The following is a 144,179-nucleotide window of genomic DNA, read 5'->3' as shown; positions in this document are numbered from 1 at the left end:
CTTCTGAGCTCATACGCCTAAGCTTACACTACAAATAATTTTGTTCTTAGATTTCATTGATCCTACTACAGTTCCATCTACAGGTCAAACTACTCTGCAGTTCTACAGGCTTTGTACCCAAAGTACACTGTACAGCCCTGTTGTGCTTTTTCTTGGCCTTGCACTTCAATGAAACCATCAATTCTGTCAAAGACAGCAAGAACCCATAAACTTGTAGTATTATGTGCAAACCCTGCACTGTGGCTTAACTGTGGATTGTTTCCTATAAACCACCCATAGAGAAAACCATTTTTACTTTTAGATTGTGAACCCAGGGTTGTTCATTGGTAACAGCTTCTACTTAAAGCACAATCAGGATTCACACAAAATGACAATTCAACAGCAAACCACAGTTCAGTGACAACCCATCCTCAAGCTTTATTCTCAGTTGCCATTACAAGCAAACCAGAATGCTCGAGGCAATGTGCAAAAAAAATACAAAAATAAAAAAACATATAAATTGGGGAATAATGTATTGATTAAAGTTTGGTGGAAAAGATGCTTCCATCAGCTGTCTAAAGGAGGCAGATAGGAGAAGGGAGGAGAAGGCTGGCCCAAGAGTGCTCCACAGCTGGGCTGCTACTATGCAAAAGATCCTGTTATGAGGGTTCAGCAGCATCTTCTTGTCACATGGAACATGCAACATGGTCTGAAATGGCACACATTTTGGGAGATTCATACATGTCAGATGTACATTCTCTCTTAACCAGCCATTCTGTTTGCCTATGCTGGCTCTTATGTGATATGCATATAAGTGTATTTGTATTATATGCATATAAACCTTCGTGGACGTAATTCCAACAGCAGATGCCCTTATGAAAAAGCCCAGGAGCCACTGTGGTTAGTGTATAGATTATAAATCTGGACTAACTGTAGGCTTCAGGGCCTGATTAAAATGAATATACCAGTGAGTGTTTACCCCCTGTGACCTGCACCCTCTGTTCTGCACCTTTGATGGTATCCTCTGTTTCCACTTCTTCTCAACTGCAAGAATCCACTAGGATTGCAGCTTGCAATCTTATCTCACTAATATTAAAGACAGCATGTGCAACCCTCCGGGCCCAGTACACATTTTAATGACATGCATTTTGTGATAGCATTTTGTAAACATTTTTAATGCATCATCATTAATATGCTAAGGAAAGGAATCTATTTCTGCCAGGAAGGAGGAAATAAATCTTCCCTATCTCTTTGGTCCACTAGTTTACATTAAGAATATAGAACCTACCCCGAAAAGCAGTAGGAGACAGATGCTCCCATTATCACCTTGCGAGTGATTCATTGCTAGCTTTGGAACAAGCCTTGCATTCCACCCACTTGCCCACCACTGCTCTTACAGTACCAATTAGCACTGACATCTCAAGGAATTTGTGTACGAACAATGGGATTATTCTACTGTGGTCTTCAGTTAGGATGCCTTCCTGTAGAGGGAGAGGCACAGGGGGAATCACACAGCCAACATCACAAGGGAAAATTGCAAGCAGGTCTCTCAAATACAACTAAGAAACTTACTCCACTTGCAGGCCAGAGAAGAAACCAGCTGCAAATGCTCCTAAGTATCAGTGCAGACTGTGTGATTTTCAGTACTTTCACTGCAGAGCAAAGACAAGATGTCTCTTAATAGGAACCCTAAAAGCTTGATTCCCCCTCATTTTGGCCTAATCATGTCCTCCTCCAATAGCCTTCAACAATCGCTAAGGGAAACAGCACAAATGTGATAGGCCCGGAGCCTTCTGCACCCTGCCCCAGGTAATCTGTGCACTGTTGATTGCACGCCCACTCATGTGTGCACGCATGCACACGCAAACAAGGCCGTAACAAACATTATTTAAATAGCCAGGACTCTAATATGCAGGTTAGGTGGGATTGAAAGACTCGGATCATTGCCTAGTCACAAGCAGAAATGAGAGGAAAACATGGCTCCTAGCACATTTGAAGTAATAGTGGTTTCGGCCTACACGCACTCAGACCTGACAGTTGCACGTCCTGGACTGCATTCCTATTAGGCTCAGAGCTGATCTGCAAGGCCACTTGAGTTATTTTGGCTTGATGAATACCTAGATTTCCCCCCATTCTGAAACGAAGGAACGCCTCTCCTCAGGATTAGGTGCTGGCAGTAACAGCTTTAAGCTAAAAGTGGCTGGCACTTTTGCACCCACCCCTCGGCCTTCACCCTGCCCTCTGCTAGAATCCAGCCCAGAGGGCTTCCACACACTGAATTCAGCCCTTGGGCTGAAAGACGTTCCCCACCCCCTGTAACATCCAGCAGCACTTGCAAAACTACCTGTTGATCACAATCTAACAGCAGCCGGATGGATCTGTGCAGGCTTTACCCTAGTCCTCCTCATTAGATGGGGCTCTTGCATTTTCAAGTGATGCTTTATAGAAATGAATGGTAAGAACTGGCGATCTGCTCACCAACAAAGACCAAAGAAGCACTGCACAAGGAGGATGTACCAAAAACCTAGCAAGAGTCATGTAGCCATTGCAGTACAGAGAGCCACCTCGGGGACTTATGCAGTGCTTGATGAAGATGATTACATTGCATTTGAACCCCACCTTTCTTCCTGTTACAAAGAACCCCAAGTAGCTTACAAGGTGAGATGGTGTGAATCTCATCCATAAGCCCCACCCCCTTACTCTCTCCAGGTTTAGTTAAATCACGTCTGTACTGCCTTCAAGGAACAACAGCTAAGGAAGCCGCTGCAAATGGTGGCTTCCTGAAATTCAGGCATTTTAGAAATGCTTGTCTGCCTCAGCCAACACCTTGGTATGCCTGTGCCTATGTAGCAAAATGGAGCAGAATACAGGGGTGGACATGGCAATTAGAATTGTGTCTGTTCTGTTTTACCCATGGTCTGAAATGCACATCCATGGTGTTTTTAAAGGTGCCACATTATCAAAAGATGCCAAATGTTGCTAAAGCAGAAAGTATTTCACATCATCATCATCGCCTACATGCTTTTTTCTGAAGAAAAACTTAAAGCTGGCTTGAGAATTAATGCATACAAAATTTACAACAGCTTCAACTATTATCCATTAAAATATGACCACCTCATAAAAAAAAACCTAAAATATTAGTGACAGCAATAAATAAATCAACTGATTCATTAAATAGCACATCACATGCTGTTAACTTAACAGAATCAAAGGGCACAATCCTATGCTAGTTTGGCGCTCCCAACATTGCCCTGCTGCAGAGCCGTCTTAACAGCATTATGGGCCCCTATGACAACTACAACTACTGTTAATTTTGGAAGTTTTCCAATTTTCCAAGGATTAACATACACAGATTGGTATGGGGCCCACGGGCAAGTGCCCATCAGGTCCATGCGTTAAGACGGCCCTGCCCTGCTGGTCCTGCTGACTGGGGAATTCTGCAAGCTGCAGGCTTTTTTCGGTCTCAACATGCATAGGATTGTGCTCTAAGATAACGGAATGTTTACCTTCCATTTCAAAAAGGAATCTTATGCTCAGGACATGTAAGAAATATCACACAAGCAGTATCCTATTTAACTGCCCACTGGGAAGTAAAGTAACATCTTCGGAGGAGATGCCTCTCCAACTTCCTTCGCTAAGGGAAGCGTCTTGTGTAGGAACAAAGTACAGGGCCTTTTCTGTGGTTACACCCCATCTCTGGAATGTCCACCCTGCTGAAGTTCAACTACCATTTAGCACCGACTTAAAACACACTGATTCAGCCAGGCTTTTAAAAATACTGTGCTAGTCTATTCTGTTTGCTCTGATGTTTTTATCCTTTGAATTTGTTTTACTATGATGAAGTTTAATGATTTTGTGGTATTATATTGTTTGCAGTGTGTGTGGGAGAGAGATTGTGACACAGTTTGGGTTCTATGCCTCTTATATACTATCCTGATCTCCTAGGATAAAGGGCAGGTTAAAAATACATTTGCTCAAGAAACAAAAGGATAAATTCATCCCACCTTCTAGGTTTTGGCCAAGGAATACAATGCCATTGCTTTGAGGAACAAGACATGAGTCACTCATAATTCTTTTCCATTGCATATGAAGGAAAAGAAGGTAGGGATTCTTTATTCTCTCCCGTGTCAATGTTAACTGTTGTTTTCCTCCAGCTGGCCGTGGCTACATGACTCCTGGCTTGCAGGGTGGGCAGTGGGCATATGGCTGCATTTATTTTTTTGGCTGGCTTGCAAGCATTGCTGTCGCTGGCTGGAGAACAAATCTGCGGGCATGAGTCATTTATTTTTCTAGCTTGAGAACAGTTTGGTGGGCACTTGGCACTTGCCTTCCCAACTTGAGAAGAACAATGGTGGCAACTTTGGTTTTAATTCTATTTCAGATATTTGAGAAACGAATATGTGGCACAGTTCACCACTCTTCATCGAAGATATTGGGGTAATGAACAATCCATTAAAAATGGCCATACAGCTACAAAATGTAATAAACACAATGAAATAGTCATGAAACACCATTAAAGGGCAGTAAAAGTATACTAAACAGATTGAACAACTGAAAATGCCTGAGCCGACAGAGAAGTGTTGAGCTATCACCACAATAATTTTAAGGTTGGCACCAGCCTTTCTTCTGTGCCAAGGATGGTGAACTGCCTTAAGCACAAGGGCTGAAATTAAATTTTGGAGATGCTCTCAAGCTCTGCTTTCTAATGGTGGGTTGGGCCAAAAGCGAAAGGGCAGCGGCAAAAAATACTGACATATTTTAGCTTTAAGCTCTTCCCGTCAGTACCTAACCTTCGGGAGAAGCATTTCTCCCCTTTAAAATGGGGAAAACCACATATAAATGCTGGAAGAATACCAAATAATTGGTGCCTGGTGGAGAAGGAAATGGAGCATACCTATCTATGGACCCCAGGTGAGATGGATTTGGACCCTGGGCTGGATGTTCCTCCGACCCACTCAATGGAACAGGTGTTACACAAACACCGCTCTATCTATCTATCTATCTATCTATCTATCTATCTATCTATCTATCTATTTACATACATAATAAATAGAAAGTGTTTTGATTAGTGTCTGCCCTACAGATCTGAAGTCATGGGCAAGCTGATGTAGGGAAAGAAATCCTTTCAGGTATTGGGGTCCCAAGCTATTAAAGGCTTTAAAAGTAAATCATAGAACTATAGAATAGTAGAGTTGGAAGAAGCCAGAATGCCATGGGGTCCAACTCCCTGTTCTTGCTAAGTTATATCATCCCATTTAGATGACTGTCCAGATGCTTTTTGAATGTCTCCAGCAAGGGAAAGCCACAGCTTCCCCAGGTAACAGGTTCCATTGCCACACTGCTCTAAATACTGTGAATTGGGGCAAAATCAAGAAAGTAATCAGTGTAGCTTCCTTAGGACTGACATAATATGATGCTAGCTGTTCACACCTGTTTAATATGTGTATTTGTGTGCCCCCCATGCTGCTGCCGTGCACCATTATGCCCCATCATTGCCATAGTTTATATGATGACTCTGAATCTCACTATATTTGTCTACCACTATCATTTATCATGAAAAGAGACATCAGATCTGAGAAAGATGTTGACCATGTGTAGGTTGTGTTTTAAGGGGCACATGTGGATTCTGGGCACTTGTTGCTACGTTGTTCCTAAAACCAGTTCACCCAGTGAAAAAGCCATTCTGGTTAGCATGAGGGTTTTACTAATCCCTCACGAATGAAACAGGGTTTTACTAATTTGGCTCATAGTAACCACAGAATAAATTGAGTGCTTGGAAAACCACCCTGTGTGGGGCATCTAATGAAGCTGGGGGTGCTGCTTTGAAATCACTGGATTGGTCCACACATAACTGTGGAAAGATTGCTGTCTGTTAATGAGCTGGGGTAAAATTAAAGATGCAAAGACCACAAAAATGGGGGCATTTGCTCGTACATAATTGGCAGGAATGCCAGCTCATTAGCATAACCTGTCACTGGACATGCCACATGTGCTCTGTGTCGAAATGTCCAATAATCAGCAACCAATTGTTTATTTTCTCTCATCACTCAGCATGACAAATCAGTGATATTAGCCACATGGGTTAAGGCCACTGCCAATCACAGTTAACATCTCAGTTAAGCTTATTCTCTCTCAAGTAATAAAATGTCGCCACACTATAATAAAAATGGTATGGCATTTGCATAGGGTTGCTTTTAAAATAATCCAAAAGTGTTTCATATAGAAAAACCTCTTTCACTTTCCTCTCAGAAAGACAGAAGTGATCCACAAAGATTTGTTTAATATATACTGTTAAGTAATGTAATTTTCTGTCCTAATGCTATGAGAAAGCAGCTGTTCTTCTGCATACTCCACAAGTCATCCCGGTTTTGCTTGAACCAGGGCAGGACTAGAAAGAAGCAGCCACAAGGAGCTGATAAGAATCATGATATTATAACCAGCTGTTTCCAGTTGGCCCAATTATATTCTGGTTCCACCCCAGGCATTACAGGACAGGAAGTGGGCTGAAGTTAAAACTGCTCATTGTAGGACAAGTCACCCATCCAGATTTCCACCAGGCCTAATCCTGCTTAGCTTCCAGGATTAGGCAGGATCAGGCACTTCAGGCTATAGGGTAGCATATCGCTATTATTAAAGTGTTAAATTATGTTTTACCAAGTTATATTTTAGGGTTTTAATTTTTGTTAACAATCCAGAGAGCTTTAGCTATTGAGCAGTATAGAAATATAAAGAATTAATAAAATTGCTTACAAGTGATGTTCTAGAAATCTGGGAAGATGAAAAGCGAAGGCTTGCCATTCTCTCTCTTTCTTGTTTCCACCCACTATTTGACAGGAAATGGTGGGTGGAGGAAAGGCTGAGATGATGTCCTGAGGGAATGTATAGACTGGTACTTAACAGGATGGTCCAGGAGCTACATGGGTCTCTACCCATCTACGGCTTTAAAAATAAACACCAGGAATTAGAACTGATTTCTGAAACAGATTGGAAGCCAATGAGATCGTTTCAGCACCAGGCCAGATAGGAGCGTGCCAGCTGGCCCCAAGTCAGCAGTCTGTATTTTGAATTAACAATCGTTTCCAGACCATCTCCAGAAGCAGACTCATGAACAGGGCCATGTCGGAACAGAACCTGGGGGTGACCAGAGAATGGTTAGCCAAAATATAGATTAGGATACTGCAGATAATGGACTTGGGGAGATCAGCACTGGCAACCGTTTGGTGCCACTTAATTTAACCCTTGGGTGTCAGGCCTCTTTCTATCCAACAGCTGGACTCCACTTTGGAGAAGTTCTCAGGGGGGTACATTCCAGTGGTGGGTAGGGCCCAAGGCCGTACAGAAGGGGGGAAATACCCAAAGCACCAACATATTTTGAGCATTAAGTAATTCCTTCCCATAATGAAGCCTCAGGAGAGGCATTTCAATCTTTTTAGAATGGAGAAAAAGTGCACAAAGTTTGGGAAACCAGTTCTGGGTGGGAGCGGGTAGAGTAGGGAAAGAGACAGACCCTTCTGGACCCCAGAAGACTGGACCCCATTTGGCTCCTGAGCACAAGATTTCACACCCCTACTTTGCTGACATTTTTCTTTTAGAAAACCAACTAGTATATGCTTCATTTTTGTTAATCAATGCCTATGCATGGCTACCTGCAACAGATAATTCATTATGGGTCCCAAACTCCAGACTGGAAAAGATAGACAAGGATTCCAGTGGCAGCATCTGGCATTTTGGCAAGCACAAACAAAATAGTGCTGCATTGATTATGCAAGTTTGTTTTTCAAGTCTCTCGGCCAATAGTTTGCTATGACCCTGGAAAACACTCAGCTATAATTCATTACTTTCCTTTACCAAAACTGGATCTTACAAATCTTTCTTTCTACCCTACTCCATCCCTTCCTTCTCTGTTGCTTTTCTATCTAAAATATTCAAGATAGCTTTACTTGCCAGGCCTCTTGTTTTGAAATGCCATTGTTGTTACTGTGTGGTGTTTGCTTTCTATGGCATTACAGGCATTGCCCTAGATAAAGGGTGATTTAGGAATGTTAAGTGCCACCAGCTAGATTGTTGAACTAGGACTGCGGAGACGGGGTTCAAGTCCCCATTTGGCCATGAAGCTCACTGGTGACTTTGGACGAGTCCCTGCCTCTCAGTCTAGCGTACCCCACAGGGTTGTTGTAAGGCTCAAATGGAGAGGAAGACGATTCTGTGTGCTGCCTTGGGGATCCTTGGGGAGGGATAGGCAAGATATAAATATGACCAATAAAGAAATAACTCTTCAGGCCAGGGCACTCATACATTCATGGAATGGGTTAGTGGGACCACACCAGCTCTCCATTTCCAGCCCTTTGGCCAAGCCCTCTGGCATCCCTGTGTCCCACTGAGAAGGGCCCTTGCCCTGCTTTCAGCTGAGCAGGTGGAGGGCAGGAGGTCTGGCCCTGAGGTATCCAAAGGAGCGTTCCACTGTCTCTGGGCCCAGGGCTAGGCAGTGCCGCCCTGGTCCCTGCTCATGCAGGCAGTGAGCATCCGTCTGAAGAGGGAGTGAGGTTTCCTCTGTCGAGCCTTTGCGCCCTACAGGGCAGCTGTGTCCAGCACTGCAGCACTGCGCAGGCCTGAAGATCACTAGCGTGCTCGTTACCGTTTCATCATCAAGGAGTCACCAGGGAAAGCACCCTTTGACCACCTCACTTTATTCTCGGCCCATCAGGCAAGTACCAGTATCAAGCATATCGCTGCATATATTTTTCATTCTGCATCTTACACCAGGGTCTTTTAGCACTGATATTAAATATTAATTCTGCATAGGTTTAATCCCTAACTGTAGCAGCAGTCTTAAGGTTAATAGTCCTTTTAATTAAGGGATAAGTCAGTTATTGAACAGAGAAGCTAATCACAGAAGGATTACCGCTGAAAATGAACATAGTCTGTGCAATTAGTCTGATAATTAAGACTTAAGTACTGGACAGAGATCAAAGTGCTGGTAATCTGCAATAAAGTTCCCCGAGTTGTAAGGATTTTCAAAATGTTAGCTCATGCTTTATTGCACCTTCCGTTTATTGTGTGCTCAGGATGGCAGCAAACACGTTTTCCCCGTGGATGTCAGCATGTGTAACGGCAACAGCTGTTCCCACATAAGCCTGGCGTTTCTCACAATATGATTACTCTGTCAACGACGGCCATAAAAGGTGGCATCTGTATTCATCAAACAGAGTTATCAATAAATGTAAAACCGTACAACAATTAGGGATCTCCAAGGAAGAACAAATCCAACAGAAAAAATTAGCCAACTACAGTATTTAATTACTAAGATTGTTAATCAATGAAATGCCTTCATAATTTTTAATTGATTTTTTTAAAAATTGGATGGCATATTTTGAGAATCCCACACTCTGCTTTCATGTCAGGTATTTGGGGGGGGAGGGGTGTCGCGGCTGTTGTTGTTTTAACAGTTGCACTGCCAAAGGCCCCGTGGCATCTGTGAATGGCCACCCACCCGAGAGAACACTTCGTGTCTGTAATTGCATTTTGTCACCTACAGAGGGTGTTCAGAATCCTTGTTAAAAATAAAGGAAATAGTTAGGAGACATCTCACTGTAGCCATTACTACTGTGCAAATTACCGGGTAGAGCAATCCAGAAGCTGTCAGGAAAGGTTAGTGAGAAACAGTATCAGGAAATCAACCATTCAGCAATTCATCATGGCCTAAACAGCAGCTCTAAAATGAAACCTTTAAAGAAGGCCTTGTTTTATGAAGTCAGCCGATGGCTATCTTTCTTTTATTGTTATTATTTTTACAGCAGTGAATAAAGATAACAAGGAAAGTGGCTCTCTCACAAAAGACATAAAAGGCATAATAACGACAACCATTGATAACTCTATCGCTCAAGATTTTGCTGGCAAAAGTGTAATGAGAATGTATTTGTTCAGAATGAAAAGAGTCTCCCTGTATATTAAGGTTACCCAGCCTTATGTTTTTATTCCCCAATCCGAAGTAGTGCTCCAGCATGATTTCTCTGGACCCAGAAGGAAATTCTAGAGCAGGGGTGGGGAACACCATGGGTTGCTTCTGGCCCACGGAGTCCCAATTCAGTACACAAAATATAATAAATGTCTCTCTGTGGCAGCAAAGGAGTGCCAAAACAGTCAACACTAGCCTACAGAAACACAAATGTGTACCCTTTCCATCTTCCATAACTACTACAAATGGTCACTTTGTAGAGATAAAACAGGCTAGTCCACCTAGTACTTTTCTTAGAAGAAATGGCTGGTACTGAAAAGCATTTTAACATTTAAGCGTTATGGGTTCACAACACCAAGTTTCTTGCAAAGTTTCTTACAAATACCATTTAATCGTTTTTGTGCCCTTGGGGGAGAGGGGTGCAGCCCCTGGGGGCAGGTCCAAGGGGAACATCAATTGCTCCTGCAGTTGCCTGACCCTGCGTGGAGTCTGCAACACAAGCATGGGCTCCCTCTCTGTTTCAGCGTTCAAAATTCTGCCTGCTCTGCTCTGACTCCAGCAAATCTCACATCATCTTACAAATCTCACAGCAATCTGGACATGACCCTCCATGGAAAGACAGGGAAATTACATCATCAAGCCTGATATCTCATTCTGCTTCATTTTTGCCTCATGGTAGCAGGCTTACGGGCAGCACTAAGGCCCAGGGCCCTCTGGCCCACACACGCATGCCCCTTGCTCCCGTGCACCGCACACTCAGGCTTGTGCCCTGACCAGAAACCCATGGCTCGGAAGTCACTTGCATTGCTTTTAATAACTGGTTTGCCAACAAGGGCCCCGATCCAATGAAGGCTCAGCCCTGCGTGGAAACAGATCAAGGTGCCCACTGGATGCACAGGGGGTGGTGCAAGGCACAAACCCCTTTGCACTGTGCATGCAAGCAGGTGCTCTCCTAGACTAAACATCCACAGACTGAACAACAGCTCCTTTGGCTCGCTCATTCCTCTTGTTGTTGAGGAACAGAGGGAGTGAAGAATCTCATGCAGAATTGTGTCCTTTACCCTTCCCTACATTAATCATGCTGTGAAGAAAATTGTTTGTTTATTTATAAATTTATATGCTGCCCAGTAGCCCCAAAGGATTCTCTAGGTGGCTTACAAGAAAGGAATGGGCTCTCCAATCACGCCTATGTTAAGAGGGACACACATCATAGTCATAACTCATCTCGGCATGTTTGTTCTCATGATCCTCACACAGGGAAGTCTTCTTCTAAAATGGTATTTTTCAGTTGAAGAGGAAGGATAGGCAGAAAGGTGGAGCAGCCTGCTTTTTCTGACACCAATTGCTGCGGCCCAGGCACCCCTGGAGGTTGGTGAGAAAGAGCAGCAGCAGAGGCCTGCTTGCTTCCTGCCAAGCAAGCACGGGGCTGCCATGAAGAGAAAGAGGGTGAGGAGCAAGGTGGTGAGAAGGAGGCTTACCAAGGGAGGGGTCCCATTGCGGGTGCCTTGCCCAAAGGCCTGTAATACCCGAACCTGGTGCTGGGGATGGGGTGATGTTCATCACGGGAGCCCCGAATCCTCGCCCACCCAGAGTGGCAAAGCACTGGGGATCTTCTACGCCCTTGAAGACCTGTGCTTCTAATCTAGGTCCACCGAAGCCAACTATCCCCACTGAGAGAAAATAAAAGAGATGAAACAGAGGTAAAACACATGCTGAATGTGAAAGGATGGTGAGGATGATGAAGGCCTGATGCACCATGTGATTACATTATTGAAGCACAGCTTATAGGAGCTATTCAGTCTTCTTTGCTGGAATGAAATGTAAAGCCGCTGCAGATGGGAGAGTCCTGTTTGCATACTTGATCTCGGTCCAGCCTTCAACTATGCTATTGATTATTGTGGAAAGTTCCACTGACTTCAGTAGGACCTACCTCAATATATGCATGTTTAGGAACGAATCCTGTTTCTAGTTTCCATTCTGTTCTGATAAACCAGCCAGTGAGGAAAATGAGTGCAACAGAAATGCTTTTGGTTTGAAATACTGACACGGGTTTTACCGCTGTGATCCATGCTCACTTTCCTGCGGGGAACACAACTGGTTTTCCTTTTGAAGAGTCGGGCTTAGGGTGGCACAATAAGCCTCGTGGAGTAAGTGTAATTCACTGATTTCCTAGACAAAGGCCCAGAAATATCGTCATTTGGAAGGTCACACTTGATCATTTTCCTCACATCCCTGTTACAGTTCCCTGGGCAGTGTAAAGAACCAGAGAAAATACTCCAGCCTCAACAGAACAGCCTATGCATCTTCAAATGATTTGAGGGGCTCTAACTCACATTATTTTTCAGATAGTAAAAAGCCAACAAAGCTAAAAAGGCAAGGCATCCCCACTTGTCAGTAGGACAGAAAGCTTGCTTCAAGATAATGTGAGCTTGGGGGAAATGGACTTGGAAAAGTCTCCACGGAGATGGATGGGCTCAGGGAATTAGTTTTGGGATAAGGAGCATTTCACATGTAAGCCGCCAGATCAAATCCAACTGAGTTTTCTAGAAAGCAAATGCTGATAAGGAATGGTGTCAAGGCATAGCTCCTGGGGATGGTGAATGTTGCTAGCAACGCTGATTGAAAATAGCTGGCCTCATTTCATTTGGCCAGTTCTTTGGATATCTTTGAAGGGTCTGTGACAAAGGATGCTATTTCATATTCTCACCTCTAATTGGTACCTTCACACTTGCCAAGTGATGGAAGCAACAGTGGCTTATGCGACACTCAGGGAAGACCACCAGGAGAAGTGTCACCACAAAAACACATTGAGGAGACGGAATGCTGGGGTGGTGGGACCAAAGATGAATAAACTCCTTGTGGATAGGGATGCAATCCTATTTATTTTTATGGTTTTTAAATACCAACCACCAGTGGTTTAAGCTAAGTAATATGTGCCATTTTTCTCTTGAAACTTAGTTTAAAATTAGGCTACTGTTGCAAATCACACAGCAGAACTCTGAAAAAACATATAAAGATCAAACATTAGAGTGTTGTTTGCAGACATGTGAGTTATTTCCTTTTTAAAAAGAACTGTAGAAATAACAGCTTCAAGTTCAGCCCCTTCTGCATAAACAGTGATATAAAGTTGGGTCCTAAGGTGCTGTCTTCCATACACAGAAGTATCTTTGATCCAGCAAAGGCACCTGCTGACAGAAGGTGGAAGGTGCCTGTCACCAGCTCCTTGTCTTCCTGCACATTTAGAGCCATTCCAGAGTTCCCCCAAGTGCCCAGAGCAGATATAAGAAGGTACAGAGAGCACAGGGAACCGATGAGAATTCTCTCTCTCTCCCCCTCTCCCCCGCCATAAGCAGGCACCAGAAGCTTCACTAGCGGGATCTTAAAATCTAAACCACAGATCCTTCCATATTCAAATGAAAAAGAATATGATGTGTGTAAGAATCCACGTGCAAATACATAAATGAAGATGTGGGCACCTCTGTAAAGAGTCTGGAACCAAGAGTAAGAGCAGAAACATTGCACAGTGAAAGTGGACTTTCACCTGAATGCCCATGATTGGATAGTATGAGGGCCAAGAAAAAAATCCTGTTATGTTGGAAGGTGGAACCAGATAGGCAGAGATTCTTCCTCTGAGGAGTTGTGTTGCACAATTGCCATTGCTTATTCTGACAAATAAACACTTTGGGCACTTTTCAGAAAGAATAGATGGATTGTCTTTGGATGGGAATGTATCAAATGTTCTTCCTTTTTTATTTTTAGCACAAAGCTGGTGCTTTCAAGGTGATGCCATTTCAGGTAGAAAGGACAATAATGGAAAGTATACACCATTTTCTAGTCCCAGTCACCGCCATTGCTTCTCTCATCTGCTGATGCTTGGGACCATTCCTCCATATCATGCTTTTTCTTCCTGAATTAATCACATGGGCAATCCTAGCCATGATCATGTCTGGAACTGGATGACATTGTTTCAGATTTGGCTACATGATTACATCAGTAGGGACAAGGTCAGTACAGAAGGCAATGCTTTCTGGAAGAGCAGCTGTTTTCAAAAGAATCTCCAAATCTCCAAATGTGTCTCTGGAGGGAGGGAGGAGGGAGGGAGACCAACTCTAATGAAAATCTTCACCAAAAGTATTCCTTGTTTTAGGTCAGCATTCTGCACTTGGTTCCATTACCTCACAACATCACACTGTCCAAACCACATCTATACTGACCTAGCAGTAACACCCTGCCCTCAGGAAATATGTTTCATTTTGTGAATATCCACAGTTCCCATTTTAGTCAGAATATATGCATGATAAAGTGAGGAGATTCAAATGTAGGTGCAAGATAAAAACATTTTTTTTTTGTCAAAAAATGAGGGGGGGGATTTGCAAGTGATATACAGCACATTCTTTGCCATGTGCTCTCAAATGGCTTTAGCCAGGAAATATGACAACTACGTTTCCATGAGCCTTTGCTTGGACAAGGAGGAGACCCTAATTTTTTTGGAAGAGTTTATATGACTTGCTTTAGGGAATGCCGCAGCTGTGAAGAATTGGTAGGATCTGTTGTGGCATTCTGACCTCTCCAGATTCAAAGGTGCAGCTGGGAATTATTAGACGCTGCACCTGACGCTACTACAGGATGGGGAGCCCTGTTAGTCAGCTATTCCTTCTGCTGTGACACACACAGGCAACCTCCTCCTTCCTTCTTGACTGCCATGCCATGCTTTTCCATTGCTTCTGCATTCCTGATTACAAAGAGCAAAGCCAAGACAACAGTTTGCCAGCTTTGATTAAAGAGAGAGAAATACCCTGCGTGTGCAGGGCCCGATGTTTAAACTTGGTTCCATGACTGCAGGAAAGAGCTTTGCTGCTTGAGCCATTCATTCTGCACTTGCAATTCCTTATTCGTGCTCCTTAGGAGCTGCCGAAATGATGTTTGAATCCTCCAGTTTTGCTTCTGTTTTTTAAAAGCTCTTTCCATCTTTAGAGTAGGGGAAATGGGGCATTATTTCTGATTTCTTTCTTTAAGCCACATTCCTACTTGTGTATTTGTGCCAGGCCACTATAACAAACTGCCACCCATAGGTTATGCAGCCAAAAAAAAAAAAAACCCCTTTGTGTAGATTTTGGGGCTGCATTCTGTGTGAAAACAGAGAGTAGGCATAGCAATTAGCAGCCTCATGTAGAAAAGTTCAGCACAGAGTTTGCTTCTGAAGCTCAGATAGTAAACACACCTACTGGAGAATAAACACCATTTTGTTTTAGAAAAGAATGTATTTTAAAAGGAAAAATAAGGAAATAAGTTTATGTACCCAGGCATACGCCACCTCAGCCAGCCCTGACTATAAAATGTATTGGAAAATAAGAAAGGGAAGATGCTGCAGTGAACTGTATCGGTCCTGCCAGGCCTTGGCAGGCCCACATTGTGAGAAGAGTTGCCTGTTTCCTGCTGCCCCCATCCCCTGCTGCTCTCCAGGTGGTCTTGGGGGGCAGCTAAACTAGGCTGCAGAGAATGGGACTTCAGTCTCATCATCCAGCCTGAATTGCATCACTAGTGAGATTGCATTGCTTGAGATGTTCAGCCTTTTTCCAATATCACATAACCTTCACTGGTTATGATTTTTGGATACTTCCGAGGCAATGTATTGGGTTAAGCTTGACAATACAGATGGACTTTCCAAGCAAGTCCTGTGGACAAGTACCCCGAGCAGAAATATTTCCCATACAGAGAACAAACTCCCCTTTTCCTCACTGCAGGAGGACAGAAATGAGTACAGGCACTACCATTTCCAGAGCTTTTAGAAGCCTTGGCAGAACATGGCAGCCCCAGTAGTGAGTTGAAAGGAGGAACTGGAGCCATGCTTCCTCCCTATCAGGGGCCCCGTCCTTCAAGCAGTGTCCCTCTGGCAGAATGTACTGTAAGGACTGGGCCTATAACACTCGGAAACCTACTCTTTCAGGCAATGGAACATTTAAAAAAACTGGGCAACCTCCTTATATTGATCAGAAATGAAATCCAGAGTTATGAAATATATGAAATCAATCATATATAGTCGTTATCTGGATATGCTTCGATTATAATTCTCAAACCCATTTACACCATGGCAATATTACTGATTTCATTGCAGGATTGCTCTGGAATAATTGCTTTGAGAATTGTGGTCCTCGTTGCTTGTTTGCTACGGTGAAAGGTACCTAGTACCATTGATTTGACGGAATTGTGATGCAGTGCTTTCTGAGGGTATAAAAACAATCTTATTTGGTGATAGTAATATAAATCACATTTATGATTAGATTTCAGGCATGCAGGAAAATCCAGTCAGCCACCTCCAATACAGAACTTTAAAAATGGTTTCCAAAATTATATCTACATATATTTTAATCCGCAGAAGGATAGATTAACAAAATGCTACCTCCACGACATTCTGGATGAGAATCTATCTTGTTGAAAAGCTAAAAATTCTCAATCCATCAATTAAATGTGGATTCAGGGCACCATCTCATATTTCCTTGTCAAATAAATTATGTCTTACATCAAAGACCACACAGATTCCTGCTTAACAAAACAGGGAAATGTCTGAATGCATCATAACTGTGAAATATGAAAGAGGACAAAATTAGACAGCCAATAAAACTGAAGATTTGTTAGTCAGCTAAAAGCTACCGTAGAAATGCTAGTGGCAATCAAGACTTATGATTAAAGGGATATTCTTTAATCTGCCACAATTTTGCTGTGCATTGAGCTACAATTAAAAAAAGGGAAAATGATACAGCCCAGGTTAAATGAATGAAAAGATTATTGCAAACAAGAGGAATATATCAGTACTAGAAAGCCAAAGCCAAAGCTTCGACATGTTATTTCAAATTGCTGTCAACATGCACATGCACCCTTTTCCCATCTATCAGAACCTTGCTCTCCTTCCATCACCTCCATGACCCAAGACCTGCCTGCCTGCCTGCCTGCCCAGCGCTTTGCCTTGTGTATGTTGCCTAGAAACAGATCTTTGTCTCCCCTGTCCTCTATGATCTGCTGAAGACCCTTCCTTCCTTCCCTCCTTCCTTCCTTCCTGCTGGCATCTCCTTTCCGTAAGTATCTGCTTTCTCCATCTTGTTTTTCCTCCTTCCATCCACTCCCCACCATCAAGATTCTCTGGATTTTGAAAAATCTCCTCTTCACACTTTCTCCCACACATTCCACAAGTGCCTTGGCAATCAGACTCCCCGCAGCCTCCGATGGCCTTCCTCAGCCCCCCACTCATTCTGTCCACATCCACCATCCACCCTTCCTGAAGCGTGTCTCCGGGAAAGTGGCTCCTGGCACTGCCCATCAAAAGGCACTTGTGCAGCTATTCCACCTTTGTCACCTTAAGTCATTTTTTGCAGAACTTAAGATGAAAAAGTTCCTTGAATAGAACACTGGGAAAACATGGCAGGATTACAAATGAAAGATGACATCAGTTGGAAACAAAATTTTGACCACCACTCAAAACTCAATGCATGAAGCAGGGCAAGTGCATAAAAAAAATCTGATCTGGAAGCAAGAAGTACCAGTTTGTTTATATAAGTTTTGTGTCACAATAAAAATAATCTTCATCATCACAATACTGAATTTCTTCTGTATATCAAATGGTAACAGTGCCAGCTAAATCCATTTCAGTTCCAGGTTGTAACAGAACAGAATGTGGAGGAGTCATGGGAAAGTGAATATTTTTTGTAAGACGCCACAGGGATCTTGATAAGCAAGAGCATATTCTATCAGATGCATCAAGTACCACTGATTTTGGTACATGTATGTACACTCTGTGTGGCAATGAAAACTAAACCACCATCGAGAACAAAGCAACCCAGAATGAAGGATCCTTAAACGCTTCTTTACAGGTGTAGCAAAATAGGGGCACAGTGAAGTTGTAACAGAAGCTGTGTGAATGGCTCATTTGTCATTTTTCTATGCTTTTGAGATGTTGTGAACAGAAAACACATGCCTCAATTTTCCCTTAGAAAAGATGCATGATTTCTCCTTCACTCAACAGCTGGAGTGTGGAAAGAAAATATTTGAGACACTGGAACACTTCACCACCAGGGCCAGCCCTATCATTAAGCAGAGCAAGACAATATCTCAGCCTCATGAGCCAAATGGGGGGGGGGTGTAAAGTTGGGGTTGGGGGAATGGTGAAGGCGCTGGAGCTTTGCAGGCTCTTCAGCTTGCCTGGAACCCATAAGCTGGCTTCCTGTTTCCGAATGCTGATTTCTTGCCTATGCTAAAGTAGGATTACTTTGCCTGTGTGGTTCAGGTAATGGAATTTGCCTGAGGGGCAGATGAATGCCATCTTTTCCTTCTCCTAAGGCAAGAAAATGGCTTGGACCAACTCTGATTGCTACAAACCTGAACTGTGTGAAATTGGCCTTTAAGATTGGCTTGTAAATATCTACACATTAGATGACTTGTCTGGAATTTTAAAAAGGACTTCCAGCCTCAGATACTGAAACCTTATTCTTACCAATATAAAATTATACTAATGGAAGGATAGAGAGGATTCTTTTTACAAAAATCTTTTGGGCATAGAGATATAGGGGCTGGAATTCCTGACAAACTCCCAGTGAAAATTTATGACATAATCAGACAATTCTCTGCTTGTACTTTACTGGGAGAGGCTTGGTATCAGGGTATACAACTGCTTGAAAACTGAACCAAATTCTAGACAATACTTATAGAAGTTGGAACTGAGCCACTAATAATATGGGCCTGTACCATATTCTTCAGTCCTGTTCTAAAATTAAATCTTTTGTTTGAAGGCAGCTTAACTAATTTGTCAAATGCCCAGGGAGCAAGTGACATTTGATGTGATAAAACAGTATTTGTAAATTATAGGGCAGAGGTGTACATAAGGCTAAGTAGGAAGTTAACTATGCCTATTTTTGTCATGTCTGCCTAAAAAATGGGAACTGCCTCCATACCCACTGCTAAAGAATGGCTCCTGAAATAGTTTGAAATGGCATGAATGGAAAAAGTGACAGCTGTTGTCTAACAAAGAAACAGGCAAAGATAATCAATGGACTTTCTTGTGAAATGGTTCATATTTATTGAATGCTGGAATCAGTATTGTGGTTTGGAAAGACTAGATCATTTGGATTCATGTAACTATTCTTTTTATTTAGTTAGTTAGCTTTAAAAGATTGGGCTGTAAGAGACCATCAAACTGGTCATAATTAGAACTCCTGCCTGAGGTGAAAAGCTATTGCTCCATGTAACTATTTTCCAGTCACCATTTTTCCAGCTGAGCTGGACTAGTGGAACAATAAACTGGCAATTAAAAGACTCAGCTTTAAAATATACATTCAGTCCCCCCAGCTCTACCATGGCAAAGGTTAAGTGGATTATGTGGGGATAATTCACTCAGCTGCAGGGGGAAGGCACAGGCTGCCTGGGGGGACTCGCGCTTGCTGCTGTCTTCAGTCTACACTAGCTGATAGACTTCAGAGGAGAGCGGAACAATGTTGAGACCGTGTAAACACTTAAATAGCTTTCAGATGGTGGGATGTACAAAAAAGCTGGGCAGAGACTTTGGAAATTGTTCCGGGTGGGACAGCATCTTTTGGGTCAGATATTAACACAATTCGTGCGATGCTCAGTTTCCATTTTGGCTGTAATTTAGAAAACTGAACTGGAAGGGGAATACTGATTCTAGCATCCATATTTATACAAGTTACTCTCTAGAAGAATAACCCAGACCCAGGACTGAATAAACAGCAGCATAGTAAAAGAATGTTGGCCCTTTGTTGTTATTTGTTACATGCAGTTCGACCCACTATGCTTTTGACTGAATTAGAATCAGCTGTTACACCTCTAGTTGTGTGGTAACACCTACATAATGTTTCCAATTAACTTTGTACATTTTTAATCAGAGACAAATGTTTCAAGGTTGTGGGGGGGGGAATTGGGGCTTTTTGTAAATTCAATTTATCTTTTACTGCAGTGCCCATAAAAAGTCTTGCAACATTCCGGAACCTGGTGACTGTGTTACTTGCTACTGACATAACGCAGCTGTTGGACCTACAACAAAGGCTCAAGTTTATGGGCAGCCTGAATTAGGATGTAGGTTAATCAATTAAACTCTGAGAAGAGAGGGAAAAGATCATCCCCACCCACCAACCCCTACCTCTACATCCACTAGCCAGAATGCAAAATTGCCCTCTCTGGCCTCCCACCCTGAACACAAAGGGATGCTAGATATTAAAATGTTTCATAATGTCAGGAAAGCCAAAGCCACTGTTTTAGTTTAGTATCCTAGCTGCGACAGTCAGGTAAGTGAAAAGGTCAAGCACATTCCATTAATAAATCCACACAGCTATTTGTTTTTCTTTTTAATGAAATTCAAATGCATCCCATTAAAGCACCGAGTGATTAGATCATAAATCTGGATGTCCTTGAAGATGATGAAAGAAATACTCATCTGTAAAGCAATCATCACACTGCCAGTTCTATCATCTGCACATTTTTTCAGGTGCTAGGAAAATAGCTTAATTGCAAGGCACTTTCTTGATTTCTTCAGGAAAATATACAAAATAACTTTTTCATAGTTGACAAAGAAAGATAAAAGTACAGGAATCTGGATCTCACATTCCATTGCATTCCATTTAATTCTAAGAAAAAATGGGCTAGATTCAGATGAATTTAATTGCATTTATTCTGCAACCCTATAAGAATTTATCTAGGGGTAAACCTAATTAAATGCTAAGTGGTTTACTTCTGAGGAGACATGTATAAGATTGTGGTGTTAGTTCACATTCAAGTGAATGGACCCTGAGTCATGACCTTGATTTTAGTAAAACCAAAGTTCAACTAAATCTAAATCAAATCTTATAGCTCAATACCATTTCATAGATTAATCTGAGAAAATTAATCTATGAACTCACTAATCAGAGAATTTTAAAACATGAATTTGGCATGCTTCTGAATCAGAGCTGTTTGCTATAAAAGCTACTTAGACCGTGACCTGAAAATGGCTTTTCCAAGAGTAGATTTTTCCTGTTATTTACTCAAGAGAAACCATTATTAGGTGTAACAGTTCAAGTAATTGATGTCCTTGTTAAAAGAAGGAGAGTTAGCTGTCTGTCACCACAAAACCAAAGATGTGTGCAGCACAACCTGCCTGTACAAGGATAAAATTATAGTTTGTATCACAGCACACTGTTACGTGGAAATAATTCACATAACACTGAAACTGAAAATTAAAGTATATTCCAGCCTACACATGCATATTTTAGTGCAGTAAGACTTAGGAGGGGAAACTCTTAATTTGATGGTCAAAGCTAGAATTTAAGAGCTTTAAAAACAGAGAAGGTAGTGAGTGCTGCACTGCCATTCCTCCCATCCCTGTTCATTGGCTATAAAGGCACAAGGCAGAAAGGTGTGTGGCCTGGTGGCAGAGCACACACTTTGCATGCAGAATTCCCCAGGTTCAGTTTTTGCTTCCCAGGCAGAATTAGGCAAGGATTCTGCCTGAATCTGAGCCAGATGCCTGAGCCCATGGCCAGACTTGAAATATGCTCAAAGCAGAGCCTTCAATGTGGTGTCTCCCTCTCTGAGGATCTCCCTGCACCAGCAACTTTTTTGTTTCAGCTGACTGCTTTAGACTGTTTCATTTCAACAGCCTTCCTCTGATTGACCTGCCACCGCTTTCACTGGTACTGTCTTGCTGGATTTTTCATTTTAATACCCTTTTAATATAGTCTTTTATTCCTTTGATTTTTATTCTTCCCCAATCCAGAATATATTAAGATTCAAAGCAGTATATGTTGTAAATAAACAAATGGATGATAAAAGAATGTTTTTCCCTACCTTCTGACCTATTGTCCTTCAAGCATTTTGGGTTTTGGGGTGGCATAGAACGATTGGGGGAAGGGGCAGCATAGAAATGGAATGGAAAAACAAACAATTTTGTTTGTTTATGGAGAACTTCCCCGTGTGTTATGGCTCACGATGTCACTGATTCCACCAGCAGAACTATCACTTTCCATCTGACTCCATCCCTCTTCCAGCCAGCATTTTGTACCTGGCCCCAATTTTTCTTTAGTCCCGCCCTGGTGCCGAAGTGAGACACAAACTCCAGTAGCTTGGGGTAGCTATCAGCCCTTAGGGATCCTGAAGCAGGAGCATCATCTCCCAAAAGTATGCAAGGAGAGAAAAAACTTGTCATGTGGTTATGTCTTGCTCGTACAAGCAAGTTCAGCGTTCAATGGGAAAAGAGTTGTTCTGGGCTGAATACTGGTGTCAGCAAGTGTGGTGTTAGTAAGCATCTATAGTCTGTCCTCCAACATGTCCTTTTTACACTTCTGAGGCTCTGTTTGAAATCAAAAATATTCAAGAAGTCAGTAAAGTAATGCAAGCATAGAAGGTAAAAACTTAATTGGTAGATGGAGAACAAAATATTTTCAAGTAAGTCTGCCTTTACTTGTCTACTGTACACGTCAACTCAGAAAGAAATTGAATTGAGTTCAATGAGATTAACTCCCAGGTATGTGCAGTTACAATCTATAGAACTGGGGTGAGTAGAAATGAGGTGATTTGGAGCCCAACACCCAGCGATCCTTACCAATGCCTACAGGGGCAGAAGCTTCTGTGGGCAGAAGTCCAAACCATGTGGAGATCTCCATTCTGCTCACTCCAGCTGTAGACAAATGGTAGAGGACCTACCCCATGTAGTCTGCAGCTGCCCTGAGCTTTCCTGAGGCAGCCTCCTCTTTCCTTGGGCTTCAGGTTTCCATGTAGATGAGGGAAGAAGAGCTGCTTGGAAGTGGCAATGGACAAAATGTTTCATTTGTCCCATTGATGGGATGGAGCTGATCCATTTGGATCACACAGACACATACAGAAACCTAAGGAGTAGCCCATGGGGCTGCTGCTCCAGTCCAGCACGGCCCTATCATATCAACAAGGATGGAGCACAGGAGCCCACCCAAGTCACCTCCTGACGCCAAGCGCAAGCAGGAAGTGACAGAAGCGGTCTGAGAGGCTGGGCCATTTCCCCGTCCATCTTCCATCCCTGCAGTCCCTGCTCAGAGAGTGCTTTCATGCCGCCACTCCCCTCTGGGTGGAAGGGGGCAAAAGAAGCAGAGAAAGGGTGGCAAGCAGAGATGGGAAGGTGGCAGAAAGAGGTAAGCGAGAGGAAAGGAAGGGGGGTGGAAGAAGGCAGATGGGAGAGAAGAACATGGCAGGAGACAGACCCTGCCCACTTTGCTATAGTGTCAGGCATCATGGGGGCAGCCCACAACTGACTTGCCCCTGTGTATAAGCAAACTTGCTATAATGTTTACCTGGCTCTAATTCCCACTGAACTCCATATGACTTTTTTCTGAATAGACATATATATGACTGCAATGTAAGTTTGATAAATGCCATTAATCTATTCAATACTATTTGTTTCTGTACTTTTTAAAAATTGCACATACAAGTATTCCAGTTTGTTCTACTTTACATGTGAGTGTATAATACTTTGTGTTGGTAAAATACAAAACGTTTCAATAAAAATATAGTTTACCGATTCCCCCATTCTAGAAAGTTATTTTGCATATCCAGAGAGCATTCTAGCTAAATCATCATCAAGACCTTTATGCTTAATGATTTTCCAGTTAACAAAATAATGCTGCATATTTATGTATCCATCATCAGAACCATCTGCAGCTGAAGACATAAACAATCAAGTTTTTGTGACTGTAACAAGGATCTGTGCAGACATAATTTTTTAAAGGCATATTCAGGGTCTATTAGACACTCTCTATCCATAACTGAAGTTTATAAACTTTGCTTTTATTTGCTTTGCCATAGATTCTGTAGGCTTTTACCCATAAACACAAATATTAACCATAAAGTGTTCAAGGAGCCATTTGGGAACTGCATGTGGAGAAGATGAAAAGAAACAATACAGAACTCTCTCCAGGGAAAGATCAAATGGCTGGTTACTTTAGTAAATGTGACCTAAATGGGTAGCTCTTAGCCGGAGGGGAAGTGGGAGAATGGGACACCTCCGCTATATTTAACACTTCACCGCTGCACTCTGAAACGTTTCAAACACATTTTCTACCATTATGAGGTGAAGAAAACACAAATTAACAGCTGCTGAGTTCTGAATCCTGGAAGAAAATAGAGAGCAAGGGGAAAAAGTATCATAATTAAAACAAGTGTTTTAGAACTGTGTTTAAGGAACAGGAAGGGATCATAAAGTCATTCAGCACCCAAACTCTTGGGTTTCTTTGTTGACTGATATGACTTCTGATTCATACAGTCCAATTAAACCCCAGTATTTGGATTTCGGCCAGTTTAGAACACTTGTATGTAATCACATTGAACTAATCATTCGCAATCTTCGTCCTTCAGTTTAAGTAGGCTGTGCATTCAGTTAATGGATTCAAAAGTATACTAATACGTTCAATGCATTTCACACAAATTGCTGTTTGCAAGAGGGGTTAATTTACTAATTAGCCAGAGCACTATACTCAGGGATGATACGATCACAACATCTCTGTGGCATGCAAATAGCTCTGTATTAACCTGTCTGAGATAGGAAGAAGTGTGGGCTGTTGGAAAGGTTTATTCAAACTCCCATCTCCCAGTGCAACTTCCTATTTAAATCACAGCTCACAGTATTCCTAGACGACTTGTCCTTATATTTGGTAAACGGTTGGAACATCTTAGCTATTTTCCCTTCCTCCTCTGACACCTTTCAAATCTCTTTGGCTGCAATCCTACACACATTTAACTTGACCTCAGCAGGGCTAACTTCTGAGGAGACACGTATAGGATTTCAACCATTTAACAACAGAAGAACGGTTAAATGTAATCACTCCAGCTTTGTGATTTAAAAATCAGACCATATTTTAAAATGCCCCTATAGTGTTTTATCGAGTTTTTCCTGACATTATAGTTTAACAGTGCTATTATAACCAACACTTACATAGGCTATTAATATTCATAGTTTGCATATGGAGCTGCAGATCTTTGCACAAATGTGTGTTTATGCTATAAAGAGTTTTAAAATGTCAGCAACTGATTAGAAAAAGATATGCAATTGTCAACTTCATTTCAATTGACAAGGAAATCCATCTAAGGAATATCTAGGATTCAAACAGAGTAAGGCTAGTTCACATTTTCTGAGAGTAGCTTGAAGTCATTATGTCAGAATAGCATTTCTACAGCTTAATCCTCAGAGCTCCCTCTACTGGGGGAGAGAGAGAGAAAGACACTGAAACTGAAATCTGTTTAGGTGACGACTTTTTTCTGATTACTTTCAAACCAAATTCATTCGGAGAAAACCATCAAAAAGCAACTGCATTTTGAAAATGGAGATCAACTAAAATGGGAGGGAACATTTTTGCAGACGGATTCATGGGCCTGCCTCAAGACACTGGCAACATTCAGACATTTTAGAGACACTGGGTATTGTCCCTGTGTGGTGCTGCATCATAGAACAAGGGCTACCCCCTAGAAATAGAAACATGAAATAGTGTCCACACAGAGGGGTAGAAGCCTGGGGAGGCCAGTATACGTCAAAGTCAGGCTATCACTGCATTCACCATTCTTATCCACATGGGCAGAGAGAGAAAAAGGATCTCATGGGAGCAGGAGATGGCCTAATTCATATATGTACTCAAAATAACCAGCTGAAGCTTTCATTGCAGCCATCTTTAACTTAATCAAGGCTCTGCAAAAAGTCCATACTAAGTTAAAAGTAAGCCCACAGACATATCAATTGACTCCCCCCTCCAAAAGTGTCCATTCTCAGCAAAAAAAGGGGGACAGTGAAGGGAGTGTAGAATGCACGTGTTCCTCACAATCACAAGATGGATAGACAGATTAGGGTATTTGGGATCCTCAAGGATTTTGCATGAGTTCAACCAGAAGCCTGTTCTGTCCCATTTTCTACACATATATAGAAAAATTAAACACACACACACTTTTCATGTTTTCACATACATTCCCCTCCCCACCAAATGCATTGTTTTGTGCATCCCTCCATATACATTTGTGTACCTGTTCACCTTCCCACTGCAAAATAGGTATAGTGGGTTGAATTTAGATTTACCCTAGATCATCTGGTGGAAGTGGCTTCCTTCCAGCTGCACAGGGAGTCAAGAGACCCTGATGAATGTGGGCAGCTGTGGGTCTTCAAAATTCAAACAAGGGGGCCTTCAATGTGTGGAGTGCATCCTCTCATAGAAGACAGATCCTTTATATGCATCCCCCTCCTCAAAAAAAAATCCTACCATGCTTTTTGTACATAGTTTTTAAAGCCAAGAACTCCATTGCAACACTCAGAGGAGTGCACCATCTGAAGCATACCTGCATTCCAACCTGTGTATTAGTTCAGGAGACACAGGTTAGATCGGTTTGCTTAAAGGGGGAGAAGCAAACAGAATCCACTTTCTGATGTGCACCTAAACATGTAAGATGTTAAGTAGTCCTCTGAAGCCCATAAGCATGAGTATCCTTCAGGGTTCAACGCCAGATGCTAAACCACAGGGGAATGTAAAATCTAAATGGCCAGGTGTGTTACCTGCCCACTTAATCCACAGATTAAGACAAACTAGCCTTGTTCTAAATCATTACCTACTTATTCTTTCAGATTAAGCAAGCAAATAACACACCCGAACCATCTGCACTTTCTTCTTGACCTCTTCATTCCAGACATGGGTGATACCAGTCCAAGCTGGCCTTTATATATGTCCAGGAAAGTAAAACCTGGAGAATCTACTCAGCAATGCTAAGACTGAGGAATACCTATTTGCCTCATATCGCTGGATGTCATACAAGCATCCCAGAAAAACAAATAGCCTCATTTCAGAATGAGCTTTCAGCACAGGATGATATGCAGATCTTTGACACTTGGTAATTTTTTGCCTTGCAAAAGTTCTGATCTGTCAAGGTCATTGAGTAGATGAGAATGATGGGTCAATAGGGCTTACCATGTTGTCACATAGTATAAGCACAAAACCCTAGAAAGTTTTAAGGTCCCCAGATAGTGTGGGGAAAAAAATCTAATGGGAACAGAAGAATTTTCCCTTCTGATATTTATATATTTATTTTTTTGGAATTCTTGTATGCCACCCCCTTCGCATAAGCCTTGGGGCGGCTTCCAACAAATAAATATCAATACAAATACATAAAAACTGGAAACATCCTGGCAAATAATATAAAACCAATAAATAATCAGCAATTAATTAAAATGACATTTAAATAAAAAGGTCTTGGCCTGGCGCCGAAAAACAAATAATGACGGCACCAGGCAGACCTCTCTGGGGAGCACATTCCATAAGTGGAGCGCCATTGCAGAGAAGGCCCTCCTCTGGGTACTCACCCTCCTAATATCTTTCACGGAGGGTTCCCGGAGAAGGGCCTCTAAATTTAAATCAGTAAGTTTAGCTGTAGAAACAGGCTTTTCCTCGCACTCTGAACGGGACAACCCATCACCCTTGACAAAGGTGCCAAAAATGGCAGCCCCATGTTATGTCACCCTTTGCGACATGCAGGGTCACTTGGCCCGTGTCTGGATGTCTGTGTTGTTGCTCCCCCATCCCTCATGTCACATGTGCTCTGTGTTGGTGCAATGGCTGTGAGGATGCTTTTTCAAGTCTAACTTCAGAAGGAGGGAAATTCTCTAATCTCGGATCAGACTGGGGAGAGGGCTGGGGCTTAGGGAGGGGGTGTTGGGCCACTGGGAAAAGATGGCAGGCTGAATGGGGGCCTACACATGTCAGACCCAGCCTGCAATTCAGAGGTTTCCAAGGCCTCCTTCATGCCTACACCTGCCAGAAGAAGGAAAAATAAAAGAGAGAAAAGCTGCCAGCACTGGCCTGCCATTTCACCCTCCACTGCCAGCACACTGGCAGCTCAGCCTGCCGCAAACAGTCACGATTCTCCCCTTGCTCCTCAGGTAATGGAGGAAGGTCTGCCAGTGGGAATTCCCTCTTTACCAGGCTTGTAGCATGTGACAATTCTGGATCAAGCAAAGCCTTCTGCCCTGAAGCACAAAATCCTCCAAATGCATAAAAGAAGAAAAGGAAATGATGTTGCTGAAAAGGAGGAGCAATTGTGCCCAATGAGGAAGGAAAATGCTGTAGCAGAATGTCAAGCTAGGGCTCTGGATATCCATGGTCCAATCTCCAGCCAGCCATGGAAGGGCACTGGCTGACCAGTCCCTGCCTCTCAGTCTAAGCCACCTCATGCAGCTGCTGTGAAGGTACAATAAGGGAAGAACCATATCTACCATCTACCTTTAATCATATCTTCATTAGATTAAATGAAGCTAATTTGTTGAGCCTAGTCCTGGCGGCTTAGGACACATGTGATGTGGTTGATGGATTGTTTCTTCCAGATCAAGAGTGGGAATGATGGGTCTGGGGTTTCAGCCCAGCTCTCCTGGGTTTCCCTAGATAGCCACTCTCCTCTCCCTTAGCCATCAATCCTTCAGTGGTTTCCTGGCTTTGGTGCAGTTTTTCCTCCATTCTAAAAGGCCAAAATACTTTCTTAAAGCTGAGTTGGACAAAGGAAGAAATTTAAGCTAAACAGGCAGGGGGGGTTTTTTTGTATTTTGCTGCCTCCCTTGCCGCACTGCTGGAATGGGACCCTGAGAGCTTCTCCAGCATTGTAGACCTAAAAGAAGAAAGCACGTTCTGCTGGAATAAAGCAACACAGTGTGCCTAATTCACTGAATCAGGCTGCACTGGGTGGAAGGCAGGTTTGTCTCAGAGGACTTCTCACAAAGGAGAACTTGTTTTCTTCTTCCACTGCTACTTTCCTGTAACTAGTCTTAGATGTAGCTTGCCATTCTCAGGCTTTGTTCCGTTGTCCTCCTTCATTAGCAATCAGTGTTCCCTTGTCTGAACAGCACAACCGTAATGGCTGCACTCAAGTTCTTCTCTCCCAACCCATTTGTTTCCCCCAGAAGCTATGCAGGCCCAATACAACACTGTTCACTTGCAGAGTAGCTGTGGACACGAGCTTCTTTCCAGAGCTCGGCACCTGCACCAGTTACGTGCTGAAATCACATGGCAGACAAAGGTAAACTCTAGCATGCTCAAGGGACATCTTGACATGAGGTTTGACCACGGCTTCTGCATCTGGATTCTTTGCAGGATGAAGATCAGCTCCTTTACATATGCCTCCATCCTCTGTTTCCTTTCACTACCTTTCTGTATGTTCCATTACACAACCACAAAGTGGTGTTGTGCACAGCAGAACTGTGAAAAATCTGGAGCTTCTCATTCTCACTCATTGTACCGTTTTTAAAGAATACCAGATTTCCTTGCTCTAAAAATAAGAAAGCTGTGGGAATGCTTGGAAAGTATGCAGGAGATCCTGGGGAATGACCAGGAAGTGTAAAACACCTGCCACCTGCCATGAGTGCGGAATCATGAGCATAATAAATGCCTCCTGGAGGGAAGCCCAGGGTATCTTTAACATGAAAGTGAACCTGGTGGATCAGGCCAAAGGCCAAGCTACCATAGCATCCTGTTTCCAACAGCAAAGAGGCAAATGCCTCTGCAGAGTCAGGTCACAACTGGGGGATTAGCCCTGTCCTCCTGGGTGCCCTCACAACATGGTACCAACAGGTCTCCTTGCCCTGAATTAGAAGAATCAGTTTAGCAATTGTGGCTAACAGTGTTGGTAGACCTGTCCTCCAAAAACAGGCCTTGTTCTTTGTCTAAAGCACTAAATGGATGGTTGCTCTATCTTGCACAGCAACAGAAAGGAATCTTTGATCCTATGAAAGGCTGTTAACAACACAGAGAAAGAGTCAGCTGGGAGCTACAGCTGAGAGAAGGCAGGGCTTAACTTGCTGGTGGATGTAGCTAGGCAAAAGTGGGTGAGACCAGCCCCAAAAGTGGACAAAACTTACAGCACCGCAGAATTACAATAGGTGTCTCCCACTCCACACCACTTCACCTCCTCTCTCTTTTTGTGCCATCCCATCTCTGTGTATGCCTCCCATCTTTCTCTCTCTGTCCCACTCTATGTATGCACACATGATCCATCTCTGCTAGGTCAAATGTGACTCATGGAAAACAGATTACCCACCCCAGTGCTTGTTCACCACAGGCCACCCACAATTCTCCATTTGGGACATTGCCAGTGGTAGACTGACTCCTTTCCATGGAGCCCTGGGGTGCCAGTGCCCCCCATTTGCCAGCAGAAGCCTTGCCACCAGGAGAAGGGCATGTCCATCCCATCCTAAACTCCTCCAGCCAGACATTATGAGGGTTAGGATTGCAGTGTAAATACTAATCTAAACAGAACTATAAGGAAAGAAAAAGTAACCCTGAACACTTTTTCTGAAGTGGTGTTTAGAAATTACCTTCTGCCTATACAGGCATCTCAGCCAAAGATTATGATTCTTTCTGAGAAGTGCCAAAATTAACCTCAGCGCATCTTGGACTGACAAGGGGTTCTGTCGAGTGACAAGCCGGTTTAGAACATGCACTGACCTTCGTTCTTAACAGCTTGCATAAATACGTTTGGGGAAGAAACATTTGAAAACCAGATTGTTTTTGTTTTACATCACGAGAGCAAAAGGTGAAATAGGTGGAGGGGGTGAAAGAGAGGGACACATTTCATTAATATTCGTATTTGTTGCGTGGATCACTTTCAGCCAGACAGACAAATCGTGTGGAATGCTGATAGAGTTAAGTGCAACATTGACAAAATGGCATTGCAGAGAGGCACTGGATCAGTGAGATGACATACTGCATTGGATCAATGCGTTTTAAAGCACTGCAGATGCTTTGAAATGTGTTTTTCCCCTCATTAAGCTTACATGTTCAGACTAAAAAGAAAAGAGGCTGCATGCTTAAAATAGATCCATGGATGTGATGATGTATTAGCAAGCTAGCCCCTTCCCCCCAATCAGCTAAGAGCATTTACTCAGTGGAGGCTGGTAGCAACAGTGTCAGTGGGCCAGTTGATCCACTCTGGGCTTTATTCTGAAATCTAAAGGAGTTATCTGTGGTGATTTTATTTTATTTTATGATTTAAATCTTGCCTTTTCCCTACAAAGGGCTCAAGGCAGCTTACAACATTCTCCTCCTCCATCTTATCCCCACAACAACCCTGTGAGGTGGGTTGGGCGGAGAGTCTGTGACTGGCCCAAAGTCACCCATTTGGCTCTATGGCTGAGTGGGAACTAGAACCCAGGTCGCCTGAGTCCCAGTCCCAGGCTCTTAACCACTACACCACACTGGCTCTCAGTGCCATCATCTTCAATCCATGGTGGTCCTATGAATGATAGCCCTCCAAAATGCCCTATCCATGACAGCCCAGCTCAGCTCTTCCAAGTTCAAAGCTGTGACTGCCTTATTTGGTATTCCCTTTCATCTTCGGTCTTCAGCTTTCCCTAACATGATTGTCTTCTCCAGTGAGTCTTTCCTTATCATGATATGTCTGAAGTATGACAGCCTCAGTTTGGTCATTTTTGTTTCTAGGAAAAGCTCTGGCTTGATTGGATCTAGGACCCATCTGTTCATCTTTCAGTCAGTCCAAGGTATTCACAAAGCTGTTCTCCAGCACCATGTTCTGAATGCATCAATTTTCTCCTTGTCAGCTTTCTTCACACACATAGCTTGTGATTGGGAATGCAATACTCTGGATGATCTTGACCTTGGTTCCCAGTAAAATGTCAATATACATAATGATCTTTTCTAGTTCCATCATTGCTTCATTGCTTCTTCGAATTTCTTGGCTGTAATCTTCCTTTGAACTGATGACTGAGCAGAGGTATGCGAAATCTTTCACAGTCTCAATTTCTTCATCATTAACAGTGAAATTCTCTAATTCTTCTCTGGACATGATTTTTGTTTGCTTAATATTCAGCTGCTGTCCTGCATTTGTACTTTCTTCTTTTACTTTGATCAGGAGTTGTTTCAGATCATTCTTGCTTTCCACCAGTAGTGTAGTATCACCTGATATCTTAAATCAGTGATGTTTCTTCAATTCATCCTCTGAGCCTAATCCAGTATGGTATGTTCTGCCTACTGATATGGTTCAGCACCATGGATAGTTCCTTCCAAGTTTGTATGACGCCTCAGAGAAGAGAAACAGCTTCTCATTGGTGCCGCTAGCCTTACTTACAAGGAAATCCCATTATTTTCAAGTAAGCAAGCATACAAGGTATTAATTAATTAATTAATTAATTAAAAGCATATCTTATACCATATCAAATTAGCCTAATGGCTCTCAGGATGATTTGCAATTTAAAATAAGCAGCAGCAATTGATAGGAATAAATAATTTATTACAATAACAATCCATAAAGTGATTAACGATAACAATAAGATAAACAGGAAATAAAACTAAATAAACAAAATAAACAAATTCAATAAACACTTGATAATCAAATAAAACCAAATAATCTACAGTGCTTTCATAAAATATAAAATAGTAATAAAATTCATCCATTAAAACAGTGGGGGAATAAAAGGTCTTAGCCTGGTGCCTAAAAGCCCAATGGGTTGGCACAAGGCACACCTCTCTGAGGAGCTGGTTCCATAGATGGGGTGCCACAGCCAAGAAGACTCTTCCCCTAATGGCCACGCTCTATATCCTCAGAGTTGGCTCTAGGAGAAGGACCTCCAACAATGATCATAGGATCCTGGCAGGTATACACTTTTTATTCTTGAAATGTTGATTCTTGCATTTGCTTGTTCATACTATATTTCTTTATTTTAAAACGTGCTTATGGACAAAGAATCTTTTCCAAAGTTTACTTCTGCAATTAAAAATAATACATAAGATTTCCATTCTAGGTTTCAGGGAAAGAAATCTGGGTCCCTGGGATTGCTCTCCAGATGACTTTTTTTGCTGGACTGGGACCAGACAGTGCTCTGACAGTCTTAAAAATAACGATGATCTTCAGCAGGAGGAGGAGGAGGAAATGGCAAGAAAGGGTGCTTGGAAAACACACATTCACAAATACATATAAATATGGATGGGGACTGATTGCCATCATTTAAATGACAGAGACAGTCTCATAAGCAAAGGACTGCTGGCTGTTCATCAGAGATTGCTGTAAGAAACTCCTGGATCAGACTGATAGCACATAAAACTTTAGATCTAGATATGACCCCAAGTTTTACTTAGCCATACCCTTGAGTAACCTTCCCCATGGAGCAATGCCACTGATTGGTTTTCTGGATTTTCTCAAGAAAAGCCAAAGTACCTTCTTCATCATATGTAGCTCCTTAGGAGAGTGGCAACTAAATTTCCATTTTTATCATGTGAATAGCAGATGCCTCTTATCTGCTGCATGTATGTGTATATAAAAAGCTCTATTTCCCCAAACATCGGTCTATTGTGAAAGTGAAACCTGATGGATGAGACTTCCTGATTCCACTCCCACTTAAAGACACAATGAAGGGAAGCATTCTGAATATATGTATGAAAAATGAATCATACATACCATTGTCGTACAGATAATTCAACATACAAGATACACTCTTCCCAGAAACAGTTTGACTTTCCTTTTATGACACACTAGCATGAATATGAGTTCCACAAGTAAAATCAAATGCTCTCAACTCCGAGTTCTCCTTTTCCCTAGAAAACTGTTAAAATCCTCATGACGTGCATTAGTATCATGCTCAAGTTCAAAGGATTCAGTGTTGGCTTTAGTTCTTTTAGGGAGACTTTTTGGAGTCCAGAGAAAATCACATTTAATATCACCTGAAGGATCTGCAGAGGATGGATTTTCAATTATGGTCAAGAACCTCTAGGAAGAAGCTCCCAAAGTTATCACAGTGCTGAATGTTTTCCGCTTTCTACCTTTCAAATGTCTGTATGTTGCAGAGAATGAGTTAACACTCAAATATATACTTTGCTAGCCTAATAATGGAGTCAAGTAGACCCAAATAGTGTCAATTAAGTTTATTTATTTATTTAAAGTATTTTTATCCTGCTTCTCAGCAAAAAAAAAAAAAAAAAAGGCTCCCAGAGTAGCTTACAAATAACAGTAAAATAAGACAGCCCATGTCTACATTTCTAAAGGGGCATAACATACAAGGAAAAAGGAATGGAGAGGGAAGGGGGGGAGTCAACATGCTGGAACAATGAAATGACCCCATTTTGATCTCTTTGGGAGAAGGAGACTTTGGCAGGTGTTCTTCAGCAAGCTCATTGGAATGGCTCTGCTTCCCCCTCTGCACCCCTCGAAGTTATTGTTTTGGTTTTAAAAACAGAGGGAAGGGAGAGAGAAGGAGACAGAAACTGGGGTCCAAACTGCAGTATTCTTGGGGCAGTCTGTTCCCCCATCCCAAATCCTCCTGAGAAGACCAAAAAAAGGGGGTGGGGGGCTGTTACTGCTACTACCACCATGGTAAGTCACACCTGCACCACAAATCTTTGTATGACCCCTTCATCCACCCCACCGCCCTGTATCACCCTGGTTCCTGGGACAGCGTGCATTACATCTTGGCTTAAATGTTCTCATATAAATTAGAAGCATTGCCTATTCGTCCTAATGCTATACTATAACGTCACTGTTGTGTTCTCATGTAGGGAAGATTTTACTGGGCTGGTATCATTTTGAGGCCCTGCTCCCAGTACCTACAGGAAGGAGTCCCAGGGATGAAGCGGACAAGGAAGGCAGAATCCCACCTGAGGACAGAGAAGGCGCTGCACCCCACATGCCTTCTCCTGGGGGTTGAAGGGGGTCCCACTGCCACTGCGCCAGCTGGACTCTGGCGGCAGAACAGGCAAACAGGAAAGCTGGCGGGACCAGCAGGGAAGCTGGAACTGCAGCTGCCATAATCTATTTCTCTCCCATAAGGGCATGGTGAGGGAAGAGTTAAAAGTAAACAAAATGGCCACAAACAGCTGAATAAAAAAGGGACGAAGAGCCCTCTTACTCTTTGTCCTGCTAGCACAAGCCTAGCAGATAGTGGGTAACAATTTGCACAACATTTACATATGCTGATTCATGTATAGAATTGTGAAACTAAAATAATCACTTCAATTTAAATAACATCCAGTCCAACTCCTCACAGTGGGGAAGAGTGGTGTGCCCGGCTCCAGCTCCTGTCCAGAGTGCAGCTTCAAGGCCCCTGCTGCCCCACCTTATGGTTCTTTGAGCAGACTTAGATGAGGCAGCACATCCAATAAAGGCACCTTCAAATGGAGGAGTGCCATCTCTAAAGTAGAATATCTGGCTACCCCATGCAGCAAGAGGGAAGCAGTGGCACAGTGGCTTAATGTTGCTGGAACTGTCAGCCTGAAATGATCAACCCTCCAGCAGTTCAAGCCCAGCTTCCACCAGATGGAGTGATCTCCCATTATTCACCCCTAGCTCTTAGCCAACCTAGCAATTCAAAAGCAGAATGCAAGTAGCTAAATAAGTATCACTTTAGTAGGAAATTAACAGCACTCCGTGATGTCATGCTGGCCACGTGACCCAGGATCATCTTCAGACAGCACTGGCCTGAGAAATGGAGATGTGCACCACCCCCTATTAACTGCAGGCTAAGTGGAGTAAAATCCGTAGGGACTTCTTATACAGCATGGTCTTGTAAGTGGTGGTTCCTCCATCACTTCCTCTCCCTTCTCCTAAACCTGCTAGATTGATCTGTTCGATTTGTAGATCCACGGTTGGGCTATGGGTTTTTTAACCATGGGTTCATTGGGAGCACATGGAGCAAATACACCTGCTGGTTCCTGCCAACTCATCAGCTTTTTTTTAAATATATATTCTGCCTTTTTTCCTACAAAGGGCTCAAGGCAGCTTACATCTCCTCCTCCATCTTATCCCCACAACAACAACCCTGTGAGGTAGGTTGGGCTGAGAGTCTGTGACTGGCCCAAAGTCACCCAGCTGGCTCCATGGCTGAGCGGGGACTAGAACCCAGGTCATCTGAGTCCCAGTCCCAGGCTCTTAACCACTACACCAAACTGGCTCTCAAAGCTTTCGCTTTGAATTGACAATCCAGATATACTACATTCCTGGGTTGTTTTGTGACCTGCAAATCCAAAAACTGTTTAGAGGTTAATTTTATATTTAAATCCTGACATGCTACTATTGTTAAGCATTGATTTAGTACCTCACATGCATTATCTCTATAATCCTTGCAACAATCCTAACCATTTGTACTAATCTAAGGCACTTCAGCTCCTATCAATCCAGCCAGGATGGCCAATGATCAGGGGATCTTGCAAGTTGGAATGAAAAACATCTGGCTGGTGCCAGGCTGGAGAAATCTGAGCTGTGCAATAGCCACAGATTCCCAGGTTGTGATGGAAAATTCTGAACCCAGCACTACACTGCTTGGCCTTTTTGCCACTACATTGCACTGATTTTACAGCAGGGATGGGCAAAGAGTAGGTTGGCATCTGCTTGGTGGAACTCTGAGCAAATTGCAGTGGATCAGAAGGATGTCTGGCTTCTAGTCATTTAATGGTAACAACAACAAAATGGCTTCCCTCCAGCTCTAAATTTGAGTTTTGGTTGAATAAAGCAAGCTTGGAGTAAATATCAGTGAATTTTTGTGTGGAAACACTGTAAGCTCCATTCAGTTCCAGGCACTCAAATCAAATTCATGAGTTCAGAATTCTTTCATTTGAAGTATCTGTCTTTTGGTCAAATGACAGTTGGTGGATCTTGGTCTTCTAATAACAAACAAAGCAGACCCTGCAACCATAAGTCTGCCCACCCCTGCTCTACAGTTTTGACTTTCACCTGGGAATACGAAGTATCTCAGCTTAGTGTTTATCATTGTTGCAGCCAGTTTCCCTGTCTCTAATTAAGTCTCTGCTAATAAGCCAGAAAATTGCCTTTGGAGGCTGTGAGTTGGATGGTGGTCCAAATAAGCAGCAGGTCAGGGGTACAGATCCCTTCCAATTCATACTTCCCCCAGCTGCTTATTATTTTCTCTTAGCTGTATAAAAGTATAAGAAAATAAAAAGGAACAGGACATTATTTTCTTCCAGGATTTTCCTTTCTTGCCTGCCATAGTCCCCAGGCAACTGGTGGATATGCTGTAGATCAGCTGACACAGACACGCTCAACTACCTGCTGCTGTAGAGGCTACATCAGGGGCTGATTAACATACTTGCATGAGTCTTCACAAATTCTTCACCCCAGACAGGTTTCCATTTCACCTGTTGTCAACCAGAATATAGTAGTTGCATTTCAACATCACACTAAACTGTGCTTTAGCAAGGCCTGAGTAAGCCGAGTCTTCCTCTGAGCTCACTGGCGCCCCTCCCCTCATACCACAAGGAGGAATTTGGAAGCTTGCACTCCCACTTTTGATTCAGCAAAGCTTGCGATGCTATCTAAAACCAGCAAACTGTGGTTTATCTTAATAATGGCTGGCACCAAACAAGCCAACTTTAAATGATTGTTTACAAAGCTGGCTGATTTAAGTTAACCAAAGTTTAACATTTGAGTGTTTTTAATTGGATAGCTTCTAAGGATGAAATATCATGAATTGTCTACTGTCATATGCTGATTATACTCCATGGTATTAGGTATATATACCTAATATGGTATATAGTATGGTATATGGTATATAGTACCATATCTGGTACTATCTAATGCTGTTGTTTTTATAGAAATATTGTAGCAAAGTTTTTTGCACTTATGGACTAGAGCAGTTATTTCCTTACTACTTCCATCCAGGAGATTCTGCAACATGGTAACATGGAATGTTAAACAGCTGGGGAGCACAATACCTCTCAAAGTGCTTCTTCCAGCTTTGATGTACTCAGACAGTACACTCAGCCTCTGGGTCTTCCTCCAAGTGCCAAATCCACAGGAGACTCAAAGGGTGACAACGAGGGGGAGAACCTTTTTTGTGGTGGCCCCCTCATCTTTGGAACAATGGCCCTGCTGTGGCCTGCCTAACACTAAATATGTTATCCTTTTGTCACAGGTCAAGACAGCCCTTTATATGTAGGCTTTTAAGATCTATCTGGTTGCCTATTTGGTTCTTTTCTTTTGCAGGGTCTTTTTTCACTGTGTGTTTTTTAGCTATTTTAAATTAATCTTAAAGTAATTTTAATGTTTTGCTTTTGTGGTATTTGTATTGCATTCTATTGTTTTGTTTTTATGCATTGTTGTAAACCTCCCAGAGAGCTTTGGCTATGGGGCAGTATAGAAATGAAATAAACAGCAGCAGCAAATGCATACATACTTAATTCCTAGAAACAAAGCTGTCAGGGATTAAGTCTTTCTGGAAATATCTGGAATACCCCTAAGGCCTGATGCATAGAAACGCCCTGCAGTTAGTCAGTGGTGAAGAAAACACACAGTGCATCATTACTTGCCGGTGTCCTTACTTATTTTGTACTAGAGTTCAGCAGAGCCAGCCCTTCAGTGAGTCAGGGTGAGCCATGTGGCTCAGGTGATGGTTTAGGAGGGGGGCAGATCACTGTCCTCTCTGCCAGCACAATGTCGCTGCATGGCTGCCACCACTATTGCTGCTGTGGCAAGCATGGCTTCACTGCTGCAGGAAAGTGGCCATTGGTGCCCATGCAAGAGCCTCTGGAGCACTCAGTCCGTGCTCTTGTTCTGAGGAAGTGGATCGTTCCTAAGGACAAGCCATTGTGGGAAGTGTGGCCCAGGAAAGCACTTGTTCCACCACCATCCCTTTGTGGCCAAGTGGTAACCGTGCAGGCAGTCTCCAAGACCACTCACCCACAATACCTCGCTCTGCAGAAGGACCCCTCAGGGCCGAAATGCTGAGATCCCCATCACTGTTAATGCTTTTCCTGCAGAAGTTATGGCAAATGGATGACATGAAAAAACTAGCAGGGTGAAGAGATGAGGCAGCGGCAGGGTCCAGCTCACCTTCAGCATGGCCCTGGGGCTCCATCCTGATACTGGAAACAGATTCCTGGGCAAAGGCCTGGTTAATCTTGGTAGCAACCAAGCCCTGCATAAGACGGCATGACAGACATAAAAAATGAGGATATGTGTACTTTCTATCTTCTGGGAAACTCCAGGGGATGGTGGAAGACAGGGAAACCTGGAGGAATGTTGTCCATGGGGTTGGAAAGAGTCGGGCACGACTTTGCAACTGAACAACAACTACAATCTTCTGGGAAAACCTCTTCTTTGGATGTTAGTCAGGGGGAACACTGAAGAAAAGAACAGATAAAAGATGCTACCACTATCACTAATGATCTTCTGCGCCCCATGGACAGAAGACAGTAGTGGTGGGAGGTTATTCTAGGGCACACTGTGGAATGAAGCAAATGCGATAGTGGGAGAAATATGCATTCACCCTCTTCATGTCTAAATAGGGAATTTTAAAAAAACAGTAAAAGAACCTACCAAAAGAGAGACCTCAAACTCCCCTATCTGGTAGTCACAGTTTCCCTTCAAGTGGTCCCACAGCCCAGGCTTGTCAGTAGCCCCGACATGCCATGAACATCACTCCTAAGCTGGTGGCCAGGGAAACCTGCACGTTGGAAGAGAACTGAGGCATATCAGCACCCTTTCACTGTTAATGGAGGCTCCTGGATGGTGGGATCCTATCACAAGCAACCAGAAGACACTGTGCTTCTAGAAGACACTGTGCTCTTCCACCTTTTCTTACTTCACGGATTCTTTGCAGGAAGAAAGAAAAAGGGCAGACCTGGAGGAAGAAAAGAGAGAACTGCAAGTGAAAGACAATGATGCCTGGGAATGAGTAGAGCGACAAAAGCTTGCTTTGGAAGCTTTGGAAACACCAGTTGTGCCACAAAAGCATCATATGGGTGTATGTGGTTGCTGAGCAGGCAAGTAACTTCTGTAAGCTTATTTTCAAGGCTGCCAGCACATAAGTGGTGAAACCCTTGCCTATCAGCCATAGATTCCTTACAGAGATTCAATGACAATTAAATATTTTTCTTTGTGCAGCTTGGGATAAGCACCCAGATTGTTCATTATCTTTCTGATGATTGGCATAAATTAAGCAGACACGCTTAGCTAATCCGGAAAACACAGAGACATGCAGGGACTACTTCATCTGATGGGATGAGCTAGCGACAGGTTCTTAGCATATCAAGTACAAGCAGCAACTGAAGGTTCCATTGCTCATAATATTATCTCCCCCACTCACTTTCCACTGAAACCATGATATGGATGTGAACTTTCGAAATAATTGTTGGTGGTCCTTTCATGTTTCGTGAACAGTTAACAGTTTACTAAGCAAACACACGTGATGGTTTAAAAGAAGAAAGGGGATTATTTTTACAGGAGCCATTAAACTTTAACTACCATCTGGCAGGGAATGATTAGAGGAGATGAAAATTAAGGCAGTCAACACAAATACTTGGTGGATACCTCAGGGAATTGAAGGGGCTGGAAGAGGGTGGGTGTGCAGCTCTGTTAAGGGACAGGCAGAGAAGGAAGTGGGGGACACATCCTTTATGGCTCCTGCCCGAATGCTCACATGCATGGCTGAAAGAGCAGAGGAAAGGGGGAAAGCAGAAACACCTGGGAATAATCAGACGCTTACCACTGTCATTAAAATAATAATAAAAGGGAGGAAAGTTATGGCATTACACAAGAGCAACACTGTGTTCCTCGCTCCACAAGTCAGGAAGGAAATGTTTATTGTTGAGGTGTGTTAAACTTTGCAGGTAGTTAATATTCAAATTAGCCTACTATCATTAGAGGAGGGGGCTTTAAATGGGGGGTCTGTTATGAGGCTTTGAGCTGAATGATCTCAAGGCGCATAAGCCAACAAATGAGCTGACATCACTCAACAGTACATTTTAAAACATGATTCTTGGAACAATCCAGTAAGTGAGTACTTTTGATTTTCATGCAATCCGAACAAGCTCCCTTTCTCGGTTATTCTGGATGTGTGATCCCTGACAAAAAAAGAGCAGCCATCCATCTCTGTTTCTTTTCCATAATTCCTAATATATATTGTTTTGTGATATCATCATTTTTTGCATTTCCTCACCAGCCTGGCTCCAGGAAAAGGCTATCATGACACCAGAAGTACCTACGAGATTCTGGTGGGATGGGACTAGATGCACGGATGGTTTGGGCTTCTGTCACATGTTTTAGGGCAATTTCTACTGCAGTCCTCTTTGTAAGTATATCGAAAAAATGTTTTGAAACAAACCGTGTAATCTTCTGGTCGTTTCCACAGAACCAAAAACGGGCTTGTAGGTGAAACAATGATTAAGGAGAATGATCTGCTTAGTAGGCTTAGTAAGGAATGCAAGTTTTCCTACTGGATTATTGCAGCACTGCATAGTATTGACAACAGCAACAACTATCAAGAAAAATTAGGATGTCCCTGTGCACAGTGCATTTACACATGCAAAATAAATAATGTAATTTTTTTGACAATACATGATTCCCAGCAATGTGAGCCACAACACGCAGTCTGTCACAGGCCACATATATGTCTTTCACAAGTCCTTTAAGGCTAACAATGCTTCAGGACAGGAATGTCAAGGATATTGGTTCTTCATAAGCAATGACTAAGTTCAGACAACACAATAACCCACACACAGAGGTAGAATATCCACTGTTGCCAAACAATGGGAAATATGGACCACTATGTCCTCTGAAACCAGTCCTGCTTACCAGCCATGATTTGTGAACCATGAATAAGCTATGAAGAGAACCCTTGGTTTGTTGATGGGTTGTGAACTATGGGCTGTTCACCATGGCTTGTTAGCTTGTCGAATCACACTCAACCCTTGAGTGTGAGTTAACATCTTGTCTGAATCCTTTAATACCTCACTCTTAGCTCCCCAGAAACTCATTGTGTTGCAATGAGTCCTGAGATGCTACCTTTTGTGAGCCACCCAGAGAGTTTGAATCCTGGGCAGTATAGAAATGTAGCAAATCAATCAATCTTGACTCCAGGAACACAACTCCACATGTTGAAGAGTCATCGCTTTAACACAAGCATTTCTGGAAGCTAACTGGGATGAGGACATCACACACGAGGATGTGCACATCATTAAACACTGCGCAGGGCTAGCACCAGAGATTTCAGTTGCCAGCGGGAATAGGTTTCTCAGGCATGCATTATCTGGGGCCAGCAGGCCAGAACCAGCGGCTCATCTAATAGTTGGGTAGGTGGAGGCAGAGAACAAGCAGCAGAATGGGGGACCAGGCATTGAAACAGCTTCTGGGGCCAAATTGCCAAGGAGAGGTCCCAGGAAGGAGACAGCACCTTCCAACAGGTTCCAGGGTCAGACTTGTATGCCCATACAAGTCCAGACCCATCTTTGGTCCATGGCTACACCATATTCTCTGAGCTATGCAGTCTCATCCTGCTGTCCTGGATTCTACATTTCGTTATCCCAGGTTTCCTGGGGGTTTCTTGGTAGACTGTGATGCTTTTGAGTTGAAGGTATGGCAGGTCCTTGAAGAGGTCAGGCTCCGGGGGTCTGGGAGGACAGACAACCTGCATATGGGTCTCAACTATGGAGTGCTAGTTTGATACAAGCCCCCACTGGTCTCATCAATATCCGAGCTGGAGCCAATGACATGCATCTGCTGGTGTTTATCCTGGTGCTTCGCCTTCTCCTTGCTTAGTCTTTTTATTCTATTTTAAAGTATTTTAAGTTATTTTAAATTAAAGTCTTTTCATGTTTTGTGTTATTTGTATTGTATTGCATTGTTTTATACATTGTTGTAAGCTGTCCAGAGAGCTTCAGCTATGGAGCAGTACAGAAATGAAATTAATAATAGTAATAGTAATATAAATGAGTGTGTGGGATAATATCTGTACATTACAGGATTGCTGTAGGAAGCAATGGTGTTTCCTGCAGAAAAGCTTGTGCTGCTTGAGGCACACTAATGGTGTTTACACCCAGACAAGGCCCTTACCCTGCCACCTCCTGTCTCAAGTGCAGAACTTCACAAGGGGGCAAAGGATGATGATGTCTCTCAGATATAGCCCTCCTGTCTTTTCCCATGACTGCTGTCTTTTTTCTTAGCAGAAAAAAAAATCTGTTATGGAGGAAACACCAGAATAGCTTCACAAATAGCGATGGATAAGGTACTCCAAATATAATCATTATTTCCTCTGAAAGGAACAGATTCATCCATGTAATCCAGGTTCTCTTTTAATTCGAGCTCACATTCAGCGTATACATGTTTTTGCACATGCACAATATTAAATATCATCTTAGATCCTCTGGTTTGCAATCATTTATTAAGTTGTGCATCACCACATTTGTACTCCTTCTTGATTTCTGCTACCACATGCTTTTTTACATAATGTCTACTTGCCAGCACTGATAGGTCAACAACATACAACCTACTTGGATGCAGTTTTTAATGTGGAAAAAGTATAAATGTCAGCCTTTCCCTAAAGCATCAAAATGTTTGGCCCACAATTTTCAGGATCCCTCAGTACTGGCCACACTGGATAAGGCCAAAAGGGTTTGTGGGCTGAAACCTGTGGAGGACTACCCCTGCCCTAGAGAGTTAAAATCGTATTTTGTCCTGGAAAAAGATGGTTAAACCAGCCTATTCAGCACATGCGTAAGAATGTAATCTAAATGCAGCCAGCACACATTTCAAAGGTGTTCCAACATTAATAACCTGTTCTTCAGGCTACAAAGGTAAGCACTGTAAATGCATGAGTTTCAACCAATCAGCAGACTACTTTCTAAATTCACTGGTGTCACTATGCACAATATCTTTCAATGTGATTGGTAATGCCAGGAGCACCCTGCCTGGAGGAACCAAGGGGCACAGCAGTACTACAACTACACCAACAACTTGTAGAGCCGTCCTGTGGCACCAGGCCCAAGCAGATGCCCCAGTCAAGTCTACAGAGATGTTTAAAGATGCATGTCTGCTCAACAGTGAGAGCCACGTGTTAGGCTTTTCAGGGATCGTTCCATAGAGAGGTGTTCTAAAAATACTGGGACTGAGCTTAAACTTGGCTAGTGTTCTACAGTTTAAGAGCAAAAACACATCCCAACCACCAGAGGGAGAACTAATCATTCATAATTATGGCAGATACTCCTTTTCTAAACTACACTGCACAGGAGATTTTCTTCACAGAGATCCCGAAGGAGCCTCTTTTCTCAAGGAATGAAGCTTCATGCTATTAAATACCTTCGACCTGATCCTTGACCCGATTTCAACGGCTGTAACTCCATGGCAGAAGGGTATGTTAGGCAAACTGCAGAAGCAACAGAAAAAGAAAACTGCTTTTGTCACAAAGTCCCCAATATACAGTGGGGATCCTATGAACCTCAGATTTAGGGAGACATTCCTATTGCTCCCAAATGACTGCCAATTGTATAGCTAGTTAGGAAGGGTAGTTATAAATATGATATCCCAGTTCAGTGGAGATGTTTCCCAAGTCTATGCTTTTTTTTTGGGAAACCGATCTTTATTTTGCAATCTGTGCTGCCTTTGTCTGTGGATTGGGACTGGTTGTTAATGGACAACCCTTATGAAGAGTAGTGATTAGGCTTTCAGAAGGTTCAGTGAACTGCTGTGAACTGACGTGGTTGCCTGCAAGTATGGACTGGCAGAAGGAACACCATTTTTGTGCTGCACACTGGGTTGCTAGCTAGTGAGAGATCAGAAAAAGTGTTACAGAATTCCATACAAATGTTCATATGTTGCTAGCTTCAGTCATTTTCGTACTTGTATATTAATTGCAGGGAAAGCAAACCTGGGCAGAGTTGGGGGACCATAAGAGTCTTCAGATTCCCAGATCCATGATTGGGAAAGAGTTCCAAACTTGGCTCTGGGATCCACATGCCAATCCCCTCTCCCTTCCCTTGAGGCCAGTATGGAAGGAACCATTCCACTTGCTTCTCCGAGTTTGTAAGAGTGGCCCTGGAGAGGAGCAAAGTGAGCATTCCCAGGGGATAGGGAGGGGAAGAGAAAGGGCCCAGCAGGTCACTACTTATCTTGGCAGGACTTCAGCCTCCTCCCTCCCCACCAGAAGCACCACAGGTAGCTGAAATTGTCTGCCTAGCTGACTTGAAGGAGGGCAGGACTGCAGAGGAAAAAATCATGGTACCACATTGCCCATCTGCAGCAAGGTGCTACAAAAAATGGGATGCAGGAAAAGTTCAAAACTTAGGCTAGCTGCTGTTGCTATACTGTCTACAGCTACTTAGTCCCTGTGCAGTGCACGGGTATCACACGTGTTCTGATCTCCACAACATCTGTCCTAGTGTGTTGTCTCTGTTGTTAGTGTTATTGTTACTTTATTCTGCTGCTTCCCACCGTCCCCTGCTTTTTGTAAGACCGATCCTCATGAAGAGCTCTGGATAACTCAAAAGGTAGAACACTCACATAGAGTTTTGGTTGGTCCATAGTAGGGCATTGCCCAAATGTGGCTTTTGGCTTTTTCATTTTTAACCCTCATGGGCCAGCATAGCTTTTTTTCTCTCATGTACTTTGAATTAAATCCCAGGAATTTCTTCCGAGAACCAGAACTAAAGAGGCTCATAGTCCTTCCACTTGGAATATGCCCCTGATATCACCCCTCCCCCCCAGCTCAGTTTCCTTAATTTCAAAAGTATAATGGGGGTGGGGATAATTGTTAAAAAAACTGGGAGAAATTCTTGTCTGTCTGCTTTAAAACACCCAGAGATCTACTGGTAGATCCTGACTGACCTTCTGTTCACTTCTGTTGTGCAGTACCTTTATATACACTATGTTTTGTGCTTAGTTCATAAAAGTGCATAATTCTTCCTCTATCATGACCTGCCTGCTCCATTGATCTGCAAACATCAGTCCTGGTGCCCTACTTCACAGGGTTGTGATGAAGTAAAACATCATGATGATTAGGTAAGATTTGCACATTGAATTTGCTGTTCCAAGAGTCGGTGCACTATCTACAACAGTAAATAACATGGAAGTCAGTAAGTACAAATATGATACTTCATTTCTCTATCTGAAGTCATGAGGTTCCAAGTAATATACATATCCAAACACTGTGATCACAGTTTTGGATGCAGGAAGTGCTATCTAATACAAATCCTTAAGATCGGCAGGAGAGGCCTTGCTCTGGGAACCCTCTCTGAAGGGAGGTAAAGAGGGTGTCTACCCGGAGGAGGACCTTCTCTGCAGTGGTGCCCAAATTGTGGAATGCGCTCCCCAGAGAGTTTGCCTGGCGCTGACTTTATACTCTTTTTGGCACCAGGTAAAGACCTTTTTATTCAACCATCATTTTAAGAATTAAGGATTTTAGATGTTTCAAGGTTTAAGATTACAGTCGCATTTTCTTTTTTTATTTTCTTTTTTCTTTAGTTTTGCGGAATTAATAGTTATTTATATTTTGCTTGCTATTTATTGTTTTAATTATTGTACTATTATACTACTATTTTAATTATTGTAAGCCATCCTGAGACATTTTATTGGGAAGGATGCGGTAAACATGTTTTAAATAAATGTTGCAAAAACATACCTCAAATTCATTTATTTCATTTTTATACCAACCAATAGCCAAGGGTCTCACGGAAGTTAACAAAGTTCATTGAATCAAATGTCATTCTAGACTTCATAGATCCCTTCAGACAGATCCAACAGCCAAATATTCATAGCCAGGAGTAGAGTATTGCAGCTATTTCCACTTCCCCTTTTGCTATTTCAAACCTTATATACCTCCAGTGTCCTTGCAGATTGTGTCTGCTGATAAACAGAGACTATAGTGGGGGGAAAACTGCAGGCGTTTGTACATGCATTCATACTACGTGATGCTTGTGGTGACAGATTTGGTAATAAATTACGTCAATTAGATGCCTTTCGTCACCCTGGCCAAGGTATGTGCTTTAGGAAAGCAATCATGCATTGTCTTTTCTCCCCAAAGCCTATAAAGCTGTTGGACCAATTAAAATCCATCAAGCCCTGCAGACTCCAAAAGGTTTCTTAAGCTGAAGCAGGGATCTGTCAACGTGGCTCAGTCTAGAAAACCTCTTGCAACTTGACACTTTCCCATCCAAACACCAAGTTAGACTGAAAGAGAACTCCAGTAAGCAGGGGTTGCTTTTATGATGCCCACAAGCACCTACAGATGTGGCCTCATGTAAGGAAGCATGTGGCCCTGTGCTAGAATTGTTTGCAAACAGTGGGATCTCCTGGCTGTGGATGAGGCGCTCACTGCTCTGCGAAGTCCACCCGGCCACCCCCCACTGCCACTTTAAAGCCATGTTTGGTTAACACCTATGTCCTGTTGAATTGGCACTGTGCATTTTCAGTGGGAAGCATGCCAAACAAACAGATGGAAATGAATCTAGCCATGCCAGAGAACAAGGGTGTTCATCAAATGTGAACATTAGGAACAGGTTCCCTTCCAGGAACGTAAAAACAGCAGGCATTATAGAAGACGTTAACATAAATCTTTGGTTAAAAGAGTGTCTCTTCCCTTTGAATGTCAAAACAGCATTAGAAAGTGTAGTTTAGAGGAATACTTTGATTATGTTGCTTTGCTGCCACAGATGCAATCATTACTAACAGTATTATTATATGCACACGTGTGCACACGTCCAAATAATATGCACCAGGTAGGAGCCAGCTTCATACTGGATTAAACCTGCTGATGGAAGTGGACTTTCCCAGCACTCCTTCCAAAGGCATCCTGCCGGAGCCCCCTCAGAACCTTGAAATGCTACACATTCACCCTGTTTACTGGGGTGAGCTGCTGTAAGTGTACACAAGGGGAATCCCTAAAAATAGGGGAGAAGGCCTTGCAAAAGTGGAACTCTTCCTGGATCCATCCCAAGGTCTTAACAGTTTGTTACTGAAAATGCTGAAATTTTGAAGGTCATCAACATAAATTAGTTGAATAGAAAATTATAAAGCGCTAATGACAAAGAAAAAAACACATGCACATATATACTTATTAAAGTAAGCATTCGATAAGAATACTGGAGCATAAGTCAACTTAATATTACTTTTAAAATTATGATGGAAATCATTAGGAAATTGTAAACATGAACTGATGTTAAAATTTCCACTGTATAATTTGCTTTCAAATACTGAGTGAATGGATTACATTCTCTCAAGAATTTCTGGTTATGCTGCCTTCCATATTTCACCTTATTTGCTAAGTTTTAATATATCATCTTATGAATCTTATGGCTTAAATATTTGGAGAAGAGGCTCTGTGGAAATACGTTTTCTTGGCCTCACAGAAGTGGTGAAAAGGCAATGGCTTTCTCCAGTCTGATACTCAGGCTTGTCAATATTAGAGCCTGACTCTTCCCATGAGGAGAACCCTGGACATTTATATCAAAAACACATACCCTGCTTTCCCCTTCCAAAAAAGAAAGTTGCTCAAAATAACTAACACAATATTAACAATATATTAAAACAATAGCCAGTCACCAAAACCCACTAACAAGCTGGAAGGATCAGCAAAGACAAAAACAAAGAGGCAAAGCAACACACCAATAAATCAAAACAAGCAACAGGGTTGAGTCAAATGCCTGTTCGAAGTGGACGTGGAGAAAGGAAGAGCAGGGCACAAGCAGGGCACCTTATGAGAATGTGACACTAAAATCTTTCACTGGTCAGTGCTGATGAACTGGAAGTCTGCACCATTGATGTAAATATGCATCTTGGAACAGTGTGTTTCCTTTGCAAGACCTCAGTAAATAGCCAATTTATGGAAACAAGTGCAAGGGGTTTATTTGTTGGTTGATTTTAAATTCATTCCTTTTTAAAGATTTTATTCCACTCTTTCTCCACTGACTCTCCTTCCCTGGCTCTCCCTCCTTTTCTATAGTCACAACAGTTTTATGAGGTAGCTTAGGCTGACCGACAGACTAAAGATTTAAATCTAGGTCACCTTGACTCTAATTGAGCATTCTATCTATTATGGCAGGTGCTTTTCCCTTTCTTCTATTTGGACTTTATCCATTTGTTCAGGGGCCCTGTGAACCTAAATCCATTGATATGGTGGTGGCAAGGGGAGGGGGGAACCTCACAGCAGGAGCCTGGACAAATTAAAGTATCTTGCCCTGGAACCAAGCAAACACAGAAGTTGGACACCAAGTATGCATCTCTGAGGGCCTCTCCAAGATGGCTGCCACCACTGAACTCTCAGCATCTCAGAACTGCAAGGAGCACTCCCTGCTGCCTCCAGTTACATGCCTGCGCCCTCCTTCCCACTGCCTGTCCCTCTGTGACTTCCTACAATATCCTACCTTTCTTCTTCCCTTTTCCGCTACATGTTGAAGAGACAGCACACTTTTCAATGTCAATTTTTAGCTCTGGGATTTGCCTCCTTGCAGTTCAAAGAAGGCCTCAGCCGCAAGCACTGCTCACCCTGCCTAAGTGAACTGAAGTTCCAAATGGATGCACCAAGCATCAAGGCACCCTCCTACTTAGTGGCCTAACCCTTGGCCCAGCTTGGGGCAGGGACATGTTTTTTCCATGAAGGAGTGACATGCAGGAGTCAATTGGGCCCTTCCGCCAGTGGTGGTTGGAAGCAGAACTCAGACAGAGCTTACTGCATCACACATTTCTCTGTCCCTAATTTCTGAGTTGCCCACCCTTCCCTTAACCAAGGAAGCGTGGGGGATTTCTCCACTCTGCAAACTTACTTGATCTGCAAGGATCAGGACCTAGCTGCGCAGCTCAGCCAACATGAACCCATCATGTCGAACCCTCTTAGAAGAGTCACAGCTTCTATGAGGGCTGCTTTTGAAGCAGGGCTGCAGAATGGCAGGCAGAGGGGCCGGATGTGGCCAATAGGGAGTCCGAAGCCAGTCCCAGAAAACTAATTTTTTTCCTGATAAGCAAACAAGGCTCAGTTGTTTAGGGTTCTATCAGAGAGACACAAGAGCATCAAAAATATAAAATAAAGCTCTGCCAAGGAGGTCAGCATGTGTACAGATAAGCCTGGAGCCAGAAGTTTTGACACCAGAAGTGTAGGTCAAGATAACCATGTACAAAAGTAACTGAATGTTCTTTGCTGTGATGTTTTCTGGTACTCATCAGTACAAAAAGCTAAACATATAAGTGTGCTGTGCATGATGACTGTGGCAGCTGGTCTCGCCTGGAGAGGGGCTCACTCTCTATTATCTGTCAGTTAGTGTGCACCTACAATAAAGAGTCTTTTTGTATAAAATTACTCACTGGTATTGCCTGTCTCTCTTGTGGTCAGACAACAAACAGGAGGGACTTTCTTTTTTGTCCACAACCCTGGGAAGTTCTACTTGTCCTGGCCCTACCCCCTTGTCCCAGCCCTACCCCTTTTCCTAACTAGATAGCTGGGTGCTTTCCTGAATTTTGTGCATTTTCTCTCTGTCTGAAAGGTTGACATGCCTCTCTGAAGGCTTACAATACCAACACATTGTAGCTGCAAACTACAGCATGTCGGTCAACCTCTGCCTTCGGACTCAGCCACCCCTGAAGAAAGCAGTCCCCAAGAATGTCTCTGAAATGGAATTTGGGCTTCAGGCTAAAAGGGGCTCCACATTCCTGTTTAAAGTGTTTACACAAAAAAGGGGTATCATTCTGAGATAGGCATAACCTAGCCACAGAGATAAATCAAGGGGAACCTCAACAATCAGCCTACTTTAACGGCCTCTCTGTGTAGCCACACTTGGGCCTGGCTCAGAAAGTAAAAAGTAATGACTGGGGTGCTCACTGTGACACCCAGCTAGGCTCACAGACGACCGGTGCTAAAAGAACTGCCCTGGCTACCTATTTGTTACTAAACAAATGGGTGGCAGGCCAGCACAGGTGTCTCTGAAGGGGGGTGACACCAAAGGGGGCATGCCTCTTTGGGTTGCTCCTTCGGGATGCCACAAGAGTGCCTTTCTGGTTGTTCCTTGCCAACCCCTGCCTTTGTGGATCTATGCCTGGGGTTGCAGCTGAGAGGCTGCCTATGGGGCCAGGTGGGGAGATGGTGCATGTCCCAGTTAGCACAGTGACAGGTAGTGGGAAATGTGGCACTGGGAGGAGGATTGGCCAGGTGCAGGGAAGGTGGCCTAGACAGCTAACTGCTGTGTTATGTTCGAGCCCTCCCTGCACCAGTGAGTTTGATGGTTGCCATGTCAGCTGGCCCTTAGGTCTCTGGATGCTGCCTCTAAATGCAAGATCGGTGCAGAATGAAACGTCCCTTATTCACTCTCTAATGGATGAGGCAACTGATCTGGTATATATAACCAGATCAGCTGCCTCATCAGGGAGGAGTTAGCCTCTCCCAGTTGTGCCCGCTTGGATACTTGGTTCAGCTTCAGGGTAGATGTGCAGACCTGGGTGGGTGGGTTTGCTATGGTCTAAAGGAATTCCCTCTCACTCTCCAGGCCTGGAGTGTTTGCACCTTGTGTTGGAAAAGAGGGTCAGACTGGGGATTCTGGTGGTGTCCACTCTTCATCAGTCTCCCTACCGGAGCGGACAGGGGTGGTCTCGGATGTGATGTTCCAGGCTGACAGCACACTATCTGAGGTTACCCTATCTCAGGATTTTATGGTCACCATGACAACCATGGGACTGTCCCAACATGTCACTGGCCCAACACATGTGGAGGTGCTTACTCTAGATTTGATCTTCTCAACCTGATTTGAGGATGATTCTGAATGTGGGGGTCTTTGACTCAGTCACTTTGTCACGATCAGATCACTGCCTGCTGAGATTTAGACTTATGGTGGAATTTCCAGCCCCTCAACGGGTGGGGAACCCAATAAGATGGTTTGTCCCTGGAGGTTAATGGATCTGGATGGTTTCTGAGGGGTTTTCCAGCTGTCTAGTGGTCCCATTGAAGCCCTGGTTGCTCTGTCAAATACAGAAATGACACGGGTAGTTCAGACCATTAAGCATCTGCTCTGTGGTAGAGCTTGTACAGCTCCATGGAATACCCTGGAATGCAAATGGAAGAGAACTTGTAGTCCATGCAAAAGAAACCTCGCGTGTGCCTGTGGTCAGATATATTTTGAGACAGTGAGGGCAGCAAAGAAACAATGCCTCACTGCTTCTATTCAATCTTCTCTGTGCCGCCTGGTAGAGCTTTTCAAGCTGATCTGAGGCTTACTACACTCTGGTCCCAGTCTAGAACCATCTTTGACCCACTGTAACCTACTCACTGGGCACTTCCAGGAGAAAAAATCTGCTGCATCCAGCAGAACTTGGGCTCCAGAGTTACAGCAACTAAATTGCTGAGGGTATCTAGTCTAGTCCAGTTTTACTGGATGAATTTTAGTCAGTACAGCTCAAAGATGCGGACAGGTTTATGCAATCACTTTAAAGATGCCGGATCCTTGCATCTCCTGGCTTATAAGAGCCAGCAAGGAAGGGATAACCAGCTAGGCCAGGGAGGTCATCAACCTCTCTTTGTGCCTTAACGCACCGGTGGCGAGACCACTTCTCAAGAAACCCTCCCTTGACCTGAAAAATTTGAACCGCTACAGGCAAGCAGCAAATATTCCTTTGCTGGGCAAGGTTCTAGAGAGGATGGTTGCCAATCAACTCCAGAAACTCTTGGATGAAACTGATTATTAGGATCCATTTCAATCAGGGTTTAGGCCTGGTTTTGGCACAGAAACAGTCTTGGTTGTCCTGAATGATGACCTATGCCAGGAGTGAGACAAGAGGAGTGCAATCCTGTTGATACTGCTGGACCTCCCAGCACCTTTTTATATCATCAACCATAGTATCTTTCTGAAGCCCCTGGCTGAGGTGTGAGTGGTTCCAGTCCTGCTTGGATGGCCATCTCCAGAAGGTGGGGCCTGGGGAATATTGTTCAGCCCCATGGATTCTCTAGCATGGAGTTCCTCAAGGGTCTGTTCTGTCCCCCATGTATTTAACAACTACATGAAATTGCTGAATGGGGTCATCCAGAGTTTTGGAGTGTGTTGCCATCGGTATGTTGATGATGTTGCTGGCTGCAAAGTCGCGACCCCATGGACAACATTCCTCCAGGCTCTCCTGTCCTCCACCATCCCCTGGAGTCCACTTAAGCTCACGCCGACTGCTTCAGTGACTCCATCTAGCCACCTCATTCTCTGCCGTCCCCTTCTTCTTTTGCCTTCTATTGTTCCCAGCATTAGGGTCTTCTCCAGTGAGTCCTTCTCATTAGGTGGCCAAAGTATTTGAGTTTCATCTTCAGGATATAGGCCTTCTAAAGAGCAGTCAGGGTTGATCTCCTCTAGGACTGACTGGCTGATCACCTTGCAGTCCAAGGGACTCACAGGAGTCTTCTCCAGCACAATTCAAAGGCCTCAATTCCGGTTGATTCAATGTTGATGATATGCAGCTCTATTTCTCCTTTTCATTGTCGACAGGTGAGGCTGTGGATGTGCTAAACCAGTGCATGGCTATGATAATAGACTGGATGAGGGCTAACAAATTCAAACTCAATCCAGGCAAGACTGAGATGTTGTTGGGACAAGGGCGATTCCTTTGATGGAATGGTGGGTGCTCACCCTGTTCTAGACAGGGTCAGAGTCCTCCTGAAGGAGCAGGATAATAGCTTGGGGTGCTCCTTGATCCATCTTTGTCACTTGTGGATCAGGTGGCATTAGTGGCTTAGAGTACCTTCTACCAACTTCTGCTGGTGACCAGCTGTGTCCCTACCAGGACAGGGATAGCCTGGGTTCTGGTAATCTCTAGATTAAATTACACGCGGGGGGGGGGGGTGCCCTTGCAGAAGGTTCAGCAGCTGCCACTGGTGCAGAATGCAGCAGCCAGATTAATAACTGGGACCCATATAAGCCCAGTTCTGGCCTGCCTGCATATTTCTTGTCCCAATTCAAGGTGCTTGTCTTAACCTACAAAGCACTGCAATGCTTGAGACCAAAATACCTGTTATAGCACTTCTCCCAGCCCCCATCTACCCAAACACTATGCACAGCCTCTGGAGCCTTCCTCTGGCTGCCAACCCCTCAAGAGGCTCAGAGGATGACAACTGCAGGAGGGCCTTTTTGATGGTGGCACTCCATCTTTGGCCTCCCTGCTGCAGCCCACCTGCCACCAAATTTGCCATCTTTTCAGCACCAGGTTAAAAGAGCCCTCTTTGTGGAGGTCTTTAGAGACCTCCCTGATTCAGGGGCCTGATACAATTAGGCAGGTGCCTTTCACTTTTGGCAGGACCTTTTAAATTATCTTTTAATATTATTTTATGCTACTTTAAATTAATTTTTAATTCTTAATGTTATTTTATTTTTATATTTTGTTGCACACCTCCCAGATAGCTTCAGCTACAGGTGATATAGAAATGAAATAAATAACACATTGTGTTTATAATCTTTTTTTTTTGAAAACTATTTTAGCAGTATAGAAACCATACCAATAAATAAAATGCATTCAACGTTTTGCTGTTCACCTTTAAAGCCCTAAATGGCTTAGGGCCCGGCTATCTAAGGGACTTTTGAACCTGTCTTAGGCAACAGGATTTGCAGAGGTTCTTGGGAGACTATCAGCTATCACATAACAAACTTCCTCCTGGTGTCACTCCCAAGATGCAAGAGACCCCTGCTATTCTTTCAGCTTTTACAAAGGGTGGTAAAGCTTCCTCCAAACTTACTTGACCGAATTTGTTAGTATTGCTGTTTGTTATTTTCAACTGCTGTGCACTGCCTGGACAGAGTCCACCACTCTCTGTCTAGCCATTCGACTCGGGCTGGTCTGCAAGATCCTGAAGCTGGCCTAGAAGTCAAAACCCAGCTACACCACCGCCTATTAAAACGAGTAAGAATTCCAGTAGCAAGAAGCCCCCTGGTTTACGCCCGGCTTGCACTGATTTCTGAGGCACCACGCTTCCATTGCTTCTGTGGGAGCTTTTGCCACTCCTCACTAGGGGCCGTATTGACAGAGGTGCCCCTTCGCCCTCTCCCCTACCAATTTCGGATATCTCCTCCTCTCTTGCACGTCCCAGCTGCCAGACTGCCCTTTTGTCCCCCATCTCGTTATCACCCTTAAAGCCGCTGCAAAGTGACCTTGGGAGCGCCTGGCTTCCACTCCGCTCTCCTTCTTTTCAAAAGCTGCTCTCCTCCTCCGCCTCCCCAGCATCCGGGCGTTCCGCCTACAACGTGCCGTCACTGCGCCTGCGCAAAGAGCTTGCAGTCCCTTCGACCTCTACAGCTGTAGCAGCTCAGGCGGAGGAGGCGCTGCCGCTGGGTAAGTGGTAGGCCGGGACCCTCGCATCTGTCTCCATCGGGGGAGCGCAGACCTCCTTTTGCTTACGGGCTTCCAAACTCTTTTTTCTCTCCCCACAGCGAGCCAAAAGGCCCTGCCCCGGGAACCCCACGCAGCCCCGAGCTCCACCGGCCGCACACCCGCCTGTCTGCTCATTCACAGCCGTCGCAGCAACCATGTTCGCCTGTGTCAAGCTCGCCGCCGACTCCCCTGCATTGGTGAGTTGCAGCGCGGCGCTGCCGGGGTTGTTGTGGGGCAACGGCTTCCCGCGCCCAGCGCCCCCGCAGGGCGCTGCCTGGCCTCCCTTTATCGGCCTTCTGCCCTTCCGCGCCTTCCTAGCGGTCACAGCTCGTCTCCTCTTGCAAGGAGACTGCAGAATGGGCTGGCAGGCCCAACGCCCGCCACAGTTTTTTGGCCTGCTGTAGGTCATTCTCCTCCCGATGGATTTCGCTTCATGCCGGGAGGCTCCTTTTTCCTTCCTCTCCCGCTTATCTACCCAGCCACCCTTGGCCATGCATCTGTCAAAAGCTGCTGTTCGACTGCAGCGTTTCAAATACATGCAAAAGCCGAAACGCGGCAGCTCTCCTTGCAAAGCGTCCGAGTCGGTTCTGCGGCGGGGAGGGAAGCAGCCCGTGCGGAGGACCGGGTGACCTTAGCGTGTGGTTGATCCAAGGGCACGAACAGGCCGCGGCCGGCTGGCCGGGTCGCCCCCCCACCCCGCCGGTCATTCATTCGCTCGCTCGCTCGCTCGCTCGGGCCTTCCCTGCAATCTGCGTTATTGACTGCCTTGTCAGAAGTGACAGCGCAACACACTTTTCAGGGGGCGCTGGAAAGGCTCCTCGAGCGTGGCTGCCGAGTGTTTTCAGCTGTTTGAGTGATATTCTGACCGTTTAGTGGGCAACAATTATGCTGAATTCAGTAGGTCTGCCCTCTGAGTAAAGAGGCTGGGGATCCTATTGTCAGAATGGTTTAGAAGATCTGTACAGTTGAATGTAATTTGAAGGTCATTAAGCCCAGCAGAAATTTAGACCTCTGCATTTAAGTACACTCTTAAGTCTAACAGGTTGCCCAGAGCTGTACTGTACCAGAGGGCTGTTGAACATTCTCACTGGTGCTTATTGAACAAAATCAAAAGAAAATAGATACCTGATGCAGAGTTGGTTTTAATCTTATGAAAGCGGCCAAAATCCAGCACTGCCAAATTTCCTTTCCCTCTCTAACCTGGCTATGAAATGCTTATCATGAAAATACAAACATACCTGTATCTTTCTCAAGAGAGTGTTACTTAACCATTTAGTGCATCTGTGCTATGTCAGTATGAGAAGGAGGGTAATCAGTCTGTCAAGTCTATAACTTGCTTATACTTGCAGTTACAATATTAACCTCAGCATAAAAGCATTTTATTCCTTATGGGACTGTATCTTTCTGATATATAGATTAGAGACATTCTATTCAGTCCAGCTGAGCGTGTTCTTTCCAGTTCACTTGTACCAAAAGGGAATGTCAAACTTCAGGAGCAATTGGGGCTCAAGGACTTTAGCTGTAGCCAGTCCTACATGTACTTCCTAAATATAAAAAAGATAATTCTTAAGGTGTTGAGGTCTTGCACAATTGATGAGGTTCAGAAAATGAATGGAATTGTTTTTTTTTAATAACCTAAAGAGAGCTTGTTCCCTGTTAATCCAAAATCATGATGTATGTTTTGTTGAAGGCTATGATAGTTGAGTTCTGTGATGCATATTTGTTACTTTAATATTCGTCTTCTGCTTCCCTTCCCGTTTTCCAGATCCGTACCGGATCGAGAATCCTATACAGACCAATTTCTGCATCGATGTTGTCTAGGCCGGAAGTCAAGACTGGAGAGGTACCTTAAACAATTCTGTAGCTTCCTAAACTATCTGGTGAGCCTGTGTGTTCTTGTCCTAGTAATTCTAACTCACAAAGTATCAAGCTGTAGTTTTGGCAAAGGCATGTTGCCTTCTGTTCAGTGTCTACCCTATGTCCTCCCTGCCACCACCATTCAGCTATACAACTTTGTGTAAATTTTGTTCTGGACAGTGTAGGTTGTAATAATAAACCTGGAAAGATGCAGCCTTGCCACAGAGGAGGAAAACATTATTCATCCATAGCATTAGTATTGATATTGCACTTTTTCTCTTGGGACTTATAGTTGATAACAATTTATTCCCAGGTGGTCTTCCATTTAAGGTAGATGAGGGGCATCTTGTGGCCTTCCAGATGCTTTGGTCTAACCAGTATGGTGAAGGATGATAGGAAGTGTAGGCCGGAACATCTGGAGGACCACAAGTTGCCCATCCCTGAGGGACCACATAGGGCCAAGCACCTGTCTTGCATGCCTTTAAGTTAAAAAGCTGTTTTAGAAACCTCTTTTTATAGACTGTATGACAGCCCCTGGGTTGTAGGTACTTAATGCTGTAGGAAAGCATGCAGATCAGCATGCTGAAACATAGCATTCTCTTATTAGCTGCTGTTGGTAGCCCCAGATGGAAAGAAGTGGCTATGGTCCTTGGAATTATGATACTAATTTTAAACTTTTAAGATTGTCCTTGTTTTAGGCACTTTCACAGTTTCTTTAATCTAGGATGGCAAGATCACTTTCTAAATTCTTCTCAATATATATTGAAAGAAATGTGACTTAAACCTTCCTTCCCTGCTGTAGAATACTTGCAACATTCATAGTACAAATCTCTTGCTGTTCTTACATGAAAACAAATTCTTTGGATTTTCTTCTTGTTCTTTTTAGGGCAACATAGCTTTCCTTACTGGGCCTCAGAACACTGGCAGTCAAGTAGCACTAAGGAAATTTCAAACTAGTGCTATCAGCAGGGACATTGACACAGCTGCCAAATTTATTGGTGCTGGTGCTGCCACAGTAGGAGTGGCTGGTTCTGGTGCTGGTATTGGAACAGTCTTTGGAAGCCTAATCATTGGCTTTGCCAGGTAATTGTCTAGATATTAACTTTCAGTGTTAATGAATACATGTTTGTTTCATTTATTATGCTGGGTATTCAGGTAACTGTTATGGCACCGTTGCAGATGTAGAAGGCTGTAGCACTGACTATTCAACCTCAGAGCACAGTAACCTGACTTTCGCTTTTGAAGAGAGGCTGGAAATGACCGTACAGAGTTATGACAGCTCCAGGCGTAACCTGGAATTAAAGCTAAACGTCATGAGGTGATGAGAGAGGAAGTTGCTAATACAGTTCACCTCTTAGCTCTGTACTTGTCCCAGATATAAAGAGCAGCAAGCAACATCTTTCAGAGACTTGAATGCATCAGATCTTACCTTAAAGCAAGGGCTGGGCAACTTGAAGATCAAAACATTTGGAGGACCACAACTTCCATCATCTTTCACCATTAGTTATGCTAGAACTGATGGGAGTTGTAGACCAGAACATTTGCAGGGCCAGAAGATGGCCTACTTTACCTCACAAACAATGACTCATTCTATCTGTATTTTATTTAACTATGATTCTGTACCATCATATTGCTAAGCAGTTTGCAAAGTGAAAAGCACCAAAGTAATTTAATACAAACAAAGTGGCAAGTGAAGATACTGTTAAAAGGTAATTAAGGCTATTGGAAAATGCCTGGTTAAGTTTTAAAAGTTGCCCAGTACCTAAATGTCACCAGACTAATCCCTGTAGGAGTGTATTCCATGACTGGACATGAGGACCAAAAAGCCTCTTGATAAAACAAATATCACTCCTGTGCAAGGAGTTGGAGCAGGACAGCAACACATGGTTTTAATATATAGGTGGCAATACTCTCTCATGTACTGAGATCAAGTTATTATACAGATAAAACAATAGCTACTTCTTTAAAAAAAAGTTTAACTAAACATTTACAATATAAACAATTGACCTGAAAGAAGAAAGCTCTTACCCTCAAACTCTGAAAATGCTTTACATGTGCACTACAATTCAAAGTCTAGCTCAGGGATATAGAATACACTAATTGCCTATAATTATAAAAAGTGTCACTCAAGAGACAATTGAGACATGAGAAGATGCACCTCCCATGGCCTCACCTTTCACTCAGATCTGGTTGGTGATTCATTTCCCTAGATGTTGTTCTTGGCCTTATGCTCTGTATCACCCCATCCCCATCTTCCTGAATGGATCAAAGAGATGGGTAGAGATGGAGTAGGAGATCCTCAATGTTCCCTGCTCCCCACCTGCAACACAAAAGGAACTGGAAACAGCTGATCCTTTAAAAAAAACCCAGGGACTGTGCTAATTTAAGTTTGAAGCCTACAAAAAATAATAGCAGGTTAAGCAGGATGGCAGATGAAAAGTATCTTAGTAAATGAATGGAGAAGCAGAAACACCCCTCTTCCCTCCCATGACAATTAAAGTGATTTTGGTTAACTTAAGGGTCTAGCCAGGTTTAGGGACTTGGCAAAATTATCAGGAAAGAAAAAGAGCAGAATAAAAAGTACAGGAACAAGCTGCAGTATGTTAGCAGTAGCGTGGAATCTAAACTGTGATGTCAAAATCTTCTTAGCCAATAGGGTATGCTTAAATGCTTACTAGGCAGACTTTACAGTACATTTTCTTAACCGATAGGCGCTATAGTAACTAATTCTTGTCCATCAAGCTAATGAGAGTGAGATTTAATGCGATTATGAAACTGATAGTGAAAACAGCTTTAACTGAAATGCCTGTTGGGAAGCCTGATTGTCTTCACCAGGCTAGTGTTGGGTTTTTCTTGAACATGAATGCTAGTTATTGCTATTTAGTATACTAATGAGGACAACAGGTGTTAAGGAAGGTCCTTTGTTTTCCAATGCAAGTTTCATAAACTGTTTTCTACATTGTATAATATAAATGGGTTAACAGGTCAGCAAATTGGTCAGGATTTGAGATTCAAGTTTTGATAGTTTCCTTCAGGAAACTGAGCCAAAGGACACAGGGACATGTAAGTAAAATCATGGTGGCTATAACTGTGTCCATATGAAGAGGCAGTTGGAACCTCCAATATTACAGTATGGTTAGCTTAACCACAACCACCTATTTTCCCAGACTCTTCAGGTTGGTGGTAATGTTGAGCTTTACAGTGTGGTCTGAAACTTAATCTCTGTTTCACATGCTTATAATTTTGATCAAGGTTTAAGCAATTGCCTAGAAGCACCAGGCTACAATAATAGTTCTGCTTAGATATGTATAAATTATCACAAGTTGGTTGTAATAAGGTATTGTACATAGCTCTTCTATTAAACATCCATTAAATACTTTGCTGCATAACACTTAGGCTTTTTGTTATATAGGGTATGATACCAATGCATATTTAGAAAAGAATTACTTTAACCCCTTTATGTATGTTATATTACATTATATATTAATTTCCAGTGATCATACAAAAATGATTCAAATCTTGACATTTTATTTTAGAAATCCTTCCCTGAAGCAGCAGTTGTTTTCCTATGCTATTCTGGGATTTGCCCTGTCCGAAGCCATGGGTCTCTTCTGTCTGATGGTTGCATTCTTGATCCTGTTTGCCATGTGAAAAGTTCTGTTCATAACATTGGGATTAATGAACTACCATGTGATTCTGTGAACTTCGGCTCGGGAAAATGTATATCATGGAAATGTATGCTACTTCCAAAGCAGCTTAATTAAAGATGGTAACAAGTTTAAACTGATTGTGGTTTGTTCTTGTTTACTTTAACTTGTTCAAAGTTCACCCAAAAATGGGTCTGAATGTATCTGTCAGAAGCTTATGATGGGAAAATTATTAATAAAAGTTGGTAGAACTACATTATACTATGGAAATAATTTCAGCTTTATCATGCATGGACTTAAATTATGTTAGCAAGCAATGAGGCTAGCATCAACAATTAAAAGCAGTGCTTCCTGCTTGGTATTTGTCTTTTTTTTTACATCACAGAGGTGTATTGCTACTGCAATTAATACTAGCTTAGCTAAACCTGTTAATGGATTGTTGACATACCTGTATAATTACCTGAAGTGCTTCAAGTAAAGTACCTTAATTAACAAACCATATATAGGGAAAAATATTTTATATATATTCCTGAATATTTGAGGCTGAAATATTTATTTAAACAACTTATATGCCGCCCCATCGCATGAGCCTCGGGGCGGCTTACAATCATTAAAATTGCATATAAAATACAAAAAAATCATACATAAATAAATGCAAAGAATAAAATAAAATAGAATAGTGGATCCAGCCTGGTCAAATAAACCATTAACAGTTAAAATAGCATTTAAATAAAAAGGTCTTGGCCTGGTGCCGAAAAACAAATAAGGACGGCGCCAGGCGGACCTCTCTGGGGAGCGTATTCACTAGGTTGGGCGCCACCACAGAGAAAGCCCTCCTCTGAGTACTCACCCTCCAAATGTCCTTCACGGAGGGTTCCCGGAGTAGGGCCTCTGCCGCCGATCTCGGGGCGGTAGGGCATATATGGACGTAGGCGCTCCTTTAGGTAGCCAGACGCTCCTTTAGGTAACCAGTTTTGGCCCTGAGGAACATACTGTGGGTGCAGCCTTTGAAACATCTGTCATCACATGTGTACATATAGGTATATCCACATAGTTAAAGTTAGTGGTTTTCAGTACACCTTGTAACCAGTTTCATAGTTTAACTATGGGCTGCGAAGTACTTTTGTCTCTCCCAAATCTCCCACCATCCACCTTTGTTAATTGACCTTGAATTCTAGTATTATGAGGAATAAAAACATTTCCCTATCACTTCTTCTGTATCACAAATAACTGTGAAATACCTATCATGTTCCCACCCCAACATATTCTATGCTTACTTGCCTTTTCCCTGAACTTAAAAATCCTAGGAGATTTTTACCTGACCCCAATCAATTTGGTTGTTTTTCCTTTGCCTTTTTCAGCTCTATCTCTTGTTCCGGATCTGCATCCAGAATTGTACACAGTAGTCTGAGATCTCTAGAGTCAGAACATCTGGCAAACATTACTCTAGAGGTAGTTCCCACATTTTATCACAACTATGCAAGTGTGTTAGTGCATATCACATAATCACTTCACTTAGCTCCTCTTGCAAGTTATGTCATACTTGGTTGTAACACCTGAAGCAGGAATTCTTGCTTTTCTCCTCAAGCCTGAGGCAATGCTGTGGGTCTGTTCTTTGTTTAGCCACACTTGCTTTCAGGAGGAGCCAATTGGAAGTGTTAGTGCACAAGCATGGTGCTCAGTTCTGATAACCCCGGCTTACATTTTATGTTTTATTAGCCCATTGGCACTTATCCTGCTTTATGGTGCAATCCTAGACAGATGGTGCACTGTAGATGTTATAGTCCAATTCAGAGTTTTACTCGTGAGTTATTTGTACTAGAATTTTAAAACATGACAACTTAATAGCAAACACTTCCTTTCCAATTTTTAGAATTTAAGAGGGAGGGAAATGGAGTGACAACTGTTAATGCACTAATTCCAGCATGCCTAGGGGCTGTGTGCATAAATATAATTGACTTGCATTGAACTGCTACTATTCTATGAAATTTCTGAAAACAAAGCTTTTAAGTGGAAATATATATATAGTAATAGACCTACATAAGGTACTATGAGAAAGCAGAAGACATTGGTGGGCTATGGGTTTCTGTGCAGACTAGAAGGTGTGTTGGGCACATTAACAGTTTGTCCAAGGCACAGAAAGCGATGGAGAGGTGTCTGGCAATGTGTGGAGTTACCTTCTATCTTAGACTTTAAGAAAGAGTCATTTGTTGATTCAACTGTAATGAATTGGTGAATGATTATGAATAGTAACAAGGTAGAGGGCAAGCACTGATGTTTAAAACTTACTTGTAAGGCAAGCATTCTGTAGTTGTCAAAGGGACAAACAGGAATGGTTGTAGATAATGTTGCAGCAGAAATCCATGCGTGTTTAGTCAGAACTGAAGCCCACCAAGTTGAGTGGGACTTACTGACAGGTAAATGAACGTAATTGCAGCCTTAATGAATCTATGACAGTACAACAGGTATAATTGGGAATGTAACTTGTGGCTCTCCAGAAATTTCTTTATATTTCCTCAATGTTGGCTATACTGGGAAGGGCTAATAGCAGTTGGAAGGCCTACCCCTTGCCTACCCCATGACTGAGCTCTCTTCCCTTAAATACCAGCATGTTGAAGATACACACAAGAGGTAAAGGTCTTCATGTCTCGCTGCATTTAAGTATCCCAAAGGCATTCAGTTGCCTGCTACTGGAAGTAGAAGACTGCTTGACTGGGTGGCAGTTTGGGTCTTGGCCTAGCAGGGCTTTCTTAATCTGGGTGGACAAGTCTGGCAGTGAAAATCTTGGCCATTGGCAAGTTCCTTCATTCTATTTATATACTGCCCATAACCAACCATTGGGCAGTTCACAAAAATTCAACCCCAAAATACAACATCATATAAAATCTTTCACACAAAAACTTGAAAGAGCTTTAAAAATTACAATTGAGTCCTGGGAAATGATAAAGCAACTGACATTAAAAGCCCCACCATATGTCAAATGCCTGGGAGAAACATCTTAAAGTGATGTTGAAAAAGTAACCATGTAGGTACCAAGGGAGAGCATTCCACTGTGGTGGCTGGCTAGGTAGGGGGATCACTGAGAAGGCCCCTTGATGCTATTCTCAAAGTAGGGATTCAGATACTTGAAAGAATATCCAGGTAGGTTCACACTGGGAGAGGTGCTTCGAGTCCTGAGATTCTGATCTTAGCTGCATACAGGTGAAAACCAGTATCCTGAATTGGCCTAAATATACAGACAGCAAATGCGAGCAGGTCTGAATTGATGGCATATGCTCAGACCTTGCTTGCTGCTGTCAGTCTGGCAGCCATATTTTACACAAGCTGCAGTTTCTGAATGGCCTTCAAGGGCGGCCCCACACCAAGTGCATTGCAGTAATCTAACCTGGAGGTTAATGGAGCATTGACTACTAAGGCCCGCCTTCAGTCAGGGCTCTCTGATATTTTCCGTCACTCACATGGGTCAGAAAACAAGTATCTCTGCCTCTCGGCTCCAGCCTCCTCGCGCAATCGCAGGGAGGGAAGAGCGGGCCGTTTCCGGCCACACAGACGAAGGAGGGTCGTCAACAACCCCGCCTTCGCGGAACCCGTCACCACGTGTCACTCCGACTGGTCTGCTCTTTTTTCCTCCTCCTCCTCCTCCTCCTCCTCCTCCTCCCGTCCTCCCCGCTCTCCATATCACCTGACTGCATCTTCCCCTGACCCGGGCAGGGGGGGCGGAGTGAAGAGCAAACGAGAAAGAAAGAGATGTGTCAGTGAGTTCCCGCGAGATGTGACGGAAGCCTGTGGGGGACCTGGGCTTTAATGTGCGGCTCCGCCGGCGGTCGTGAGGGGTGAGTGTGTTTGGTGTGTGCTTCTCTTCTCTTCTTTCTTTCTTTCCTTTTTTTTCGTGGTATGTAAACAGAGGAAGCCGGTGCCTCGCCCTTCTCTCCCTCTCCTTCGCTGTTTGTGTGTAACGGCTCGGGGTGTGGCTCCAGCCTCCCCGGGCGTGGGCTTGGGTGGAAGTCGCCGGGCCCTGCTTGAGGGTAGGTGGGGAGGCTGGGAGGTTGTAACATGGCGCCGTCGCCACTGCTCTGGGTAGGGCGGGGGGATGCTTTTTCCTACCCGTTGTCCGAAGAACGCCTTTAGATATTGGAGAGCTTTTAGTCGCCGCCGTCACCAACGGTAGAGGAAAACGTGTATCCAGCTTCTGCCATAGCTTCTCTCCCCCTACTTTCATCTTGCCCTTGGTCCAGACCACTCCTCACTGGGAGAAACATTTCGAAAGAGCCCCCACACAAACACACACATCTCCAATATGTTATGGAAGGTTAAAGGGGAGGGGGTACATACGGGGAAGCTCCTTCTCTTTTGTACTGCAGAAATAGGAATACGTGCATATATATATACTGCATATGGTATAGAGGAGGGGAAAAGGGTGCAGTAAGGTCTACTTTTTTTCTTCTCCCCCCAACTGAGGAGGGTTTGGGGCCGAGAAATCTTGCCTGGTTACTCATAGCAACCGCATGTATATTGAAGGAGGATGGGTAAAGGCAAGAACACAACTCCTCACCCATTTGCTGCAGGTAAATGGGTGTAAACACTTGCACGAGTTCTCTCCATCCTATTGTCCTCCAGAAGATTTGGATTACAATTCCAGTATTCCCGGTCATTGGTCATGCTGTTTGCAGATGGTAGGAGTTGAAGGCCAAAACATTTAGAGGGTATCAGATTGGGAAAGGTTGACTTAACACCTACCTGTGCTGATTATGGACAGGCAGGAAGGGGAAGCACTGAGACCCTTGTTTTTACCAGGTTGAGTTTTGTAATCTTGAAGTAAAACAAAACCAGCATGGATGTAGTGCCCCAGCCAAATGCGACTTTCCTTTTAGCTGCTGAAGAATGTGTGTAGAAAACAATGCAGAATAAGTGCTTGCTCCTGCTGTTCTGCCTCTAATTCTTCAGTCTAACACAAACCATATATTTGCCATTCTGTGTAACCTTCATCCAATCAACCTGTTAGTTTTCCAGTGCTTAATAGAAGAATTAGAAATAAGTGCACTGTTTAGGTTATAGGCAAGTCATTTCCCCATGGCCTAATCAGAAAAAGAGGTGGTTGTGGATTGGAGGGCTCTCCTTTATTTATCTGTAAAATGTCTATTTCAGTTGTGCAAAGTTTGTTTAATCAATCTTACTGCAATTATGTTGTGAAAACTTACAGCATAGTTAGAATGAAACTAATGACAGTTGGGAGTGCATGAATTGTTGCAGAATATTCTGTTCCTTTTGGGTTATCATGGCTTGATAGACTCACTAGTTGTAGAAAAGTTTCTGTAATCCACTATGCTAGATTTATGTCAGAGGTGTGGTGTGTTTTTCGTACAACCTCCAAGGACTATACTTGTGTACATTCTGGCTTTTTTAAACCTAAGATCACCAAATCAAAATAATAAACATGGGAAAAGTGATGTTATGATTTGTGTTCTTTTAAAATAATGAAGCTTGGTAAGCTCTCTTAATACATAGAGTATTTTGCAAACTGCACTGTTCATATAATTCTGGAGTAGTGAAATACCTTTCTCCCATTAAATTCTGTTCTGAGTTTTTCCATTAGGAAAAGTTTGATATGGCTCTCATCTGCTTCCCATTGACATACGGTGACCGCAAGTTTATGGGACTTTGCTGTGTTTTTAAAGATGTTTTCTTGGTAGCAGTGTAATTCTACCATGACACCTTCACACAAATAGTCCAGTTGTTTAGCTATTAGATATTAAATTCTCTCTGAAGTTACGGAATAAATTAATATTTCCTGTTGATTTGAGTGAAGATATTTTCTCTACATACTGATAATTTTTTAACTGGTTAAATATTTGGCAAAAGGGCTAGTTTCTTAAACTATGGTTGTTGCTACAAAGTGGGTAGAGATGGGTGTGACATTCTTGGAAAGAAGACAGTCCTGAGCCAAGGAGATACTAAAACGTGCTCTAGCTCTCTAGCATTGCATTCACTGCCGTCTCCAAGGAAGAGGTAAGACAGTCTTGTGTGAGGTGATAGTGATGTGTTCCAGGCCACAGATACTCACATTTAACAGCAGGTTATATGTCACCCAGTTAAAAGTTTATCCTTGTATTCGTATGTGAAACTAACACTTGATAATGGACCAGTGGGGTTGGTAAAAATAGCATAAGTTCTGGAAGAGTGGTTTAAAAAAAGCCTGATGCTGGGCCAATGAGGTGAGTTAAGTAAGCTTAGAAGAAATATCTAAGTTTGAAAAATACTGCCAGAACTGGGGGGTGGGACTGCCAACTGGCAATGTTATCAGGTGCAGACTAATGTCTGAAGCATCTCGCCTAGCCATTCGCAGGAAATGGACTTTCTCTTAAAAAATGCATAAGGTTTTATCCAGCTAAAGTTTGATACTGTTAACTTTTTTGGATTTTCTCTTATGGAGATTGATGGAATAAGGCAGTAGTCCTAAGAACCCTAGGGAGGATGCCTGAAGTATTGTAAGCTGATACCTTGCAGTGAGGGACGTTTGGCCCTAGAGACATCACTGGTTTAATGTCAGTTCTACTGACATGGGTTAAGGGGAAATAGTATGTTGAAGACAGATGGGGAGAAAGATGCCTTGGATCCACTGTATGCAAGGCCCTCTTATTCCCCCAGAGCATACCAAAAGAGGAGGGGAGATATTAGTGGTCCTGAAGATGGTGCAGTGAATTCAGCTACACCTCCCTTCCCATGGAAGGCAATGGAAAGAAGATTTGGTAAAAAAAAATGAAGGCAGGAGGTAGCTCTTCTTCCCCCACCTCAGCATCTTAGTGTTAGTCCATAAATATACTGAACTCTGGCTAGATTGTGCCCTTAAAGATTGCTTAAGAACAGGTCAGCAGTGGCTTAATTCAACTCAAAATTTGCAGTTTTCCTGTATAGAAAAGAAATTTCCCAGTATGTAGAAACTGCATCTTGAAAAGAAGTCAGCTTTTTTCTGATGCTTAAAACACTTTTATGCTAATCTACTGGGACCCATGGTCCTGTGACAACCTAGACTCAATCTTAAGTGTGGGTAATTGTCTTATATGACCCCCCCCCCCCATGTGTTGGACTCAGGCAAAATGGTTGTGTCAGTATGAACTGTTTATCCCTGTGAACAGGGACTTTTTAAAATGTCCATATAAACTGCTGTACTAGAAAAACACAGGTTAGTTCTGATTAATATGGTGACTTATGGTGGTCATTACTATTCCTGTACTTATTTCAGCACAGTGTATTAGTAAATTATTATAGTATATTAGTAAATGTTCTGACAATCTGAAGACAGTATTTTGAAATAGAAAATGAAAATATTGTGAGATTTGCTTAACCTTGTAAACTATGTGACGAAAAATTCTATGTTAACTTATTGCATTGGTTTGCAGGCTGTTCTGCAAAATCCTGAACGTTCTTAAAACTCACTAGAATTTTTTCCATGAGAAGATTGGTAATACTAGAGAAGTTTATCTGAAAGAGTTTAGTTAACACTACTACCAACCCATTTCCTTCAATGCACAGCCCTAGTTATGTGTTGGATTTGTTGCAGCTTGTATACTTATTTCAAATCCCTGTGCTTTAGAACTTCTTTCTAAAAAATAAAAAGGTCCATTTCAGTTCCATGCTAATAATGTTTGGAAGTTGAGGAAAGCTTTCTTTTTTTAGGAAATTGAGTTGAGTTGGTTAAACGTAACTTGCTGTTTCAGGGGCCTCCAACAGGAAGGCTCCAATTAAAATACATTCTGCAGCTATTCTGTCTTTTCCTCCTTAACAGATTTTTTTGTGGAAAGAAAAAGGATGGAAGAAACGGTGGGAAAACACAGGAGGGTTGCAAGTGGAAGACAGTGTCTGGACCTCCAGTAAAATTCCGTGAATAAGGCAGGGTGCTGGCATGATAAATGCACCCTTAAGCGGTTCCTGCTTTTAAATTTTGTTTATTACTGTGTGTTGTGTCTTTTTGCTGCTGTTTCTGTGTTTTATGGAGGGATTTGTTTAGTCATTACATTATTTATTAACTTGGAACTCTTTAGAGAGAGAGTAAGATACAGATGTTTTGGAATAAATGGGGGTAGGGGTGTACTGTGTACTCTGAAGCAGGTGTGCCCAGAATCTGAGAAATCTGAAGGGTTTCCTAGGCAGACAAGTGAAAAACAGTTTTTGAAGGTGGAAAATTTGAAATCCATTGGCCTACTCCAATTTTCATATATATGTTTGATCCAAAATGAACTTGTTCAGATGAACTTTCCTTAAGCATTTCATGCCCCTGGCAGTGTCTTGAGGAATATCCTTGTTGAACTAAACATGCAAAAGAAAATTGTTTTGGATAGCCAATACATCTTACTAGAAATGTCTTCAAGTCGTATTCAAGAAGTAAATCTAAATGAGTAGTGTGCTTTTGAAAAAGCAAAGATTTACAAATAAGGATTTTTTTTCAGATTGAGAACAGCATCGAAATATATTTTAAATAGGCAAGACTCAGGTTTACCATTATTGTAGTAGAAGAGTGGTGATATTTACTTTATTTACTTATAAAGTTTAACCAACACTCTGAGGAGTTGCATATCTGGAACCGGTGTGATATAGTGGCTTAGTATGTTGGGATCTGACAAGGAATTGAATCCACATTCATCCATGAAACGTTGTTAGTTATCTAGACTGAAAGTAATTGACTTAATCCAATTCATAAGGTCAAGCCCTAGAGATAAATTCCTTACCAATTGAAATTTAAGAGAATCAGGAGAAAACTTCAAGTTTGCTTGCAAATATCTGTTCTAGAGCAATAATGTTTATAATGTAACTGTATGCAGCAAGAGGTGCAGGTAAAAGTCAGTTGGTGAACAAATTGAACCTACTTCTTAGTAATATACAAAACTAAATTCAAATGTTAATTGTAAGTTTATGACTATATGAGGAAAGTCCAGGAATTAATTTGGTTTAGGGAACAATCCTATGGACTGTAGGCAGCTTCTGAAGGGCCATAGGTTAGTTTGGATTCCTAGATCTGAGGCTGAAGACAATGCTTTCACCTGAGAGCTGGGAATTAGAGCTCTAGTCCCTTGCCCCTGCACAGTGAGCACAAAACAAGCTGTTTCAGCCACTCTCTGAGGTCAAGCATGCAATCTCAGAGAAGTAAAAGTAGACATTTTGGGGGAGGGGAGGCACTTCTGTGCTCCAGCCACCTTCTTTCCCTCTGCAAGATTCTCTAAATAGACAACTAAAAAAGCCTGTTTAGCACAGAGTGCAGGATAAAAGGACAAGGAGGTGAAGATTGACTCTGCTCTACCTGCTCTGCATAAGATGCCCATAAGACACTTTGTTCAAAGACTGACAGTCATTGCAAGCCAAATACACACTCAATCCATTTTGAAGCATACTTGCTATCTCAAGATTTGAATTTAAAACTTTCATTCAGTATTTCACAACATCCACTCTGTATGGTGAGCTTTATTTGAAACCAAGTTAATGTCCCATTACAAATCATGGGGAAAGAGCAGTAGGATTTAAAATCAATATTATTTCTTTACTTTACTCTCCAGAAGCATATGCCACGAGTGGTACTGTTTTGGATACTGGAATTTGGGATTTATGCTGAAGCAGACATTTGAAGTTTTTTAAAACTGTTACTGAAGAAGACTATCCAGTTGAAACTGTTGGGGAAGCAACAACATTAAATTCAGTTTCACTGTAGTGTTTGCCTGTCATTATGGTGTTTATATACATTTCTTTATGACCATTGTATAATCAATTTCTATTTACCAATTGACTTTTACCTGCACTCTTTGTGCATTTTTACTAAGGTTGTATATATTTTTAGAAAGCTTTGTACACACACACATTGTTCTAGTAGTGGTATTTGCATGCAACATTTGCAATTCCTTCTTCCTCTCAAATCCCTCTCAGAAGGTGGTTTGAGACTAACTATATACATACTGTATTGAATTCCTAGGAAGGGGAATAGAAATGGGATGAATCTAATAGCCCACTGGTACAGATTTGCTTTTCTGATTCTATTCTAACTGGTGCAAATTAAACTTGATATCTGGGGTAGCAATGCCATTCTCTACCTTTCATGCAATAAAAACTTTTTTTTAAAGTTGCAAAGAGACTGTGGTTGTGTTCTTTATTCCTCAGCCAGTAAACAGCTGCAGGGTGCCAAGTTATCACTAGCCACTATCACTAGCCTCTGAGAAGACTGTTACACAGGAGAAGAGTTGTTCCCCAAAGGTGGATGTTTTAATTTTTTTTGAGCCAGGAACAATAGCTAGTGCAGACATTAGGGGATGAGTTGTGAACTTGTACTACCTCTGGTATCTGTACTTGAAGCTGTACTACAAGTATAGATTGGGCAGTAAAACATTCTCTTTGCTCAAGTTTAAAACACTTTAAAAAATCATGCTATATGTCAAAGCATGGAAAGTGATTGTAGTCACTGATTGTATTTAAGTAGAAAGTAATGTTTTTATTGGTTGGTGTTTGGGGCACTTGATTGGCTTTGTTTGCATGAACAGTGCTGCTTGTTCTTTGAGTGTATAAAAAGCATTTTTGGAAAACTACATTTAGGTTTTGTTTTGGTCTGTGGAAATGACCTTGAAAAAAACCTTTTACCTACAACCACCCACCTGCAAAATCCAAAACGTAATGGTGATCTTTTAATCCCCCACCCCTTTATCTCATGGGGAATGCTGTCTGAGCTTGCTTACAGCATTTCTGTCTATTGCACTATGTTTTATCTTCAAGTATCTTTCTACTTTTCTTCTATATCACTGCTATGCATCTGGGGAGAGGGTTGTTGTTCACTGTATGGTGTGATGGGGTATTCATAATTGTGCATTGTTTCTTTAGTTCCTCCCAGGAAAGCAGGGATCACCTCATTTTCTGAATGTTGCTTCCTCTTACTTCACACACAGTTCCTTCTCTGCCTCATTCAAGACTGTCATCTAACAAGTTTTCTCACCAATTTTCCTCATAAAACACCTTTTATGACTTTTACTTAACACTTTTTATTAATATTTCTTAACCCAGCTTCCTTCATATCTCTGAACTGATAACTCTGATAGAAAGGGGAACGATGCCATCAAAAAAGTCTGGACATCATTAGGGCCATCAAGATTCCAAGTTTGTGCCAGCATGTCTCCTCACAGAGCTTGCTAGACTCTTGCTTTCCTGGTTACCAAGCTGCTGGATTTCCTAAGCATCACAGTCATGCTACTGTACCTCGGCAGGATAGAAACCAACACTAGGACCATGAAATTGTAGTTCTCTCCCCAAAATCAGAAGCAGCCATGTTCAAAATGGTGCATTGGTGCACTCTGAACAGCCTGTCAACCAGAGTTTTATGATTTCTGAGGCCTCCAACACCAAATTGGCCCTGGCAGAGGATACCACAGCCAACACCTGGAGTTAGCATTGTAGGAAGATCACAGCAATGCCTCAGATAGTGGACATATTTTTTTCCAACTGGAATCTCCCTACCAATTCCAGGCAGTGCTTTCTCCTTTAAGTCTATTCAGACATTCAACAGCTGTAGATCACAAGGCCTAATGCTTTTAGGGTAACACCCTGCTCCTCCTTCAGTTAGGATCAATTTCAGATCAGTGAATATACTGACCAAATCCTTGGCAGGCATTTCTCAAAGCAGTCCAGAGCAGCTACTCTGAGGAAATGATCAATGGCATCACCTCCCTTTATTCTCCACCTTCTCTCTCTCTACCCATAATATGGTCTAAATCAGCAATGGGGAATAAACAGTCTGTTAAAGGGAGAGTGCCGAAGCAAGCAAAAATTCACCATCTCAGGAACCACCATTAATTTTGTGGCAGAATCTGACCAAGTCACCCGTTTCTCTTGTCCAGCAGTTATTCCCTTGTGCGTGTCCCTATAGATAATTAAAGCTATTCTTCTCATTGAAATCTATCAGATCAGGAAGTAAGAGCTGATCAGACTCAGCTCAAACTGAGTAGCCTTCTAAAGATCACCTGTTTAACTTGTTCCTTTTGCACTCAGAAGCACTGGCCTTTGTAGGCTTCAACTCCCTTTCAGAGGAGGAACCTATTCCCTCCTCAGCAGCTACCTCCAGAGGAGAGTCAACCTTTCCAGAAACCAAGGCAACAAACAGGGAAGTTCCTTGACCTTCTCTTTTCAAGAAGCTGGTGGGCTGCTGTGGTCCAAGGGCATTGACATAGTGCAAAAATTTCTACTCCCTTCCATAGAAAGTAGTGGAAAAACTTAAGATGCTCCATCTAGATCCTCACTGATGGCTCTTCTTTCAGGAGCGATCACTTTCCAAGAAGGTGACATCTCAGTCAAGGATCCTAATGGGAAGCATGCAGATTTGCCCTTCAAAGAGTTCACAAATCAGCTTTACTAGCCTTCAGAGCATCCTCCGCTTTGTCACTCATTCCTCATGCACTCATTATTTGGATGGGGGACTTGCTTAATAATCCTAATTTAGACTGCAGAACCTTGCACAGAGGGCCTCTTTAATTGCATGATGCACTATTCAGAATGCTGTTGTCTATTCTGCCAGGGTGATAGCTGTCTCCAAGCGGTTCATGTAGCTAAAACACTGGAATGCTGACACAATTGCAAGGGCTAATCTGGCCATGGAAGCTTGTCTCTTTGGTGAAGAAACATTCAAAACTTGAAGAAAAATGGATAGGAAGAAAGCAGTGTTGTCATCTCCAGGTCCTATCCCTTTTCTTCCTCTAGAAGTTTTAGCAGGTTCAAAGACATCAGGTCCTTCAGAGACTTCAGGTCCTTCTGATTTTTTTGTATTGTGCTTCATCCCATAGGGCCATCAGGGAACCACCTGTTCCAATATTGTACAGGTATCCCAATCCACTCACTAGGAGTTTTGATAGGAATCAATCCCAAGTGGAGAGTGCAAGAGAACCTTCTCATTGTTCTCATCCAAGAACAATGGCTATAGACCCTAATTCACAAGGGTTATCCCATCAAATTATCCCATAAGCCAAGAGACAGATTTTCTCCCTTCTCTGCCTCCAGCTCCCTCACAGATTAAGTTATGTCACAAGCTATTCAACATCTTATGGACATGAAGGCAGTAGAGCCATAGAACTGTTCTGAAGCATTTATTTTCTTCATTATCCCAAGGAAGGAAGAGTCATAGTGATCCATTTGGATGTAAAACACATAAACAACTGTGTGACATATCACAAATTCAGAAAGGAAACCTTCCAGACCATGCAAGGAGCCCTCCCATCAGGTTTAATATTTAGCCTCAGTAGATGTCACAGAGGCCTGCTTGTACATTCCTATTGTTCTGCTCCACAGGAGATTCCTTCTTTTAGCAGAATAGACACTTTCAATGCTGTGCTCCCCCATTTGGCCGAGCCTTAGCCCTGAGTCTTTAAACGGATACCAATGAAAACCTTTTTCTACCTTCCAGCCATCCATTTATACTGCTGTCTGGACAATCACCCTCACCAGCACCTTCTTTCTTCAAAGCCAAAAATTACCTTTCATGCCACTCAAGCATGACTCAGATCATGGTTTCTTAATGGTCATCAGTAAGGGCCTGACTCTGCCAAAGGGATTGATTCATCTAGGAGCACTTATAAACATACTGGCTCCATTTCTCTGTCTCCAGAAAGAATCTAAAACTGATCTTAGAGCAGTGGATCTCAAGACCCTAGCATACCTTTTATGACTTAATTGCCCGTACTCAGATTCTTCCATTGGCAAGATTTCACTCTCATTCATTACAGTGATTATTCCTACCTTACCCTCAAATGCTACAGATTAATTTCAGTTCTCTCCCCTGTCCACCCCATATTCACTACATCTCTCATTGGATGGGAAGCCTGTTCCAGTTTCCACAAATGAATCCCCCAAGAATAACAATAATATCAGTTTTAATGGGTGGGGGCACTGTTACAATCTGATAGCCCAAGATTAGTAGTCATCTATAGAAGTCAGCCACAGCCTCAGTTAACTAGAACTGTGAATATATTATCTAGCACTTGCCCACTTTCATCATCTCCCATGGGGCTTCACATCCTTATAGGGACAGTATCTCCATAATGGGCCACATAAACCAGCAAGGAATGTCTTATTCCAAGTCACTTAAACAAAACAAAACAAGCTTCTCTTTGGTTGGAGTGATCCATTCTTTTGCTCAGACTGCTACATCCAAGGGATACTGAATGTGACAGTAGGCTCTCTCAGTAACACACTGATTTAGGGGACTCAGTCTTCAGTGTTAAAGCTTTCACCAAACTTACCACCACTTCAGCCATCTGACAGTAGACCATTTCACGTGCCTTAAAATATCAGAAGCTACATTAGTTGTTCTCCTACTTCCACTCTGGCAAGGTAGGAAGCTTGCAGTTTCCACTAACATCTCTGATGATGAGAGTTTTTCACAAAAATAAAGCAAATCATCATTGTCCTCATGGCCCCACGATGTTCAAGATGTACATGGTGCTCCAGAATGCTATAGCTAGCTCAGACAAATTTCTGATTCCTTTAAAGCAACATGATCTCCTCACTCACTTTGTCATCTAGATGCACGCTGGCTATATGTAGCAGCATAGCAACTGAGCAGCAAAAATTCCTGAGACTAGACTACTCAAAACCGGTCATTAATGCTCTTCGGTATTCTAGGAATCAGTCATCTGAATATATCTATAAAGCAACCTCGAGGGCTTTTAATTCATGGTACAAACACTAAACAGTGTACCCTTTCAAGGCAAGCTTCATTCACTTCCTTTACTTACTCCAAGCAGGTTTGGACATGAGCCGTAAGTTTAAAGAGACAGACATAATCTTTTTCCCCAATCTTCTTCTGACCTGGATATCACCAGTGTTGATACATCCCTGACTAAAGTGCTTCTTAATAACTGCTTTTCTCAGCTTTCTGGAAGTGCATAGATTTCCATCATGGAACCTACACACAGCCCTAAAAGTTCTTGCCAACGTCCCTTTTGAACCAGTGTGTCATTCTGGTGTCTGTCTTTTATGGTGGCTTTCCCCATAGCCTCCTCTTCAGCCAGAAGTGTTCCTGAGTTGGGAGTCCCCTCTTTCTGAAACCATTTGTCACTGGCAGCACAGTAATGCACAGACCCTTCATGCCAAAAAAAGGTCCGTGTTTCACCATTCCCAAGTTGGCCTTTCCATCTTTCTGTTCATATCCTTCTTACTTAAAAAGCAATGGCACAGATTTAATATCTGCAGGACTCTAAAGATGTATATGCATAGAACCAAGGATCCAAGCTTCACAGTCTCATTATTTGTGTCTTTCCATCCAACATCACTAGGTAAAAAGGCCTCCAAGGAGCAAGGTTTGCATCATGCTAGTCTGTGATGTAGAGTACATTCTTATCTAATGGCAGACTCCATCAGGACTGCTCCTTTTCTATAAACGCTCCTCTTTCAGAGATCTGTAGAGCAGCTAGCTACGTGGTCACCACCTAACTTTCACAAGGCATTGCAAATTGGATGCATGTGACTCAGCTGAAACAGTCTTCAGCAGGAGGATGCTCCAGTGATAGTATCCCTTTTTGAGGTCAGTTACACACACTTCCTAATCAAATTGAACTTTAGCATGTCTCAGTCTTTGGAATACTTTCTCACACCATGCACTTAATGTGAAGGTCTTTTTTGGTATGATAGGATGGAGTTGTCCAACCCCACCCTTCATGGGTGACTGATGGAATACCAACTGATGTGCTTCTCCGGATACAACACCCTTACCACATGACTTGTGTCTGTTGTGAGTCCATTTATCCTCTTTCAACTCTCAGGGTTCTCTCACAATAATTACTGCTTCACCTCTGTCCTCCTGTTTCACCTTGCTCAGCCTTGGAAGGAACTGGGGGTGGAGCTAGAGGAAACAACACTAAAAAATCACAATAATGCAGTCCCTACCTTTTTGGACTCCTTTATCACACCATACCAAAATGGAACATCTTTGTAATCTTCAGTGTCTCATTTAGTTTTCATTTCAACAGTGCTATAATTTATTTATTCAAGTGACAGAGTAGAAAACAAGGAATTTATGTTGAGGGCACTGAGCATCCTTTTTGATAGTACCCAGAGTTTAGCTTTTCTTGTATGCCTCCAGTGAAGTAGTAGCTGTTCATTTCTAAATGCTCTTGGAAGAAATAGTTTACCTAGACTCATTTCAATCTTGGTAACCTCCCAGTTGGATTACTGCAAGAGCAGGCAACTATTTTGCCCACAGATGCTATATATGGTGCTGGCTGGTTGACTGGGGACCATATGCATGCATGTTTACTAACACTTCCTTTATAGCAATTTTAATATGCAGGGAGATTTAAATCTTCCTTCCTTTTGTGCTGAGATCTCCTCATGTGTTTTCCTACTGCCCAGAAATAGCTTTTTTCCAGTGTCCATTACAGGGAGCAGTGATGCTCTCAAAGCATACCATTTCAATGGGTAGGAAAGCAAGCTAGTTTGTTTCTTGTGCATTGGCCTTGCCGTTTAAAAACAGGCCGTGTAGAGCAGAATATTGATGGGGTGGGTAGCACATGGGGTGAGTCATCCTTGTCTACCACCCTCTTCATCGTCATAATACTCACCTGGGTAACAGAAGAAAATTTTGTGGCCATCACAGCTTGTGCATGTTGAATAGAAGGTGGCCTGCCCATATGTGATTTCCTGGAATGCATTATGTGTGCATATGTTATGCAGCATAAAGTGTTCCTACAAAAGTGGCTGGAATAGGTAGTGATCTCTGTTAAGACTTGTTTGTTTCATAGATGTTATATTTTTCACATCCAGATAAGAAAAGGTTTTGCATAACTCATCTACAAGGGAAAGCTGTGTTTATATTATTTCTTGTGAACAGGGTGGTTTTCTGGATAGTGTTCACATGAGTAGCACATAGGAAGAGACTTCAAATTAATTTCAAGAAAAAGCTAGCTGAGGCAGTCACTGATGGTTTGCATGTGATAATAATGCAAAGTATGGGTTGCCACTGATTCATGGGTAGCTGTTGAATCACAGGTGGTTGTTTCATATGAACCCTGCATTGTGGTTTAATTATGGATTTTTAACAATCCATAAAAGGAATCTGTGCTTTGTTGGGATGTAATCTCTAGGTTGATTGTGGCTAACAACACATAGTGTAATCTTTGCATGTGAAGTCAACCCATGACTGAGAAATTCATACGCAACCCTTATTCTGGATAGTCATTATATGTGAACCATGTTGTTATCTCTGAAGATCAGTGAAGAGAATAATGTTCTCCAGTAAGCAGGTTTCATTGTCTCTAGATATATGCATGAATAAATGTAATGTGTGAACTACATTTCACAGATAGCAGTGGTTCTGTGATCACAATTGCTGGAGAAAATTCCAACATGATCAGGGAATTTTCCATATCCACATTTACCTGCTTACACATGTCCCTTTAGCCAGGGGTTGTTAAGAAAACTCATATTGCAAAATTGCCCCAATCACAGTACTTTTGTGAAGATAATTTATAGAAATATGTATTATAAATTCCAAGCTTTTCGGGTAGGACAGGAAAACAATAATTTAATCATTGACTTTCCTCTTAATTTGCAGAAGCACTGTCATGAAAAGGAAGCTATAATAAGTTATTCACCGTATGAATTTTGGCTTGCACGTGAAATCTGCCAGGTATATATACTACAATACATCTATATTTTGATTAATACAACACAATTTCTATATTTTGTAGATCTGTTTCAGCTTGGGTTGTATAGGCATAGGTGAGATGGTTTCACTCTGACAGATAGAAATGCCCCAAATCACTTGGCTTTTTTTGTTTTCCGTACATGATTTTAGAAACATCCCTCCCAGGTACTAAAATCTGTAGAAGCTGTGCAATATCTTTTCAGGGTTTGTGTTTTTACTCATCAAATATGTTTGTTGTTCCAATATAGGTAATTCAAGGACCTGTAGAATATGAGTGATGACAAACCATTTTTATGCACTGCCCCTGGATGTGGACAGGTAATATATGTTAGTTCTACTCATGTCAGTAAACAGAGAAACTTGCAACATCAGAAGTGGCTTATATATTAGTTTGACTCTGAAGAAGATTTCTATACATTGTTTAATGTTACTGTGAGAGGCGACTGTCAGAATTCAGTGAAGCATTCTTCTTTGCTGCAGATGCTCAATTGTTTGTCAAGAATTTCCTGTTGTTGAGAGTGCAGGGTGAGGAGCATATGGTTCAGTTCCCTTTGCCTCCAGACAATTGGTTCCTTATTCAAGGGGGATCTATATGGAGAAGGCTGGATGGATTAGGAAAAGAAGCTCATAGGTGTCTGTTGTTATCTTTTTAGAATCAACACTTAACCAGGATAGACTGGATTAAAATACCATACTCTGAATTTAGCATTTCATTAAAAATATATTAACAGGTTAAAATGTGCAGTAAGTGAACCCATATTTAAATATCATTTCCTTGATTCTGAATAACTAGTGTGATGTCCACTTATTCCAATAATGATAAATGTTACAGTGGTTGCAAATTGATGTCCTGAGCGTTCTGTAAAAAAAAAAAAAAAAAAACTATAGTGTATGACTAATCCGTAGCAGTCTTCATTTGTATAAAGTTAGGATTTCGTGTTTCCTGTATTCCTATACCATGTGTAAAAAAATTTTTAGAGTGTTTTCCATCCACCAGGAACTCATATCACAGGGTATGTGAGGATGTGTGTTCTTACAGTGGAAGGACCATTGTAACAGAGAAGCTTTTGTTTTGTTTTGTTGGTATAATATCCTTCAATAGTAAATGTAATTTCTCTTAAGTTTGAAAAGGATCTTCTTAAAAATTTAGTCTGATTCAGTAGCTTGTTTCCACATGGGAAACTTCTTTCACTTCAGAACATCATCAACATGGTTCTTAACGCTCTGTGTGACTGCATTTCTTTAACTTGCTTTCTACTTGAATCTATCTATAATGGTGATTAAATTAGATATAAGAAGTAGAGAGAGGTGACTATGAAGTACAGACATATTAGCTGTACTATAAAGGTAAAGATTTCCCCTTGACGTGAAGTCCAGTCATGCCTGACTCTAGGGAGTGGTGCTCATTTCAGTTTCCTAGCCGAGGGAGCCAGCGTTTGTCTGCAGACAGTCTCCGTGTTCATGTGGCCGGCATGACTAAACACCGAAGTGCACGGAATGCTGTACTATACTGGACTAAAAATACAAAAAATCCCAAGTATAGGCAGCAAATTTAAAGAATGGGTTTATAGAATAAGATTGGTAGCAGAGGCCCTCCTCCGGGAACCCTCTTTGAAAGAGGTCAGGAGACGGAGTACCCGGAGGAGGGCCTTCTCTGCAGTGGCGCCCTGACTATGGAAAGTGCTCCCTAGAGAGGTTTGCCTGGTGCCGTCATTATATGTTTTTCTGCGCCAGGTCAAGACCTTTTTATTTGTCCAATATTTTAACACATAGTAATTTTAATTGTGAAATGATTTATTTAATTTATTTGAACGATGCTCAATGTGGAATAGTTAATTTATCTTATTTTATTGAAGTTCTGAAATAATGTTGTAAACCATCCAGAGATGACAGTAATGGACAGCATACAATTTTTTTAAATAAATAAATAAATAGAATCCAGTGTCTGAAACTTAAGCCCCTCTCTTTTACCAGATGTATCAAAGACTGTCCAAAAGATCTAAAATCATAAACCAGCATTTGAAACTTTAAAACATAAATACACAGTAAGCACTCTTTTAATGTAGACCAAAGTTGTAAGTGGACCTTAGAATTCAGGATCAGAGGCTTCCCCATAGACTGACCCAGTTTATCAGTTGTCTGATACAAGGCTTGCAAGATCCTATGTAATACCAGAGCAGCTGAATCAATGACAGCCAATAGAACTGTTGCACCTGGGATCTACATCACATCTTCTCATGACAGAAATGGTTTTGTTAATGCATGGTTAGGAGCTTAACTCATCCTTTATCATAACATTGGCTAGACAAACAGGAGTGCAAATGGTAGGAAGGAACTTCAGCAACACTCATAGCTCTTTATACTGGTGTGCATTGGCCAAAATAGCTTAATCCTGAAGCCCATGAACATTTACTGATATTTTAAAATTGGGGGCAGCACATACTGCTATCTACTTCTGCCTTTGTTAGTGATTAGAAGTATTGAACTATCCACCTGTGTTAGAGCAACAGATTTTTTTAAAAAAAGAGGTGTCAGATAATATATTGTTAATTTATAATGATCAGTTACTGTAACGTTCTGTAATCTATGATCTTGTTTCAGTCTACTATACTGTAGGAAATTTCACCATCATTTCATATTTTGAGTTGTACCAGTTTTATATTCTGAGAAATAAAATGTCAGTATAGTACTGAAGTGCTTGCAACCATGACTATGTGGGGGAAGCACAAGCATGCCCAGGGACACATGAGCTTTGCTTTTTTGAAGTTACACCTAAAGAAACCCTGAAGTGGTGTTTAAGACACTCCCATGTACAAAAAAAGAGATAATACATGTAAAAGTATTATTGCCTCACTGTGCTATCAATATAGTCTTTTTTAAAAAATTAGCTGCTAAATTATTGCTAATGGCTTTTAAGCTATTGTGAAAATGATTCTAAATGTTATCACTTGACTCAAGATTCAAATTTATAACTATATATATTTTAAAACTTTTTGCCACAGCGTTTTACCAACGAGGATCATTTGGCTGTCCATAAACATAAACATGAGATGACACTGAAATTTGGTCCAGCTCGTAATGACAGTGTCATTGTGGCTGGTTAGTATATATATATTTTATTAATCAGTCTTTCTTCTGGAATGTGCACATATTTTATGCATTTTGGTACATGACTTGAATTCTGTAGGCTCATCAGAAATGATATCAAAATATATTTTACTAAGAAAATCAGTTTGCAACTTTATCTTGTTACTCAAATCACACTGTGCCGGTTTTCACTTCTAAGTAATGAAGAGCAGACCAGTTAAATTGAGCTTTGTAAAGGCATTTGTAACAAATCATACTTAGCTGTTAGAGTACTAGGAGGTACTGATCCTAGAAAATGCACAGTCCGCTTTAAATGATTGTCATTAAGTGATTATGCAATGCATTTGTATAGTTTCTTTCGCTTCTTTCTGTAGTTAAAGCTTAAAAAGATTGATCTCAAAATCAGTTGGTCAAAGTACAGAGCTGCCTGACCTCTTTATATCTTTAATAGTCTCTTCATTTACAGTTATCTTATCTACTTGCACTACCCCTTTAAATTTCCTTATTAGGCACCAAAAGAAAGAAATGAGTTGTCTTTAAATTCTTGGGCTATATTGTTAATGTAGAGTGAAGAAGTGGAATTTTGAAAGGAAACATGCCTGACCTCTTTAGAGGAATAATGTATGATGCTTTTAAAGCATTAGCCTATCAAACTTGTTACATGCTTTGCTACTTTCTCCTGAAATAGTGATGATTTATTAAAAAATACTCCCCCATGCAGTAATGGGATGCATCCAAAATTGAAATACACATCCATTCTTGTAAGATGACCCCTACCAATTCCCCTTTACCTCAACCCCCCCCCCCCATCTTATCCCACACTATTTGGTAGAGATCCTTGACTCTGAAGAGCTAATATTTGGAATCTGCAGTGGAGGCTGCAGTGAGGCAGAGGAAGATAAGAAAGTCTCCCTGCTCAATGAAAATTCCGTTCACTATTCTGTAGATGATACCCCCCTCCCCTTTTTTCCATTTATTACCTGCTAAATGATACACTGAATGGTGGTAAATAACTTTCAGATAACAGATAAATAACAGCTATCTTTTTCTCAAACTAATTCAAATGTATTTAACACCATTCAGCTGTATTGAATGTAGTAGCATTACATATAATGTTGATCCTCTGTAGCAGAGATGGGCAGATGTTAGATCTCTAGGTATTTTTTATTCTAAGTTCTCAGAAGCCTTTGCCACCATGGCCAGTGGTCAGGACTGCTGACAGTTGATGTTTCAAGAATCTGTAAATCTACTTTCTGACCACGCCTGCTCCACAGACAGGTTTAACAGGTAACTATACTGAGTGTAAAAAAAATAGAACAGTGCTTCCAACACAGAAATACTTTTACCGACTGACCAGGTTCATACAATCACAGAAAATTAGCCATAGTGGCATATTTTCCCACCCTGTGCTGAGTGTGAGTTGCCTTATTAGCAGCTATTGCTCTAGCTGGTTGACATTTGAATGTTTCAGGGTGATTGTAAACTACCCCAGCCACTTAAGTTCTTCAGGTTCGGACATCACACAAACATGTTCCTGGCAAGGGTAATTAGGCACCTTGCAGCTGGCTTATTTTTCCCTCTGTAATCATGCAAATCTGCCCACAGACTTTCAGGTTGAAATAGTATCAGTAATATGCAACTTGCTTTCTTTGAAGGTTTATGTATGTGCTTTTAATCTTTAGGGATTGCATAAAAGGCAAGCAATAGAAAAACATGATTTTTAAAATATCCTTTTGTGTTGTCATATACTTTAAGCTATTATATAGTGATTATCATTATGGTGCCTTCATTAGTTCCATAACACATTAATTGTGTGTTAGGATTGTGTTTTAGTGTGTATTCAACAATGACTGTGAAAACTAAAGGTCATTCTCATTGACACATCTTAATAAGACTGCGATCATTCTTTCACTTGCTTGGGAATAAGGTCTGGATGGAACGGATGGAAACAGTTTCCCAGCAAATGGGTAAAGAAATGCAACTAAGGTGCGCAAATTAGTCTTTATGCTTAAACCTTGTAGCTTCAACTACTGCATCCATATATTACAGAATCATTATTTCCAAGATGGAATGGATGAATATTTTAAATTCTTCCTAGGTTTTCTCTTATATTTGGGTGAGCAATCTTTTCCTATAGTTGCATGCTGCCTTAAGACATCATAATTTGGTTGTTCCCATGCAGTGCTTAAAGCCTTCCTCTGCAGGGCAGAGGAGTCGATTGATGAACTAAATGTTAGCAACAACAGAATATTTCCATCAGCAACAGTTGCAGGAAATAACCCACCTTTCAGCGTTATAGCCTCTAGTCCAATTTATAAGGTTTCCTGGATTTTTAAAAACATGTTTCTCTGCCTTCTAGAGACCTTCTAATTGTGGGTTTTTTTCCACTGGAAATACTGACAATAAAAGGAATTATTTGCTAAAAGCAGGAATTCTGAACTTTAAAAGTAAAGGTGTTGTTTACAGCAAAATCTTAGGATCATGTTTCTAAAGTATTGGAGACATTCATAATATTGGCATTGATTTTCAAATACATACCAAATGTGTTCTTAAACAGTAAAGTAAATCATATATTTCTCTTTTAATTCTAGATCAGACCCCAACACCAACTCGATTTCTGAAGAATTGTGAAGAAGTGGGTTTATTCAATGAGCTAGCAAGTCCTTTTGAAAATGAATTCAAAAAAGCTTCTGAAGATGATATTAAGAAAGTATGTTAATAGCAATTTAAAACTAAATCACTGTGAATAGTATCTCTGGACTCTATGACACTGGGAGTCTTGCATCAGTAGAAAAGGGCTTTTCACTGCACAAAGCTATCATGGAAATAGTACTTGGAAAAATATTCTTTGAAAGGTCCTAGGAAGTCAAATAACTTTTGTATAAAAATCCATTCTGCTATGTAATCTCACACCTGGGATGTTAGGAATAATTCTAAAGGGGATCAGAATATTGCAATGTTGAAAAGGGGGATAATAGCAACAGGTTTTATATAAGCAGATATATTTACAGCTTTTGGTAGGGATTAAGTTATCTAGTTTATATTAGATAAGTAATAATTTTTAATAAAGAATCTGTGGCAGACCATAATTTCCTTTTATTAGACATCTTGTTATTGCCATCAATAACTGAAATTGATAATAATACTATTAGCTTAATTGTCAATTGCCTGGTATTTAAAGAGCTACCTGCTTGCTTTTACAATTTATATGCATGTTAAATCTTCTAGATGCCTCTAGACTTATCACCTCTTGCAACACCAATTATTAGAAATAAAATTGAAGAGACTTCAGTTGTTGAGACAACTCACCAGGATAGCCCCTTACCTCATCCAGAGTCCACTACCAGTGACGAAAAGGTCAGTAACTTTTCACGGTTCAGAAGAGTGTGCTCATTGTATGGATTTTACCAATAAATTCAAAGAATTCATACTTGAGGACCATGTACATTCTTTGCAAACTTGCTTCCTGCACACATCTGTTAGTCAACAACAGCCTGAACACAAGAGAGACCAGTTCTTGACAGATTACAAAACTGTCAATTTATAGTCACCTGGAGGAAGTGAAGCATTGCAGAATCTCTTATGATGCACCCATTTCTTCCTTTCTTCTTCCCCATCTTACCCTTAAACAAAGACCATGCAGATGCAGTCTCACTCCCCTGCAGGGAAGAGTAAACAAAGCGATCCTCATGTGCCAGCACTGGGCACTCATGTAATGGCAGTGGATGGCATGGAAATATTCATGAAATAAGGTGCATGCAGGGGAGGTTTAAGAAGTTTTCACATGTTAGCAACCATGTCTGCATGGAATATTTCCATCATCTGTAGACGTGGACAGAGAATAACTTTAAAAAGCTTCTGGCAGAATTAAATACTTTTAAGTGTTTTCTCAATAGAAAAACAAGCTTTTCTGTTTCCTGCAGGAAGTGTGTCTGCAGCAGACTGCTCAGCCTACATCCACAATTGTTCGGCCAGCTTCTCTACAGGTTCCTAATGTGTTGCTTGCAAGTTCTGACTCAAGTGTCATTATTCAGCAAGCCATCCCTTCACCAACTTCTAGTACTGTCATTACGCAAGCTCCATCCTCCAATAGGCCAATAGTGTGAGTAGTGTGATACGCAGAGTAAAATATTTTGGCAGGTTTCTTTGTGTAGCATGTTCCTTTAAAAAAAAAAAGTCACATTGACTTGTTTTAAAGTAAAGTAGCTGGTGTTTTCACTGGTCTTATTTAATTATGCCAAACAATGTCTAGAAGGGTTAGTTTAAAAGGAAAAAGTAGTTCCAAGCCTTGAAATGAGAACTGTAATTCTGTGATCTATATAATGGAATGGTAATTTAAACCCAGCCAGTGCTGTGGATAGTGTATGAATCATAATTTCTTGGGCTTGGATCCAGAGTTCCGGTGAGCAGAATAGTTCCACTAGTAGAATGGAAGGAGGAGGTGATTTTTGCTGATTGGGTTAAGAGATAGTTTGGGACAATGTGGGAGGAGGTGCTGGAGACTGCAGGGGAAAATAGGCTTGACAAAAATTACCTTTTTTCTGCTTCATGTCAGTCCCTTTCACAAATGGAAGGGGCCCTTTCATTTATGGAAGGGCAACTCTAGATCCTGTATTTAAAATAATCATATCAATAACCTACATACTGCTTCAAGGATAAATGAAATATACAATGGGCTTAGAACTATAAGTGTTATAGTACTTTTTCCTTTTTCCCCCATGTCTTTTCTTAGACCGGTGCCAGGTCCTTTCCCCCTGCTGTTGCATCTTCCTAATGGACAAACCATGCCTGTTGCTATTCCTGCCACGATCACGAATTCTAATGTGCATGTCCCAACTGCAGTTCCAGTAAGTGTGTGTATATGGCATACACACCTGTTTCCAGAGTTTGGACAAGTCCCACCCCCAAATCCTAATGCTGGGACAGCTGTGGCTCTGGCAGCACTTGATCCAGATGAACATATGTGGGTGAAGCCAATCAGCAGAATGGAAGAGGGACATAAGATCATATCATGCTGACAATTGGGAGACTGAAGCTGGATCCCATCCAGGATCCTGTCAGAAGAAAAACTTAAGAGTATCCCTCAGAAGGAGGAAAGGGATGAATCTTTAACTGGGTTGGGGAGGAAAGAGGTGAATAACAGCCCACACTAGCCATTACCAAGGATTCATTTCCCCAACAGAGACCATCAGAAGAGCCAGGGATGTAGATAGGAAGCACATACTGCTATTAGGCAGAAGTCAGGTTTCCCTGATCTGAACTGATCATATGCAAAGGAGTGATTATCAAGAGCCTTGGATTTGTCAGACTAATCTTACCTGTTTTTTAATTATTGGATTTTCAGTGTAGTGGAATATGAGAATATCATGAATGTGATTTGTCTCTAGTCTCACAAAGCTTTTGACAAAGGACTGTGTCCAGCACTGCCACTTTGCTTATGCTCTTAAAGTCCCACCAATGCAAATACCTCTATTGGTATGCCAGTAGCACAAGCTGGCACAGATTACTTTCTCCAAAACACTTGTCATGCAGGATTACATAGCTGATGCATTCCAGTGGTACATCAGTAATGTAACTGGAGTGGCAGTTTTGGATTTGAACAGAGTGCCCACTGTTCCCTATAATACTTTGGTTAGCAGACTGATTAAAGGTGAGCAAGATGATAATACTGTCCAGTAAATGCAGAGCTGCCTGGAATACCATCCTCAGCCATGGTTCTTCATCAAACTGGAGGGAGATTTCAAGTGGTGCTGCATGGCTTTTCCCTGGGCCTGGCACCCTTCAACACTTGCATCAATGAAGAAAATTCTTAACAAATTTGCAAACTATGCAGAAATGGGAGGGATAGCTAACAACTCATAAACCAGAAATGAAATTCCAAAGTAGTAGATGTACTTTATTCTGCACTAGTCAGACTTCATCTGGAACACTGTATCCAGTTCTGGATGTCACACTTTAAGGAGGATGTAAACAATTCCTAATGGGTTCAGAGAAAGGCATCAAAGATGCCCAGTAGTATGGAAAACAAGGTCTGAAAGATTGAAAGAACTGGGCATGTTTAGCCTGGAGAAGAGAAGATGATATGGCAGAGATGAGTGTTCATGGTAATATTCTTCAAAAAGTACCTGAAGAAAATCCTATAAAAGGGCAAAGGCTTGCTCTCTTCTGCCTCAAACAACAAGACTATATCTAAAAGGCTTAAGTTACAGGAGGATGGATTTCAGGAACATTAAGAGAAACTTCTTGATGGTAAGAGCAGCTCAGCAGTAAAAAACCAATTACTTGAGGAGCAAGGAACTATATGTAGATACAGGCTGAAAAGGGGGTGCTTTAATATGATTTCAATTAGCAAGTTGGACTTGATGGCCTACAAGGCCCCTACGAATTCTTTAGACTTCAAAGAGCTAGCAGCCATTTTTTATGAAGTTCATGGGAATGGAGATTTTGCCTATCAAGTTAGAATAGTAAATCCAGACTAGAAAAAAGCAAGCTAAGTATAAAAATAAAAGCTAAAATTTAGCATATAAGAATCAGTTAAAAAGTAGGCAAAATTCTTAACATGGTAAAATAGAGTCTAACCATGAAAACCTTGCATGAATAAGTGTTCTAACTTAGCACCTAAATTATAGTAATGTTGGCTTCTGATGCATATAACTTCAGAGAGTATTCAAAAGAAAGCATGCCACCAGTAAGAAGGCCACCTTGGTGGACACCACCCACCTAATCTTGGAAGGTGGGGCATCCAGGGAAGGGTCTTTGGAGCATATCTGAACATTCTGTGCTGTGGCAGGACAGCATCAGTATTCTAAGTGCATCTCCACTGAGCAGTCTTGGGAATTCTCATGGCAAAGATACAGGTCAGGGCTAGGCAACCTATGGGCACATATTTTTATGAGGCCTTTCACCTAATTTCAAAAGCCCTCTGCCTGCACCTAGTTCTGACACTTAGTGAGAATGAGCTGTCCTTTTCCTGGAAGCCTATTTCATGGGGAACGGAGAAAAGGCAGGTGAAAGAAACAACAGCAAAAAGAGAGAGAGAGAAAAGGGGTGACTTGTCTATTTTGGCTTTGTCCTTGCCTTCTGCTGGCTTTGACCCAGTCATGAAAGACATGCCATCCTTTACAGGTTAGCCATAAGAGAACACAGTCCTCACTGGGGAGAAAATAGTTGGAAAGCCCTTGGTTAAACAATCCCGCATGCCTGTGAAGTAAAATGTGCTTTTATTTTCATATTAACTCTCACTCTCTTGAACAGCTTGTTAGACCTGTCACCATGGTGCCTAGCATCCCAGGAATTCCAGGTCCTTCTTCTCCACAACCTGTGCAGTCAGAGGCAAAATTGGTGAGTGTTCAGATATTTGGACAGATAAATTAGCACATAATGTTGCAATATAGTCAGCAAAACCCAGTTCTTACTTGGTATTCAGTATCCAACTGGATGCTACTGCTAAGAAGGTCACCTTGCTGGAAACCACCCATCTGTTTTTTGTTTTTTGTTTATATGTTTTAACTTCTGTTAACTTCCCAGAGAACCTTTGGCTGTTGGGCAGTATAAAAATGAAATAAGAATAAATATAAGTGATTAAGCACCCTTGCTTCCCACATTAATTTATAAAGCATTCTAGGATTACCTTAGGTTTACAGAGGAGGGCAATCTTTTTTCTCATACATATAAAAGGAAGCAAAATCTGATTGGGCTGCTGTATATATCAGCGTATAAGGCGACTCATGTATAAAACGAGGTTGATATTTGGGGCTGGTTTTCTGCTGTTTGTCACATGTCAGGTATATAGGACAACTTCTAATTTTTGCTTTGCTATTTTCAGTTTCATGGGACTCTTAGATGCCAGTATATATGGGTATTTGACAACTGGAAACTTAGGTAATAGTCACATTCCCTTTCTGCTTTGGAGGCTGACAGTGGCCTGCAAGATGGCTGACTGGCTGGGGTTACTTTGGGGGAGACAGCTGGTGCCAACACTGCAGCCAGGTGCATGAAGTGGCTGGATGCAGAGGGGTCTGGCAAATGGAAGGAGGCCCGCATGGGCAGCAGTGCAGCACAAGAAGAGTTCCTCCAGAATTTAGTCACCCTTTCAGAGGAGTTCTTGGTGCCCTTAACTGCATGGTTAATGCAGGTTTGTGCCGAGAAACAGGAGTTAAATTTATCATAGGTATGACTCGGGCACTGACCTTTTCTAACTGGTTATAATTCTGCTTTGATAATCAATTTTTTTGTTATTGTGCTAAGATCTGCTAAGGTTTAGACAGAAATTCATAGCTGAAGCCTGTTCGGTACAAAATAATGAAATTGTGAATTTCACCTTTCTTATTTTATTGTTAAGTGAAATGAAAACTTAAAGCAGTATCACACCAAAGATTATGATATTGATTGTTAAAATGTGATGACAGTAGTATCTACATTCTCTTCTCTTTCATTTTTGGTATTCAGTATCCAACTGGGAGCAAAGTACTGATTACCTAAAAGGTGCTATCTAAAATAACTTTATACAGAAAAAGGCCTACAATTGCCAGCATGGTTTAATTTGATGGGTTTTCTTGTTTTCCTTTCTAAACTTGCAAAGGATTGTGCTCTAAGGGTTCTAAACACCTATACCATAGCTGATAACCTTTACAGTGTCTCAGGGACATATGTTACCTTCTGGCCTGTTTAGAGCAGAGATATAATGAGCAATCTTCTTTAGAGATTTGCTGCACTTGGAGCTGTGGAATGTAGTGGTGCATTATAATTTAAATCATAATATTAAGAGAGAGGTTCCTAGGTAGGAACAGAAAGTTCACATTTCTTTACTTTTAACATTTCTGCTGTTAAGAAAAAATTACTAAGGTTTCTGTTACTATTTACATTGCAGTTAATATAAGCGCTTAATTAGCTTGTATCTGATTTAGCTGGAGGCCTGATTTAATTTGATTGTTTCTTTGTTTTATTTACAACTGTCTTTATTTAGAAAGTGCTGAATCTTGTTTGTGTAAGTTTTTTGTAAAGGGATCCATGTGCCGCAGAGACTGGGGCTTTGGGGCTGCTCCAAGGAGAAGCTGCCCTCCTTCTCTGGCTGCCAAGGTCTTCTTGTGAGCTGGAATAAAGGCAGCATTACTCTTGCTTGATGACAAGCAGGAGCAGGCCTGCCCGCTGCTCTGCTGCCCTTGCTGCCACTGGGGCTTTCATGGCTATGCAGAGGGGAGGGCAAACTTGGCACTCCCTGGGATAACCACAGCAGGACCAAGAAGAGGGAAGGTAGCTCTGTACCCAGTCATCTGTTCAATCTAAACAAAAAAAAGTAGGGCTAGAAAGGAGGGCGCAAGAAAATGTGCAGGTCACATTAGTGCTCCTGAACACCATGCTGCCTACTCCTGTTTTTGGCAGTGTGAACACCATGTTGTTTAATTTGCAGTAACTGTTATGTATTTATTTAAATGCATTTTATGTCCTACCCCAAAGCCCAAAGGCTCTCTGTGCAGTTCACTAAACCAAATACATAAATGTTAAAGTTATGTGCAAAACAAGCCTATGTTTGTGAACAATGAAAAGTTGCTGGGGAGGCATGGATCCTGTAGCAATTGAATGATAAAACCAGTTTTGACTGGGAAGTCTTATGTTCTGATAACTGTGTTTACCAAGAGGATTCATGGAAAACAGCAGTTAAAATTGTCTAATTTGTGGTATCTTGTCAGAATGCTAAAATATGCTTTTGTAATTACACAGTTAACAGGATCATTATTTTTATTGCTTAAATCAGTTGTTTGTTACAGTGCATAAATTAGTGCTTCCACTGTATCTTTTACTTCCTATGTACCAATAGAGATCACAGTTTTCTGAGTGCTGATCCTTATGTAGCAAATCATTATCCATGCAGAAGAAGAAGTATCACAAGCTTGGGAAACCCAAAGTTTCAAGATTTACCAATAAAGGAAAAAGAAAAGCATAACGAAGATTGAGTTGTTTCAGTGTCACAGCATACAGATTTATTGAGACAATGGGTGGCAGAAGAATGAAAGCTGGTAGGAGAGAGAAGGAATGCCTCATATTGCAGTGCCCTAGTTATATACGAATAGTGAGCTCATTCCATGGCTTGGATTCAGATAACACAATAAGTCATGGTTGTTTCTTACCATTGTTGGTCTGCTATGTTTTCCAAACCCAGGTATTTCATCATGATAAGTTTGGTCTTAAGAAATAAAGATTTTTCCCTATGGTTTCTCTGTGCCACCATGACTTGTTGGGTTGTCTTGTATGCAATGACCACAGAGTCCTCTGGAAAAGGTGGCAGCTGTGGAAGCTGCTCCAGCCATTCAGCTTCTATTTGTAGACTAACGAAAAAGAGGCAGGTGACATAACAGGGAGTGAGTGATGAAGCTTGAGCTTGAATCTCAGGCACAGTGGCTGGTACAATACATGCCAAGAGCAGAAGGCCTGAGTGAGGAGAATCGAAACCACAATAACATAGTTACCTCTTGATTGTCTGCAAGATAGACCAGTGGTAGAAAAACTATGCGGCATGATAAGCATGTACAGGACAGCTTGTCATATTGTGTGAATGCAGCCTGTGGGTGCCTTTTGTAACCAATATGGTACCACACTTGAACAAGAAGCAAGTATTGGCATGCTAGGGTTGGCAGAAATGCAAAAACCCCTTTGGAGCAAAGCCCAGGAGGGTTTAAAAGAAAGCCCGTGGACATGCTCCATGTACATAGAATATTTGCGAACGGTTATGGGTGGGAAGGGGGAGTGTAGAGGTAGATGAGAGGGGAATTGAATTGTGAATCCTGGAAGCAGGTGGCACAACTGATGAGCTAGCACGTAGCATTCCACAATGCAACAGTTGTTGCATCTACTGCAAAAATGAAGTAGGGGAAATGTGTGCAGTAAAGGAGAAATGTGTCTGATTTCACAACTAAAATCTACCTAGAAGATCATATATATGTAGCCTACAGTAATATTAACTAATTTAAGTTGGTTAGTAGCTGACATGAAATGTATTAGGGGATTGATTTCATGGTTACTTTGAAGAAGACCCCATATATGTACTTTGTGGTCAGTATGGATTTTGTGGCTAACAGTGAGAATATACCAGTGTAAGTATTGAATTCATCACTGTTGGTATGTGATAGGTAGGTGATTGCCCAGTTTTTAACCTGCTGTCACGAAATCCAAACTCCGTAACAATGAAACAGGCTTGGATTACATCAGAATGAATTTATTAATAAAAATACAGTGGTACCTCGGCTCACGAATGCCTCAGTTCATGACCAAATCGGGTCGTGAACAAAAATTTCATAAATTTCAGGTTGCGAACCACGCATTGGGTGGTGACTGTGATCGCGGCCATCCCCCCCCCCCCCCCCCGAGTGGGGAGATGGCTGCAATCATGCTGAGTGCAGTGGGGAGATGGCCGAGATCACGCCTGTCTTTCCTGCAGGAGCACAACCACGATCTCGGCCATCTCCCACCCACCCCCCCAGCACGATCGTGCCCACCTCCTCTGCCCCAGCTCACCAGGATGACAGGCGCATGCAGGGATGACAAGGAGATGGCCGCTCTTATAGTGGGAGTGGGGGAGATGGCCACGATATTTGTTGCTCTTTGCTTCCAATTTTTCTGATTTTAAAAAATAGTTACAGAATGGATCAACCTTATTTACAGTGAACCTTATGGGGAAATTTAACTTGGCTTATGACCAATTTGGGTCACAACCAGAGTCCTGGAATGGATTAAGTTCGTGAACCAAGGTACCACTGTATTAAAGGGAATCATTGTTATAGTAGGGAGACAGATGGCAGATCTGACTAGAAGAGTATTGAATATAATAGAGGTTATATGTAAGAAAAAATTAAAAAGTGCACAATAGCATTGGATATTTTCAAAGCCTTTGATTGTGTGGAATGGCCAACAATAAAGAATCTAATAGAAGCATTAGGATTCAGAATACAATTCAAAGGCATAATAAATCAATTGTATTCAGGAAATTTTGCGAATGATAATAAATGATGGTATAACAAAGCAATCATCTTGGAGTCGAGGTGCTAGACAAGGATGTCTCCTTTCCCCATTATAGTTTGGGGAAACAGATAAAGGTTTTGAGAATGAAATTAAGATTATCTCATTTGCTGATGATACCTTGTTAACAATAGAAGATCCATCTGAAGATATAGACCAGGTTAAAATACATTTAGAAGAATTTGGAGAGATAACAGGTTTTAAGATAAACTGGGGTTAATCAGAGATGGTGTTACTTAATTGTAACAAAGAAGAGAAGGAAAGGGTTAGGAATAAATTGAAAGTTAAGATATATAGTGTTATTAAGTATTTAGATAAAAACATTACTTAAAAAACAATGCTTAAAAAAGAATAATTTTGATTAATTGAAACATGAAATAAAAGAGGAAATGAATGAATGAATTTAGGAAGATTGGATTATCATGGTTTGGTAGGATAACAGTATTTAAAATTAATATCTTACCTAAGATACCTTTCCTGTTCATGATGTTACTAATTAAAATAGATAAAAATATGAAAGATGGTAACATATGATTAACAAGTTTTATAAAAGGAATAAAAAAGCAAGGATATATTTTTAAAAGGTATAGATTATATAAGATAGGGGGATTAGGTCTTCCTAATGTAAAGTTCCTAATGTAGCAAATCAAGTGAGGCCAATAGCAGATAATATACTACAGCCTGATAAGGTAATACAGTTGCAGCTAGATTTTTTTCAGTTTGAAGGATCCTTTTTAAATGCTTTTAAAATCATCATAATAAAAATGTTATAAAAGAGGTAGAAAATACTTTCCTTAAAAATATGATACAAATTTGGAGTCCAGAAAAGCTTATGCCATCAGTTTCGCCATTACAGCCAATTATAGAAGGATTTCTAGTAAATTTAAGAGAAAGTTTGGGGAAAATATTGAAGAATAAACAAATTATCAAGATAAAGATTGGTTTGTGAAGATGACCAATAATGATAAAAGTAAAGTGACATTAGAAGAGGAAATGTAACTTGGTTTGATGTGATTTAATTGGAATCTTGGACTAAGGACAGGTTAAAGAAAAAAGGTAGATGCAGAGATTATACTAAATTTGAAGACATGATAGTGCAAAAGGAAAAACAAGATTTAAATAAGTTTAATAAATTTAAAGCATCCACTTTTAAGTAAATCACATTTTTTCCATTATGATCAAGCATAGGAACTTGTGGCTTTATTCTAACTCTAGTTAATTAAAGTTAATTAGGATAACTGGATAACAGCAGGATAAACAGGATAACACCACATAGCTTATTTGCAGTGTAGGCTGTCGTTTTGTTCCAAAATGTGTATTATCAATTTTATATTTGCAAAACATAGATCAAGGAAGGTAAAGTAACTAAATTTAAATTTTACCAGTCTCATTAGTTGATAAAATCAGGGCACATTCCTACTTGAATGAGAAAAAGGCTCCTAACTTGGAAGCTCACACTTCTCCAATACAGACCAGGAGGGGTGGTGGTGGCAGTCTTTGTCTCTGAATCTTTCCTGCTCTCATTGTCATGATACAGTTACCATATTTCCCCAAAAATAAGACCTAACCAGAAAATTAGCCCGAGCATGATTTTTCAGGATGCTCGTAATATAAGCCCTACCCCAAAAATAAACCCCAGTTAAGATCGTTAGCCAGATGGATGCATCTGTTGCAACACACAATGGACGTATTGAATTATAAAATAATAATATTAGTATATGATTAAATATAAATAAATAATAGTATTGACATTAATACTTAAATAACGTTGTTATACATTATAATTAAGTATTTGTAAATACCCAAGTGGGCACCTTTGGATGAGAGATAAATGCCTCTGTAAACAGATTAACTAGAGACTTATTGCTGAATGACCGAAGTACAGACACAACACACAAATAACATGCACACTTGATAATGAACACACGTTGTGTGTTGTAATGGACATACTTAATGCACTGGTATGTTGCCACTCCTGTCCCATAAGTCTTCAATTAACACTTGATTTAATGGTAGATTTAAAGGGAATAATATTTTGACCCCCAGACAAAATTAGAGCAAAAAGAAGATCTATTCCATTGAATACAAGAAAGGAATCTTGGAGGACTCTCGGGACAAGAATCTTCCATCTTTTGTAAGAAAAATAGAAGACATCACCTGAAAATAAGCTCTAATGCATCTTTTGGAGCAAAAATTACTATAAGACCCAGACTTATTTTCGGGCAACAAAGTATTTTAGCTAGAGTGCTGCTTTTTCCTCACCTGGGTGGAGCATTTCAGAGGGAGAGGAAAAGAAGATAGAGTAGCTTTGGCATATCTTGTGTTCTGACCTGTCCAGTCTCTTCCCTTTATCCTCATAAGGTTTGAGCTCGAGAGCGGTCTTTCCCTCTGCAAGGGTGCGGACCCGATTGTATTGGTCCGCCCCTGGAGCCAGATGGATCCTGATGGATTCCTGGAAGCTCTGGGGGATTTTCCGGTTGACAAGGCTGGTGATCCTGTCGATGCCCTGGTTGAACTGTGGAATGAGGAGATGACCAGGGCTATTGACACGATCGTTCCCAAGCGTCCTCTCCCACCTGGCAGAGCCCGTTCATCTCCTTGGTATACACCTGAATTACGGGCGATGAAGCAGGTTGGGAGATGTCTAGAGAGCAGGTGGAGGAGTTCATGGGGTGATTCTGACCGAACACACTTACGAGCCCATTATCGGGCCTATGCTGTGGTGGTGAGGATGGCGAAGAAGAAATTCTTCTCCGTTTCCATTGCCTCCTCACAATGCCGTCCGGTGGAGCTTTTTCGGGTGGTACAGGGGCTGATACATCCAGGCCCGAAGAAAAATCTTGTGCCACCCTCGAAGGCCCGCTGTGACGACTTTGCCAAGCATTTCAGGGAGAAAATCGCTCAGATTTGCCACGAGCTTGACTCTGCTATTGAATCAGATTCTACTGGGGAGATGCCATCGACGCTATCGAGTCCACAATTAATGGATGAATTTCAGTTGTTGCGGCCTGATGATGTGGACAAGGTGCTTGGACAAGTACGTCCTACCACTTGCTTACTAGACCCATGCCCATCTTGGCTACTTAAGAAAGCCAAGGATGGGATTGGGACCTGGATCCTGGAGGTGGTCAACACCTCTTTAAGAGACAGCCGGGTACCTGCCCCTTTAAAGGAGGTGGTAGTCCGGCCAGTCCTAAAGAAGGCATCCCTGGATCCAGAGGTGGCTGCCAATTATAGACCGGTGGCCAACATCCCGTTTCTGGGCAAGGTGCTAGAGCGGGTGGTGGCGGGACAACTCCAAGCACTCTTGGATGAAACTGATTATCTGGACCCATTTCAGTCCGGCTTCAGACCTCGGTATGGGACTGAATCTGCCTTGGTCACCCTGTATGATGACCTGTGCAGGGAGAGAGACAAGGGGAGTGCGTCCCTGTTAGTTCTCCTGGACCTCTCAGAGGCTTTCGATACCATCGACCATGGTATCCTTCTGAATAGGCTAGCAGGATTGGGAGTTGGAGGCACCGCGTGGCGGTGGTTCCGCTCCTATCTCAACGGCCGATTTCAGAAGGTGGTGCTGGGGAACTACGGCTCTGTGCCATGGCAGTTATGCCATGGAGTTCCGCAGCACCACCTTCTGAAATCGGCCGTTGAGATAGAATCGCTCCCTTAGTGAGTATTTTCCATTTTCACTATTTGTTTCAGTGAGGTGATCAATATTTTAAAAACTAGACCTTTAGTTGCAGAAGCAACTCCAGATCCTGGACATAAACTGAGGAAATGTATCTGACTGTATTTTCTCTGGCACAGAGGAGCATGAATCTTGTTCTAGTTTTTCTACAGGTGCAATGAAAATGTACAACTCTTCCTCTTTTCAAGACAATATTTCAAATTAAGCCGTAATTGTTCTAGATGTGGTTTAGAGCTGTCAAACAATTAGAATCTGAGATTATTTTAACAGTGTTTAAGGCTGCAAATCCCAAGAATGCAAACTGAATTAGAGATATACAGGAACTTATATTTGAGTAAACATGCATAGATTTGCACAGCAAGTTATTTAAAGGCACAGTCCTATTTAAGTTTAGACAGAAAAAAGCTTGCAATTCACAGCATGCCCCAGCAAACTATGCGGGGAACTGTAGGCCTTTGTTTCTATCTAAATTGCAAAGGATTGTTTCCTAAATGTGTTAATAATTACAGTACCTCAATTCAGATGAAAAAATTTGGATTTTTTTCCTTTTCACTTGGGGAAGGCTTAAACATGTAAAAGGATCATTTGTAACCAGATCAGTTATAGTAGTTCTGTAAATAGTGAAGACCTTTTCTTAGGAGATAACTTAAATTTATTTCACATTTTAAATCTATATTTTATTGCACTAGAACTAATTTACTATTTATGTATTGCTTCCAGTTCTAACATTATATGAACAAATGGAAAATCACTGCCTCAGCTTTCTTTTAGTAGATGTTGGTGCTATTTTAAAGTGGTGCATCAAATGTTTGAATGCTTACAGAATTATTTTATTTATGCTTATCTGTAGAAATGAGAGGTAATTTCTCTTTTAACCCATATCTACATTCGTGGCTGCATTCATCTAAAGAAAGCTCACCAGCCCATTTTACATGTTCTAATTGCAAGTCGTTCCCAGAGTGTTTAACTAGGATTAAAATCTGTTTGTGCTCTCTAGTGGTATTTCATAGTGTTGCCAGCTTGGAATTATAAGATTTATGTGACAGACCATGCTGAAAATTATGTCAGTGGCACAGCTGTATCTTGATTCCACATCTGTAAATGTACGCATAATTGGCACTGCTTTAGGTTTAGTTTATTAGAAGAAAGAATATCAGAGGGGTCACTAGTTGTAGATGGGAAAGATGCTGGATGCTGAATTAGATAAAATTTGATTCCATTTGGTCAGTCTTATTGAAAGCAGATGTTTAACCAAAGGTTGAAATTACAGATTAAATGTGTATATCATACAGATTTAATGTGCCACTCTTCCATTTTTTTAAAGATCAAGCTGGCTTAAAGTCCTGCTGAACTTGGTGGAACTTGCTCCTGTATGATGCAAAGGATTAAATTACAACTTACTCAGGAATTAGCAGAGTTGAGCACTTTGGAAAAATAGTATTTCAATGCCTTCATACAATATAAATGCTAATATGAAAACTTTACGTGTGTTCCAGTTCCAAAGCTCCTTTAGAGCTTTGATTTAATGCTTAAGTTTGTGCAGGGTTTGCCCAATGTACATTGAAGTATAGTCATTTGGATATATAGGTTACATTTGATACATAGGTTAATCTCAGTAGAATTATAGCAAAAACCTAAAGTAGAAATTAATTGGATGGAAATATAAGGCTTCAGTTCTGCTATTAAACATTCTGCACTACTTTCCCAGGCAGTTCATTACAAGGGAAAATTAAAAATACACTGTGTGTGTTTTAAGGTTAACATTTTATACATATAACAATTCTAGGAGTATGTATTGAAGCTTAATTTAAGATGTTCCCTGCCTAATAGTGGATTGGATTCACAGATCCTGTGAACAGAGTTCTGCTCATGGAAATGTGGGGAAGCAGTTTTCCCTGGTAACCCCCTCTCATTCTTTTTAAAGGGATCGAGGACATCTGAAACATCATGGGCAACTGAGCAGGTGGCTGCAGGAGTAAGGGTGAATTTGGAACTCCCTTCTTATATGAATGGGTGCCTCCTTCAGAAGGGCAACTCTAGATCCAAACTGGCATGTTCAGTAGCAGCAACACTACTGCTTCCCAGTTATCAACAAACACTAATGTAATTACTGCAGTGTAGGAGACTTACTAATAAATAGTGAAAAAAGCTTCTCTATAAAACATTTTTGTCTGTGGCTAAGCCTGAATCACATGCAATTGTTTCCCTTTGCTGTAAGAACCTTGTAGCATTAACCTGTCCTCTTTTAAACCAACATGAATCAATATACATGCTGTAAACTCCTATGAAACAGCATAAACATTATAAAAATAGTAGTCATATACAAGTCTTTAAATGAAAGATTAAAATTCATTTCAGAGTTGGTCCTGATTTATTTGAGAAAACATCTGAAATGTCAGATTTATAGCACATGAAGAGGTAACATGTTGTTTCTGGGTAAAAGTAAAACACACCCATCATAGCAGGATCATTTTGCATGGAAAAAAACCCCATTTTTTTCTAAAAGGGTTTTGTTTTTGTTTTTGACAAATTGAGAAATAGCTGAAGCATAGAGAGTAGCCAATAGGTTTTCTGCAGGGATCGCTACTGGGAGTTGACAGAGGGCAGCTTGGCAAATGTTCAGAAATTCACATTAACTTTGTTGAGCTCGGCATGGGACCTTGTGTTCCACAGAATTATCCTGACCTGCCTCTCTGCATGCCGAGCTAATCAGCAAACACCTAATGAGCCTGCTCTGAAGAAACAGACCCTCTCCCAGCCCACTTCATTTTCATACATTCTCTGGGGGGGAGGGGAGAGACAAGACTTCATGAGGACTGATGATGCTGCAAAGACCACAATAATGATAATTAACTTGCTGAATTTAGAAGATTATGCTGTTAATTAGTTGCAAAATAAAGATAAGTAATAGAGCAGCAGATGGTAAGATAACACCCAAGAGAAGGAGGGTTATTACTCTGATGAGGTTTTGTGGCAGATATGAAATATGGATCTGACTCGTTCATAAATTGTTTCTACAATATATTTTCTTATTTCTGTGAACTTATGATGGAGTGATCTGTTCTTATCAATATAGACAGATGTGATAGGGATTAATTTTCAAGGGTACACTCGTTTTTGTTTGCGGTTCAATAATAGAATATATTTGTTTCAGCAGTATTGTGACATTATTGCATGCAAGTATTTTATATGCATTTTATTATAACTAAACTAAAAATCACTGTTCCACCAATATGGTGAAGGTGAAGACGTAAGTTATGAAGATTACTGGGCAGTCTCAAGCAAATCTTTCAGCATAGTTTACTTCATTAGGGTGGTTGTGGTTATATGTTTGTTGCTCTGAACTCCTTGGAGGAAGAGCAAACTTAGGAACTGATGTCATGTATCTGTTTAACAGCTCCTATTACTGAGTCTGTCATTGGAACATTTTGTTAATATAGTAAATCATTATAAAACAATTGAGATTATATAGGAATACCTGCTCAAAATTGGGCTGGCAACTGAAAGCCTCTTGAACAGAATTTACTTTCAGCAGTCATCCAGAGGTGATGCGACTTCTCCATCGCTCAACTCTTTCTTCGTGTCCCTTTCCTTCCCTGTCTTGCAACTGCCAGAGCATATTTCTGAGCTATAGCCATTGCTGGCCTGGCGACTGAACAAAATAGTAGCAGGGTTGGGAGTGAATGGGGCATCTAGCCCCAGTAGCAGGGAGTCTATAAAAAGAGCCAGCTGGAAGGGCACTTGACTCTTGTGTGATAGGCTGAAAATGATTTCATTTTCTGTTGAAGGCTAAGCAGTCTACACTAGCAGGTTCTATACAGATTTGGCCTGAGTTTTAAAATTATCTCCTCTGTAGAACAAACAAATAAAATATACTGGCAATTCTTCTGCTAAAAGAAGGACTGCCAGCATGAAAATGTTGAGATTTTTATTTTATTTATTTATTTAAAACATTTTATGCTGCCCCCATCACAACAAAGCCTCGGGGCGGCTCACAACAAAATAATAATGTTGCTTCAGTTCTAGGATATTCCTTCAGAGCACGAAAGTATTTTTCAGTAATTCTCATTAGCTTGGCTTTATAGGTTTGGTAATAACAGTTCTAATAGTGGCAGCAAAGACACTACTGTATGATTAATGCTATATTTTATGGCAGGCACATGTTGCCTTCCAACCTGTAGAATTGGATTTTGCCATCAGATCCACTGATAGCTAGAGCAACACTTTATTCTCAGTAGTGTATTTATTTATCAGATTTTTATCCTGCCTCATTACCCAGGAGGGTTGTCTGAGCAGGTTACAAAATTATAAAATTTACAGTAAAAAGGTAATATTAAAATAAACAAATGATACCATAGTAAAATCCAGCAAAGGGCCAAGAACCATTATAAAACTTCACAACAGGGACATAATAAAAGGCACAGCAACAGGATAGAAATCAAGATGTAAAGTATTATAAAATCATTAATATTATCTTAATTAAAATATGGGTGAATAAAAAGGGTTAGCATTAGGATAAAAGAGAATAAAGAGCCAGAGCCAGGTGAACCTCTCTGGAGAGCTGATTCCGGAGTTGGGGTGCCGCTGCTGAGAAGGCCCTTCTCCTTGTAGCCATTCTCCTTATTTCCTAAGGAGGGGCCTTTTTTTTAAATAAGTTTTATTTGAAATTATAATCCTAAAAAACAAAAAGAAAACTACAAACAACATCCATCATCAAAAACATCGAGCCCGCTGGGTCAGCTCCCACACCCTTCTTTTTCCATTTACGATAACTTAAAAACATATTTAAATCTATGCGAAGTCCCGTTTCTCTAGCCAGTAATAAAAAGAGTCCCAAGTTTGATAGAAGTAGGAGGGGCCTTTTTGAGAAGGACCTCCAGTGATGATCTGAGGGCCCACGTAGGCACATATGGGAAGAAGCACTCCTTTGGATAACCCTGGCTACAAACTGTTGACTAGTGTTAACACTTCGAATGGGGCCCAGATTCAGTGGATGTGGTAGAGGACTGGCATTATATGATTGTATTTGTCAGTCCTGGTCAGCAGCCATACTGCCCTTTTCTGAACCAGTTGAAGTTTCCAGACTGTTTTCAAAGGAATCCCAACTTAGAGAGCTTTGCAACAATCCAGACGAGAAAACACACTAATAGTGATAATTTGTAGCTATTCATTTATTTTATTGCCTTTTATGTACTGTTCAATAGCCATATATGGCTCCCAGAATGGTTTACAGTGTATTGTAGTCTTATTTCCTTTTACTGGTTTCGGTACTTCTGTTTGGCCAAGAGCACTGGATCAACTAATGAGAGCTAGTTCAGGCAGAGGCAGCTTATGTAAGCAACTTTAAGCTAATGAAGCTCTAAATTTGGTATTGCAAACCATGGCTCCTCATGGCAAACTATGAATCTTTATCTTTTCAGAGATTAAAAGCTGCCTTGACCCAGCAGCACTCTCAGGTAACAAATGGAGATACTGGGAAGGGACAAGCAAGTGGACTGGTTAGGACACAGTCAGAGGAAGCACGACCGCAGTCACTGCAGCAGCCTGCTACATCTACTACTGAAACACCGGTATGAAGCCTTGTTTCTGGCTCTGTTTATTGCAATTAAAAAGACCTGTAGTTCTTCCATACAGCTTCTTAAATCCCCAAAAGTATATTTTGAAAGAGCTGCTGACATTAGGCTAGGACAACGAAGGAGCAGGAAGCTGGAAGACAAGGGAAAGTGGGTGCAGTCCAATTGAGTTATATACAAGAACCATCTGGGAGGCTGTAGAATATATTTATTGCTTTCATTGTGCAGAAATCAAATGGGCCAACAGGGCTGAAATGCTGAAACGTATGCATGATCAAGGAGAGAGGTGGGGGTGAGTCAGTGTGAAGAAGTGACACATTTCTGGTTTGCTAAACCATGGTTTAATAAGTCAGGATTGTTTTGTCCAAACTAATCCTATAGATCATGTAAATGCAGCCTTCCAGTAATCTGGGAATGGTTTATTATGGCTTAAAGTGGCTTTGGCAGTCCTCTGTGGGAGTTCTTTCCTTTTAATGTAGTGCATGAATTCAAGAAAACAAAGAATAATTCCATTGCTAAACAAGCAGTTTGTATAGAGAGTATTATATTTTATTTTTTGTTCTAGGAAAGCATTTTTTGCAGTTGCAAATACTGATATGAGGGTGAAACGATCTCCCAAGCCTCTTGTGTCCAGTGCCTTTCCACTTAACATATCATTGACCAAAGCAACTCAACTCTATTTTAAAAGTCAGTAAGAAAAGGAAAGGAGATCATGTAATCTCTTTAACTCCTTTACTATGTTACTACTGAGACTCATTTACTTAGGCAGTTAGGAACAGGAGTCTAAATGCATATGGTTGCCGTTCCCTCTAACTGTCTGGTCACCAAGACATTTTATTTTTCTTTTAAAACTCTTAAAAAGACAAGATTTTGTGTTCTGATTAGATTCTGTATGAAATGAGGCTGCTATAGGCTATACTGAATAGTATGTCACAGCAGTGCAATTTTGTGCAATGTCCAATTTTTTAAAGCTAATGTTTGGATGATTACAGGCTTCTCCAGCTCAGCCTGCACCACAAACTCCAAATACAGGGGGTCGCCGAAGAAGAGCTGCAAATGAAGATCCTGATGAGAAAAGGCGGAAATTCCTAGAAAGGAACAGGGCAGCTGCATCAAGATGTAGACAAAAAAGGAAAGTATGGGTCCAGTCTTTGGAGAAGAAGGCAGAAGACCTGAGCTCATTAAATGGCCAACTACAGGTATTTTCTTTTTCTTGATTAAACTGTAACTTATTTACCATTTAACTGCTTTTAAAAATGCATTGAAGTTCATTACAGGGGTAACCATTATGATTGAAACATCCCATATTACACTTATTCAGAAATATGCTATACAGGGTTGTAACCAGTGCTGGCTTTGTGCTGATGGACAGCAGTTGTGCTCAGCAAGATCAGGCACCCAGTTCTTGCTTTCCCATATGCATGTGCTGATACACTGGTACTTGCCTCCATAGTTGTCCAGAGTGTTGGGCGTACCTTCAGAATAGTACAAAATAAGGGCAGGAAAGCTGCATTGGGGTGGTTGGGCCACATTCAACAAAAACGGATACCTTTGGAACTGCTTTCCACTAGCACAAGCCAGTGTTACAATTGGTACTTTTATTTTGGAGTGTATCATCTTAAATGGTTGTGTCCAAAGGATGCGCGCAGTTTCAGCCATGATAAAAGTAAGATGATCCAAGGATGGAATACGGCTGATAATTTACATTGGACAACTAATACTTCATTTCTTAACTTTATCCTGTATGTTTTATCCTGTAATCCTGTCTTGAGAAGCTTATTAAATTTAGCATAACCAAAACAATACAATGATACATACAACAAATGAACAATAACATCAGCAAAAAGTTACGAGTGGTGTTCAGTGTATTCTCGTGTAGGGTTGATTGATGCGGGTAATTAGCTAGTGACATTATCTGAGGGTATACATGCAAAATTTCAAATAAGTGTGATCATTAGTTCCCTAGTAATCCTCAGTGAAAGATGACCATGATAACCTACGTGACAATGTTGAAGAAAATCGAGCACCCCACTATGATTAAGTTCCTTGCAACACAAAGAAAAAGTCAAAAAATCATTCACGAACTGATGGTGGCCGTTTACCAGGACTATGCGCCTTCATTATCTACTGTTCAAAAGTGGTCAAGTGAATTTAAAAGGGGCAGAGAAAGCATTGAAGACGACCCTCGCTTGGGCGGGCTGGTTACTGCCACTACGAAAGAAAATGTGGAAAAAATTGAGAAACTTGTATTGGAAGATGCCTGAATAAAAATGAAAGTGTTAGCAGAGATGACAAACCTATCCGTTGGTACCATATTTACTATTTTTCATGACCATCTTAACCTTTCAAAGGTCTGTGCAAGATGGGTGCCGCAAATGCTCATGGCGCCTCAGAAACAAGTGTGAGTCGAGTGTAGTAGGGAGTTTTTAGAGCTCTGTGGTGAAGATCCATCGAGTATTTTCAACCAGATTGTTACTGGAGATGAAATTTGGATTCATCACTATGACCTTGAAAGTAAGCAGGAGTCCATGCAGTGGCATAAAAAGGTGCTGACCCTCCAAAGAAATTCAAAGTCACTCCATTGGCCAGAAAAATCATGGCCACAGTGTTTTGGGACTCAAAGGGAATTTTATTAATCGAGTACACGAAAAAAGGTGAAACCATAAACGCAGCATCTTACACAACCACTCTGCGTAATTTAAGAGAAGCAATTAAAGAAAAAAGGCAGGGAAAACTGACCATAGGTTTGTTGCTTCTTCACGACAATGCGCCCGTTCACACGGTGCATGTTTCGAAGGCTGCTGTGTGAGACTGTGGTTTCGAAGAAATAAACCACCCACCCTATAGCCCGAACCTGGCCCCCAGTGACTACTTACCTATTCCTGAATTTAAACAAAGAGCTTTGTGGAAAGCGATTTTCCGACAATGAAGAGCTCAAGGCAGCAATTAATGCACATTTTTTAGACAAGGAGGAAGGGTATTTTTTACAGGGAATTGAAAATTTAATTTCTAGATGTAACAAGTGTATTGAAGTTATGGGGGATTACATTGAAAAATAAAAATTATTTCATTCTATTATTCCTTTTTCTTCATGCTGATACCAAGAATACATTGAACGCCCCTTGTACTGACAGGGTAGCCTGATGAGTTTCCTCTGGCAAGGAAATCCAGAGGACACCACTACAGAGTGACATTGCTGTTCATTTCTATCTGCATTGCTGTTCATTTCCATCTCCTAATTTGAGGGGCCCTCAGACCAGATTTTACCCTGGCATAGGGGAGGAAAAAACCTTTCAGGGCTTTACAAAATCAAAACACTTTGGATGGCAATTCTGCACCCAGAAACTAACCAGGAGCCAGTACCATTTGAGAAGTATTATTTATTCTTTGTTACTGGTCACTAGAATAATGTTAGCTGATCCATTATTTCATTTATATCAAGATTCAGCCAACATTTCCATATGGATCTTCCTGCTTAAACATGTAGTTAAGCGTTTTTGTGGCTGTAATCTAGTAATAGATGTGAAGGAGAGACTTTTTTTACAGTCCGCCAGCAGCAAAATCGGCAACTGTGAAGAACAGAATGACTCGTGAAGAAAATTGAATGTCAAAGAAATAATTAAACTGTACTTTATGTGGAAATATTAATCCTCCATTTCCATAATAATTCTTGACTTGACTTGCACAGCTGGTCAGCATAGTGGGCAGTAATGACCCGTGATTGCCTATGTTTAATATCGAATGTAATAAGTTCAGCATCCCATAGCATGTTCGCTGTGAAGCAATGCTAGGGCCCAATAGTTTTTGTTCATCTGTTGTCAGTTCTGCAAAATAAATAGGGCAGGGAGTAAAAGTAGCATATGAATATGAAATATAGAAATATTACTATACAGTACTCTTTTTAGAGCTAAATAGCATAAATTGCCAAATTATTGGATTTGGTTAATCACATCAGTTTATAAAGTTAATTAGTAAAAATATGAATTAACAGAATTGGAACATCAGCAGCTTAGAATATGGGGCCAAGCAGAAGAACTCTTTAGCTATTTTTTTACAGGGACATTAACACTGTTGTTCAGATTAATGATGAAGCCTTTTCACAATAATTCCATATTCATATAGATGGACTCCAGTGCTGTGCACATGGGTTGAAAAGTACCTGTTGAACACTTGTTCAGGCAACCATAAGTGTTTGGGGAACAAAAAAAGGCTACTTTTCATGAAAATAACCTCACAACATGTCTTACAACAAATATAAACCATAAAATCACAATTTCAATAACACGTACTGTCAGACCACAAGTTACAAATAACAACATTTTCAAAAATTAAAAATATTAATATAGTTAATGAATCATTTAACATCATTCAAGCCAACACAGTAACCATCTAAAAACCAGTAAATTAAGCAGCATAATTATTAAAATTATTACAGTTAAAAATAATTTGAAAACAGATAAGTCTTCCAGCCCCTTCTGAAGACCATAACTAATGATCTAACTGTATATCCTGGTGAAGGGTTTCTTCATATCAGGAGCCACCACTAAGAAGGCCATGTTCCTAGTGTCCAACTTTGCAAATCTTAATGATTGATGGGTAAGCATAGCATAAGCCTTAAGAAGCAGAAGTATGACATGCTTGAAAGCCTTATAGTGACTGCAATTCAGCCCCATGATATTGGTCCCCTAACCTCCTAAAGCACTTCACGGAAGTGCAGGATGAGGTAATGTTGAACATTGATCTGTCAGTGTGTTGCTAACATACGGTTCTGACATTCTTTTACATCTAGGAGAGTAGAAGCACTGGAAGTGCTGAATTGGTGCTTGGAACTGATAATGGGTTGGAACAGCTCTGTCTTCATGAGACATGGAGCTACTGTTAATCGGTGGTTTAATAGTCATCTCTTACAGCTTGCTTCCTCCTTGAAGGGGAAGGTTTCATAGCTTGGAGGAGTTAGATCTAAGCCCAACGTTGTGTCTTCAAGCTCTATCCATGCTATAAGGCATTTCTTACCATCATGTTTGAGCCTCCTCTAATTTTCCTAGAAAATTAGTATGTTAATATACGCAGGCTCTAATAAGAATCAAATTAGAATATTAATGTGATGTGCATGATGTTACTCTTTAAAGTCTGTTTGGATTTTTTTTTTTAAGAAAATGATTATTAGATGGTTAACTAAGGCGTGCCAGTATAAGCAGATCTAACCAGTCACCTTTGTTGGCTTCCTGTTTGTCACAATTCAGGTAGCTGTTACTGATCTTTAAAGCCCAGAGTAGCTTTGGATCAGATCATTTAAAGGGAACTCCTTTCAAATGCATCCGCCTAATCTTTAAGATCAGCTCCAGAATCCTTTTACTGTGTGGTGGTGAGGGGGAGGGCCTTTCAGCGGGGAGGTTCCTGTCTGAAACATTGCTACATGACTGTCTTTTGAGAATGAGGTTAAGGCCTTCTTGCTTATCTGCATTTTAACTGAATTGTGTTTTTGTTTGCTTTATTAATTACTTATTTAATTAATGTATAGATACTATCCTTGTACTGGTTTGCTTAAAACACAAAACAGTCTAAAGATCTAAAATTTTAAAAGCCTGGTAATGAGCAAATTGATCCGCACAATCCATCAGGCAGGCCTGTGTGAGGAGAGAGGTCTTTAACTGGCATCTACAGCATGCAGGACTTAATGCCTCAAATACCAGGAGGGGTGCATCCCACAAGTTTTTATTATTGTTACAATTGCTGATTCCAAAACTTGTTAATACTTTTAAAAAGTTGATAAGTTACTTTGGACTTTTTGAGGAAGATCTGAAATAACATTTTGTTGGGAGTCAATGAACTTACATGGCTCTCATTTGTCACACTGGCTCACAAGTTTAGGCCACTCTGTAGTATCCAGTGGTAGGTAGGCTTGTGGGTTTTTTTAAACTTGACCAGCCCTCCTCCCCTTTCCTGTTTAATGCTACTCACTCACTCACTGGCCACATATGTGCATGCAGCCGCTTTGCTGCTACTTGGCTCCTCCCCAACACAAGCATCTGTTCGAAACAGAGTGTTATCCTAGTCCACGATCCTGACGTACTGCTCCCCAAAGAAGCCAGAATTTATGAGACACAAATGACATTTGACTTGTTTCTGACTTAATGGTCTTGGTTTAGTCTAGTTTGGAACAACAGGCCAGGATGCTGGATCTGAATTATGCAGTATACAAAGTAGCTGCTCTTTCCAATGGGAGAAGCAGATGGGCTGTATGAAGTTAATTCATGGAAATCAGGATTTACCAGCAATCCTGGCTTTGCAGTTCTATGCAAATAAAGTCACTGGAGTATGTCTTTATTTTCCCTCAAAAGGTAATATGAATATTAAGTTAATCTTACTAATTTTTAGACAAGTAATATAGCAAACAGAATGCAAAGAGACTAAACTACATTTTGACATGAGGCGCAGTTTAGAGATTATGCTCAATCCATGCACACCAGCTGCAGTGTGGTTTTCAAATCACATTGGGTCAAACCAAGGACCCACCTAGTGGCCAACCAGCTGCACACCAGAATGATACAAACAGAGCAAGAGTGCAGCAACGCTTTCCCACCCATGTTCCCAGAAACTGGCCTATATAAACAAAAAGGTCATGAAGGCCATGAAAATGCAGTCAGCCCATTTGCTGCTGCTGCTCAATTCCTAGCATTCTGGGAACTTGTAGCCATTGTAGGTCTTAATATAGTATGATATTAATATAAAAAGTAACTGCTACAATTTTTTGCAAGTGTGTGTGAATGCTGTGAAATTGAAGGTTATTGTAAACTTTGACCATATTTAAAGAGAATCCTAGCCAAAATACTTTAGGGGTTGTTTTTGTTTTTTACATTATTAGCTTATGTTGTTTTCAGTAAATCTTTAGAAGGTTTAGTTGGTTTTAGCTTCAGAGTAGAGGAGCCTGCATGTCACACAGCCAATGCAAAAGAACCTTGACTTATTGCTCAGGCACTGCTGGATAGGCAAAACCATCCTATCCTAGATCAAACCTTCAGCTCTCTTAATTTATCTCCAGCAGTGATAAATTCTTCCTTATATGTTTAGGGACATAGTACTTGCACATATAGAGGATGTATTGACCGTATCTCTGTTACTGAGTGGCAGCAGCAGTTCAGATGCATTGGACAAGAGCCAGTGGTACACCTGTGCAACAGAAGGTGGTTTGGGGTTGAAAACTTTTGCTGAAATGCCCATGCCTGGCTAGCACCAGTGCAAGATAATATTGCAAGGTTTTTGTAAGGTTTATTTACTCATGAGTATTGAACCTCAGGCCTTTGAGCTGAAACTGGCCCACCTTGGGTCGCAATCCAGCCCTCCAAAATTCCCCAGATACCATGCTCCTTTCCCCATTTAGTAGTTTCCCTGCTCTTGCTCCATCCCCTCCCATTCTGCAAGCTTGAAACACCTCTTCTGTGGCTTACTTCCTGGCAGTAAGAGCTTTGAACTAAATTAGGTTGGCATTTTGACCCCACCCCTTACATTTGGCTCCACCCCTTTTGTCTTCAGCCCCTCCTACTGCTGGAATGCAGCTCTCAAGAGCTCCTCCAAAATTGAATTCATCCCACAGGCTGAAAGATCGACACCCCTGGGTTAAAAGAAGTGGGACCAAACTCCTCATGTGACTTGCGTAGGATGCTGCTCCAGGAGCAGAATTCATAGATTTGGTTTCACTATTAGAGGGCCGAACATAATAGCCAGAACATTGGTCTGGCTATTGTTTCTTGCATCTGTCAGTGGAACTATATTGTTGATAAATTTTATAGACAAACTTTGTATATATTCTTAATTATATACTGTCTGGGATTCATTCCCCATTCAGTTATTTGACACTTATTTGTGCCAGTCAAGAAACTTCCCTTTAAAATAGTGCATAATTTGGTATATATAAGTGGACTTGCATGCAGAAAGGAGAGATCATGAAAAACTGTGATATAAGATCCTGAACTCATGGCAATTTCTAGTAGTTTCCTCAATGTAGAAAATGTAAATAAACTGTCTGAGTGGGACTGCTCTTGTTGTATGAGTGTGCATAGAGTGTGAGTGCTGTGCCTTTTATTTGTCTTTACAAACCTTATAAAGCTCAGTCTGAAATGTATGTAACTTGATCTTGGTAAAGTATATAACTTTTCTTCTTCAGAATGAAGTCACCCTGCTGAGAAATGAAGTGGCGCAGCTGAAACAGCTTCTTCTGGCTCATAAAGATTGCCCTGTAACAGCCATGCAGAAGAAATCTGGCTATCATAGTGAGTAATGTTCCATTACCTATAGCCTTAGGCTATACTCGTGAAATACTGCCAAAGCAAACAGAGAAAACATTAAATCGGAGAAGTGATGTTCAAATACTTCACTTTAAATATAACAATTTCTGCAAGGTTACTGCAAGATAAATGCAATGACATATTGAAGCTTCTTCTGGATTTGTAGAATTTTTAAAGCTATGCACTGTTCCTATACAGGCCTCCTAATTTGGTGTGTATTAATGCAGAAGGATTGTAAGCTGTTTGAATATTTATACTATTTTTAATTAAAAAAAAAATAAAGTCTAGGAGGTTTTTCACAAAAAGGGTTGCAAGGTATAAGATGGGAGCTCCTTGCTCTTTGTTTTACTTTACCAGTCTTTTCACCACCCTCACCACCCTTTTTTGCTATAACCTGATTGCTGAAGAGGAAAAAAGCTTCAATTGATGAGTGTACCAATGCACATATAAAAGTAAAATCAGTAATGCATTAAAAATATTGTTCATAGCTTTCTTACTTTTTCAGCATTTTAAAGGTTAATTGTATATCTCTTGTTAGTTTATGTTTTGGATAAAAAACACAGCCCTAGAACCAGCTGCTGCTGTAGAATAAATGGCCAATTTTGTCCATTGTACACAAATTTGTTACAAATAACTGAGCTGGGAATGCATTAGGCAACATTCATAATATATAACCCACAGCTTTCGTTTTTATGATTTAGTGATATTTCAGGATATTTGTAAATGTGAAGATTGTTTCTGCCATATGTAGCCACTTCATTTTAATTTGCCAGTGTCAGTAATTTAGGAGAATAAAAGAACATTTTGTATTGCATGCAAACAGTTCCTCAGGTGCTTGCGATAAAACTTAATGGCCACCATCTTTACTTGTAGTCATTGTAAGCAGTTTCATCAGAATGGGCAATATTTTTTAATTTAAAAGATTCAGGAGATTTAGCAACTCTCTGTGGCTGTATATATTTAAAGCACTGATTTTGTCAGTTTTGAGCTTATAAATCTCAGTCCTTTTGATCTCCAGTCATTTTGACAGGATGGAAAGTGGCATCTTGGAGCAAATTGAAACCATGTAGAAATATGTTTTGAATTTATATTAACAATGATTGTTGCAGGGATGAGGCCATTATGGCTCCCATCTGACAAAACAACATTACTTCATATAGAAGCTGCTGTAGGATAACATTTTGCATGCATAGTTGCTGAACATGCGTAGACACTTTGAATGTTGATACTGAGAAAGAGAGCTATCTTTCTGGTTGTATATTTAACTACCTCCAAGTTTATGCCAATAAACATACATGCACATATAGACCACATTTCAAAATCAGCTACACTGCTATAAAGTGATATTGTTTTGTGGAAGGAATGGACAGTTATCAATTATGGCAGAATGCTATTAGGTATTTAAATTGCTTATTGTAAATATTATAACTGTGCAGTAAACATAAAGAATTTGCTTATACCACATCAGATTTATAATAATAGTTAATATAGCTTAGTATATATGATGGATAATGTAAACATGGGTAACTTTACAGAAGACTTGCTGCCTTTCATTTTTTTCTAAGCTATGTTGAGCAATTTTCAGACCCTCCTGGAGATCCACCCTAGATGTTTAGAATATTCAAAGCAGTAACAGTAGCAATAATTACTACTGTATTTCCGGTTTGGTACCTGTCTGTGGTAGACCAAGTTCATGAAAGTGAAGTTGCATGAATACCAACATGTTACTTGACAAAGATCCAATGGTGGTGTTTGCTTGTGGAACAATTTTTGATCCAGGTGTCCTGCAGACACTGCAGCTAATAGCCAAGCAGGGAGTAATTTTTTATGATTTGGAGGATCTTTCAGCATTAAGTGCAGTGTGCTTCAGGTACTGCAGGGCAAAGAGGATTAGGCAGAATATGCCACTGCTTCCTCTTCTTTTAGCTGAGGCATTCACAAACTCAGAAGCTGCTTCACAAGTGTGTAGTTAAGTAGCAAGAGAACCCTTGGAGAAAATCCTGGAAATTTGCTGGTGGAAACCCTTCCTTTGGAAAGCTACTAGTTAGTGATTCGGAAAAGCACTTTTATCCATATGATTTTAACTAAATTCATTGGCTTAGATTCTGAATCTCTCTCAAACCATGTTCCCATCAGTAGAAGGGGGACAGATAATGCCTAAATTTTGTGTTGCTCTCCCCATGAAAATATGCTGCCCAAGGTTGGAACATGAGAAAATGACAGTGGGAGCTGAAGAGGAAAAGGAGAATTGGCAAAAATCACATCACAAATCCTCCTTCTTCCACACGTGAGACTCTAGATTTGAGTCCCTTCCATTTACAGAAGGGCAAACTCAAGATCCTCTGTTGGAGGTGCCATCTTCAGAAAGCCTCACTGTCCTTAAGTCTTCATTTGCTTTTGGTCAACTATCTTCATCATGTAGCACTTGCAGATAAACCTAGCACTCCACAGCTTTGTTTCTATATGAAAATGTATAGGTTTCTAAGAAAAACAAAGTCTTAAGTGTACAAAGTTCTGTTCTTTTAATCATGGTTTCCTCACAGCATCTTTCATTTAAGAGCTTGATAGGTGTGTACCAACTGCCACCAGCAATGTGAGGTGGAAAATTTTCCACTGCAATACATATTCTGCCAAAAAATAGTATTACATTGCTTACAAACTAAAAAGACAAGACTCGCAAGAGAAGGGGAGTGGAGGAAAAAGAAAGAGGAGGGAGTTGAGTTCTTCAAGGCCAGGACAAGGTGATGAGTCTTGTGGGCATTTAAATGCATTTTGGACCAGGCTGGCTGATGGATGGGGCCAGAGTGTTCTTTCTGCTTCGGCAGTCCCGGGGCTACAGGCATTTGGATCTGAGTGTTCCTTCTGGCAGGGATGGAAAATGAGCTCCCTGCCACTGTTGCTTTTCTGGCCTGTGGAGGGGCCAAAGTAGACTGATAGCATTCCTGAGAAACAGAGGGTGCAGGCTCCTAGTTAATTGAATGCCAACTTTGGGCAACTGGAACTAATATATTACTACTCAGATTTAAAATCAGAGTCTAAATTAATGTTATTCAGGTTGTTATCCGTAGAAGCACACACTGTTCCTCAAGCCTGCTAAAATTATTATGTGAAGTTTACTGGGCCAGCAGTGTAAGGAAAGTGTGTATTATGTAGCCGTCATTTGTTAAAATAATCACAAGTATTCCACTAAAATGATTTCCCAGTGTGTGAATCTGGACACAATACCCATTTCCCCATCAAATATTTCACTTCAGCTCTGTTTGCTATTGACAGCAGTTCTTGCATAATTATATAGCATGTAAAGTTAGCATGGCATACAGTTTAGTTTCATTTACTATATTAAGTTTAAAACCTCTATCAATTTAGGGCAGCAGAAAATCTGTATCTTTGGTTGTCAGGGCAGGTGCCATGACCTCCAGACCCAACAAGTTGCTAATCCCCAGTTATGGAGTACTTTTCAAATTGAAAGAAGCTGTGCAGGAATTGGGAATTTTGAGGATGGTCAGTGTAATACACTTCACGGTAGACAGTAATTCCTTCATGGTGTCTCATGTCACATCCCTTCATGTATCTTGGCTTTTGAAACATCAGTTGCAGCCCACCGAGTTGTTAATGACACTATGTGGAAAAGTTTTCTTAGAAGGACTTTCCATAGTTATTCTGATAGATTTATGAAAGTAGTGGGGAATCTGTGATCCTCCATATACTGTTGGACTGTAGTCTCAGGGAACAAAGCAAACAGTCAGGAATAATGGGTGTGGTTGTCCACAAATCTCTGAACACCACAGGTTCATCACTCTTGTTTTAAGAAGCCATCAGCATATAGATTCCAAACCTAAAGATGATCGAACAACGCTTTCTGTAATATGTTGCCTTTCATGGTGGCATCTTACCCAAGTTATTTCTGATTCATATTTTACCTGTTTGTACCAAACCTTTCAGGATGCTAACTTCACAGTCTCCTTTGTACTGTTTTCCTTTATCCCAATATTTTCATGGTTTTTATATCTCCCAACTACCTAAAGCTCAGTATCTAATAACCACCCCACAATGGTCTTATTATGCTTATTTCACAGTATTTATAGTATCCCACCCCAACCATTTTATAGGTCACATATTTCCTCTGTTTTTCTCCAGGGGTCCAAATATTTGCTCTGTCCATAATGTGGAATTAAGATTGAGCTAAAAAGTTAACATTCTGTATATGCCCTATTAATATTGTCCTGGCTCTGTTTAGTATTGTGCTTTTGCTATTTCATTTTTCATTTCATTTAAATTTTATTGCAGTTTTAGCAATATGAATAACATTTAAAAAAGGATTGAATTTTAGTGAAGAGTAACATGGTTCTATATTGAATTTTACCATATTTATTGAATTCCCATTATTTTCCTGGAAATTCTTCATAAATTTATACTTTCAGCAGTTTGCAGAACAAAATATGTTTTTGGAATCTGCTCAGAGAATTTGGTTATTGGACTGATTAAAATATAATAAATATGCTTTTTTAATTGGTTCTAGTGATTTGCCTTTTTTGGATGTAAAGTCAAACTGTGGTTTGCATGTTACAAATGAGCCTCAGGGTTGTGAATTCCTTCCAACCTTTTCCTTCTGCGGTCTGAGAAGGAGAACAGGAGCCTTCACTTCCATTTTAAACAAACTGTGGTTACCTGGTATGTCCACAGCCAAACAAACTGTGGTTAGGCAAAGAAGTCAACTTTGAAGCACTATTTTCCATCCCTCCTTGTTCCCTTATGCCTTATTAAGATTAACCACAATTCAGATATAAGAATAAAACACATCTAATTGAAAATGGAAGCTAAAGCTTTGAGTCTCCTTGCAGCCACATTGGGCTAGGAAAATGCATGAGCCTGAAGGCTCATTCCCATAAAGCTAAACAAGAGTTGGTCATTATATCCAAACTCAATCATTGGTTAAAATCACTGGTCATTTTCCTTGTGCATCATCAGTAACTCTTCCTTGTTAAACAATGACATGTGTGTTTGTATCTTTTAGTAAAATATTTGTAGATTGCATTTATTTAATTTATAAATTCCTGTGATTTTGGGTTGGCATAAAAGCAGCATAATATTTTAAAACTACATGCATATTTACTGTTATCATAGTGGGGTGAGGGGGCTTCGTGCCTGTAGGAAAACAAGGGAATCTGAATTTTTTTCCACAGCAATATAACAAGATTAGGCTTCTGGAAAAAAAATCTGGCAAGGTTCTTTTTCTTGGATTAATGGTTCTTGAGGTCCCTGGGGTTCTGTTGTCTTTGTTCTATTAAGACCTTCTGGTGCTTTCAGTTTTTAAATTTGGAATGGTTTTAAAAATTGCAAATGGGTTTTCTCTGACTGGATTATTTCTTTACAGATGATTTTATAATCCTACTTTCTAGGGCAATATCCAGTGTCATGTAAGAGAAGACAGCTCATAAAATAGAATTTCCCTAGAAAGGCTACAGAGGAGGACATCAAGGATGATTCAGGAACTGGAGATGAAGCCCTGTAAGGAAAGATTGAGAGAAGACTGAGAAGGGATATGCTAGCACTCTACAAGTACCTCAGAGGCTGTCACAAAGAAGGACAAGATCTCTTCCCATTCATTCCAAAGTGCAGGACACAGAACAATGGTTTTAAGTTTTTAAAAACCCAGATATAAACTAGACTAGGAATGATTTCCTCATTCTCAGAGCAGTACAACAATGGAACCTATTACTGGGGAAGTTGTGAGCTCTCCTTCACTAGAGACATTCAGTAAGCCTCTGGACAGTCATCTGAGTGGGATAGTGTGACTTTGGGTCCTGCAATGCCTTTCTGGACCTTTCCAGTGATCCTTTGATTTCTCTCCTTCCCGCTCCATCCCTTGCCCTCCTGACAGAGCACTCTAGGTCAGATGGATTCGAGGTTCCCTCTAACTCATCATATACCTCCAAACCCTTATGGATTCTTTGGAGAACCCTCCAAAGATTTCTCACCCTAAAATTAGAATTCGAGTTTTGAATAGGCATGCTCCTCTTGAATTATCATACCTTGAATTTCCTTAGTATGTTTCCTCATTTGAACAGTAAAAATATTTCATAGGCATGACAGCCTATAGAGCTACCTTTATTTGAAAGTAAACAGCCACATTTACATGGTGAGAATCTTTAGGAGTTCTTGTCTCTGGATTTATATTGATTCTAATGGCAGAAAACATCATTAAAAGATTCACTTTTAAAGTATTTGATTTATAGTGCATGGAAAACACTTTCAGTTTGCAGGAAAAGCTGTGTTTAAGGGCTGTGTATTCTAAAATCAAAACATGGTTTGCCCTTCAGGCAAACCACCTACATTTGTGAGGTTATGACAAAACATTCCCCAAACAGTAACGTGGATTCCAAGGTGCTTTAGGATGAATGGCTGGCACTGGAAGCTTCCTCCTTCACTTCCTCCTGTGCCCCTTTACATTCTCTTCTGGAGGATCCCTTGACCCACAAGAGTGGGTTTTGTGAGCATGAGTAGGAGAACAAGGGGCTACAGTGAATAGGATTAATCATTTATTTTTCTAAGTGATACAGAAAGTACTCATGCTGTCACTTGCTAGCAGTCCTTGCTTTCCTATAAAAATCTATTTATTTTATTGCCTTGTAAGTGTTACCCTTAAATGAGTGAATAACCTCTTCTAAAAAGTTATTGATGTTTGTGCCTGAAAAATCCCAAGCCCAATGGTATTTGGAGGGCACTTCTGTTGATATAAAATTATCACTAATAGACATTTCAGTCAAAGGAAATGCTTTTCTTTTCTTTCCAGCCACAGATAAAGACGATAGTTCTGAAGACATTTCCGTGCCAAATAGCCCCCACACAGAAGCTATCCAGCATAGCTCAGTCAGCACTTCCAATGGAGTAAGCTCAACCTCCAAGGCAGAAGCGGTGGCTACGTCGGTCCTCACCCCGATGGCAGACCAGAGCACAGAGCCCGTGCTTTCGCAGATTGTAATGGCTCCTCCGTCCCAATCACAGCCTTCCGGAAGTTGATTAAAAACTTGCATTGCTTTTAGATATTCCTTAGCAACTTCAAAGGGAAACCAAGGAGAGCAGCCTTCATCTAGGAGAAATCTGTAGTTTAAAAATTATTCATCTGTAAAATTCAAACTTGAATTTGGCTTTGAAAGTTGGCAAACAGGAATTGCACAGCAGGTTCTACTCTCTTAATAGACACCCAGGTTTGTTTTTCTTTCTTCAGATTGGTCATTATTTTCAGTGCTTGTCATGTAGTGTTGGTACAGTTATGTACTTCTCTTTCATTTGATGGTGTTCCAGAGATCAGTCACTTAATGCTAACCCCCAAAACTGTGATAGTAATCTTGTAATATTTTATACCAAAGTTCTGCATAGATTCCTATTGACTTTGTAAAGTCTACAAGATCAAAAAGCACTAGGCAAGAGAAAAAAGACAGGAACAGTAAATTTGCTTTTAGTCTTTTTGCCTTTATATTGTTTTGCACATTATGAGAGGAAAAACATTGGGAGAATATGTTTGATTATATTGTTGTAGCATTTTCTTTTGCTTTTTAACTGTTTGGGTGTTTTAAAGAATTTTGTTTAACAGGGCCAGTACAGTATATAATATACAGTACTTTTATGCACATACATAATCTTGATCAGGGTCATTGCTAGCTAGATTTTGTGCTTTTTTTCAAACAAATGTCATCTTAGCTAACACTTCCATTTTTAAAATCAGAAACTTCATTTTTGCTGCAAAAAGAAAAACTGCAGCGACCCTTTTCTTATGAAAGTAACAAAGAACAGCAGACAGACACACAACAGCGTTATGAAAGATGGAATACCTTTTCAAAGCTAACTTGATATTTTGTGGTTTCTTGAGTCTTAAAGTGAGGAGCTAATTCATACTTCAATATGGTGTGGATGCCAGGAAAGTTTAAAGTTCTCTCATCAAACAACTCAAGATTACATTTTTGTTGTTGTCTTGTATTTGCAAGGTAACTTGTACTTTATTCTTGTGTAAGCACTGTCATCTTTTAGTAGCAAAATTTTGATACCTTTCTTGTTGGGGGTGGGGGAATCAATTATCTACCATACCGTGGAAACAATGTAATTATAGTGCGGGGTGTGCGCATGTGTGTATGTATGAGAGAGAGTGTGAGAGAGAAAGAGAGAGTGGTTTACTAGTATATGCCAGCAGTCTGTGCTTGAATGTTTAAAGATGCCTTCAGTGTGATGCTGGCTTGATAGATGTTTGCAGTTTTGAAATGTTATTTACTGTGTGAACTTGGATAACTAACATTCCATGATGTAGTTTGTTTCTGATGAGATGATTGTAGGTACAGTTCTTCTCATTATCCAATCATCTGTAGGATATTGAGTTTTTTTAATGTGCCATTATCTATTTTAATTCTGTACTCATGTTAAAAAGTATACTATTTTATGATTAACTTGTAAAAGCTCAAAAAATATGTGTGTGCTTTCACATCAGAAAATGTTGTATAACAGCAAAGTACACAGTAGCAACATCTGGCAGTAGAAAGCAAGTTCCATTATGTATATAACAAACATTTAATGCATTTATTGTGGGTTGTGTAACTCATTTGTTCTATGCTCTGTTTTAACCCAGGGTGCCATCAAACTATGAAATGAAGCATTCAGTTTTAAATCATTGAATTGTAATTGGTGGTAATGGCAGAGAACAACTTTAATTTGAATGATGTACAACCAAACAAGAATGGAAGCTGGACAAAGTTATCAAATTATGTATATATCATTTCAGTGCTTTGTCCAAAAATAAGAATTTAAATATTTTGTGTATTAAAAATGTAAGGAAACAGGTTTTTGCGTAGTCTGCAAAACATTGTTCTAAATACATTTATCATGTTTAAAAGGAATTTAATTTTGAAAACAAATTTTCAGAATTTAAAGAACAAAACCCACAGATCTTCAATATAAAATGTGAATTCTACAAGAAACCGCTGCAGATCGTTGCCCTGATCCAGTCAAATCATGCTGAATGGGGATATACCCCAACCAAAAGCAAGTTGAGGGCATCCACATTCATACACAAACCCAGTCCCTGACCTTGTGAGTTAATTAGGAACACAGAAGCCTGCTTCTACACACATTTCCTTATCTGGACTGGGGCGATTGTCTCCCACTGTGGATTGGATGAACCAGGTAGCTTAATTTGGTTCTGTTTGCTCCCTTCAGTAGGATGGGCATAATGACCTGGCACTGCTGTGCTCTTCTACCTCCCTTCATTTCCTCACTGGAATGAATGGTGTTTGTGCAGTAGCAATGCCTGGTGCTGTATAAGGCATTTCTATTTTTAAACCTTATTTAATATAAAACGGTTGGCTTTTTTTTAAGTAATAAAGCTGTTGCTGTTGTAAAGTAAATCTAAATATGTGTAAGGAGATATGTAAATGATTTTAATGGAGGGGCTAGTGAAAATCCTATCTATGTTCAGCCAACAGAAAAGTTGTACAAGCATAGATTCCATTTTAAAATGTATGTCACACTACTTCTGTATTTCTCATTTGAGATTCTTGCGTTTGACATGTTTCACAAACTGTACAGTTTTCTTCAGTGTGCAGTTTGCATGAGTAAATCATCAGAGAATAAAATCTATCTTTAAATTGTACCTATTGCATTCTGAAAAGCCAAGGTGACATCAGATTTCTTTCCTGCTCTGGCGGTTCCTACTCCTTCTGTAAAACATGATACCAGGAACAGTTTGTTTCCTGTATAGTTTAGATTGAAACCATGCTCCTCCTAAATTGCTGAGGCTACAGGCCTGCATATACTTGGGAGTTTCACTGAACTTAGCGAGCTTTACGTCTGAGAAGGCAGCACTAGTTCTCAGGGCTCTGGAGGTGGCCCAGAGTATTTCTCATTAGGTGGAAAAGAATGTGGATAAACCAGTGTGCTACTTTCATGTCTAGAAAACAGTAGCTGTGCTAGAATTTAAGCAGCCACAAAACACTTTGTTTCAAAACCGATCTTTTATGGCAATAACTCTTCAGCCCCATTCTCAGATTTATTAATATTATGTTCAGTAGGAAGAGACATTTGTGGGTTCAGTAAAATGGGCTTTATTTGGTAAATAAAATGTTAGAGAGATGCAAGGGATAACAATAAGTATTTCATTGGTGGATATTTCAGCTGTGCCTAGAAGAAATTGGCAGTAAACACATAATGGATTTGAAGTTATACATGTTATGTTATTTTAAACTTTGAAGTAGTTTTTTGTTTATTCAGCCTTGAACATAAAACCATAGAAAACCCATGAATGAGGAATGTGATCATATGCAATCCTAGACTTCAAGCAAACATGCATGGGATCAGAATAAATTAATTAAATTGCTCCTAAACTGTAAGCCATTGTGGCCTTAGTAGTTGAATATTTTAGATGAGCTCTTTAAATGTTTGTAGGAATGCTCAGTAATTTCGTAAAGTTCCTCCAGTTATGCAGTTATAGATCTTTCTCTTCTGAATGATGTATTTTGCTTGGTACATAAGAGAAGACTTGTACTGTTACAAGAAACAAACAGTGTAGCAAATCTGTTCATGATGAAATGCAGTTGAGTTTGTGGAACAGGTATCCAGCTCATCCTTTACCACATGAAAGTAGCTCCTCTGAATTGTTTTTGCATGTGATCATATTTTGAGGGAAGTTCTGAGCTCAGTAAGCAGACAGCTTATTTATAGGAATGGCAGTAAAAATTCTGTAGATGCCCGATAAGGTTAGCCTTCCAAGAGCTTGCATTTTTGCTCCCAAAATTGCAGGAGGCAAGCAGATTTTCAGAAAGTGCAGGGAAGGTGGCAGGATGAGGTTCTTCATTTAACAATGAATCTAATGATTTTTCAGGAAAATGCCACTGCTATCTTAAATGGCTCTGAAAAGCTAAATGTTTCTGCAGTCAATCTTTTACCTTCCACCAAGACACTCAAATGATTTGTTCTGTTTCCACTCCAGTCATACGAATCATAATTACAATGTGTTTAAACTAACACTGAAGACAAATTGCATCTTCCCTATTCTAATGAATAAATTGTCACATTATTGTTTTGTGTATCACCTAAAGTAGAGGAAGTGCTTTACACAAAATTTTTACGAGTCTCTTCCCTTGCTAAGACCCTTTCTAAGTGAAAATGGGAAGCAAGATGAAGAATGAATGCAAACTAATTGAGATCTTGAAAAACACAAAGTTCTCATTCAAGGGGATATTTCCATTCGTTGGGAGTTTACTTTTATATAATAGATAATAAAAGCCTGAGGTCAACTAATTCTAACTTGACAAATGGTAAAGCATAGGAACTCACTTGATCCACAGTCTCTTCAGCTTTTCAGGAGGGCATGCCAGATACCAATAAGGAAATAGGGCAGCAAAATATTGCTCCTGAAAAAATGATTTGGAGCCTAAAAGAAGAAATGACTGAGATCTTGAAATTCTGGACAGCCTTTCATTATTCCTTTTTAATACTTTCTTTTCTACTTTGTGAAGCCTATTCTTGCTTCTATCCCCATTCTGAGTAACCTTTAGAAAGTTAATAATTGTCATGTTGGAGTAAAATGCAATTTAACTTCACTTTCATCCTGTTCTATTACACTCTTACATATATCCCCACTCTAAAGCTTTATCTCTTCTAGAACAATTTTGATCTGCATGTTTATCAATCTTGCAAGAGTGAAATATACATGTTGAAAATGAGTATGTGCACTTTTCTCATCAAACTAAAGATGACTAAACTAAAGATGACTTGCATATATTGAACTGAACAATCTTTTAGGTCAAGATGAAGCTGATGCAAAATAGTGAAAAAAATACTTCTGGACTTTTTGGGGCAGGGGAAGATGGGCTACTACAGAGGAACTGTGTTGCTCCTCTACTCGCTTCTCCTTCATTTTCTCTTGAGTGGTTCAACCATATCCCAACAATGCTTGCCTGCCTGTCCAATCTTCATGTTTTGATAGGCTCAGTTGTTTTGATTGACACAGACATTTAGAATAAGGTCCAGTGCTGTTGAGGGAGCCCAGACAAGCCTTAGCATTTGTTTCTTTCCCATGCAATCTCTGCAGACTTTCTTTCGGCCCACTCTTGCAGCTGATGCGTGAAAGCACCTCAGCAATGCTTCCGTTGGCACCCTAGATGTCTTGTGCTTACTCTTCTCTTTTGGCTCATGTTACTCAGAAAGGTGAATAATCTTGCCCTGTTTGATAGGCTTATAATGGGTGGGATATTACAGGAAACAAACTGGTGATTGGTTTGCTTCTCCCATGCATGTGGCAGATGTTCTATGTGAGAAGCTCTCATCTCGAGTGGCTTTGTGCTCGGGAGAGGGACTGTTTTATTTGGCAAAATGTGTGCCTTCCACGTTGCGGAGGAGCATCTGCCACATCTTGGAAATTATTGGGTTGCATGTCCTTTGCTTTTCATTCCAGAAGGAAGAATTCTAATTTCCTTATGATGATGTTTGTTCTATCTTCCTAATAATGGAAATTGAACAATTCTGCACCGAAGGGCTAATTATTTTTGTGGAAAAAATAGATAATGTGGCTAAATGAAGAACAGATGCTGTATGTTTGTCACTGAGTGATGAAAACATTTGTTACCTTGTATTCATTGGCTGCATGAGTTGGCAAGCTCGCCTACTTCTTTGCCATGTGTGTAAACCAGGCACGGAGACTTCTTAGTGAACTTTGCACTGAATTATTGGGAAATCCGCTTCTTGGGGGCAGACAACATGTGGCAGCAATAATTACTGGCTTTCTTCCCTCAGTGGAAGTGGAAAGTCCCAAACGCTGAGTAGCGAAATAGTACCAATAGGCATCTAAAGTTGCAGACCCAGCTGGCTACTCGATGCTCCAGTGCCTACCTGAGGAATCCTCATGAAATTTGCTCTACTCATCATTACACTATTCCTCATGTAGCCCTGGTGGCCTGCAGCTGTGCTCAGGGAGGGCTTTGGGAAGCTCAGATTTAAAAGCTTTAGTTTTTGGTATGAACCGATGGGATAATGTTGATGATCCAGCTTTCAGACACCCGCTTAATGGTTCTCTGATAATGTAGATCTCTGGATCTCTTTGTGCTTGGACCTTGGACAGATGACAGCCTTTGGAACAGATGCCATCAATCCCTGGAGTTCCCATTTCTGTGCCACTGTAAACAGTCCACAACAGTAAGTTCAGCTTTCTTCAGAGCAGAAGAGAAAACTTGTTCAACCGTCTCTGGCTGTCAAGAGAGCACCTTCAGTCAGTTACTGGGCACCATGACTTTACCAGTTATTTTTTAAACATTATTACAAATGTTTCAGCTGCTCCTTGGTCTGGCATATAATTTAAAGCACAGCTGGGGAAGCTGAGACCTTCTATATGAGACCCTCCTAAATCCCATTGCCTCTAGGTACAGTGCAAATTGCAACCCAACTACTTCTGGAGATATCTTTATGCATAAAATGCACACAACACTAATATTCTTTGATAAACAGAGAGGCCCACCACAGAAGTTTCCACTAAAAAGATGTGGGCAAACCAAAAGGTTTTCATCTGGTGGCTGGGATGAGTATTTCATATCTGGGCACAACCCCACGAAGTAGAATGCGGCAATCCCCATGCAACAGCTGCAGGAGGTGTCAGGCCTGCCCACACACCACTAACTCATCTCTAAAAAGATAAATGTATATAAAATCATGCACTGTGTAAAGAAAATGGAGACAACTATGTTTGTATTTTTTTGTAATGCTAGAAATTTAGGGTCATCCAATGAAAGGGGCAGGCAGTGAGCTCAAGACCAGATCCAAGGAAATGTTACTCCGGGTGACGTGCAATTGTATGTCATTCGCTGCCCCAAAGGTAGAATGAGAGCCTCTGGCTGAGATGGCCTTAAAGGAGGACCAGCACATTCGCAGAGGAAAGTTTCCATCTGTGTCTAGGCAGGAATGGCTCTTTGGGGATCAGTTAAGTGAGGAGGATAAATTTCTTCCTTTCCATCTTTGGGGTGCTGTTTTTGCTGGGTATGCCCTGGGATTATCATCTGCACCCCAACAGCCTTTTCTCCTGTCAACAGTTTTAAGTGATGCTCTATTATAAATGTGCTGCTACCCCTATAGCAATGATATGAAATTGCTATAGCACAGCCTCCCTCCTCTATCCCTTCCTTATCAGGGAAGGTTCAGAGAACCCCTGGCCACGAAGCTGGAGACAGACCCCTTTCTCTCCCCGGCAAGAGCAGAACAGACCCAAGAAGTTCCTCACTGCATCCACATACAGCTACATCTGATGCCATCCAGCAGCAAAAGCAGCCATGCTGACTGGGGATGATGGAGTTGTAGTCTAACACATCTGGAAGTATATCAAGGTGCAGATGGCTGAAGCCAAGTATCCATGGCACATTTCACACATGCCCTTTATTCTGATACATCGAAGCTTTCCCTCCTGTGTGCTCTTAAAACACTGCCAATATCATGGGGATGTTGATTTTGCAGGCAGCCTCTCCCACTGGCAGTCTAGGACTAGATGGATTTAGTGCTCTAAAGTTGCTACAAGCTGGGGCATTTCAGAGTCAGCATCTGGCTTCTCCTGGATGGTATGGACAGAGGAAAGTGCAGTGGTCCTTCTTAGAGGGGTCTATCTCCCCTCCGCCGTGATCCCGTCCCTTACAGAGACTTGGTGCAGCAGCATAACACCAGATAAGAGGGCAAGGGCCACTTTCTAATATTTATAACTTCCAATAAATCTTTTCCTGCCCAGAAAAGTTACTAACCATATAAAGCAGTCTTCCGGGAGATTGGACATTGTATTTGATGTAATATAATCTGTCCTCTGAGAGCTTATGTTTTAAAGAAAATATAGTGAGATTGTGTGTCAGTGCTGGTGAATTTGCTAGTAATAAGCTTCCCTAAATAGCTCTCATTTAGAGCAAGAAATCAATATGGCCAGCCTAGCCCACAGCTGAAGCACCTGGACAGAAGCCAATTTAATACAACCAAAACAGATGGGACTAAATTTGTTTTAAGTATTTTCTTTCAGCTGGGCTCATGTACTGGGCTGAAAATCACATGGGGCTTGTCTGCAGTAGGATTTTACCATGAACTGGTGCCGAGCTGAAGCCTATGGCACCTGCTTGAAACTAATATTGTCTGCACTACCAATTGTCTGAGTAGTGTCATATTTAGCACTTCTAAAAATTAACAAAAACTTGATTATGGCACAGTTGTTCATGGACTAAAATCTGCTTCATTCAGTTCATGAGCTGTTATCCTCAGTTGGCAGGTATGCAAACATTCTGGCACGTGTATAAGGAAGCAGGAAAAGGCATGCAGTGAGGGTCAAATGTTCACAGACAGGACTTAACAGGATGTTATTCACAACAGCAGTAGCTCTCCTCAGTGCTATTTGTTTGGAAGAGCAACATATGAGGCCTGTGCTTTCACCCTGGTCCTGAAGCGGCATGGCCACTCCTTGTGTGATTTGGATACTTGATCTCCCAGGCTTCTCAATCGTGCAGGGAGTCTACACAAACGGAAATGATCACGCAACATGTGAGGGCCAAGCAGCTTCAGAAGTGTCCAAATGCAGAGCTCCACCGCTCCTTTGCATCCATTTTGCCCCTTCATGGGTTCAAAATTGTAAAGCGGGGGTGTGCCTGTGTCCATATTTACTGAATAATTTGTAAGTCTTCATAAGGAGCCCAGGCATCAACTTTGCAAACGATGGTTCTTTGAATAAGCACTGCCAAGTGTGCACAAGAGTGTGTAGCTGGGTGGGAAGGAAAGGGTCTGCCCCGCCAAATGGCAGTGTTGGAGGGTAGAAACCGTGGAATGCATTTCGCTGTAACCAGTGGGAATGCATACTGTGTGAAGCAGAAGTGCAGTCACCTGCAAAATGGACACCACACAATCCATCAACCCAGGCAAATGTAGGCAGTCAGATAATTCTGTTCTGTTGGGTGTTTCACTTTGCTTTCAAAACAAGATTTCTGCAGCTCCATATTCTGAAACAAAGCACCCTCTAGTGGCAAGTGAAGATGTTTTAGGGAAATGCTTCTTCACTTTGAAGCATCAGGTAGTTCCCATGATTTCCCCTATGAAGAGTAACCAAAGAACCCCAATAAATGAATGCACTTGGGGAGGAAAGTGTAAGCAGTTCTAGTTCCAAAGAGGATCGAGTTTTTGTTGCAAATCCCTGTAGGTATCCACAATTATTTTGGCAAATTAAAATGTTAACCTCAAATGTTAAGCTTCTAAATAAGCCCAGCTCCAGGTTTTATGAGCTGGGGCTGCAGCAATTGCCCTGCAGCTGCCTTGCACCCGCAACCACATATTTGGTCAGAGCAGGGGTCGGCAACCTTAAACACTCAAAGAGCCATTTGGACCCATTTCCCACAGAAAAGAAAACACCGGGAGCCACAAAATGCTTTTGACATCTAAAATGAAGATAACACTTCATTTTAGATGTTATTTTTTTACCTTTATGCTATGTTTAAAAAAACTATAGTGTGTTGCATTTATGAAATCAATGAACTGCTACAAAGAAAACAGATTTTTATTTCTGCATGCAACAAAAACATTTTGAACTCCAAAAAAAAAAAAAAAAAAAAAGACGCTGGGGTGAAGGTTACTTTCAAATAAAATACTCAATGTCTATTTGAGTCCTCATATTTATGAAATATGATTTTTGCTCAGATCAACCTTCCACATCAGTTCCGAAATGGCTTTTTTTCCTCTCATCTCCATTCAGATATTTTTCATATCTGGAAATGTTTATTCTGGAAATGTCTTGCAACATTCAACTTTTTGTTGTTTGCCATTTTCTCACCACATATTAAGCATACTGGTAAACCAGGCTCATCAGCAGTGAAAGCAAATGAATCTGCCTACATACCATTAAATGTTCTGTTTTTGTCTGAAACTTTTCTTTTCTTGGATTTATCCATGGTTGGCCTACTGGGGTCGAAAAGCTCAATAAATTGAGTGCTGGCAGGTGCCGCACATTGGTGGTTGTGACGCATATTTTGAGCAGCAGAGGGATGAAAGAGCCACATGCAGCTCTGGAGCCGCAGGTTGCTGACCCCTGGGTTAGAGGAAGATAAGAATGTGTAACTTCTTCACTGAAGTTAATAGGAAAAGAATGTGTTTGAATGACATTATATCCACTTTAAAATGACTCTTGAATAATTACATGTATGTATGTATGATCCTTTTTTCCTTCCCAGGAACTCAAAGCAGCTTACCTAACTCACTTCCTCCTCAGTCTTATCCTCACAACAACAGCCCTGTGAGGGAGGCTGGGCTGAGAGTCTGCAACTGGCCCAAAGTTGCCAAGTGAGCGCCATGGTTCAGTGGGGACTAGAACCCAGATCATCTCCCACGCTCTTAACCGCTACACCACACTGGCTCTCTAGCACATATACACTAATTCACCAGCATCGTTATGTTACTTGATTTCTACCCCAGAAGACCTTAGCTTACTTTTCCCCAGCCTGGAACCTCCATAAACTCCCATCAGCCCCTGTCAGCATGGCCGATGCTCAGTAATGCTGGAGTTGTTGTCAAAAACATGTGGAAGGCCCAGGTAGGGGAAGGCTGCTTTAACTTCTAAGCACTTTTCTAGTTTGGTTAAAGAATCCCAACCAGCCAGTATACCAGCTAAGCATGAATAATGTGTTACTTCTATTGTTTGTACTCTGGCTTTATTATGTTTTCCTTTGAATACTATGAAAAGATACCTTAGTATCATATCAAACATCCATGGCACTGTATCAAAGTACAGATCCCTGTCCTGTGGGAGCAGGTGTTAATTTAAAAATGTGCCAGTGTGGCGTAGTGGTTAAGAGCCTGGGACTGGGACTCAGGTGATCTGGGTTCGAGTCCCCGCTCAGCCATGGAGCCAACTGGGTGACTTTGGGCCAGTCACAGACTCTCAGCCCAACCTACCTCACAGGGTTGTTGTTGTGGGGATAAGATGGAGGAGGAGATGTAAGCTGCCTTGAGCCCTTTGTAGGAAAAAGGCAGGATATAAATCGATAAATAATAATAAATAATAATAATAAAAATGCTGACCCAGGGGAATCAATAGAGGAAGGGATGGAAATAAAAGCAGAGTTAGATTAGGAACAATACATATCTTGGCTCGTTAGGGTTAGTTACAGTGGAGTGTAAGTATTTGTGCCCAAAGCTGCATGGGAAAGGTGGGTTTTGAGCAAGGTAACTGCAGAGATGCTGACATGTAGGTGTTTTCATTGTAAGGCAGAGAAAGGGGGAAAGGATAGCAATTTGAGGGAGCCAGATCCTACTGTGGCTGGAGGTGATGGTGCTGGGTAAGGATAGAGGAGTGGAAGGTAGCTGAGCCAGACCATAACAGCTTGAAAGTGAGGCGTTTGTGCATGATCCACAGGACAGGGTGAGGAAAAAAGTATAAGAATTTAAAGATAGGTGCTACGTAGCTGGGGAGATGTGAACAATTCTGATAGATACAAGCCAAGGCAGGAGAAAGGAAGGCCAAAGAGAAGGCTGCAGCAGATGTCCAGCTGCTAACCTGTCTGATCCTACTAATTTTTAATTTAGAAATTCTTCATGGTGGCTGGTGTTTCTGATAGAGAGACGGAGCTATTTAACTTTAGAAAGCTCTGATTTCTGGTGAAACAGGGAAAACAACAACAACAACAAAAACCTTTCAGTATTTTATCCCTTGTCATTTTGTGTCTGCCTTAAAATATTCACATTGCTGCTTCTTAACTATCATGCTGGTGGCCTATTTACTTTATTACTCCATTTTGAAATGTAAAAATTGAAATCTTTCTCTTCTCTAGCCAGATTTAACCACCTACTCCCCCTTTATGACTGTTCTTTCAGTCATTACATAAGCTCCCAAAGTGGTCCTTCAGTCTCTCTCTGTTCCCTCTTAACCATAGGACAAGATGATGCAATCCTCTATAAAGGTAAACACCCTAGATGACTGGGAATGAAGTAGAGTTAACTTTTGTGAGAAGTCTCAGCCTGATATTTGTCAGCAATTAAGGGCCCTGTGAGAAAGGAGTCCAGACCTCTTTGCTGCTCCAGTAAGGGGGACAGGGGCAAAGGAGGTGCCAGAGCTCAGTGGAAGAGCACCTGCTTTGCATGGTGGAGGTCCCAAGCGCCACTGCTGGCATCTCAGGCAGGACTTGCAGAGAATCGGGTCTTGAAGCTTGTAGATCCGCTGCCGGGCAGTATTGGCAGGCGTGAGCAAGACAAGCCAATGGCTTGATCGGGAGGTTCCTATGTTCCTGTGCAAGAATCATTCATAAAAATGTACTTGCATGAGAATTATTAATCGATAAATATATTCAATAATATATGAGAGTGATGGAGTTGGACCATACTGTTTGTAGAAATACATTGTAACCCACCATTTTCCCAGTTTGGTGCCATCCAGATCTTTTGGACTTCAGCTCCCATCAGCCCCAGCCTAAGAAGCAGGCTAATAATCAGGAATGCTAGGTTTAGTACAAAACATCTATAGAGTACTAGTTGGGGGGGTGCTTTTGTAACCCTCTGTAGCACTCTCTTTTTTACCATTTGTTAGTGGATGATTACCATCAAATAGTTACCTTATCTGGCTGGCAGCAAAATCCTTGTCAGTATTTAGTATTAGTACTAATCAGTATTTAGTACTAATCCATTTCACCTTCACCTTTCACTGATGGCCACTTGCACTTAGTTGGCTATTTTCTGACTGCTTTTTGAGGCCAAGATGGGGAGATGCTGCCGTCTATATTGCAGGTTCAAATTCTCCAAGATGATGCCAATGACGGTCTAGTATCCCTGTTTGCACACCGTAATGTGTTCTGAAATATATCTGCCTTTGACCTACCAGAACTCAATATCTAGTAAAGGATATATAGAGACACATCCTGTAGGTGGAGAATGTGGTTCATTCTGGAGACACAGTTTTCCCAAATAAAACAGCCTAGTTACAATTATTTATGCCACAACCTATGCATATTTGGATACAAAAAAATCCTACAACTCCCAGCATTGCCCAGCCAGTATAGGGCTATGGTGAGAATTAAAGGACTGATAGCACAAGGTTAGAGCTTAATGCTTTAGTAACACAAGACGACTGTCATTCAACCCATGCCAGGCCACCATTCGATGAATTCTCAGAAACAATTGATGCAAAATGAGGCAGCCATATTGAAGAAAGCTATGGAGAACATACAGTCCCTATCCTGAAACACCTTTGCTAGCTTCCAGTTGGGTCCTGGGCTCAGTTCAAATTTTCCTGTTGACCTTGAAAGGTGAAGAGGTCTGAATCCACAAGAACCTACCTTGCCTAGGATCTTCAAATACCTTCACCATTTATTTCCAGAAAGAAAGAGAGGGACAGAAAACATTTTTATCTGATTCCTCAAAGAGCTCAATGTTATTTCCACAAGAACATTGTGAGGAAGTTTACAATGGGGGACTGCGATGGCTCAAGGCCATTCAGCAAGCTTTGTAGCTGAGCCAAGATTTGAACTAGTGCTTGTACGAATGGCCCCTCAAAGTTCTTTACCGTATCTGTGGGTGAAGAAATTGGAGGAAAAAAATTTACTATATTTCTCCAGGGGGAAGAGAGATTACCAACAGCTTCTTACAGGTAGGGCTTGCCATTGGCTGAAGGGTTCTTTTTCTTTTCAGGGTGTCTGGGCAACATGTGGCAGCAAAAGCGGCTCAGGCTGGCCAGCCCCCATTTCCATGGTGGCCAGTCAGGGGACCAATGTTATGACCGGTTCAAAGACAAAGGTGGAGCTACCTTACTTCCCCAAAAACAAGACCTAAACAGAAAATAAGCCCTAGCATGATTTTTCAGGATGCTTGTAATATAAGCCCTACCCCAAAAGTAAGCCCCAGTTATGATCGTCAGCCAGACGGACGCATTTAGTATGTCCATTGTAACACACAACAGACATACTAAGCCAGTGTGGTGTAGTGGCTAAGAGCATGGGACTGGGACTCAGAGGATCTGGGTTCTAGTCCCCGCTCAGTCATGGAGCCAACTGCGTGACTTTGGGCCAGTCACAGACTCTCAGCCAACCTACCTCACAGGGTTGTTGTTGTGGGGATAAGATGGAGGAGGAGATGTAAGCTGCCTTGAGCCCTTTGTAGGAAAAAGGCAGGATATAGATCAATCAATCAATAAAATATTGAATTATAAAATAGTATTAATATATAAATATAAATAAACAGTATTATTGACATTAATACTTAAATAAATATAAATTGTATTTAAGTATTTGTAAATACAGTACCCAAGTGGGTGCCTTTGGATGAGAGGTAAATGCCTGTGTAAACAGATGAACTAGAGACTTATTGCTGAATGACCAATCGGAGTACAGACACAACACCTGAATAACATGCACACTTGATAATGAATGGACGTGTTTCATAATTCAATACATCATGTGTTATAACAGACATACTAAATGCACTGGTGCATTGCCACTCCTGTCTTGTAAGTCTTCAATTAACACTTGATTTAATGGTAGATTTAAGGGGAATAATATTTTGACCCCCAGGCAAGATGAGTGAAAAAAGAAAGCTATTCTGTTGAGTAAAAGAAAGGAATCGTGGAGGACTCTTGGGGAAAGAATCTTACGGCTTTCATAAGAAAAAATAAGACATTACCTGAAAATGAGCCCTAAAGCATCTTTTGGAGCAAAATTAATAAAAGACCTGGTCTTATTTTCGGGGAAATATGGTAGTATGGAATAACAAGATGTCTTCTAAACTCCTTAAAATTTTCTTCCCCCCATGAAAGTATTCTATTCATCTGCCTTCTTCTCGGGGTGTTTGCAATTTAGTGGTTCTGAACCTATATAACCCCCTTGAGGTGGTCAAGAGGTGGGATGGGTGAGGAAGCCGTTCTGAGGGCGAGAACCTGTCTGATCCCCCGAACTCAGCTCCCTGGACACCAGCCTGCTTTCTCACAGTCGGACTGCCTGCAGAGTGCGGCAAGCATTCCTGCCGCACTCCAGGGATCAGATCCTGCATGACTGTCACACGTGAGGTACTCTTCTCCCATGTCATACACAGCAGCCTTTGGGCTGCACATGATGCTGAGAAAGGTTGCCAGTTGCGCAGCCCACCTTCTGCAAGCATTTGCAGACTCCTGTTTGGCTTGGCTTGGCTTGCTTTCCAAGCCAGGGCCAAGGAAGAGACGACATCTGCCAGCTGCGGAGGGCATATTCTGAGGAGCTTTGCCACAACAGTAGTCAAAGATACTGCATGCATCTCCTTTCTGTCACACGCTTCTCTATTGGACTGCAGTCTCCCAGACCACCTGTGCTTCCTGATGCGAAAAAGCTCTGGGGAAGGAATTACCTCATGATGTCTTCCCCTGGGCTTTACATCTGCCAGAGAACTTACTGTGCCATCAAACGGGGCACTCGCATACGTACATTCCTAGGCTACCTCCAAGGTAAAACAAGCATGAGGAACCCAAACGCAACCCATTAGAATTTCTTCACCACTGAACCTCTTTTCAAAAGCAAGGTATTCTCTATTAAACCGAATGAGAATGGTCAAAAAGGCAAAAGTGTTTGGCACAGCACTAATTTGATCCCCAATTTCCTCAGTGCAAAATCCAGCCCTGCAGTATATGGATAATATCAGATAATATCCTAATAGAGTTCAGCCCATGCTATTTTCCCCAAGATACCTTTAAGGACTGCTTCCATATACATCCAGCAATAGCTCCGCCCTATGACAAAAGGATAAAACGTCACTGGGACGTCCAGTTACCGATAAGCCTAATATGTTGGGCTGGCCCTATTACAGTAGGGGGAAATGGAAAAGAGAGCTCTCACTTCTTACAAATTTTGAGAAAAAGGCTGCTACTGTATTTTAGCACACAGAAGGTTTATCTATCCATAGACTATAGGAATTAGTATCAATGCAAATTTGCTGAAATTACCCGTGTGTGTGTGTGTGCACGCGAGCACCCTTATTGGATTTCTTTAAACTGCCCAGATACCTTTGGCTGTGGAGCAGTATAGAAATAAAACAAAGAAGCAAACAAATATCCATGTGTCCCATACTCTAGAGTTCTGAAAGCCTGAGCAGTACAGAATGCAATGTGGCTTATGCAACCACAATACATTTCTGTAGGAACTAGAACTGTTTGTTCTTGGGGATAAGAGCCTGCACTGAATGGGTCTTTGATCCTAGGCTAAGTGCAATGTAAGTACAATCAGCCATCAGCAAATGGATTCACTATAGTTAACAATGAGGACATATCCCAAATTCCCCATGAGCTTCACTGGTCTTTCAAACAATAGCAGACTTCAGAACATCTGATAGAACAAGCATGTGCGTCCAGTCATTCATTCTTCTTCATCCTGAGACTTCTGTGAGAGGATGGGATAAAAAAGCTTCAAATAAATAATAAAATCTAAGAATGGGGTTACATTTGTTGTAAGCCGCCCTGAGGCTTCGGCGAATGGAGCGGCATAAAAATGTTTTAATAAATAAATAAATAAATAAATAACGATCAAACAGCCCTAGAACGGTATTTGTAATTTGCTCTCAACCCAGCTCAAAAAAAAATAGTTCAGACCTATTATGAATAAGCTCCTCGTGTGGCAGAAGTCCTTATTCCTGTTAAGCTGTAAATTTTCAATTCACTTGCCTTTATTTCATAGGAAGGGTCCAGTGGTATCTATGATGACACTATAGACACTGCACTAGCATAAATTAGTGCTTGTGAAACATCACTATCACTAGTGTAAGGGGGAAATGGCAATACAACAGCAAAAGAAGACTATTTCCTTTAAGAAAGGGTGTGCAAGGAGCTCAAGCTTTGTTTTTAATGGAACTTGCATACCTGGAAGCCTCCTGCAAGTGTGATTTAACTTGGTTATGCTCTCTGCACACCGTTTTGAAAGAACATTGCTGCCTTTTTTTCTGCTACTGTGCCAGTAAATTCCCTGTTGCACTAGCACTATGGACATCACACAAGTATTGGTTTACACTAGTGCAACCTCAACAGTGCTAGCAGATGAATTCTGTTAGGTTCTTGTTCTGATACTTCCTACATCAAGGAGATGATTTCAGTAAGCGATTGTTAGCAACTCCTTCCACTCCACCAAGGGACAACAGGTTTTGCAGTCAGAGTACTGAGAAATGGAACTCCATTATGTGAACACTACACATTGCACAAGGTACAGAAATCTAACTTGTCATTTTTGTGTATGTATTTATTAAGGCATTTATATACATGCTTAAGCATTAGTTTCCAGGGTGACTGACAAATAAAATGAAGATAAACATGTTAATATAAAAATGAGGTAAGCAGGAAATCTGTTAAGCATACAGAATAATACTTTGTGGTACATACTCACATCGTTCTTATTCAGTTATTCATTAAACAAAATGACCCAGGTAGGTCCACTATGACCATAGTATATCTTTGTACTTAACCAACATTTTCACATGTCAAAATGGATTTGCAGATATGTTCCATAACTTGCAGATAAGTCCTGTATTGACCATATACAATGAAATGCTTTCTATGTATCAAAGACAAAACAGTGGATAATCTGCTACTTCTTAAGCATCTCTAAACTGATTGCTGAGGTTCAGAACACTGAATAGCTGCTCTGTGCATAGCATGATCCTGTATATTTCAGAAGAGAGAACCACTGTGAAAGGAATCAGAGGAAAACTCCCAAACACAGATACTTTTCTTTGGAATGGAAGAGAATAACATTATTGTTCATAAACTGTAAACTGAAAATCTTAACAATCCAACTGATAATTAATTTTAAAGTCTTATGATCAATACATTAAGTTTTCAATTATGAATAAATATGTAATAGAAAAAATTTTGAAAGTGGAAAATGAAGACAGAAATACTAAATGAAGACATTACTAAAGCAGGAGTCAAAATCAAGAACCAAAAATAAAATGAAATGAATGAGCTTAAAATTAGGCTGATCTGCGATTCCCTTCTCAAAAGGCAAGATAGGTGATAGATTCTTGATTCTTTTGGATGAAAATGATTTGATGTTAGGAAAAAAATTCTTTTGCCAAATGTATAAGGGTACAATCCAGTTAGGATGCCTGTAACACTCCAAGTCCAGTTGGTTACAGGTATCCTATTGAGGGCAGGAGAAATGTAGAACTGAAAATCAGTGCATCTTCTGTGCTGAAAAGCCCTTAGTTGAAACAGCAGTGGTCACTGCATGCACAGGGAGATTCAACTGTCTTTGTTTCTGTCTCTCTTCCTGTGAAATCACTGGTCTTATTTAATCTCTCTCCAAGTCTTTTAGAAATGCCAGGTCACTGCAGCTACCTTTTATCAAGGGTCAGTTCTTTCCTTAGAGGCACCTTGAGAAGATAAATCTGAGAATGTGGAGTGGATGCACCTTCTCTACTGGGAATGTGGACATACAAGCACACTAAGATACCATGCTGGACACACTGCAGTTTACTTTGAACTACTGACAGTCCATAGTAGGGTAGGCTGTCCTGGCTTTTAAATGAGTTTATTACTGACTTTATCTACTGACTTTATCCTGGCTTTTAAATGCATTGCAGACAGGCTGATCACACTCATAATACAGCACACCGAAGATGACATAGGCAGCCAAGCAACTAAGGGCAACCTTGTAGAAGTAAAGAAGAGGAAAGCCCTTCTGTTCAAGCCTGACCTTTGGTATGAGAGTCAGACTGTTAAAAGGTGCGTCCTTCTATCAGTCTGTGCAATCTAGAGGAGGGAGAGGCAATTAATTGCCTTTACCCACTTTGGCGGTGCCTTCATTGCTGCTGAAGGGCAGGCCGAGCTGCTCCCACACTTCCTCACATTCAGACAGGCTTCTCTTGCTTCAAAACAGGGGCTGCCCTTGCAAAATATATACACATTTTGGTAGTCTAAAACAGCATATTTTGGGGGTGGTAAAAACATAGCTAAGCCAGACAAGTGATAGCACACTGTGAAAGAAAATGACAGAAATCACTGAAAAAACAGTCATTTTTGTGCGCCTTTATTTCTAGTGCTGGTGTTATTGTTTCAAGCCTTATCAAATCTCCTTTCAGATGAATTCATTAACATCACTTTCAGCATATGCTTAATATACCTAATTATTGTGATTTAGAAGCCAGTTGGGGCATGGCTCAAGAGGAAAAGTAAATTAGGGCCATAGCCTTTTAAAATATATCTACCAGCTCCCCACCTTGCTGGTTAGTCATTACTCTTCTTTTCCCTTATCTAAGGGGATCACCTTAAAGATAGAACTCTATAACATAATCTTATGCATAACTAGCTTCCAAGACAGGAATGTAAAACAACAAGTTCAACTGGTTAGGTCAGCACTATGTAGACTCACAACTGATGCTTATTTGGAGGATCTAAAGTAACATTACTTCACATTTAACTCCTCTTGGGTAAAGTACCTCTAGGCTGGCCTGCCCATTCCACATTTTTTAAATTATGGTACCAATGAAAGAGTTGCCTGATTTCCCCCATAGGAGGTACAACTCATGCAGTGCCAACTCATTCATAACACCCAATTCAAAACAAAAGCAGTTTATCTTCATTTGTACTTGCAAATATACCCCCCAAAAATGCTTTCTTGCTGGGAAAGTGACCACTTTTTGTCTGGGATCCCAATCTTTTCACATCTTCAAGGCTGCTGCAAATTCAAACATGTGAAACTCGTAAAATTGTATGCCTTAAGATGCTTCCCTATCGGTCACTCCTCCATCTGTCAATCTCAGTATATTCTCAGGTTTTCCACCTTTTACTGCTCTTCTATTAAAAAAGCCACCTTTCCGCATACAATTCAGATTAACTGAATGTTTGGTATACAAGATTACCCATTCTGGATACAGCCAGTTCTCATTTGTACAGTGAAACTATTGATTTTGCTTTTATGAAAGCTGAAGCTTTCTTGGAATGTGGTTGTAGATATTTCTGCTCCAGGTTAGATTAGCATTAACACATTTCATATGGAGCTGCTCTTGAAGACTGAAAGCTTCCTTTGGTTCAGAATACATCTGAGAAAGTTTTGACTGCAAATCCTTCTGATGTTTACCTGGTTTTGGTGTTTTTCAGTTTGTCTGCAGACTTGACTCAAAGTCCAGAACATTTAAATCCCTACATGGTTTGGGAAAATTGTCTTGTATCTTATAAACCTGCCAAAAACTTTTATCTCTGTTATTCTGTCAACAGATGAATGGCAGGTAGGAACCAGAGACTAGTCCTTTTTGGTCATGACACCTCAAATCTGGAATAACCTTCCAAAGATGCTTGCTTTTCATTGTCTCTTGCTGCTTGCTTTTCAATGAGCAGTGAAACCAGTTTTGTTTCAGAAGGATTTTCCAGAATATTACTTGTAAAGTATTTAATTCCTGCAGCTTTAAAACATGGTTCACACTTTTTATATTTTACTATATATATGTTATCATCTGAAAGCCATCTTGATTATATCTTTTGGAAAAGTTGTGGTATAAGCAAGATTCCTATTCCTGTGCCTTAGTTTTGCTTCAATATGGTTGGGCAAAATAGGAAGAATTTGAGAGCTAGTATGTTCTATTACTTAGATTATACAAGCACGGCTGGGAAAACTCATGTTCAAATCCCATTTGGGTAAGTTTGAGCTAATCATTATTTCTTAGCATAATCTATCTTATGAAGTTCTTGTGAAAATCAGATGGAGTAGGAAGGACCACAACTCCTTTGTGCTACCTTAGTGGAAAGGTGGGATAAAATATGTATGTCATAAATAAACTCTTCAGCATATACTAGTTTAAGGTGCTTCTTGCTCTAGCTCTTATCTGAGCTGCACTAAACACAGCTAGAAGGCCAAACCTGACCAGGCAAGTTCTGGTCAAGTGGAGAGATCTGGATACAGCAGATGAGGACAAAGGAAATACAATACTTCCCACCACCCATCTATAAAATCTGCCCATGTCCATGGACAGGCTTCTAGGAAATAAAATACCCTTCAGAAAACAATAATGCAGGTCAAAGAATAAAATGTGTTTTCAGGAACTATCTGACCAAAAATTCAAAATGAACAAGGGCACACCCATAAAATAACATGGGTTAGTTATCTTTTGGCAGCCATGTGGTACTCACAAGTAGGATAGCTAACTAATAAGTTTTCCACGTTATTTAATCGGATGAGTGGGCTCTAAACCATGCTAGCATTTGTGAAGATGGAACGCGAGAATAGTGATTATTCGGTATGAACTAATGCAAGAGGTAATAGCAAGGATCTTGAATATGTCGGGACCAGGACAGGGTGCTTGCTAACAAACATTTAGTCACGGAAAACTAGCGTTCCCTTCAGCTAGTTGGCACGTTAGCAAGGGCAGATGGCACAAGAGTGAGAGACAGAGCCCCCCTTGCTCCTCGATTAATAATAAAATGCAGAGCCGTGCAATGCAATGCCAGCCCTAAGTGTGCGGACCTTGCCTGGGAGAGCCAGGGATGGAGGAAGGTGGTGGCCCATGAATCTCCGTTGCCATGGGAACGCACAGAGGGATCCGCAAGCGGCGAAGGCAGGAGGGAGGAGAAGCTGGTCATGTGGCGAGGCAAGATGGCTACCAGAGCCTGAAGGCTGCAGCCCGTGGTGAGTGGGTGGGAACCGCGAGCAGCGCCGCCTAAAAAAAGGGGAGCGACTCCGTTTCTCCGGGGGGCGGCAGCGGAGCGCGGCGCCCCGAGCTGCCCGCGCGCTTTCCAGGCGGCGTCGCCTTCCCGCCCGCGCGCCCCAGCGCCCTGCACGCGCCCTCCCGGGCACAGCCCCGCGCCCCGCAGCGCCTCCTCCGCCCACCATGACTCCGCGATAACTTTTATTGCAGCCTGGCTGCTCTCTTGTTTGTGTTTCTTCCCTCTGCTCGGTGCGCGCCGCTGGTGAGGAGAGCTGCAGAGCCAATGTCCGGCAGCCGAGTCCGCCTGAGCCGTCCCGACGTGAACCTGCGACTCGCTGCTGCGCCTTTACAATGGCTCTTACCTTGTTTGGTGAGTAAAAACCGCGCTCCCCGCTTCAGGGCTTCTGCCGTCCGCCTCGCCCCTTGACAGGGAGAGCGAGGTCGAGGAGGGCGTTGTGGTTGCCATGCAAGGTGTAGGCGCGCACTGGATCTCTCTCCCTCTCCTTCACATCACTTACTGTGCCAGGATAGCTAGCCAGATGAGGCTGCTTCCCCTTCCTCTCCCATTGTTTCCCCTCCAGGCGGAGGCTGTGGGCGTGCGCTGCTTCCTTCAGCCAATTTCGGGTTTCTGTACTTGATTGGCATTTGGAGTATTAAGTTCCAGACTTCCCAGACGATCCGTTGTTAACTCACACAGGCTTCCCCCGCTGCTCCTTTTGCAATTTCTGAAGGGTAGCTTTGATGGTCTTATTCCCACAAAAGCAATAAAGACCCTTGCTACGCCTTAAACACAGATTTCTTTGAGCATAAGTGCTGGCCCACGCTGCACATCATCCGCATCTGATGGACTGTGTCCAGGAAAACTAATACCGAAATACATTGGCTAGTCTTTAAGAGGCCCCAGTGTTCTTTGTTTTGTTTTTTGAAACAATTTGCATTTGAAATAGTAGAAACAGCAAAGTCTTGCTGCACCTTAAAGTCTAACACATTTATTGTGGCGTAAACTTTTGTGGTCTGCAGGGCACGTCAACAGATGTGCAAGCTTATGCTACAATAAATGTGTTACTCTCTAAGATGCCTTAAGGCTCCGCTTTTGTTGCGATATACTAACATGGATACTCTGAGGAAGTGGGGTTTATGGTTGTCTTCATGGAAGTCCAAAGGAACATTGGAAGCACCCTGACCCTCACTCCCACCTCCATGCAGTCCTCCAGCTTTAGGCAGGGAGAAGTTCATTTTGCACTATGAGAATTTGGACTTCTGTTTGCATGGAAAGCTGATTAGGCAAGACTGTATTTGTTTTCCTTCAAGGAAAGATAATATATGCAACAAGTAAGAGGTGAGCAAAAGATGTGAGCATCTATGCATAATTTACTAAACTATTTTAAAAGACAAAGTATCTAAGGAATAAGACTTTTTAAAAAGAAAATTGCATTTCATGATGTATGTTTTTAGCAGTAGGCAATGTTTCTAGTAAATAAAATATTAATATGACTGAGGTTTAAATGCTGGGATGTTAATATATTTATACTGATTATTAAGCTTAATTGCTCACATTCCTAACTTAGCAATTAGAAACCATTTGGTAGCAATAAAATGAAGCAAAAATAATCTTGATATTAACATATAATTTGTGGAATCAAATTTCATTACACAAATAACTCATGTCTGCTTCTTAACTTGAGGAGAGCTTTCTACTGAGTAAGTTCTCATAATTATTATTTATGCATAATGCATTTTCAGATAATGTTGTAAAGATGGTGTTTACTTCTCAAATTTAGAATTTTGCTGAGATCTGTTTGACACTTGTGGGTAAAGCAGAGCTTCATGAGGACCAAAATGCTTCTTTACTCTTCATGTTAAAATTGCTGCAATACTTCTGTATACTTAATAGAAGTATCTCAGTGTATTCTTTGCAAATATTTTATCTAGAGTTATCTATATGAGATAAGTAGATAAGGTTTGATAGATTCCTTATTTGGTTACAGAGCTGCTGTTAGATAATATACGTATTACTTGAATGTGCTCTTGAAAAAAACGTCATGGAAAACTATCCAGCCTGAAATACCTGTGTTGCCAACCTGCATTCAATCTTACATTATGAATTGACCCTACATCTGGGCTGATTACTATTATTTATTAGAGCCAGTGTGGCATAGTGGTTAAGAGCCTGGGACTGGGACTCAGGCGATCTGGGTTCTAGTCCCCGCTCAGCCATGGAGCCAACTGGGTGACTTTGGGCCAGTCACAGACTCTCAGCCCAACCTACCTCACAGTGTTGTTGTTGTGGGGATAAGATGGAGGAGGAGGAAGATGTAAGCTGCCTTGAGCCCTTTGTAGGAAAAAGGCAGGATATAAATAAAAAAATAAATAAATAAAAATAAAATGTATATCTCACCTTTTTGCCTCTTGTGAGGAACCCAAGGTGCCTTACAAAGTTCCATTTTATCCATTTTAACAACAACCCTGTGAGGTAGGTTGGGCTGAGAGTCTGTGACTATCTCAAAGTCACCCAGTAAGCTTCATGTCCAAGTGGGGATTAGAACCCTGATCTCTCTGGTCCCCCTGTCCAGCACTCTCACAACCACACTGCACGAATTAATACTTGAGATGAGATTTCCTGTGACTGTCAAACGTTATGTGATTACTGTGTGATGTTTGTGATTATCTTTCTTTTTCGCTCCTCCACTCCCCAAATATTGCTGCTTCCTCTACCTCTGGATCAGGAGTCCAGGTGAAATGGCAGCAGCTGAGGTCCCTAGTGCCAGATGCTCAGCTATATTAATCCATATTGGTAGATTCATCTGCTCAAGTAGTTCCTGAGCACATGCTGAGAGAGATTCCAGGATGGTAGAGGTAGCTTTCATAACAACCTTATTGGCAATGCTACCAGAATTTTTCTGTATATCCAGAATTTGACTGGATATACCACATTAGTGCAGGAAAACGTTAGGAAGTAGAATGGTTCTCCTATTTGCATCAGTTAGTTCAGAATCTCTGCACTTCCAAAACAGACCATGGAACAGCTTGTGGAACTGCTCATATGCAAAAATGAGCAAGAATGTTGAAGAATTCTGGATTATTGTAAGCCAAGTATGTGTTCACACACAAGCAGCTCATGAACTAAAGAAACACAAAGTTTAGCATTTGCTTGAGCTTGTGCTCCCAGTTTGCTGTTTTCAAACAAGCCAGGGATAGTAAACCAAGAAGAAACTTTGGTTTGCAAGTCTGGCTTGTAAGGGATGGAACAAGGCAAGTCTCTTGATTTGGATGAGTCTTCACCAACCTGGTCCCCTGCAGATGTTTTGGGCCACAAGCCATACAGTATTTAACCACTGGTTTCTCTTTCTGGGTCTGCTGGAAGCTGCAGTCCAAAATGCTAGGAGGGTACTAGACTGAGGGGGATGGTTTGTGGTGAGCTTTGATTAACTGGCTAGTTTATCCAAGGGATGCAGTACTGCCAGGCTAATCTGGACAAACATACCTCCATACAGTCCACGGAACTTCCTTGGGTACCCTACCCCAGGAAAGTCTCTTAATGGGAAATAACAGCAGGGGTTTCCCTGAATGCTATTGTCACCTCTAATACCAGTTCAGAGATAATAGCAGGGATAAGGCAGCAGGGGAGGCCACCAAGTCTTCCTCCAAGGTGGAGGAGGCACCCAACTCAGCTGGTGTTGGAAAGAGCTGCCCCTCTCCATTTGCGCATGCGTCCATCCCTGTTGGAACATAAAGGGGCATGTGAAGCTACGGGCTTGGCCAGTTCTGGGAAGAACAGCTGCTTCCCCTGACACAGCCGAGGCCCTTTCGCCATGCTGAAGGGTCACGGCTGCATGGCTTGTGAAGGGCCTGGTGGGGGCCCTTCACAGGCATCTCTCCACCAAGAATATGCCCTGCATCCTTGGTGTAGCTTCTCCTACTGGTGGGAGAAACCACAAAGGAGCAAGCAGCCTCTTGCTTGCCATTGCATATGAACACAGTCAATGCCTTACCCAAGTTTTACAAGAGTGTGAAAGACTCAGAAGTTGCAGGGCAGTTTTGAAACATACCAGCTTCTGGGACTTGAACTTAACAAGCAAAACACAAAATACCCCAGTCACTTGTAGCAGCCCTTCTGGATTCTGACAGTCATCAGTTTAATAACACTAATAAAACAAACCCTACATATTCCATCCTTGGGAGATCCCTACACGATCCTAATGATCTTCTGGATTGGTTCCTCTTCTTGGCCCTTTGCTCCACTGTTACTCATAAACCCATTTCTGAGTGGTTGCTAAAATTATTTGTTTCATGTGGGTTAGCAGACGTTGCTTCTGGCCTCCATTTACCTATTGAATCCACAGATTTGCTGCCCTGTTAATAGATAATTTGAAAAGTGTAGTACTGTTATATATGCCAGCTGTGTTCCATAGCAGCCCTGTGGGAACAGCAATGAAATTAAAGAAAGCAATTACTAATATGAAGAGGCAAATGCAATTTTTAGGTAAATGCAAATGGAAACATTTGGGAAAACTCTGTTGTGTTGTGTCTACTAATTAGACACTTTTCTGATCATGTGCTTCTGTCTTTGTGTTGCTGATATATTGTGTACATGGTGTTGGGGAGAAGAAACAGGCCTGTGCATTTCTTAACAGTAGTAACATTTAATATGCCTCTAGAAATAAATAAAAATGCAGTATAAAGACTCTAAATGCCCTGGCTTTCTTTACTTTGAAAGGAATGTGTAATTTGAAATCTATGTATGTATGTCAACAACTGCATTGGAG

At 41.3% G+C, this 144,179-nt stretch overlaps 3 protein-coding genes across 11 annotated transcripts in view; all 3 read left to right on the top strand.

The window, feature by feature from the left end:
- The first annotated feature begins 54,818 nt into the window (after positions 1–54,818).
- ATP5MC3 (ATP synthase membrane subunit c locus 3) lies at positions 54,819–60,641 on the top strand. Its single transcript, XM_044427105.1, has 5 exons — positions 54,819–54,958; positions 55,057–55,194; positions 56,763–56,840; positions 57,741–57,937; positions 60,391–60,641. Exons 2-5 carry the CDS (start codon positions 55,153–55,155, stop codon positions 60,503–60,505), a joined length of 432 nt encoding a protein of 143 aa, XP_044283040.1. The 5' UTR covers positions 54,819–54,958; positions 55,057–55,152; the 3' UTR covers positions 60,506–60,641.
- Positions 60,642–64,196: 3,555 nt separating this feature from the next.
- Positions 64,197–120,439, top strand: ATF2 (activating transcription factor 2). 8 transcript variants are annotated; one of them, XM_044426958.1, is made up of 15 exons: positions 64,199–64,334; positions 68,285–68,319; positions 78,065–78,139; positions 78,406–78,475; positions 81,160–81,256; positions 83,836–83,954; positions 84,473–84,601; positions 85,168–85,346; positions 85,977–86,091; positions 88,499–88,585; positions 98,869–98,925; positions 102,365–102,514; positions 103,510–103,716; positions 110,682–110,787; positions 117,596–120,439. In XM_044426958.1, exons 4-15 carry the CDS (start codon positions 78,428–78,430, stop codon positions 117,820–117,822), a joined length of 1,521 nt encoding a protein of 506 aa, XP_044282893.1. In that variant the 5' UTR covers positions 64,199–64,334; positions 68,285–68,319; positions 78,065–78,139; positions 78,406–78,427; the 3' UTR covers positions 117,823–120,439. The 8 variants fall into 8 exon arrangements, with proteins under 8 accessions (XP_044282894.1, XP_044282893.1, XP_044282891.1 ...); XM_044426956.1 differs by having other exon boundaries at positions 68,285–68,388; XM_044426955.1 differs by having other exon boundaries at positions 68,285–68,423.
- A 19,035-nt stretch (positions 120,440–139,474) lies between these two features.
- CHN1 (chimerin 1) overlaps positions 139,475–144,179 on the top strand; it is a 119,031-nt gene continuing 114,326 nt past the window's right edge. For both annotated transcript variants that reach the window (XM_044427073.1, XM_044427075.1), the window contains exon 1: positions 139,475–139,783. In XM_044427073.1, coding sequence (XP_044283008.1) covers positions 139,765–139,783 — 19 coding nt within the window. In that variant the 5' untranslated portion in view covers positions 139,475–139,764. The remainder of the gene's footprint in view (positions 139,784–144,179) is intronic.

Source organism: Varanus komodoensis, unplaced genomic scaffold (assembly GCF_004798865.1).
Source record: "Varanus komodoensis strain SLA01 unplaced genomic scaffold, ASM479886v1 scaffold18_1, whole genome shotgun sequence".
NCBI classification, from domain to species: Eukaryota; Metazoa; Chordata; class Lepidosauria; order Squamata; family Varanidae; genus Varanus; species Varanus komodoensis.
The sequence above is the reverse complement of the archived record's forward strand: the minus strand, read 5'-3'. Positions and strand labels throughout refer to the sequence as shown.

Bases quoted from the DNA above. Each gene is read 5' to 3' on its own strand.
- ATP5MC3 (XM_044427105.1), top strand. From the start codon at position 55,153: ATGTTCGCCTGTGTCAAGCTCGCCGCCGACTCCCCTGCATTG. The intron at 55,195-56,762 runs GTGAGTTGCAGC...CCCGTTTTCCAG, and splicing joins CCGCCGACTCCCCTGCATTG to ATCCGTACCGGATCGAGAAT. The intron at 56,841-57,740 runs GTACCTTAAACA...TGTTCTTTTTAG, and splicing joins CGGAAGTCAAGACTGGAGAG to GGCAACATAGCTTTCCTTAC.
- ATF2 (XM_044426957.1), top strand. From the start codon at position 78,428: ATGAGTGATGACAAACCATTTTTATGCACTGCCCCTGGATGTGGACAG. The intron at 84,602-85,167 runs GTCAGTAACTTT...TGTTTCCTGCAG, and splicing joins CCACTACCAGTGACGAAAAG to GAAGTGTGTCTGCAGCAGAC. The intron at 85,347-85,976 runs GTGAGTAGTGTG...GTCTTTTCTTAG, and splicing joins TCCTCCAATAGGCCAATAGT to ACCGGTGCCAGGTCCTTTCC.